The sequence below is a fragment of the Herpailurus yagouaroundi genome, unplaced genomic scaffold, assembly GCF_014898765.1.
Source record: "Herpailurus yagouaroundi ecotype Mexico unplaced genomic scaffold, PumYag 250, whole genome shotgun sequence".
Classification (NCBI taxonomy): Eukaryota; Metazoa; Chordata; class Mammalia; order Carnivora; family Felidae; genus Herpailurus; species Herpailurus yagouaroundi.
The window spans coordinates 9011069-9155247 of NW_024412467.1; the positions used below are offsets into that span (position 1 = coordinate 9011069).

Sequence of the window (144179 nt, forward strand, 5' to 3'; positions counted from 1 at the left end):
GCCCCTCCCCCGTTCATGCTCTGTCTCTCTCTGTCCCAAAAATAAATAAACGTTGGAAAAAAAAAAAAAGAGCTAAGAGGTGATGGGACACATGAACATCCTCTTGGCCTTCAGGTGACCTGCCCTTTGAAAGATGGATACAGGGGCGCCTGGGTGGCTCAGTCGGTTAAGCGTCCGACTTCAGCTCAGGTCATGATCTCATGGTCCGTGAGTTCGAGCCCCATGTCGGGCTCTGTGCTGACAGCTCAGAGCCTGGAGCCTGTTTTGGATTCTGTGTCTCCCTCTCTCTCTGACCCTCCCCCATTCATGCTCTGTCTCTATCAAAAAATGAATAAACGGTAAAATATATATATATAAAAGAAAAAAAAGAAAGATGGATACAGAACTCCATACTAGATTTTTGGTTCTGTGTAAGGAATCTTTAACCAGATATGGGGGAGCCTGGGTGGCTCAGTCGGTTGAGCAGCTCGATCTAGCAGTCTGTGGGTTTGAGCCCCGCATCAGGTTCTGTGCTGACAGCGCAGAGCCTGGAGCCTGCTTCCGATTCTGTGTCTCCCTCTCTCTGCCCCTCCCCTGCTGATACTCTCTCTCTCTCTGTGTGTCAAAAATAAATAAACATTAAAAAAAATTTTTTAAAAACCAGATATTGCCACTCCAGGGGTAAGGAAGAAAAGGAAAGAAAAGGTCAGAGAGCCATCACAACTGAATATGAAAGAAAGATGATAGAGTTTGCTAAAATACATATTGCTTTGTTTAGATAATTCCTTTATTTCTGAGAGAGAGAGAGAGAGAGAGAGAGAGAGAGAGAGAGAGAGAGAGAATGAACCGGGAGGGGTAGAGAGAGGGAGACAAAGAATCCCAAGCAGGCTCCACCCTGTCAGCAAGAGCCCAATGCAGGCTCGAGCTCACAAACTGAGATCATGACCGAAGCTGAAGTCAGACGCTTAACCGACCAAGCCACCCATGCACCCCAAAATACATATTCCTACTTCAACCCCAAGATTGTGTAGGCCTTGGGTGGAGCCTGAAAATCCATGTTTTTAATGTTTCCAATCTGATGCTGATGCCAGAATTGGTGGGCTACTGTGGAAGGCAAAGTGCCTGAACAAATCAGGATCTAATTTGTTAGCCTGGCTTTGAAAAAGAAAAGTCCTGGGATGTTAGGATACTTTCCTTTGTTTTCTCCTTATCCTCCTAATCTCTTGTATTCATTGCCTCAGGGGAAGCATAAGCCAGGGTGTAAAGGAAATAACCTTCCAGGATCTTCCAAAAACCTAAAATCCTTAAGGGGATTAGATACACTGGAGAAATGTTGGAGAGCTGAAGGATAGGGGTGTTGAGAAGGGTGGAGCCATCCCTTGAGAAAGACTGGGTGGGGGGCGGGAGGAAAAGACGGGTGCCTGGGAGGCTCAGTCTTCAAGCATCTGACTTTGGCTCAGGTCATGATCTCACTAGCAGGTGAGTTCGAGCCCCGCTTTGGGTGAGCCCTGCTTCTCTCTCTCTCTCTCTCTCTCTCTCTCTCTCTCTCTCTCTCTCTGCCCCTCACTCACTGCCACCCTCTCTCTCTTAAAAAAAAAAAAAAGGATTGAGAAATATATTCTAGAGGCAGAGAGAATATTGGGGGGTGGCAAGAGGAGACAAGAGGGCACCTTTGTATCCTCTAGAGGTACTGTGTTCCCTTCCCTGGGGGAAGGGCTCTGGGGAGACAGTAAAGCCTGAGCTAGTCTGGAAAATTCCATGGCAAAGCATACCATGCTTCACTCCCCAAAGGCAGAACCCCAGCAGTGCAGTAAGGACCCAGAAAGAGATACCTACACTGGGCATCGAGGCAGCGGGGACCTTCGAGGGTTTCAGGAAACGTTTGGAGCCTTGGTATGACTCCAGGATGACACATGTGCCTGAGGGGAGCAGGGAAGAAGAACAAACACGTGAATTGGAGGGACCAGAAGGCCAGAAAGAAGGGTGCCTTGGCAAAAGTCTGCATGGACAGACAACATCAAGAAACAGCCAGCCCCCCACGGTAGTATGTGAGCCCTAGAAACAGTTCTGGAAAAGGGGGGGGGGGCACAGTTAAGACCTGACGTGACTTTGCTTCCGCTCTGCCTAAAATAATGGGGTTTTGAAACAGATTCTGTTGAATTCAGTACGCATTTACATTTCTTGCATCCCTGAGCTGTGGACACAAGATTCATGTCGGCTGCACTAGGCTCTAACCAAGTGAATTATGGTGGCATCCCATGATTAACCACGTGACATCTTGGAGTAGGTGTGTGTTCTGGAGGGCGAGGGTATGATGTGCTTACAGGTGAGTTTCTCATGATTCCAGTCCATAGCCAGGATAAATTAATTCCAAGCGGAAGATCATGTATAGAGTCGTAAGTCACACTCTCTGATTCTAATTCTAGACATCTTGAAATAGAACAAAGAAGTAGGGTGGCCAGATTTAGAAATTAAGTTGTCCCATGCAATATTTGCAGTTTTGGGGACATACTTATATTTTAAAATTATTCATTCTTTATCTGAGATTCAAATTTAACTGGGTGTCTTATATGTTGTCTGGCAACCCTGCAAAGAAGGGAACTCACTTCTAGGCGTCTGGGGTCCAATGAGACATCTGCCAAAGTACCCCTATCTGACTCCCAGTCTCTCGCAGAAATCCTGCCAAGGCCCTGCTGAGAAGCAGCTGGGCCCCCCTGTGTGAGAAGAGGCAGGATGTCAGTGGGTTCAGCAGCTTCTCTAAACATCTCCTGCTCCACTCCTTCCGTTTGCCCTGCCTGTGAGTAGTTCTAGATATGTCTGGGTCTAATGAAGAAGGTACAGGTCTGGAAATCCGTTAGACCTGTGTTCAGAGCTCATCCCTGGTGTACGATTTTGAGTGGAGTACTTAACCCTTCTCTTTTGGCCTCCTCCCTGGAAGACTTGTATGGATGAAGGATAACGCACAGAAAGCACCCAGGGAGGTGTGTGGCATGCAGTGGGCACTGCATAGTGCTCTCATTTAATGCACTTAGTTACTAAATATGAGTGCAGGAGACTTTAAATCATATTCCTTGGTCTCTTCCTTGCTTCTGAAAGATGCCACTCCATGTCTGTGTGAATTAACAAAATGGCTGCAGTTATTTGGGGACACTACTTGTCCTGTTGCAAACTTTGCCTGATGTATCTCTGTCTAGGGTACACATTTTACAGTACCTTCTTATTTTTTTTTTAAAGATTTTATTTTTAGGTAAGCCCTATACCCAATGTGGGGCTTAAACTTCCAACCCCGAGATCAAGAGTCACATGCTCTACCAACTAAGCCAGCCAGGTGCCCCTACTATACCTTCTTTTAAAGTTTTTTTTTTTTTTAATTTTTGAAAGCTTATTTATTTATTAGTTTGAGAGAGAGAGAGAGAGAGAGAGAGAGTGCAAGGGTGGGGAGAGGGAGAGAGAGAGAGAGAGAGAGAGAGAGAGAGAGAATCCCAAGCAGGCTCCATGCTGTCAGCACAGAGCCCGATGTGAGACTTGAACTCACAAATTGCAAGATCATGACCTGAGCTGAAGTTGGACGCCTAACCAACTGAGCCACCCAGGCGCCCCTACTATACCTTCTTTTAAGCTTTCTAGAATTTATTTACATCTACAGGAAGGAATGGCACCCTCAAATTGTACTCACATTCCCTGTTTGAATGTCCTGATCACAATTCCATTGAGCCCGGGATTGTGGGAACAATGCTAGTTTATGTGACGTTTTCACCTGCCTGACAAGTTGTTTGAAATGGAGAACACCCACTTAAAGCTATTTATGTCATACATATTTCCCAAAGGAAAATTTCTGCATAAGTATATATTCAAAATGCTTAAAAATAAAGTAATAGTACAGCCATTTCTACTTGTCCCTAAAAGGGTAGGACATATGTCATCATCATGTTTCTATCTGCAGAATATATGGCCCAGGATAAAATAAATATTTGTTGAATAGTGTCCCAAAGTTTTAAGTACAGATCTTTCTTCGTCCCTTTAGTTCACACTTCCTATTTGGGTAGAATCCCTCAGAGGAAGCACCGTTTTCATCTGATTGTGGAAAAGTGATTTTCTTCTGTTTATCTCTGACACTACAACTAGTAGATGGTCTGGGATAAATTGTATTGAAAAGGAAAAGAGGGAGATTAAAGGTGTTTTAACCCAAAAGCGTTATTTTAACAAACTTAAAGTATTTTTGAAACACACAGGAAAAAAAATTCCATAACATAAAAGTTGTTGAGGGAACTACAAATGGCAAAACCTTCTATGAGTATGCATTCATCCAAGTAATAAACACGTATCCAATTTGTGCCTGGTCGTCTGGATGTAAAATGTCAGGGAACTGTGAGGTGGCAATAAGGAGGGTCTTTTCTCTCGAATGTATTATTCATCCGTCCTTCATTATTTAGGGCGTTAGTAAGTGATACTCTGTGCTGCTGTTGCACCATTCCTGGGAGGTATCGGTCTTCTTTCCCCCACTTATTTTATAGCTTTTGAAGGTGGGTCAACAAGGAGCCAGTCTGGACTCAGAGGACTGACCAATGGAGAGAGAATGCGCCAAAGGTGAGTTCAGATCAGCTGTGGACCTGGCAGAAGTTTCCAAAATGGCTACTTGTGACTGTTGGTGGGAATTTAACACGTGCCCTTCCCTTTCTCATCTCAGCCCTCCCTTTCCTCTCCTACAGCGTTCTATAAACGTGTCCCCTTTTTCTGTACTGCTCACACGGGTAGGAAGTTTTCGGTGACCATTGCTGGAAAATCTAAGCAAATGATCTGACCTGTCTTGTTTGGATCTGACATATGAACCAGCCACTGGATCCCTCTTTTCCTTAGCTTGCAATTAAGACAGAGAGCTTCTAAGAGCTGTTGCCTTTCTTTTTGCCATCTCAGTTTTTAATGCTTTTCAAAGGATCCGGTTCTAAAGTTATTGATGGCACAAACGAAGGGGAACAGGCAACTCCCTTTTGCTTGTAAACCCAAACTGAACCTTAAGGAAGACGGATGCTGGTACCTGAGGAAGCCTGGCTGCAAAGGGAGGGCCCAGAGGATGTGGAAGGAGTTAAGGGAGAGGCATATTCCCAGTGAAAACAAGAAAAATGGCTTTTCCTTCCCAATTGTCAAGTCCTAGTGCTTTTATTATAGCTTTGTCTCCTTACCACCCAGCGGGACAGCGCTCCCTGATTGCAGTTGCTGAAATTCTGCACGGGACCCTCTAGCATGAGACAGACGAGGGATTACACTCCGATGTTAGCAAGCATGAGGCTAAAATCATTGATCTCAGCACTTCAGCTGCAAGGGATGGGGCTAAAAGCAGGTGTTTCTTGTAGGAAGTGCTTATGAGTCATTGCTGACTCACAGCGGGGGCAAGATTTTATGACCAAGCAAGTGAAAAAGAGTTGGTTTAACTGTTACTAATTTAAAGCATCTAAGTTACGGCTTGGATTTAATTGTGGCTGGTAGAAGCTGTTTGTTGCTTGGTTCGCGCCTCTGGGGAGCCCGATGGTCTGCTTTGATGTTTTAATTCTATGCATGGTGTATATGCTAGAGCCTAAACCCTCATGTGAGAGGTGGTTTTCCCTCACTGGGGGTGGTGTGTTTGAGTAGGCTTTGCTCAGTGTCTGCAGGGTTGCCTTAGTTTGTTTGGCAATACTGCCTATTTAATATTGAATGTAGAGTAGTGTAACTTTGGTCCTATTTGCTTTGGAGAATATTTGAAAAGTTCTTTTTGGTTTCGAAGAACCGTATTTTTGGTAGCCCACGATAGTCTATTGTCTATATGATGGATCCAAACAAGGTGAGATATACTGAGGGCATCGGCCACGGGTTATAAGTGCCGGGTTAAAGTCATCTTGTTAACTAATCATTACGTCTGTTAAATCAACCTGGGATAATGGAGAATAAGGATGCATTAAATCCAGAATTTCATTTCAGGTAAGTAGTCTACCTTCCTTTGGAAAAAGATCCTGATGAAAAGAAAAAGGAAAAGGAAAAAAATGCTTAATTTCATTTCTGCTCTCTTTGGAGTAAAATGAAATGCACATAAGAGGAAAACATCCACATGTTCTACAAGCTGCTGGTTCGTCAACTAGTTGTTGGTTGTTGTAGATTTTAGCGAAAAATGGGAATTCCTAAGCCTGCTGTTTACAGAAACTTTGGATAACTGATTACTTCCATGCCTTGATCCATAAATATATATATGAGCAAATGTATTTATATTTGGCCTTGAGGAAGGAAGGTGTATGTGAGCCTTTGAAAAATGACTTTAAAAATAAAATAAAAATGATTTTTTCTTGTAGTTCACAACTTTTAGGCCTTCCTTATTGTAGGAGTAAAGACCTCTGTGTGTTGTGGAAAGAAAACTTTTGATGACCAACTTCAGAAAATCTTTAGACTGAAGGATCCATTTTTTTTTTCCATTCATAAATTTTGGAGAAAATACTGCATCTGAATACTGTGTTGACTTCATAGCACCTGTTTAAGAGATCTAGCTATTAGAAGTAGGTAATCAACTTAATTGTTTTTGTGATTTGTCAAGTAGAGAGCTGTTATTTCTGTTGTTAAGGTGAAATCTATAGATTTTACTCCAAGTTGTCTGACCTCTTTGCATGAATTTTGGATTTGGATGCTAACCTGGTACTGAGAGCAAAAGAGAATATTTGCTCTTAGAGTCCATTCCTGCTTGCTTTTCTATTTCAACAATGATTTTGTGAGTGGTTTGGAAAGCAAAAGGTGATAGCAATTCTAAGGAAGTAATCTGATATTTCTTTTCTCTGCTCAAGGGCCTGGTATTTTATGAGATGGTTTATTCTACATCCATGTTTTTTGTTTGTCATGAGTTCACTCTGAAAAGAAAATTTGTACAGATAAGGATATTTGGGAATTAGCAAAGTGTTGTTTCTTTATTTTTTAAAGTTTCTTTATTTATTTTGAGAGAGAGACAGAGTGTGAATGGGGAGGGGCAGAGAGAGAGAACCCTAAACAGGGTCTATGTCCTCAGTGCAGAGCCCGACATGGGGCTCGAACCCGTGAACCGTGAGATCGTGACCTAACCAGAAACCAAGAGTCAGATGCTTAACTGACAGAGGCACCCAGGAGTCCCAAAGTGTCCTTTAAATATCTATGCGCAAGTATATTTCATAACTAATGTTTAGTTTCAGACTCTTAACATACCAGATGTGCTTTATAAGTTCTGGTGGCATGGTTAATTTTTTTAAACGGTGCTTTTCAAATGTCATGGGCATACGAGTCACCTGGTTATCTTGTTAAAATGCAGATTCTGATTGAGTAGGCCTGGGATGGCAGAGACCCTTTACAAGCTCCAGGGAATGGTGGTGCTGCTTGTCCTTGAGTAGCAAGAGGCTAAAAGACACATTTTAACTGGTAGGTTGTACCCTTCCTATGGTGGTGATGTGGACATTTGGGTTGTCAACATGTTAATTCATAGAATGCTCTTGAAAAGAAACATCTTAATGAGTTAGGGTCTGATAAACTCAAGCATTCTCTGCCAATGCTTTTTAAAAATGAAAAGCCTTGGTACTTAGTGCAAGCAAATTGAGTTTTGCAAATATTAGAGTTTTACATAGCTTGCAACCTTAGTGATGAGTTCAGTTTTTTTGATGTAACTGATTAATTATATTTTTAAAAATGAAACGAAGCCCGTAGATTTCTTATAGAGGATGAATTTACTAGCATGTGTTTAGAATTTAGAATATAGAATTTTGGGGGGTGAATTATTAGGGCTAAGTTCTAGTGGTTAATACACCATAATGCAGTAAGCTGTAAGACAACTCAGTAAAATGGTGAAGTCTGATACACCATGTGAACAGAGGTGGTTTTACTGTTTTGTACAGTGACATATATTAGAAATCACCATAGTAGGCTCTCAATAAATATTTTTTTAATATTTAGATTATGTTTATAAATTGTTTATAACTATCCACTTCTTGTTTTAGAGTTGATCTCCATTGTTCATGTTCTAGTTTATATTTGAAAATTAGACAGAAATGTGTAATCCTAGTTGATTCATTAACTGTCTTAACTGTTAGGATGGAATGGGTCTTCCTGAATTTGGTTTTTATTGCATCCAATAAAACTGAATTTCTATTTATAATTGGTAAGTTTAAAATATGCCTTAAACTATAATGGAATGTATGTAAACATATCTATGTCAGAGGCTAGTATACATTGACATAAATAGGAAGAGGAAAAATCTTACATGACACGTTAGAATTAAGTGATATAGGTAGTTAATCAAAACGTGATTATATTAGTTAATTCATTTAGTTTTAAGTATTACTTTATTCCCCAAAGACCGAGGACACAGTAAGTTAATGAGAGCATGATGTCGTACATCTTTAAATATTTTCTCAATGCTATGGCCCCTCTTCCTTAAAATACCTAAAATACCTAAATACCTAAAAAACCCCAATAACTTCCTAGAATCTCAACCCCATTTTGGATTTCTCTAGTTGAGACTGAAGTGTAAAATGAATCAAAAACAAAAAAACTAGTTTCACCTTATTTTTCTATGTAATTCTTGGTAATTATCACATGAAAATGTGTGTAGAAGATCATAGAGATCTATCTAAAACTGCTCTCAATAAAATAATAATTTCAATAGACATCACAGCAGATACTTCATTTTATGTTAAGATAAAATAAATGTGTAATTTCTAACTTATTTTTTAAAAGTTTATTTAGTTTTGAGACAGAGAGAGACAGAGCATGTGTGGGGGAGGGGCAGAGAGAGAGGGAGACAGAATCCTTAGCGGACTCCAGGCTCTGAGCTGTCAGCACAGAGCCCAACGTGGGACTCAAACCCACGAACCGTGAGATCATGATCTGAGCCAGGGTCAGAGCTTAACTGACTGAGCCGCCCAGGTGCCCCTGTAATTTCTAAATTCTTATACTTGTCATCTCTGAATACTCCTTTGGACAGAATTGACTACCTTTTGAAGAATATATAAAGGCTGTTTTTCAATCTAGGTTGGGTTTAGACTATTGCATTTCATGTGAAATTAGTGGAAGCGTCAGCAGCCTCTTCATGTGGTAATTTATAATTGGCAGTTACTATATTGTATGGGGGGGATAAAGAAGTTTCTTGGGGGCCGGGGGTGCTAGCAGTAACAGGCTTTTCATAAATTGAGATCTCTCCCTATATAACCAACCATTCTGGCTGAAAAAACTGGGTCCAGGTTTAAGAAAAGTGAACTTGGGCTAATCTTTGTTGAAAACTTGGTTATTGGGAAGAAATTCTTGTCCTGTTGTCTTCTGTGAGGTTCTGCCACTTGATCTTGGGTACGAATTGCCGTTAGTTTTTTTCTCCCTATCCTTCACACTATTCTTTTGTTTCCATGATATACGTTGAATTCTATTGGTCTTGCTAACGTGGCTCCTCTCTGAATTTGGAGGCCTGATTTATGATATCCCTTTCACTCAGGTGGCCCTGCTGATGTACTCTTCATTGCCATCCTACTGCATAACCACACGTCCCCATGCCACAATGGAGGTCCTTGCATTTTCAGGTGATCCTAAGCCACATATAGGAGTCTAGTCTTTCCAATGCTATCATAGCATAAAGTTGGCAAATATCCATTCTCACTATGCAGTAAGGCAGAACCAGTGTCTAAACATTTATGTCAGTGTGGAGGCCATCAGAGAGGTTTCTAAAGTATGCCATTTTCCATTAAGGTAGAAAATCATTTTTTCAAAGAAAAAATATTTTAAGGGGTAGATAAGTTTCTAAATTGGCTACAAAAATGACAGAGTGAGGGTAAGAGCATGTGCTTTGGAGTTAGGAGGAGGAGAAATCATTCAAATACTGACTCTGTTATTCTGAAATAATTTTTAAAATTATTTTTTATCCCCTCGATGCCCAGTTTCCTTATTTGTAACATGAGGATAATAGTTCCTCTAAGGATTGTTAGGATTACATGAGAATCTCTCCATAACATCATCATAGGGATTTGTTCATGATACTCTTGAATGCTTTATCAGGAATAAATAAATGAATTTGAGAAGTAATTAATTTGTTATGCACTATAGAAAACAAATACATGCAAGCTAGGTAAGATTATAGAAAGCAGTTTAGCTGTATTAATCAGTGTATTATTTATTACAATAAAATAGGAACAGTTGACATTGGTATGATTAGCTGTAGTACGTACAGAGTGAGTGCTACGTGTTAACACTGGTCCATGTGTTCAGGATCTGGAAATGAGAAAAAAAAAAAAAAATCCTTCATGGAGTTTAAAACCCGGGTGGGGAGGAGTGAGTTTCTCTTAAAATGCCCTCAATGAGACAACTCAAAACTTAAGATCACTTCTCAGAGCCACTGCAATTTTGTCGAGGTCTAAAGACTGACAGGAATAGAAGTTAATAAGAAGGAAAAGGATGAATAACAGAAGGTAGCTAGTTCATAACACACAATTTATTAAGTGATACTTTCCAATTCTGTGAACTCCAGAACCTTATTGGGTTTATAGGGATTCAATTCATCATCTATAGAGATTGATAATTGTAAGTGTTAAATAACAATTATTTCCTTCCTCAAAAGCCTATTAACTCCTAATATGGCTGGAATGATTTCAGGAATGCCTATTACCAGTCCATGTCATTTGATACTTTTTTCCAATTTATTTTTGATACTTTTTTCCAATTTATATATAGTCTCTGTTAGAGAAACGTTCAAGAATTATTCGTATGTTTGAATGCAGGCAGATTCTTTAAATTTTATAATCAGAATAACTTTATTATAATCCATTCTCTTACTAGTAATTCCTAACTGAAGAATGAGTCCTGTACCAAAAATGCTTGAGGAACTCTAGGTTTGGGGATTGTCGCTCCAAACTGAATTTCAGCACAATGTTATTTTCAAATCCCAAACCTATGCACAAGAAGTTACTTCAACCTACAGTGAGGCTGATACTATTTCAGGGTAAAATTAGGCTGTAGGAGTTTTGAATGCGAATTTCTCTTGCCTTTTATTTTTTCTTTGCTGTCAAGTCTGGTAACGTTTCCAATAACTCAGTAACATGAATGTGGGAATAATGTATTATTTTTCCCTTAAACACTGTTTTGCTTCAAAGAAATAACTGTAAAATGGGGTAAATAGTGGAGATAAGGCTAAAGGGGGATGTGAATTTTTCCGTACTTCCTTAAATCTTACCAATTTTCAATTCTGAAGTTTCATCTTAGGTTGGCCCAGCTCTTTTGCATATCCTTTCCAAAGCTTGAATATGAAGTCTGTCCCATGCAGACATCAAATAACGGGCCTCTAAGAAAGGGATGATTTTTGAGCCCCAGCCCGTTCACTCTCCTGTGCTGGAAATTCTGAGTCTGGTAGAGTGAAAAGGGAAAATGAGACATGACTACAGTTCAATCTTCTATATACACAGCCCAGTGAAATATTCAGGTACAGACCTTCCCTGGCTGAGCTTATTAGGAACTACTTGACTCTGCTTGTCAAATACCTAGTTAATAACTGTGAAAGAGAGACAATTGTATTTAAGAAGGATGAGGTGCTTCAGGGGAAGGAGCACGTCTACCTGACGAGTCTAGTGGGGAGTTAGTGGTAGAGCCTGGCACGGAGGTAGGACAACCAGGAAACAGAAGAGGAAGTAGATTCATTTTGTTTGTCATATTTGGCAACTTTTTATAGTCTTGGTGATTATGGTCAGAGGTGCCACTGAAAGCCATTTGCTCTATAAACCTATGCCTGATACAGCCTGTTTCCTTAGGTGCTGAAAGGTACTACAAAATCCAAGGTACTGTAAGTTTGGTTTCACAATCTGACTGACATGATTTATAGGAGTGATTTGAATTGTGCAGTTTGGTGGTGGAGATGGTATGAACATCTTAGAGTTAATTTGTATTTAATAGCTGGATATTACATGCTTTCTAAGTAGTTATTATGAGCTATATATATTAATCCTTTCATTAGAACCACCAACCTGTTGAGGTAAATATTCATTCTATTTGCAGATGAGGAAACTGAAGCTTAGAAAGAGGATCAGTAACTTCCCCAAGGCTACACAGCTAGTAAGTGATAGATTTGAAATTAAGTCTGTTTGACTCTGAAACTTACAACCTTTAAGATCAATTGTCTCAAGTGGAGCACTAAACCTGTTTTTTTTACAGCAGATTTTTTCCCTCATTTGTTTACTTGTCTCAACTCAGAAAGTTGGGTTATAGTTGTGGCTTTGGGTTCCCTGGGGCTGAGTGTCCTTGAGCAGGCCACCTGAATTCTCTGAACCCCTGTCTGGTGGGTTGAATGTGGGGGCTGAACCACATGACCAAGAAGCCTTTTCTTTCAATTTTTAAAATGTTTATTTATTTATTTATTTTTAATGTTTTATTTATTTTTGAGACAGAGAGAGAGAGACAGAGCATGAGCAAGGGAGGGGCAGAGAGAGAGGGAGACACAGAATCGGAAGCAGGCTCCAGGCTCTGAGCTGTCAGCACAGAGCCTCACGCGGGGCTCGAACTCACGAACTATGAGATCATGACCTGAGCCAAAGTCGGGTGCTCAACCGGCTGAGCCACCCAGGCGCCCCTAAAATGTTTATTTTGAGAGAGAGAGCACAAGCCGCGGAGGGGCAGAGGAGACATAGAATCTGAAGCAGGCTCCAGGCTCTGAGCTGTCAGTACAGAGCCTGATGTGGGGATGGGGGCTGGAACTCAAGAACTGCGAGATCATGACCTCAGCCAAAGTGTGAGGCCCAACAGACTAAGCCACCCAGGCACGCCCCAGGAAGCCCTTCTGACCATCAATTCCTACAATCTCTATTCTTTGTGGGATCAGTCTTTGATCCTAGCTCACTTACTCACTTTCCTAAATAGAATGCCTTCTATTTGGAGCAATATATGTATACTTTTATTACCGGTAACCTACCACTTACGTCTAATGTGAGCTGCCTGCCTGTGGGTAATAATTGTAACCATTTATTGCAGTTCTTGCCTACCAGGACAGATACTAGGTCCTCTGCATGAACGATCACTATGGTTCCCATTTTACGGAAGACGAAGCCAAGGCTCAGAAAGTTTTGACTTCTGTAAGGTCAAGCTAGAGAGCGGTGGGGCCAGAATTCTAGTCCTTGTGTTTGACAGCAAAGCCCTTACATGTTAATGGGACATTAATGAAACCGCATACATTTTAAAATTCTGCTTTAGGCTTAAAGGTCACCAACATTGCTTTTTCAACCATTAAAAAAACATTTTTTTATATTAGCTCCTGTCTTCGATTTTACTATCTGTTGACTTTCTGCCCGCTTTACCAACCAAAGGGGAAGTTGAATGAAAAGAGGTTATTGTTTCTATGCTAAATGCCTCTGTCCAAGTCTAAGTTTACAGCTAAAAGCAATAAAAAGGACGGAGCCCGCGGCTTTGTGCCTCTGCGGGGATCCGAGGATCTCCTTCCGCGTCCTCCTTTCGTTCTTCCGCTGAACTACGCTTCCCAGCGTGCCGCGCGGCCGAGAGCGCGGGCTCGGCCGGCCCTCCCTTCCTCTTCGCCTATCACTCGGTCGCAGTGTAATGATGCAAACGCGTCGGGCGCTGACGAGTGACGGCGTTCTGGCTCGCGACCGCGGCGGCGGCCTTAGCAGCGGCAATAGGCGCAATAGCAGCGGCGACTGCAGGGACGACGACGACGGCGGCGGGGCGGGCGCTGTGCGCAAAGGGGAGGGGTAGGCGGGCGGCGCCGGCGGCTTCAACTGCGGCAGCTACGGCTAGGGCGACGAAAGAATCCCCATCAGCCGGCGGTCGAGTTAGGCCTAAACAGCGCCTGGAGCTGATCGCGTTGTCCTCTGCGGGGGATCTCCATAGAGACCGTGACATACACAGAGGCGGGGGTCCGCAGGAGGCTGCCGGACCGGAGCCAGCTCCTCGGCCTCAGTCGCCGCCACCGCCTTCCCTGCTGCCAGCGCGCATTTTCTCTCCGCTCCTGCTCGAAACCTCGCGGCTCCTGGTGTGCCTGTGCCCTACTGTGTGGGCAGCGAAGGCGGACTTTTGGGCTGGGGCCGGGCGGGGGGGGGGCTCTAAGGCCTCCACCTCTGCCTCTCCCGCCCCCTTACCCGCCCCGACGCGGGAAGCGGCGGAGGCTCCGCCATGGCCTCGGGAGCCGGAGGAATAGGAGGGGGCGGTGGCGGCAAGATCCGGACGCGGCGTTGCCACCAGGGGCCAATTAAGCCTTACCAGCAGGGGCGACAACAGCACCAGGTATGGAACCCCGACGCGGTGGCATCTCAGCGGGTTCGGAACTCAGCGGGAGGGAACAGGCGGCGTGGGGCCCTGGTGCCCCACGTGGAGCGGACGCTAGGGCCCGAGGAAAGGCCCGAGCCAGGCGGCGGGATCTCAGGCCGCCGGAGTGGCGACGGGAAGTGGGCTGAGACAGGCCCATCTTTGCGGCACACACGTGTGGTTCGGGCCGCCTCTCCCCGATCTTCTGGGCCAGGGGCTTCCCCAGACAGGCGCAGGGCGGGAACAGAAATTCTAGGCCCACGTTGCGCGCATTTCTTTCGGTTTTGGCGGGGGTTGGGGGGTTTGAGGGTATTACTCACGTCCTCTCCAGGGAGAAAGGAAGAGATGTGGCTGGAGGCCCATACGCTTGCTGTTTTCTAGTCTCCCGCGTTTCAGTTTGTGTGGGGAGGGGGCTGTCCCAGGCAGTCCGCTTCCGAGGCACCCGGGGGTGGGGACGGGGCGCTGTTACACAGAAAGTGGAATAACTTTGTTTCATGCTATTAATTAATTCCGCGTCTCCCCTGCCGGTGTCCTTCGATCTGAGAGCATCCACTTAGATTTTCCCCCTCCTCTCGCATAACCGGATAATAGTTACCTAGGTCCTGGGGCATTTTGAAAGTCCCTCTTCACCCTTACGTCTTTTCTCCGCTGCGAGACTCTTCCCTCTCCTCTTCTATCCACTCCCGCCCCCCCCCCCCCCCATTTTATTTTGGAGGCTAGAACTGGCTGTTACGCACAGTTGACCGGGACTCCAGTTCTGATCTCATGCACGAAATATTTTAATATTACGGGGCGTATTCTAGAAGTTTAAGGTACTTTTGACACCCAGGAATGTTGGTGGTCTTCTCATTAACCACCTTGTGCACTCATGGGTGTTTGAAGTATGAAAAGGAGTTTATCCTAATTGTAAACGATACATTTGATTTTGAGAAAATATTATTTAAAAAAACTTATTTGTTTATTATGGGAATTGAATAGGAAAATTTTAAATTATTTTAATAAAAGTCATGTATAAAATTTGACAGTGAGGCTAAGGTGCAGGTGTGTGTCTTAAGGCTGTTAAACAAAAGTATGGGGAAAGGGTCTGGTAACTTGTTGCATCCTATTAAAGGTAGAATTCCTAGATTGCTTTATTTTGGATGATGGTGGTATTGAATATTTTAACATGTTTGGTGATGATGTTAAATTGTATCATTAAAACGCAAATTTTTAAAAGTAAAATTGGGGGGAAATTTTTTAATAGTAAAAATTGTGGTTTATAATTTTAAGTAGCTAATGGCTAGAAGTCGTGACATTACTTTTACCTCCCAGTAGGCTTCCCCCAGATGTATACAGAAAGGGCCGGTTTTTAAATTTCTTTGTGAGGAATAGGGGTGGGGTATTGCAGGCAAATTTAAGATTAGAATTCAGGTCACACGCCTGGCCATTTAACCTAATCCTTTTGTAGAATGGAAGTTAGACACACATGCTTTCTGTTTCTCTTGAAGAATAAATGTCTTTGAGTTCTCAGATCTTACAAGAAAGTTACTATATAAAAAATAAGATGTTTTAAGTACATGTATTGGATGATCTGGACAGAGTTTAAAAAGGAGTTAATATATTCCAGGTGGCAAATGTTACAATCACAGCTTATTTTTAAATGTACTTAAGATAAACTAATTTGGGGGACCTGATGCCTTAACAACATAATACTTATGATCCAGATTGCCTTAGATCGGATGTGATTTTAGGCTGTGTAGTTTTAAGACCTTGGTAATTTATCTTTTCCCCTTATCTAAAATACTTCCAGCTTCTTGCCCTAGCCATTTGAAAACATTTTTTTAATGTTTATTTTTGAGAGAGAGAGAGAGAGCGCGCGCGCGCGCGCGAGCGCGCGCGCGCACAAGCGCACACTGGAGTCTCAATGGGGGAGGGACAGAGAGAGGAGGAGACACAGAAGCAGGCTTCAGGCCCTGAGCTGTCAGCACAGAGCCCTGTGTGGGGCTTGAACTCGCAAACTGGGAGATCATGACCAAAGTTGAAGTCGGGCGCTTAACCGACTGAGCCACACAGGCACCCCTTGCCCTAGCCATTTAATTGAGAAAGAAAATACATTTTAGCTTTTGAATTGGGATTAAAGATGTTTGGGGGTTTCTTGATCAACACGGCAGGTGTTACTTAATATTGGCAGAAAACACCAAAGAAAAGTATGCAGGAGTATACAAATGCTCAGTTTTTAACAATCTAAAAATAAAAACTGTCCTTAGTCCTTACTGGAACTTTTGTGGACTTGTAGACTGCCTGCTAGCTGTCTGCTGTCTTACGTTGTCTGTCACCTCTATGTTTTGCAGCAGCTGCTGAGTCATCATGAATAGCAAGGAGCTTCATGACATGGCATGTTTTATACTAATGTTATTTGATTAAATGTCCACGGGTTTCTGGGCAAAAATGAAGTTTTGGGTTGTGTAGTAGAGGGTTGGCATAAGAACGGGAGGTCTGGCACTGTCGTGGATGTTTGCCATCGCCTGGCAGGCCAATTAGCTTGTGCGGTCAGGCAGTACCTGCAACTTTTGCGTGTGTTCATCTGACTTGTAATTTCCTGTTTTGACTTCTCAGTTACCTCTGCTAAGATACATCTAAAGATTACATTTTTTTCCTTTTAACTTCTGATCTTTAAAATGCCATCTTGCTTGAAGTTTGGAGACAGAAATCCGTTTTCTGACTCAACTAACTGAAGGGCAGTTACTTAAAGAATTATAGAAGCAAAAATGAAGAACAGCCCTGAATAATATAAGTCGATCATTTTCACTTGCCTTCTGTCCTCCTTAACTCAGCCCAGATGCATTTAGGAAATGGTGTCATTTTTCTAGCTGGGAGTGAACAGATCACTGAAAGAAGATGTGGTTAGTTTTTGTCCCCGCTTCAGTCGCCTTTCCCACTTCTTGTGCAGATTGTCAGGCCCAGGAAGTCAGCTCTGGAGAGATCAAGCTTTTCTTAGTAGTAACCACAAAAAACCTGAGCCCATGGGCAAACCAGAACCTTGCCTCTGGAAGAATCTACTGCCACCTCCTGGTGAGAGGGCACTATTTATTTTTGCCCTTTTTTGAGGGGGATGTGCTTAAGAGGTTTTGTCTTCTGGTCTGGAGCTGTGGGAATCTACTCATTTTATCTACCTGGATATAGCTTGTCTTCCAACAAGTTAGTTTTTGCATTTAGCTATTTTAGAAAAAGGAGGGAATCCCTTTATTTAGTAGCTTAAATCAGGAGTCTGCAAACTTTTTTTTGTAAAGGGCCAAATAGTAAGTATTTTAGGCTTTATTACCGCAAGTTGTTTTGTTTATGCAGCCCTTTAAAAAATGTAAAAATCATTCTTAGCCTGGGGCTTGTATAAAAACAGGCTGAGAGCTGAATTTGGCCCACAGACCATGTTTTCGTATAACCCTGGTTTATACGATAGTTCAGGTTTTTTTGTTTGGTAGTTTCTATATGATACTTTCTCCCAAGTATGCCCCACTTCCAAGTATGTCCTACTTGGGATCTGATGGCTAACGAGTATTCTCAGTTTTGAAATGGAAGGATATTTAGACATCAAATACTTCCTGCAGAATGTACTAAGTAGTTTTGACTTTAATTTTATCTTTACTGCTTTGTCTTAGATGTTAAATACTATCAGTGGAAACAACTGGAAATAGTTGATAGGGAAAAAATAATGGAATCAGAGTATCTGGGTTTGAATTCTGTTCTGCCAGGATTTGGACAAGTTATTTAAATTCTCTGCTTAATCTATGTTTCTGTAAAGTGAAAATTGTTGTGAGGGTTAAATGAGATTAGTAAAGCTCTTAGAGCAGGGCGTGGCATATATAGTAAGGACTCATTTGAAATTGTTGTGATTAAATACAGCCTTTTTTTAAAAAACATTTATTTATTTTTGAGAGAGAGTGAATAAGCAGGGGAGGGGCAGAGAGGGAGACAGAGAATCCTAAGCTGACGGTGCAGAGCCCAACGCGGGCTTGATCCCAGGAACAGCAAGATCATGACCTGAGCCGAAATCAAGAGTGGGGCGCTCAATCCCCTGAGCCACCCAGCTGCCCCTAAATACAGCCTTTTGATATAAATGTTTGTCTTTGAATTTTGCTGCCTCCCAGTAGGGTTTTTTTCCTTTATGTACCCAACCTCAAGCTTTAATAGGCTTTTATTGGATTTAGGGACTTTTTACTAGGTGATGAGGCCAAACTTACTTATTGAGTACTTATTTTCGAACATGTTGCCTTCAAGAAATGCCAGTCATTTAAGTGTATAGGAGAGTAAATCCAAATATTAACTTACTTAGTGCATAGTAGGTTTTTTGTTGGTGATGAGAGGCCCTTGTATGTGATATTTTATCAATTCACTTACCAGTGTTTGAAGTAAAATGAAGACTTCGGTCTGATGTTACTAATTAAAACCATTTTCTTTAGGCACAGAATATTATTAGGAAGATGTAATGACCTCGTGTTTTCAAAAATGGTTTTATTTGTAGGCAGTTAGCTTATGGCCCTGGTTGCAATATATTTTTAAGATTCTTCTGTGTTGGGTGGCCTGATTTAAAGTCTTGCTACAAGATACAATTTACTCTGTTTGCTATCAGAAACAGGATGGTAGAATGCCTTTCCTGTGTATAGATGTTTCAGTTTGCTTGATTTTGCTTATCTTTTTCATAGTGTGATTTAAGAAGTAAACTCTTAAATCCCGTTTTCAAATAGATTATTTAAGAAAAGTGACAATATCTTGTATAAAACTTTTAGTGGGTTAAACTGCTTTGGTCTTTATTGGGTTTCCTGTGGCTAGTTTGAAAGGTCTTTTAGGGATTCCTTTTCTTGTTCTTGTTTGATTACTGTTAATTATCTATGAATACCACCTCTATAATGTGGAACACTAAAAATAAGAGACCAAGTCAGGTCATGTTTCTCCTTACTGCATTAGGGCAGACTTTTGAAGGAGGACTTTTGAAATTTGTGGCCAGTTGTAGTTAAAACATTTTTTTAGCCAGAATAATTTTTATGCTCGTGGTTTTTTTGGCTTCATTTCTTGAAGTTGAGAAGAGAAATGGAAAAAGTGTGGATTTTAAGTGGCTGTAAGGATTTGGACTGTGGATGGGGAAACCTTGGCTGCTGAATGACTATCTGTAGGTTGTAAAATAGGACAGATAATAGCTTAGATTTGAAGGTTAAATTCAGATTATTGAAACCAGATTCAGTATAACCATATTAGATTTTGAATACTTCATTACTTTTTTCCCTTGTGGAAATAACTGAGTGTTAAAGTTAGGTGTTAAAATTTAGTAATGTTAGAATAGATATATTACAAAACTTGAAATAACTGAAGGATTATAATGGCATCTAGATTTTTACTATTTAGTGTTTCAGATGTTTTTATAATTCGATATTCGTTATTTTATTTTAAAAAAATTTTTAACATTTATTTTTGAGAGAGTGAGAGAGTGCGCCCGAGCTAGTGGGGGAGGGGCAGAGAGAGAGAGAGAGAGAGAGAGAGAGAGAGAGCGCGCGCGCGAGCGGGAGACACAGAATCCAAGGCAGGCTGCATCCAGGCTCTGAGCTGTCAGCACAGAGCCCAATGCCAGGCTCGAACTCACGAACAGTGAGATCATGACTTGAGCCGAAGTCAGATGCTTAACGGACATAGCCACTCAGGTGCCCCATATAATTAGATATTCTTTAAGTCTTATGTGAAGTCTTGGGTTCTGTAGCCTTTGTTCTTCTTCGTTCGGGCTTGGAGGGAGCAAGGGGGAAAACAGGGAAACTACAACATAAGACTTTCAAAAAAGTTTGGAAAGGAGAACTTGGTGACACAGGAGTTCAGTGGGTAACGAGAGTGTGCACAGAACCCTGAAAGAAAACTAAGTAAAAGCCAGTGACAGGTATTAACAAAATAAAGGCAGCCAAAAGAGCAGATAGAAATGAAAACAGCAGTGTATTTGGGGCAATAGGGGCTCCAAAACCCTGAAACTGAAGATGGATTATATTTGGTATTTATAGTTAGGGACCCAGTGAAGTTACCTGAGAACAGGGATTTTATAATCTGAATACTACTACTATTTAATAGAGGATAACATGGAGAAAAGAGAATTTAATAGAACCAAAGTCAAGAAAACTAAAACCTAATAGGAATAGAGAGCTTTATATAAGGAGAGGGAAGGCTGTATAGTAATGGTAAATTGGCCACGTAGGAGGGATGTCTCTGGTTATTCTAAGGTTACAAATTGGTGAAAAGATACATAGGAAAAGAATGTTTTTTTCGTTACAAACGAGTTCTGAATTAGGATGGTAAAAGAGCCTTGCCCCACCTCCACCGTCTTTCATTAATCCTTGAACTCAGGTTAAAAATAATTCGAAAAGCTAATATAGTCACAGTATCTTACACATTGAATGTGCTTGATATGCATTTAGTGTTGAATTGAATTTACTTCTAGCCTCCAAATTATTTGTTGTAAATATCAGTGGCATTTTTGCCATGTTTTGCCAATTTTTGTCACATGAAAATCCCTGAGTTCTTAGAAAAAAATTCAGTCAGTTTAACTAGTCCAAATTTAAAGATTCACTCTTTTAATCCTTGATACAAGTTCATTACTTATGATTCTCTAGTGCAGACTTCACTTCAGGGTTATAAGGAGTATTTTTAAGATTTTGATGCCCCATTTGTTCTGTTGATTTTTCTAAGCCCTTCATTAATTTTGCTTTCTTTGGCTACCTTTCTGCTTTTCTTCATTTCATTGGCTTTGTGTTATTTATCATTCCAGAGGATGGTTCAGTTTTCCCGTACTCTTGGCTAGCTTCACAAGTTGTCTTTTTGGAGGAAGGGCTACTAGTGTAGCAACAAAAATAATATTTTCTTTTTTTGTTTTTTTTTAATTTTATTTTTTTAATTTACATACAAATTAGTTAGCATATAGTGCAACAATGATTTCAGGAGTAGATTCCTTAGTGCCCCTTATCCATTTAGCCCATCCCCCCTCCCACAACCCCTCCAGTAACCCTCAGTTTGCTTTCCATATTTAGGAGTCTCTTCAGTTTTGTCCCCCTCCCTGTTTTTATATTATTTTTGTTTCCCTTCCCTTGTGTTCATCTGTTTTGTCTCTTAAAGTCCTCATGTGAATGAAGTCATATGATATTTGTCTCTCTCTGACTGATTTCACTTAGCATAATACCCTCCATTTCCATCCACATAGTTGCAAATGGCAAGATTTCATTCTTTTTGATTGTCAAGTAATACTCCATTGTGTATATATACCACATCTTCTTTATCCATTCATCCATCGATGGACATTTGGGCTCTTTCCATACTTTGGCTATTGTTGATAGTGCTGCTATAAACATGGGGGTGCATGTGCCCCTTCAAAACAGCACACCTGTATCCCTTGGATAAATGCCTAGTAGTGCAATTGCTGGGTCGTAGGGTAGTTCTATTTTTAGTTTTTTGAGGAACCTCCACACTGTTTTCCAGAGTGGCTGCACCAGCTTGCATTGCCACCAACACTGCAAAAGAGATCCTCTTTCTCCGCATCCTCGCCAACATCTGTTGTTGCCTGAGTTGTTCATGTGAGCCATTCTGACAGGTGTAAGGTGGTATCTCATTATGGTTTTGATTTGTATTTCCCTGATGATGAGTGATGCTGAGCATTTTTTCATGTGTCGGTTGGCCATCTGGATGTCTTCTTTGGAGAAGTGTCTCTTCATGTCTTTTGCCCATTTCTTCACTAGATTATTTGTTTTTTGGGTGTTGAGTTTGAGAAGTTCTTTATACATTTTGGATACTAACCCTCTATCTGATATGTCTTTTCCAAATATCTTCTCCCATTCTGTCAGTTGCCTTTTAGTTTTGTGATTGTTTCCTTCACTGTGCAGAGCTTTTTATTTTGATGAGGTCCCAGTAGTTCATTTTTGCTTTTGTTTCCCTTGCCTCTGGAGACGTGTTGAGTAAGAAGTTGCTGCGGCCAAGATCAAAGAGGTTTTTGCCTGCTTTCTCCTCGAGGATTTTTATGGCTTCCTGTCTTACATTTAGGTCTTTCATCCATTTTGAGTTTATTTTTGTGCATGGTGTAAGAAAGTGGTCCAGGTTCATTCTTCTGCATGTCGTTGTCCAGTTTTCCCAGCACCACTTGCTGAAGAGACCGTCTTTATTCCATCGGGTATTCTTTTTTAAATTTTTTTTTTTTTAACGTTTATTTATTTTTGAGACAGAGAGAGACAAAGCATGAACGGGGGAGGGTCAGAGAGAGGGAGACACAGAATCTGAAACAGGCTCCAGGCTCTGAGCTGTCAGCACAGAACCCGACGCGGGGCTCGAACTCACGGACCGCGAGATCATCACCTGGGCCGAAGTCGGCCGCTTAACCAGCTGAGCCACCCAGGCGCCCCTCCATCGGATATTCTTTCCTGCTTTGTCAAAGATTAGTTGGCCATACGTTTGTGGGTCCATTTCTGGGTTCTCTATTCTGTTCCATTGATCTGAGTGTCTGTTCTTCTGCCAAAAAATAAGGTGAAACTATTACACCAAGAAAACGTATCACTTATTTTTGGATTCTAGAATTACTGAAGTCCTTTTTAGCAACTTGTCATAAGATACCTATTTTTTCATGTTTATATATTTTTGAGAGGGGGCGGAGGGGAGGGGTAGAGGAAGACGGAGACAGAGGATCTGGAGTGGGCTTGGTGCTGACAGCAGAGAGACTGATGTGGGGCTTGATCTCACAAACCACAAGATTATGACCTGAGCCAAGGTTGGATGCTTAACCTATTGAACCACCCAGGCCCCTTTTCACGGAATATTCTTATGTGGGTATTAGAGGTTGGTTGAGCAGCGCAGTCGTGGATAAATTAAAACTGTGCATCAACTGATCTGTGTACCGTACAGATCTGTTGTCTGTCCTCACAGAGTTGATGCTCTAGTGGAGTGGATGGACAGACTAATTATCATTCTGTTAGACAAATTGCCATCATAAAGGAAGTACAGGGTACTGTTGGTGCATATAAGGGGTGACTGGCCCAGACGTGAGGGATCAGAGGTTTTCTATAGGTTTTCTGATACCCAGGTATAATGGTGGCAGTTTTGCCTACCACTGAAGCCTCTGAAAGTCTAGAAGTTAGTCCGGTAAAGGAGGACTTGCATATTCACTCCTTAGTAGACCTTTACTCAGTGTACCTCTGTTTCCCTGTCGGGTTTTTTTCCTCTTGGTATCATAAAGCAGTCTTTCTTCAGGTCCATATAGGAAGCTGACGTGCCACATTTCCATGAAGACCTGAAACATCTTCTCTCAAGAACTCCTGAAAATGTACACCTTCTTTAGTAAAAGCATCATAGGTGCTTTTTCTTCCATAAGAAAACTATTTCTCTCCTTTTCTCGTTCCCTCAGCCTTTCTCAGTTTTCCACTTAGTGACTGAAGAATCTAGTAGTTAAAAAAAAAAACTTTTTTTGAAGTTTATTTATTTTGAGAGAGAGCATGCGCCTGAGTGGGAGAGGGGCTCAGAGAGAGAGAGAGAGAGAGAGAGAGAGAGAGAGAGAGAGAGTGAGAGTGTCTCAGGCAGGCTCCACACCGACAGCATGGAGCCTGATGCAGCCTGATGTGGCGCTCGAACTCAAACCATAAGATCATGACCTGAGCCGAAACCAAGAGTTGGATGCTTAACTGACTGAACCACCCAGGTGCCTCTGGTACTTCAGAACTCTTAAAAAAAAAAATTGCCAGGCAGGAAAGTATCTCTCCAAGTCTGTTTGATAGACAAAGTCCCTTAGCTCTTTATAGTCTCTCCAGTTCTGAGCATAATCAGATTTATATTTTTCCTAGCAGTTTTTAAAAATTGTAATATCTGATAGCTGGTTATTAACTGTAAAGAAGTGGAAATAAAACAGATGCAAAGGTAGGCTTTTATGTTTACTGCTTGTTTGATTTTTCAGAGCTGATATTATAAGGTAGATATTTACAAAATTGGTATAAAGGTATGATAATATTCCATAATGAGATAATCATGGAAATAGGGTGGTCTTTTAGGTAAAACTTTATGTTGTAGTTCAACTTACCGGCCAGCTGTGTTTTCCGTAGCCTTAATTGGGAACACAGTCTTTGAGTTTTAGGTGATTTTAGTACCCTGGTTCTCAAACTTTAATTTGCATAAGAATCACCTCAGGAGCTTGTTAAAAGACATTTGCATTTCTAACTTGCTCAAAGGTGACACCAGTGCTGCTGGTTTGAAGACTGTAATTTGAGATCCACTGTTTTAGTCCTTGTATAGTGACTAGATACATAAGCTACAGAACAAAGGATTGCACATACATTCCCATCCATTGACATGCACACACATATGATTAAAGAGGAATTTTTAAAGTTTTTAATAGTTATTTAAGGCTTATTAGATTTTGTATTTATTAATAAGTTTACCAGAAACTTAGAAGGCATGTGCCAAGGACAGTACTGTATTTAAGACTTTGCCCTTTTTGTTTACTCTGTCGTAGTTTACCAGAAGTTTGCATGGCTAGGTCTTTGCTTATGTAAAATACCTATCCCCTTCTGCTTCGCTGCTTTATTTTTGTTCATAGCACAGAATCACCATGTTGTTTTCCTATTATATTTACTAAGTTCTCGGAGAGCAGGAACTTGTTTCTGTTGCTCCCCACTGTTCCTTGCCTGACATGTAGTGTGCCATCAGTAAGTATTGATTGAATGAATTGAATGAACAAAATAACACCTGCGTTTACCTATATAAGTTGGATAACATTCTCAAATATTTTACAGAGATAAAGATTGGACTGAACTTTTGAGTATTATGAGTGTTGTATGTGTGTTCCTTTGTTGATAAGGCTACATGGACTTTTTCATTTTCATGTTCATTAGAAAAAAAAAATTAACAAGTAGCACTGCTTTATCAGTTAGGGGGCCCTGCAAGAAACCGTTCGTTCACTCCAGATGTTCAACTGAAATATCTTTAAGGAAGAGTCTGCTTTGAGATACGTGGGCGGTTAAAGGAGTAAATACTGGCAACTAGCAGTAGCGGGAGGCTGCTCCTTTGCCGAGGGCTGGAGGGATTAAGGAAGAAATGGTGTACCTGGAGTGCAGGGGGTGGGGCCCGCCTGGCTGGAGCTGCAGTTTTAGAGATGGGGCCCTTGATCAGAGAGGGCGCGCAAGAAAGAATTGTCTTCTCTGCATTCCATGAATATCTAGTATTCCCTAGTCTCTCATGGGCCATTCCTACCAGAAGCCAGTTTGGTGGGACAGCCCATCGAGAATGAGTGAGGGAAGGACAAGTGAAGACCAGTACAACATCAAATCTGTGATTTGATAGATTGTATTGTGTAGGAAGAGCTGAATTTATTTTGGAGAAATGAATGGATAGAAAAAAACCCATTAATAATAGAAGAGGTAAAAACCATGGCTACAGTTGGGGGAATGACTGGGGAAATAGTTCTAGAAATAAGCTGCCTTATGTTCACAGTCCACTGTAAGATTTGTTTTTCTGATTAATTTTAAAATATCTTATGATATATCTTAGTTATTGTATGACTAGTGCTCCACATACATATGTTTTCCAGATAACTGTTAGGAGTTAAGTATACATAATTTTTATTCCCCTCTTACAGAGGGACCTTTTCTCTCAAATGTATTGTAATTTCTTGAAATGCATCTAATTTCCGAGTCTCTTTAACTAGAATGGTGGCTCTCAAACTTGAGCGTACGTTAGACTCATTTGGGAGGGTTTGTTAAACAGGTGAGCCCTGTTTAGTAGGGCTGTGGGGCAGGGCATGAGTTGACGCTGAGATTACCGGCAAAGGGACCACACTTTGGGAACCACTGTGCTAGAGTATACTGAGCTTAATTGTTGTTGTTGCCTTAGGGGTCATTTACCCTACACAGGTATGTTGAAGTTAGGGATGCTGGTTTTTTATAATGATTCCAGGTCAGTTTTATCACCTGCGTTTCTTGTTTCTGCCAAGCTGTCCGTGCCGTCCCTCATTGTGCCATCAGTAAGCCCTCTCTCACTGTAATGTTCTTACACTAACGCTGCTGTGGGCTGTGACCAGACACATTGATTAAATTTTGGTTTAAAAAAAGAGAAGGATCTAAGCAAACTTTAAGAGCTTTGGTGAATGAGCTTTATTTTATCCATTTTGACTGTTCAGTTTTGTTTGATTATTCTCCACAATACCTAATGCTGCCGCATAAGTGACCTTCGGTGAATGATGGTGTAATGTTGCTGTTCTGTACTTTCTTTTTAAAGAAATTTTTATTTATCTTGAGACAGAGAGAGTGGGGAGGACAGAGAGAGTGCGTGAGTGTGTGTGGGGGGGGGGGGGGGCAGAGAGAGAGAGAGAATGAGAATCCCAAGCAGGCTTGGGGCACGGTCAGCGTAGAGCCCAACTCAGGGCTCGAACTCACGAACCGTGGGATCACACCCCGAGCCGGAGTTGTATGCTTAATGAGCGGAACCACCCAGGTGCCCCTGTACTTGCCTCCCTAAGTGAGTAGGGATCACAGAGGATCTCTGGTATTTTTAGTAGCCTAACACCTTAGAAATTCACAAAAAAATTATTCTACATTAAATTCTTGCTATCACTGCTTCAGGTAACTTACTGCGTCTATCAAGTATGTGTCTTTTTTCAAGTCTTATTTAAACAGTGTTACGTTTATATTTTGTAAGCCTATTCAAATCTTTTGAAATATGTAGGGAGGTGGTAAATAAATATTTAAGTATAGGTAATAAGTACAATAATAAATATCATGTATATTTTTATAAATGCTAAATCCTGGATGTGGATAGATAATCCTTCTGAATAACTAATACTGAGTTACAGTACTGAGAAGGGGAACAGTGAATCTGTGTTTCCAGTAGTGAGTATTTAAAGTTTTTTTTTTCAACATTTATTTATTTTTGGGACAGAGAGAGACAGAGCATGAACGGGGGAGGGGCAGAGAGAGAGGGAGACACAGAATCCGAAACAGGCTCCAGGCTCTGAGCCGTCAGCCCAGAGCCCGACGTGGGGCTCGAACTCACGGACCACGAGATCGTGACCTGGCTGAAGTCGGACGCTTAACCGACTGCGCCACCCAGGCGCCCCAGTAGTGAGTATTTTATAGGACTGTTGGCTTCATGTGTTACTAGAGAGCTTACATTGTTGTAGAGTGGTTCAAAATTTCTGTTTGGAGAATACATGGAAAAATAATTACATATTTCCCAGTGGTTAGCTATACTTTTCATACAGTAGAGAAAATATTGTTCAAGTGCCTGTATCAGTCTTTTCTGTTGACAGGATTTTTCAAGGCTTCTTGGTCTTGGGTTAGCTTTCAGAGTAGATTTATCTATTCTGCCGTGATTTTTAACTATTGTTTTTTGTACCTGCCAATTCGTGTTTTTCCTCCTGTGATTCTTTCCCTGAAGCCCCACAAATGGTACTTTATGAAGGAAATTGTTGCCTAAAATTGGTTATCTCACCCCAGTTTGTTTCTGCTGGCTTTTTCTTCCTCATTAGTAATAAAATTATCAGTATATGTTTCTGTTATATTTTGTAAATTGTGAAGTACTTTCACTTCATTTCATTTGATTTTCGTTATAATTCTCTCTCAGGTAAGAGTAGGAAGGGTATTATTGTTATTTTACCTAGAGTAAATCGAAGTACCGGGAAATACTCAAATTTTATCCTAGATCCTATCAATCCCAAAGCCCATCCTTTCACTTTATCCTAGATAAACCATAGTAGTTGTGTTTGTACCTTAGGTAAGTTACTTTAAACTACACTGTCTCTCTTCGTCCGTAAAGTGACATTATTAATGCCAGCTTCATACGATTATTGTGAGGATTACATTTAATATGTCTAAACTGCTTAGAACAGGGCCTGGTACATAGCAAAGCTACAATAAATGTTAATAATAGTGTTGTTATACCACACGTTTTTTTCTCCCTTTAAAAGTTGTCATAATAAAGTTAATTCCTCAGATCTTCCGACAACCTTTGATGTAACAGAATTTTCCCGTCAGAAATATCTTACTTGCTTTTGAGAGAAAGAAAGAGCGCGTGCACGAGTGCTCACAGGAGAAGGGCAGAGCGAAAGGGAGACAATTCCAAGCAGGCTCCGTGCTCCTAGCGACACAGCCCCGCGCAGGGTTGGAACTCACAAACCAGGAGATCATGACCTGAGCTGAAATCAAGAGTCAGATGCTTAACGACCGAGCCAACCAGGTGCCCCCAAAATCTTAGATTATTTATTCAATTTATTATGTTGGATTAGTTATGTTCCTCCTTGTCTTAAAAAAACTCATATTTATATTCAAATTTTTTTATCTTTCTTAATGTGCAATAAAACAATTGCAGAAACTGTTGAAGGTATTGTTTATGTTGCTTTTTTTTTTTTTTTTTTTTTTTTGCAGTTTTATACCTTTATTTGACAATCAGCGATTAGTTCTCATCCACGTTAACTGTAGATTTTTGAAAGTGGTGACAGGTACATAGATAACCAGTGTATTGAGCTTGTTTGGTGAATCTTCATCCTTGGTATGTTTTCTGACAACTGCACATGGATACGGTATGGCACATTCCTCATTCCTTTGGTCCGGACACCTTTGTTGACCCTGGTGTCAGTGCATACATCTGGAGTTCCTATCTCCTTCATGGCAGATTTCCAGATCTCTGAGTGCCCAAGGAGCACACTTCTTGAAACTCGTTCCATGGATGCTCTTATGAATATTGATGGTGTATTCTCTGGTCACTACCTTTTTGATGGCAGAATGGCCCTTTTTGCCACCCTTCCTTGAGGAAGCCATTCTGCCAGGTCCTGTTTGGAGAGGAAGTGTTGCTTCTTTTAATATGCTGGAATCAAAATGGATGCCTTTAGCTGGGATTGTAACATTTTAGCGTATTATCTCATTACTTAATCTGAAATGTATGGGCTTATTTGATGGCCTGTTGGGAGTTTTTTTTAATTGTATTTTTTTAATAAAGTATTTTTTTTAAGTGTTTATTTTGAGAGAGAGAGAGAGAGAGAGAGAGAGAGCAAGCAGGGGAGGGGCAGAGAGAGAAATCCCAAGCAGGCTCTGTACTGTCAGTGCAGAGACTGATGCAGGGCTCGATCTCACAAACTGTGAGATCATTACCTAAGTCGAAATCCAGAGTCAGATGCTTACCCAGCTGAGCCACCCAGGTACCCTGCCTGTTGGAGTTTTTTTAAAGATTAGAATAATAAGGCCTTTTGGGGGCAGTTATTGATTCATGGGTATGGAAGAAAGAAAAAAAATGGGAATTTCATAATGTCTATAGAATTGTAAAATACCATTATTTTGGCGTAACTCAAGTGTCTGAACTTTAGGAAACTTTGGAAGTAGTTGTGTTTTGCTTGGTAGGGCTTTGTGTAAGTACTAATGTAAAAAGATAAATTTCTAAAACTGCCTTATGTATTTCTCCCTCCAACAGGGCATTCTTAGCAGGGTTACAGAATCTGTTAAGAATATTGTGCCAGGATGGCTACAAAGATACTTCAACAAGAATGAAGATGTGTGCAGCTGCTCAACAGACACAAGAGAGGTACCACAGTGGCCAGAAAATAGAGAAGATGATCATCTGATATATGCCGATGAGGAGAGCTCTAATATTCATGATGGGAGAATCACTCCCGAGCCCACAGTCAGTAATACAGAAGGTACACAGAATGTGAATATTTTGTTATGAGCGATAGGTTTTCATGCCTTAATTTTAAATATCTTTATATTACTTGGCTGTGGTAAATCTAATTAGGTAGTACATAAACCATGTAGGAGGAGGATGATGATCAGGTTCAAATGAGTTACTTACCAGCTTTTTGTTTATTAAGGGAGGCTGATAAATCATTTAAGAGTGCAGTCTCTGGTGTTAGATTTGGAGTTTGAATTTTACAGACTGTCCTGTGGCTTCGGACAAGAGAATCTGTTTTCTCTCAGTATCTTCATAAATTGGTTTGAAAAAAGTAAATGTGAAACCATTAGAATAGGTCCTGGCACTAAGATAGATGATGGGTGAGGAAGATGTGGAATACACACATGCGCGCGCGCACACACACACACACACACACGCGCGCGCGCGCTCAGGAATAGTAAGCAACTATAAACAAGAGGGGATTGTGCCATTTGCAAAAACATGGATGGACCTAAAGGGTATTATGCTAAGTGAAATAAGTCAGAGAAATGAGAAGGACAAACGTCGAATGATCTCATTCATGTGGAGTCTAAAAAAACAAATGCATAAACAAACCGAAAACAGAATCAGAACTATAACAATGGGGGAAGGGGAGTGGGAGATAACAGTCTTCTAGTTATGGAATAAGTCATGGGAATAAAGGGCACGGCCTAAGGAATACAGTCAGTGATAGTGTGATAGAGTTGTGTGTTGACAGATGGTATGTGGGCATAGCATAAAGTATAAACTTGTTGAACTGCTATATTATACACCTGAAACTGGCGTAATAATGTTGTCAAGTGTACTCAAAAACCCTGGGGGGCGGTGCCTGGGTGGCTCTGTTGGTTAAGTGTCCAACTAAGGCTCAGGTCATGATCTCATAGCTTGTGAGTTCGAGCCCTGCATTGGGCTCTGTGCTGACAGCTTGGAGGCCGGTGCTGGCTTTGGACTCTGACTCCATCTGTCTCTGCCCCTACTCCACTTGTGCTCTGTCTCTCAAAAATAAACATTAAAAAAAAGTGTACAATTCAGTGGTTTTAAATATATTCACAGAGTTGTTCAGCTATCACCACAGTCAGTTTTAGGACATTTTCCTCACCATCCTTCTCACCCCCACTTCTCCCCCAAAAAATCTATTCTCATGAATAGTCACTGTCCATCCCAGACAACCACTGATCTGTCTCTATAGATTTGCCTGTGCTGGTCATTTCATATAAATGGAGTCCTTGAATATGTGGTCCTTTGTGTCTGGATTACTTCACTCAGCATGTTTTTCAAGGTTCATCTGTGTCACAGTGTGTGTCAGAACTTTATTCCATTTTATTGCCAGGCAATATTCTGTGGTGTGGATTATTTTGTGTATCCACTCAGTTAATGGACATTTGGGTTATTTCCACTTTTTGAATATTATGAGTATTGCTGCCATGAACATTCATGTGCAAGTTTTTGTGTGGCTGTTTTCTCTTGGGTGTACACATAGGAGTAGAATTGCTGGGTCATACGGTAATTTTAACGTTTTGAGGAATGATTGTTTTCCAAAGTGGCCATACCATGTTACCTTCCCACCCACAGTATATGAAGATTCCAGTTTCTTTACGCCCTCACCAATACTTACTTTCCATTTTTAATTTTTTTTAAAGTTTATTTTTTTATTAAAGAAAATGTTTATTTAGAGCACATGTGCACGCCAGCAGGGGAGGGTGTGGCAGAGAGAGAGCAGGCTCCATGCTGTCAGCACAGAGCCTGACATTGGACTCCAACTCACGAACCTTGAGATCATGACCTGCGCCGAAATCAAGAGTCAGATGTTCAACCAGTTGAGCCACCCTGGCACCCCAGAAGTTTCTTTCTTAGTAATCTCTGCACCCAACATGGTGCTTGAACTCACGACCCTGAGATCAAGAGCTGCATGCTCTTCTGACTGAGCCAGCAGGCACCCCTTTAATTTTTTTATTAAATCTCTTCTAGTAGGTTGAAGTGATAATCTCCTAGTGGTTTTGATTTGCATTTCTGTGCTGGCAGTACTGAGCATCTTACCATGTGCTCATTGGCTGCTTGTGTATCTTTGGAGAAATGGCTGTTCACACCCCCCTTTTCCATTTTTAATTGGGCTCTTTGTCTTTTGGTTGTTGATTGAAAAGAGGTCTTACGTATTCTGGATATAAGTCCCTTATCACTGTAGGATTTGCAAATATTTTCCCCTATTTTTTTTTTATTTAAAAAAAAATTTTTTTTTTCAACGTTTATTTATTTTTGGGACAGAGAGAGACAGAGCATGAACGGGCGAGGGGCAGAGAGAGAGGGAGACACAGAATCGGAAACAGGCTCCAGGCTCTGAGCCATCAGCCCAGAGCCCGACGCGGGGCTCGAACTCCCGGACCGCGAGATCGTGACCTGGCTGAAGTCGGACGCTAAACCGACTGCGCCACCCAGGCGCCCCTTCCCCTATTCTGTGGATTGTCTTACTTTCTTGATGGTGTCCTTTTTTTTTTTTTTTTTTTAATCTTTTAAGTTTATTTATTTATTTTGAGAGAGAGAGAGCAGTGAGCAGGGGAGGGGGCAGAGAGAGAGAGAATCCCAAGCAGGCTGCGTGCTGTCAGCAGAGCCCAGTGCGGGGCTCAAACTCACAAACCGTGATGATGACCCGAGCCAAAATGAAGAGTCAGACATTCAACCAACTGAGCCACCCAGGCGCCCTTTGATGGTGTCCTTTGAAGCACAAAAGTTTTTAGTTTTGTTGAAGTCCAGTTTATCTCTTTGTATATATTTCTTTCTGTATATATATTTTTCTTTTGTTACATGTTTTAACTTATTTATAATTATAAAAGTTTTCTGTGTGTTAAAGTCTTGTATTGCCTAAACAATTGGTGTGTATGGCCTATTAATTTTGGTGGTTGTAGTAATGTATTTTCCTGCCTGGTATGCTTGTAGTGAAACCTAGTGAGAGTGAAATGGGCCTGTAAGAATGATTCTCACTGTGGAGAAATGACGTATCTAAATTTTCTTAGTAATACTTGATTTGGCTTAATTTTTAAATGTTTGCTTATTTTTATTAGAATAACTTAGGAAGTTTTAGTATCTACACCTAGACAGATTTCTTTCAAATCTATTATTACCAACAACCACCTTGAGGCTTTACCTAGTAGGTCTAAGCTGAGTGCTGCTATCTCATTTTTCCCCCTGGACATTGAAGGGAACCCCAGCTTCTCTTTTTTCATTATAGACTTCTGTGTTCCCTAGCCTATATCCACAGTGACAGACACTCTCTTTTCCATCCTAATGACCATGCTTATGAGGATTAACTAACTTGAAGAATTAATCTAGTTCAGGTGTGAGATAGTGTTTCTCATTTTACATCTGTACAGTTCTTTTTTGTCTGTATTTGTATTTTCATTAATGGGATTTATTCAGTGGTTTGCCAAGGTCAGTTGTAACTCAGATTTTCTTTATTGTGTTAAGAAGTTCATATGGTAGTTTTTATGTTACGTGTATGGTACACGTAGACCTTTGTGAGTAACTTCTGAACTTACATTACTATGGAAGATTTCAAACTGCATAATAAGGAGACTACTGCAAAGAACACCTGTGTACCCATTACCCATCTTTGAAGACAGCCAACTATGGCTGATCTTGTTTTCTCTGTTCCCACACTAATTCACCCACTTTCCTACCCTAACTCCTCTAATTGTGCAGAAGCAAATTGTGAGCAGCTTTTAGATACTAATTTCAGGAACTTGATAGTATTTCCCACCTCATTCTTATCTTAGATCTGAATCCTGCTCCTATCTTGAATTTTGTTAGTTCCAGACAGTTCTCTTCTCACAGTGTTGCATTCAGTACTTGTAATCACATAATGTGTGACTTGAAGTCCCACTGATAACTCCTCAGTGTGATGAATATAGATCTTACTAGATAAAACAATTCCATTTGTTTACTCTGAAACGTTACACTTAAATTTGACAATGCATTCTCAAAAAACAACTTAGACATGTCTGTTCTTAAAGTGATGTCAAATTATTGAAAGCTTAAAATAATTTCGATATAACAGTCCTGAATGTTGTTTACTTAATATTAATTTTACCAGTGTAACTTCCATATTAATAGTAACTGGAGCTGGAGAGTATTGTACATTCCTCAAGTGGAGCTGGAGAGTATTGTACATTCCTCAAATAGCACAGTGCAGTAAGAACAGCTCTAGAATCTGTGGCCCATTTAAACTCTGTTGTCTGCAGCCTTATGCCTGTGTACTTCCTTGTGTTGACTGTCTTATCTATTTATCTATCTATCTATTTATTTACTTATAAATAAAGAGACATGGGGAGGGGGCAGAGAGAGAGAGGGAGAGAGAGGATCTTAAGCAGGCTTCACGCCCAGCACAGAGCCGAATGTGGGACTTGATCCCATGACTGTGAGATCATGACCTGAGCCAAAATCAAGAGTCTGACGCTTAACTGAGCCATCCAGGTGCCCCTTGTATTGACTGTCTTAATGATGGTGAGTCTTTGGGTGTTTGGGTTTCTTCTGCTAGGTTAGTGGGATGGATCAGTGAGAATCTGAAATAACGTACATGTTTCATTGAGTCAGTAAGAACTCAGGCCTCTGAAAAGCCCCGCAGTGGCATATCTAGCATATGAGTCGGCAGTAGACTCAAAGTTGTAGACTACTTTGTCTAATTAATGCCATGTGATGATAGATACACTCTTAGACACTGGGCATTTGTGAGTGATGTAAGTCTGTAGACAACATGGCCTTGTTTAGTCTTACTATCCCAAACTGTTCTTTATTGGTCCTGGTTTTGGGGGTAAAGAAGCTCTGTAAGTATTAAAAAAGTAGCATTGCTGTTAGCATCATACCTTCAAGTAGAAGTACATCACAGTAGTTTTCTTTTTCCATTATAGTGTCTATACAGACTATATATTAAAAAAAAAATTTTTTTTAATGTTTATTTTTGAGACAGAGAGAGACAGAGAATGAACGGGGGTGGGTCAGAGAGAGAGGGAGACACAGAATCCGAAGCAGGCTCCAGGCTCTGAGCTGTCAGCACAGAGCCCGACACGGGGCTTGAACTCACAGACCAGGGGATCATGACCTGAGCCGTAGTCGGACGCTTAACCGACTGAGCCACCCAGGCGCCCCTATACAGACTATATTTAACAGATGTCTGCCAATAGCTAGAAAATTGTCCTTTTGTTTTAAAATATACTACAAAATTAGAATACTTTGTATTCGAACAAGCATTTCAGCTTATACATATGTGCGTCCTAAGTGCAGAAAAATTAAAATAGTATAGTGTTTAAATGCCTATAGGTTTAAATGTCAGTAGTAGTAGATTTTCAAACTCCAGCCAGTATCTCTCTTAATTTGAGTGAGCTTGATAAAGAATTATTACATATGAAGCAATTTAAATATTCTATTAAATTTTAAAAATATGTTCCATGAATAGTGATTTTTAAAAGTTGTTTATTTTGAAAGAGCGTGTGTGCGTGTGGTTTGGGGAGGGGTGGGGGAGAGGGAGAGAGAGAGAGATCTCCTATGAGTAGACTCCTATGTTTTTGTCCTTTTGTGGACTGGCTTATTTCACTTACCATGTCTTCAGGGTTCATCCACATTATACCATGTATCAGAATATATTCCCTTTTTAGGGCTGAATAATATTCCCTTACACATATATACCACATTCATTCATTTGTTGATGGATACTTCGGTTCTTTCAGCCCTTAAGCTATTGTAAATACTATTGTCGGGAACATGCTTGTAGAGATCTCTTTGAGACCCTGCTTTCAGTTCTTTTAGGTATATACCCAGAAGTGGAATTGGCTGGGGCATATGGGAATTCTATTTTTTTTTTTTTTTTTTTTTGGAAGAACTGCCAAACTGCTTTCCACAGCGGCTGTGTTATTTTACATTTCCTACCAGTAGTGCACAGGGGTTCCACTTCTTCCATGTTCTTGCCAATGTTTTTTTTGTTATTCTGATAGTAGCTGTCTTCGTGGGTGTGAGTGGATCTCATTGTGGTTTGATTTGTATTTCTCCTGTGATTTTTTTTTTTTAATTTTTTTTTTCAACGTTTTTTATTTATTTTTGGGACAGAGAGAGACAGAGCATGAATGGGGGAGGGGCAGAGAGAGAGGGAGACACAGAATCGGAAACAGGCTCCAGGCTCTGAGCCATCAGCCCAGAGCCCGACGCGGGGCTCGAACTCACGGACCGCGAGATCGTGACCTGGCTGAAGTCGGATGCTTAACCGACTGCGCCATCCAGGCGCCCCTCTCCTGTGATTTTTAATGCTGAGAGCATCTTTTCATGCTTTTCATGCTTGTTGGCCATTTGTAGATCATCTTTGAAGAAACATCTCTTCAAGTTCTTTGCCTGGGTTTTAATCAGATTATTTGATTTTTTTGTTGTAGGAGTTCATATTTATATATTCTGGATATTAACCTCTTATCATATATATGATTGGCAAATATTTTCTACCGTTCTGTAAGTTGCGTGTTCACTCTGTTGATTGTTTCTTTTAGTGCACAGAAGTTTTTAAGTTTAATATAGTCCCACATGTCTGTTTTTCTTTTGTTGCCTATCAGATCCAGGAAATCATTGTCAAGACCAATGTCATGAAGCTTTTTCCCTTCTGATTTCTTCTAGTTTTATAGTTTTGGGTCTTGCTTTTTAGGTCTTTAATCCATTTTGAGTTAATTTTTGTATATGATGTAAGGGTCCACTTCCATTCTTTTTGCATGCATCTCTCCAGTTGTCCCAGAACCATTTGTTAATGAGATTGTCCTTTTTCCATTGAGTAGTCTTGGCACCTTTGTGGAAAATCATTTGACCATGTATGTAAGGGTTTATTTCTGGGCTCTCTGTTCTCTTCCATTGGTCTACATGTCTGTCTTTGTGCTTGTACCACACTAATTTGATTACTTTTTTGTGATATGTTTTGAAATCAGGAAGTGTGAAACTGACAACTTTGTTGTTCCTTTCAAGATTATTTTGGCTATTAAGGGCCCTTGAAGTTTCCATAAGAGTTTTAGGATGGATTTTTCTATTTTTGAGAAAACGTCATTGGGTTTTTGAAAGGCATTGTATTGAACCAGCAGATTGCTTTGGGTACTATTGACATGTTAACAATATTAGTTTCTTCAATGTAAAAACATGGGATGTCTTTCTTTCTTTCTTTCTTTTTTTTTTTTTTTTAAGTTTATTGTGTGAGAGAGAGAGTGTGTGTACCTGAGCACAAGCAGGGGAGGGGCAAAGAGAGAGGGAAAAAGAGAATCCCAAGCATGCTCGTCGTGGTAACATACAGAGCTGTGGAATCACTAAGTTGTACACTTGGAACTGTGTGTCAACTACACTTCAACTGAACAGATTGAAATTATATTGGGGGGTGCTGGGAGGAAGAATATTCTCACTCAGGAACAGGTATTAAATAAGTCTGTTCTGTTCTTTTTACAGGTTCTGTTGCTATTGTAAAATACAAATTAGAAATAGAAAATACAAATGCCATTTGTCCAACTGTTGCTGATTTAGAGGAAAGCTGTTGGTTTTTGTATGGTGATCCTGAAACCACCCACCTTACTGAAGACATTTTTTTTTTAAGTTTATTTATTTTGAGAGAGCGTGTGCATGTGAGCATGAGCAAGGGAGGGGCAGAGACAGAGAGGAGAGAGAATCCCATGCTGACAGCGTGGAGTCTGACATGGGGCTCGATCTCCTGAACCATGAGATCATGAGGTGAGCTGAAATCCGAAGTTGGACCCATTGAGCCAGCCAAGCCCCCTGGGATGTCTTTCCATTTATGTCTTCTTAAATTTCTTTCAGTGGTGTTTTATAGTTCTCATTGTTCAGGTCTTTCATTTTCTTGGTTAATTTCTAAGTGTTGTGTTTTTTTCTGATGCTGTTAATGGAATTGTTTCCTTAATTTGCTTTCCAAAATGTGCATTGTTAGTGTATAGAAACATAGCTCATTTTTGTGTGCTTATTTTGTAACCTCCTACTTTGCTGAATTAATTTATTCCAATGAGTGTGTGTGTGTGTGTGTGTGTGTGTGTGTGTGTGTGTGTAATATTTAGGGGTTTCTACTTACAAGGTATATCATTTGTAAATAGAGCTATTTTATTTCTTCCTTTCCAACTTTGGATGCCTTTCTTCTTGCCTTAACTGTTCTGGCTAGAGCTTGCAATACTGGGTTAAATAAAAGTGGGGAAAGCAGGTATCCCTGTCTTGTTCTTGATGTTAGAGGAAAATCTGTCTTTCACCATTGGGTTTGATGTTAGCTGTGAGTTTTTCATATATGACTTTTATTATGTTGGTGTTTCTTTCCAGTTCTAGTTAAGTGTTTTTATCTGAATCTTATTTTTTGTATAATAGTACTTTGAAACTAAATAATCTGGAATTGTTTTCTATTGCTTATGCTCTTAAGTATTTTTGAAGACAGACTTTGAGGAAGAAAATTACAGAGCATCAAATACAATCCAGCAGCACGTTAAAAAATAGAATCTTCTTACTCACTAGGGAGAGTTAATCTTGGGATATAAGGAATCATTTATCATGAGGGAATTATTAATATAAGTTAGCATATTTATATAGTGGAAGTCTTGTAATTATTTTCTTTCTGGTAGATAATTAATAGGTATTTGCTATGTATTTTATTTAGAATTGTTTATTTCATTTAGAGCTTGCTTAACATGTTAGTCATCCAAAGGCCAGAATCACGTGTAATGGTGAAGCATTAGAAACATTCCCATTAAAATCAGGTATAAAATGGAATCCCATCATCACCACTTCTGGATGTTAAAGATGTAATTAGGTAAGAGGATGTATGTATACATGTAAGTATTGGTAAGAAGGAAGCAAAATAATACCCAGAAAACCCAAGAGAGCCAATTGATGGGAAAAAACCCAAACAACTGATTAGAATAAGAGATTTGTAGAAATTAGTCACAAAGTTAATATAGAAAAGCAAAAAACAAAACCCCAGTAACTTATTTAAGCAGTAAACGGAAAGTATGAAGGAAGAAAGAATCCTACTTACAATATCAAACAACAAAAACCTAGAAATAAACTTCAGAAGTGTATGGCACTCTAGAAGAAATTCTTTTGTTCCGCTGAGGAACATAAAGGAGAGCTGAACGAAAAAAGTCAGTAGGAAAACAATGCTGGGCATGGTATCCCTTCCTTTTTAAAATCTTTTAACTTCAGTGTGATCCAAATCAAATCATTTTAATGAGTCTGTTAGGAACTTTGAACATAGCTAAAATACTTATTTTTAAAGCCTTTAATTGCATCATCTATCTCATGTTTAATTCCAGTTGACTTTTTTCTGCACTGTTGATCACATTTTTCTTATATATGTCATTTTGAAAAATACATGTAGAGATTTGGGATGCTGTTATCTTCCACTGAGGAGTATTGATTGTTGTTTGAGCAGGCAGTTGTTAACTGGTCATTTTGAACTTTGTAAACTTAGTTTTATGTTTTGTTAATTGTGCATCTGTGGAGGGTCCAAGATTTCTTAAATTCCCTAAAGTGATAGGACTTAGTCTGCAAATTGTTTCTCTTGTGGCTTTTTAGGTTGAGTCTAAACCTATGTCCTAGAACATAGGACATGTTGTTCTAGGACATGATCCTTTGTCTCAAGGGGAAGCTTTTCCAACATCTCGGTTGAATGCCAGGGATTTAAGGAGGTGTTTATGGGATCTCTAAGTTCTGGCAACCCTGTGGCTCCTGTGTCCTCAACACTGCTTCTTGCCCCCTAGCATTGCTCACTTCCTAGTGACTTGTTTCCTCAACTCTGTAGTAGCTCATACTTGGTAAGCCTTATATGGTCTCACTCTGTGCATGGAAAGCCCATTCACTGTCTGGACACACCCATGTGGACTTCTGGAGGCCCTTCCCTGCAGTTTTCTACTGTCCAGTGCCCTTAATTCTGATTTCTGCCTGCTGTGTTCTGCTTGGACTCCAGCTCTTTCTTCCAGGTCCAAAAACATACCTAGGTAGAGAGCTGGGTAGTGATAGGGTTCACTTTTTGAGTTTTCTTGTGCTATTTTCTGTTGTTTGAAAGATATCTCCTATTCTGTTCAGTTTTATAATTATTTAAACTAGAAGCACTAGTCTGGAGGCCCAGACATTCCAGCCTAATTGAGAGTCTTGGAAATTTGACAAATGATTTTAAGGGTTTTTGAAAATACACCTGAAGATGAGTAGAGAAATTCTGAAAAAGAATAAGGGGAATGTGGGGGTGGGTTGGAGTAACTTTTACAGTTACTAAATGTGTTCTAAAGTTGTAGTGGGTAAAACATTATTGTACAGATACATCACTGGGGAAGAGGGTGAAAAGCCTTTTGGGATTTAGTATGTGGTAGTGGTGGCTTCTCCGTGATTATAAGGTAGCTTATTTAAGGTTATTTTAGGGGTGGCTCAGTAGGTTAAGCGTCTGACTTCGGCTTAGGTCATGATCTAATGGCTTGTGAGTTCAAGCCCCGCATCGGGCTCTGTGCTGACAGTTCAGAGCCTGGAGCCTGCTTCAGATTCTGTCTCCCTCTCTCTTTGCCTCTCCCCTGCATGCGCACGCCCTCTCTCTCTGTTTCTCCCTCTCTCAAAAATAAACAGCAACAAAAAAAACGAAGGTTATTTTAGAATGTAAACAGACTAACCATTTGGGAAACAATGAAGCTGAATCGTTCCTTCACTACTATATCATAACTGACTCCAGATGGATTCAAGATTAAATATTATATTGAAATAAAAGTAACAGTGCAGTACCAAAAAATCAGTAAAATTTCTATTTCTTATAGTCTTGGAATGGTAAATGCCTTTGTAAACAAAGTTTACAAAAGTGAACAAATTATTTTCTGTACTGCAAAAAATAGCATCAACAAAATGAATAGGTTCAGCCAACAGTGAAAAATAGTTGTAATATTTCAGGTCATATTGCAGTATCTTACTGATCAAAGATTAGATTTTATTGGGGCGCCTGGGTGGCTCAGTTGGTTAAGTATCCAACTCTTGATTTTAGCTCAAGTCATAATCTAACAGGTCATGGGTTTGAGCTCCACATTGGGCTTTGTGCTGACAGCACAGAGCCTGCTTGGGATTGTCTGTCTCCTCTTTTTCTGCTCCTCCCCCACTGGTGTGCACGCTCTCAAAATAAATAAACATTAAAAAATTACTATATCAGTAAGCAATTAATAGAAGTGTAAATGAACAATGAGTATAGGGAAGGACGCACTATCCCTCTCATTTAAATAAATGCAAATAAAATAATGGTGCCATTTGATAGATTGATAGAAATCAGAAAAGGTTAATATCCAGTGTTAGAGACTATGGTGGAAATGTACATTGTCATTTGCTATTTGTGGGAGTATAACTGATAGGATTGCGGTATGTTTCATAAGCAAAAATGAGCATACTCTCTGATTGAGTCCTGCAGAGCAATTCCATATAATTGTTTATCCCATTGATTCTCTTATGGGCCTAACTTCAGACTTACAGAATCAGATATTTTTGTGGGAAGCTTAAAAGTATTTTTTAAATTATTTCTCTTTGTGCTTCTATTCTTAGAGAACCATGGATTAATCCAAAAGAATACTCTTAAGAGTATGCAGATATCAGTGCATGTATGTTCGATGGAACATTGGGAAAATAATCACAAAATAATTCGCGTCAATTAGCATGATAACATACAATGTGGTCTTCAAAGGGAATGCTCTGTATGTAGAGACAAAATTGGTAAATGAAAAAGCAGGTCATAGAACTGGATGCATAGCATGATTATATAATTAGAGAAACGATTTATGTCTGTATATAAAATATCTGGGAGATCTACAATTTTAATAGTGGTTGCTATGACCTATATAGCTTCTTTTACTCTTTATGAGCGAGTTTTATAGTAGCAATTGAAGCATCAATATCAATAAAGAGCCATGCACTTTCAGAAATTGCATGTGATCCCTGAAACATACATAGTTTGATACGAGGTTAAGTAAATTCATTGCAGCTAGATGAAACCTTTTTTGAGTAAAGAATAGCTTAAACTGAGCTTATGGGAGGCTTCAGTGGCTTGAATTGAAGCGATGTTATATAGTATGTTTTCTTAAAAACCATTTTGTTGTGATATTGTATTGCTTTTTCTAAGCTGTATATTCATAATACTAATGCCTTTTTTTTTTTTTTAACTCTTTAAAGAACCCTCAACAACTAGTACTTCTTCAAATTACCCAGATGTATTAACAAGGCCTTCTCTTCATCGGAGCCATATGAATTTCTCCGTGTTGGAATCTCCTGCACTACACTGTCAGCCCTCCACATCCTCGGCATTCCCAATTGGCAGTTCTGGATTTTCCCTTGTAAAGGAAATTAAAGATTCTACCTCTCAACATGATGATGATAACATCTCAACTACCAGTGGTTTTTCTTCAAGAGCTTCTGATAAAGGTATTCTTGGTGTTTGGTAGTAAAGTTAAATTTCATGGGATAGGTTTTTTCTTACTTGTAATTTTCATTTTCTGTTTATAAAAATTGAGGGCCTTGTAATTAGTGCTCTAACTATGCATTACATATTTTTGTTTCAGATATAACTGTTACAAAGAACACTTCAGTGCCACCTCTGTGGTCCCCAGAGGCTGAACGTACTCATTCACTCTCACAGCACACTGCCACCAGCTCAAAAAAACCAGCATTCAACTTGTCTGCCTTTGGAACACTTTCCCCTGTGAGTACTAGTAAGATTGGATTCAATCACATTTGTTTTGAGTATTTATTGCTCATAATTTATCATTTTATTTCTGTGCAGTCACTTGGGAATTCTTCAATCCTTAAAACAAGTCAGCTTGGAGATTCTCCGTTTTATCCTGGAAAAACAACGTACGGTGGGGCAGCAGCTGCTGCAAGACAACTGAAACTCCGAAACACACCGTATCAGGTTGGTTTGAATAGGAGAAGGACTGATAACATTAAAAATTGTCAAGTAATTAACGGCACTCCAATGGAGTTTTGGTTTGGTTATTTTTTGGTAAAATGATACCGTTTTCATTTAGGGACTATCTGAACGTTGTATTCGACTTAAGTGAATATTTATTCATTACACTTGTGAGCATGTTATGTGCGTCTGTGTTTTAGGAAGTGTGATGATTAATTACTTTTTAAAAAAAATTGAGGTGTAAATTATGTATAGTAAAATTTACCCTTCTTAGAGTATTTGCATTTTAACAGAATACATACAGTTGTGTATGCACTCTGCAATCAAAGTATTGAATAAACATTTCCATCACAGCAAATTGTTACCTTGTGCCTCTCTGTTGTCAACCCCTCTTCCTACCTCTACCCTCTGGCAACCACTGATCTGCTTTCTTTCCCTGTAGTTTTGATTTTTCCAGAATGTCATTTAAATTTAATCAATATAGCATCTAGCCTTTGAATCTGGCCTCTTGTACTTAGCATAATGCATCTGGAATGGATCTTTATTTTTGCACATATCAGTAGTTCCTTTTATTGTTGAGTTGTAACTTGTTTATCCTATCCATTCACTACTGAAAGGACACTTGGGTTTGATGTGATTTGGAGCAGTTGTGAATAAGTGGTTTTAAGCGTGTTATGTGAACATTAATTTCCATTTCTCTTGGGTAAACACCCAGAAGTTGGCTGCTGGGTCTTATAGTAAGTATACATTTAACTTTCTAATAAGTTGCCAAACTGTTTTCCACAGCAAAGTAATGCTGTTTTCTCAGCAAAGTAATGGAAGAGTGTTCTTGCCAGCACTTGTCATCAGTTTTTCATTGTTTTATTTTAGCCATTCTAATAGGCATGTTGCGGTATCTCCACACCACCGTGGCTTTTATTTGTGAAATTGAGCATCTTTTCATGTGCCTGTTTGCCATAGATGTGTCTTCTTTGGTGAAATATCTGTTCAAATCTTCTGCCCATTTTTAAATAGGGTCACTTTCTTATTAATGAGTTTTAAGAGTATGCTACACCTTTATTAAGTCCTTTTTTACATACGTGTTTTGCAAATGTTTTCTCCCATTCTCTGGCTTAAGTCTTTTACAGAGAAGTTTTTACTTTTCATGGCATTCAGTATATTGGGTTTTTTCCTTATATGCCTCATGCATTTGATGTAGTATGTAGGACATTTTTGCCTAGCCTAGGGTCAGTGTTCTTCTGTGTTTTCTAGTGGATTTATAGTTTTAGGTTTTGTTTTGTTTTGTGTTTTTAAAGTTTATCTTCTTTTGAGAGAGAGAGAGTGGGGAAGAGGCAGAGAGAGAAGGAGAGAGAATCCCAAGCACACTCTTCTCTGTCAGCACAGAGCCCCCTGACTCAAGGCTTGAACTCCTGAACTGTGAGATCATGACCTGAGCCGAGGTTGAGAGTTGGTTGCTTAACCGGCTGAACCACCCAGGCACCCCATAGTTTTTTTGTTTTTTTGTTTTTTTAAAGTTTGTTTGTTTACTTTGAGAGAGACAGAATAGGAGGAGCAGAGAGAGAGGGAGAGAGAGAATCACAAGTGGGCTTCACACTGTCAGCGCAGAGCCTGATGCACGGCTCGAACTCACGAACTATGAGATTGTGACCTGAATCGAAACCAAGAGGTGGAAGCCTAACCGACTGAGCCATCCAGGCACCCCCACAGTTTTAGGTTTTAATTTAGGCTTCTGATTTATTTTGAGTTAACTTTTGTATATGGTATGTATCATGTCATGAGGGATCAAGATTCATTTTTTTTTTTTTTAATTTTTTTTTTTTTCAATGTTTATTTATTTTTGGGACAGAGAGAGACAGAGCATGAACGGGGGAGGGGCAGAGAGAGAGGGAGACACAGAATCGGAAACAGGCTCCGGGCTCTGAGCCATCAGCCCAGAGCCCGACGCGGGGCTCGAACTCACGGACCACGAGATCGTGACCTGGCTGAAGTCGGACGCTTAACCGACTGCGCCACCCAGGCGCCCCGATTCATTTTTTTTTTTAACATTAACGAATGTCCAATTTTTTTAGTAGCATTTGTTGAAAAGGTTGTGCTTTCTACATTGCATTGCCTTTGCATCTTTGTTGAAAATCATTTGACCATATATGTGGTTCTATTTCTTGACTTGCTATTATTTTCCATTTCTATGTATCCTTTGGCCAACTCTACATTCTTTTGATTACTATAGTTTATAGTAAGTGTTGAAATCGGTAATGTGAGTCCTCCAACTTTGTTCTTTTTCAAGCTTGTTTTGACTTTCCTAAGTCATTTACTTTTTCATAATTTTAGAATCATGTTACCAGTTTTTACAATCTATTGGAATTTTGATTAGAATTGCATTGAGTCTGAAGGTCAATTTAGGGAGAAGAATATACATCTTAATAAAATTGAATCTCCCAGTCCTTGAACACAGTATGTCTCTCTATTTAAGTTTTTGAAATTTCTTTCATCAGTGTTTTGTAGTATTCATCACACAGACCTTGCACATGTTTTGTTAGATTTATACCTAAATATTTCTTGTTATTTGGTGTTAATTAAGAATAAATGGCTGTGGGGCACCTGGGTGGCTCAGTCAGTTGAGCGTCCGACTTCAGCTCAGGTCATGGTCTCACGGTTTGTGGTTCGAGCCCCACATCAGGCTCTGTGCTGACAGCTCAGAGCCTGGAGTCTGCTTCGGATTCTGTGTCTTCCTCTCTCCCTCTCTGCCCCACCCCCACTCATGCTCTGTCTCTCAAGAATGAATAAACATTAAAAAAAAAAAAAATAGCTCCAATAGTCTGTTCCATAAATTGAATACATAGTCAGAATACCTTCCAGCAAAGAAAATTTCAGGCTCATTTAACTTCCTTGGTGAATTCTACCAAACATTTAAGAAAGAAAGAATACCAATCTTATGCATATGTTTTTGTATAATAGGAGGGTACACTTTCCAACATATTATGGGGCCAGTATTACCCTGATACTGAAACCAACCAAAGGCATTACAAGAAAGCCACAAACTAATATTTCTTAGGCATTACAGACCCAAACCTTCTCTATAAATATTTGTAAAGAGAATCTAACATATATAAAAAGGCTACTATTTCATAATCAAGTAGGGTTTATCTTGGGAATGCAAGGTTAGTTCAACATTTGAAAATTAACGTGAGCTACCATTTAAACAAACTAAAGAATAGAAACTGTATGATTATCTCCATAGATGCATAAAACACATTTGACAAAATTCAGCATCCTTTCATAATAAAAATTTCCTGTAGCCTGAGGAATAAATGGGGATCTTCTCAACCTGATAAATGGTATCTACAGAAAATCTTTAGCTAGCATCATACTGATGGTGAGAAACAGAGTACTGTTCTCCTAAGGCCAGGAAGAGAACAAGGCTGTCTGCTAGCATTGCTGCTGTGTAGTGCTGTACTGCAGGGCCTACCCACTGCACAAAGGAAGAAAGTGTTACTCCTATTCATAGACAACATGCTTATCCACATAGAAAGGCCTAAGAAATACAAAAAAATTATCAGAACTTAATGAGTTCAGCAAGATTACAGAATACAAGGTCATTATGCAAAATCAGTTGTATTTACATATAAGCAAAGAACAGTTGTAAATTGATAATAAATTTAAGGTGAATCCCACCATCCTGTATTTTATCCTATGAGTTCTTTGAAGCCCATAAGAAATTGTTTTGTCTATATGGTGTTGTGCTTACATTTACAGATTTTGACATTTTAAAGATGGAGGAGTAATTATACTTTTAGTAAGTAGACTCTTGGAGAGGGGAATCTGTGAAGATGAGTCTATGACAAACATAGAAATGGCATAGAAACAAGTATATTTTAAGACTGTCTTGTCTTTAGTTTCTTGTTTTCCTAATTAAAGGATGGTTTCATGTATGTAGTTAACAGTAATTATGAGTTTTATTTCTGAGTGTGTTCATGAAGGGCAGTATTTTGTTATTTAAGAAAATGTTAACTAGATATTGGAGTTACACAGGGAGCTTTTTCTAAAGCTTAAACTGGATCGTATTCTTTAAAAAATTTTTAAAGTTAAAATAATAGTTCAGCCTGTTAGTAGATAAGATGATGCAAGCCTGTGATTCATAGAATAGTCCAAGTCTCAGTATATTCTTGCTTTTCTTCATTTCTTTCTTACATTGAATCCTGTACTTTTTAATGGTGAATTGTGACATACCCTTAGAATCTGTCTCATTACAGGCTTCCAAGTGTTTATCGCTGACGTTTGGGACAAAGCTAATAATTCCTTTCCTAGAGTATTAGAGCGGGGAGGTATATTAAAGATTCTGTAATTCAATTCCATTTTGTTGATTAGCAAACTAAAGCCCTGAGTGGTCAGTGGCCAGTAGAATCCAGTGACAGGACAGACTATCAGATTTTCCTAGAGAATTCTAATGTTGCCTCATGTTTGCCCAAGCCTCTGGCTTGAACAACAATTCTTAATGGGCATCAAGTTCTTAATAAAACTAATGGAGAATCATGCAGCTACTCTGGAAATGTTATCATTGTTTGGTATCGGACAGAGAAACATTTAAAGTAGTTATGGTTCAAGTTTTCAGATGTTGTGAGCTATTTGTAGAGATTGGGTTGTGTTTCGATTGTGATACTATCTTTATATTAAGCATTACCAAACTTGCTTTGTGGTAGTCATTTGGTTATTGGAATGTTGTAATGTATTTTTGAGAAAAGGAACTGTTTTAGTTGGAATTTGTAAACATTGCTTATGTATTAAAGGGTACTTGTCTATTCTTTATAAGGTTTTTTCCTTAACTTCAATTTTAATAAAGTTAAGAGGTTATTAAGAAATAGCCTGAGTATTTAAAAATTTTTCTTATTTCAAAATTTGAGAAATTAGTTTAAAAATGCTAATTTCCTTTACAATAGAGCCTACAGTCTCTTCATTTAGTTATATTGGAACTTAATTAGTACCCAGAATAACTAATTTTTTAATATAGTTCTCATTTATTTAGTTCTTTGATTTACTTATGTTTATTTTTTGTTGGATTACAGTTGACACACGATGTTACATTAGCTCTAGGTGTATGACGTAGTGACGACATAGTGACTCAACAAGAAGTGTTCTTTGATTTAAGTATCAGGGATAAATGGATCAAAGTAATGCCAGAACTTTATACCAGTGATCTCCCTTTTCCCATTTAACATAGTTGCAGATCTTCAGTGCGGTGTGTGCTTTCTTGTTTCTGATTGTAAAAGTAATTGGCTTTTCAGTAAAAGGTATAAAGAAGAAAAGTTGAACTTAGGCATAATGACACCATCCAGAGATAAATTCCTGTTAGGACATTAATCCTATTTCTCTTTGGATATCTGTTCTGTTTTGTAAATACTTTTATTTCCTGAAATCTGTGCTTTAGAGTTTATGGTCCAAAACAGTAATGCAACGTTTACTTCATAGGCACCAGTCAGAAGGCAGATGAAAGCTAAGCAGCTGAGTGCACAGTCCTATGGTGTGACCAGTTCCACAGCTCGGCGGATATTGCAAACTTTAGAGAAGATGTCAAGCCCTCTCGCGGTAAATTTTTAGAATCACAAGTACATGTAGGTATATAACAACATTTGACTTTTGTGAAAAACTTTAATTTTGGTATTGTTTCAACATTAACAGGATGCAAAAAGAATCCCGTCTGTTGTTTCTTCTCCCCTGAATTCTGTAAGTTGACTTATAAACCTTTTATAAGAGATTACATTTTTATATATTGGTGATGACAGTCCTGTTTTTCTCAATTTCCAGTCTATTCTAATGGCATTTTACTTTTTCAGCCTCTTGATAGGAGTGGAATAGATACGACCTCAGACTTTCAGGCCAAAAGGGAAAGGGTAAAACTTTTGCCTTTATTTACTTAAAGTTTCAGCAGTTTTATTGTATTTATTTTTTAGTTAGTAAATATATAAATTGAATTTGATAGTCGTTAGGGGACACGTTTGAAAGATAAGATTTGTTTCCTTGGACATTGTGGCGGCTTGTGAGGGCCTGCCTTAGCACAACGCTATATATGTAGTAAGTGCTCAGTACTTTTTGGTTATTTGCCATTTCCATCTTCAGCGTCTTGGTAGTCTATGAGTGACTCAGACTTTTTGATAAATAAAAATAGGAGTGGACAATGCTTGACATGTTTAGTAATTATAGAAATTCAGTGAACTAAACCCTCATTGAGCATAATCCTCTTTTAAACTTTCCTCATTAACATGTCAAATCTGTTGTGTGTAATAGAATTTCATTAGTCAAAATAGTGTTCCAAGATACTGGAACTAATAAAAAGTATAACTTAGATTCTAATTTCTTGATGACCCTTTCAGTGTATTCTATTTGGTTAAAATTAGTTTTGGAGGTTACTGTGGAAAAATTAAAATGCTTGATAGAGTTAAAGAGGTATATTTTTTGTAAGTTATACTTGTGGCTAGTTAAGTATCCTTCAGGAGAAGCAGAGTCCCAGATCCTTACTTGTGAAAGCTTTTACTACAACACCAGTTTCCCTCAGAAGTCACTGATTAAAATTATCATAATTTTCTGAATTCATTGTGAGAACTGTGTGTGAGATACTGGTAAATTATAATTATTTTTACTAAAATTCTGCAGAGAAGAAGGCTAAAATTGAGAGCTTGGGGAGGGATAGTGTTACTTCATCACACTATCTAGAATTAACTAGATGTTTGTGATCAGGCAAGAGAGAATCCATTATCAGCCATGGCGATGGGATTAATTTATGGCATTGGCTGCTTTTCTCACACTCCTGTTTTATATTAGATTGTTTAAAAAGTAAATTAAAAAATTGTACCATAATACAAGTTCTCATTGATAAAAGTCTTTATTAATGTTTAAGTGTAGTATCAATACAGTTTTATTAATGGCTGTGAAGATATATAAAGGCCAGAATACAATATTGTAGTTCATGTTTCACAGATGTAACTGTCTACAGAATAGACTGTCATTGAGTTATAAGATCACAGTTGTGATGAGGATTTAGGGAAGAGCTAGTATGCAGGAGCTTTGCCTTGGAAACCAATGTTGTTCACAGCTGCTGCTAAGAGAAAGGACTGTATTCATTGTATTACAGTCTTTGGACAGAGTACAAGTTCTTGGCTTTATGGTCCTTTTTCACCAACAGGACTTTTACTGTGTTTCCGTGTTGCAAAAGACTGTTGACAAAACACTTGTGTGCTCAGATGATAATGCCAGTTTATTTTAGGATTTGGAATTCTTTTTTTTTTTTTTTTTAATTTTTTAAGTTTGTTTAGAGAGTGTGCACATAAGCACATGCGTGCGCGTGTGTGAAGGAGGGTCAGAGAGAGAGAGAGAATCCCAAGCAGGCTCTGCACTGTCAGCCCAGAGCCCCACGCAGGGCTTCATCTCACAAAATGTGAGCTCATGACCTGAGCTGAAATCAAGAGTTGGCTGCTTAACTAACTGTGCCACCCAGGTGCCCCTAGGATTTCAAATTCTTAACACAGTTTTACTAATAAATTTTAAGACTTTTAGTTTGGTTTTTTAAATAATAGGGGAAAATTAACTTGGAGAGAGGTTTGCTCACAGTTTTAGCAATTATTTTCATAGCTAGTTTAAAAATAATCTTATTTCCAGCTGAAGGATATCTAGAGAGTAATTTGGGGAAAATGTGGCAAAATCAGTTTTAGTTTCTGTATTTGAAATTCAACATGTGAAAACTTAGATTTGTAGAACAGTTTTGAATATAGTTTCCATTTTTCTGCTTATATGAAAAGTCATTAAGTGTAGAAAAAAATAGTCTGAAGCTATTTGGAATTTTATTATATACAGGTTTACATATAAACCTATTACTATTCTATTACTATCCATTTTTCCTTTTAGTATTTGTTTGCATATACTGGATATTTCTCTAGGCATTTTCATGGTCTCTAGCTCACATTAGCTATTGCCAGATAACGTTTAGATATGTGTCACCGATATATATGAAAAAAAAGTTTTTTCTGTGATTTCTGATTACCTATAAGGTGGATTCTCAGTATCCCCCCGTTCAGAGACTCATGACCCCGAAGCCGGTTTCCATAGCAACAAATAGAACTGTTTATTTTAAACCGTCTCTGACCCCATCTGGTGAATTAAGGAAGACTACTCAAAGAATAGATAAAAAGCACAATGTGAGTATGTGTTTATTTTCACTATTCTTTTTTTTTTTTTTTAAACATTTATATGTTGGAGAGAGACACGGTGTGAGTGGGGGAGGGGCAGAAAGAGAGGGAGACACAGAATCCGAAGCAGGCTCCAGGCTCCGAGCTGTCAGCACAGAGCCCGATGTGGGGCTCGAACCCACAGACCGCGAGATCATGACCTGAGCTGAAGTTGGACGCTCAACCGACTGAGCCACCCAGGCGCCCCTATTTTCACTATTCTTTGGATATTGATCAAAATGAGTAAGAATAAATAATATACGAGTAGTCCACCATTGCAGTCTAGCAACTAGGTAATACATAAAGTTTGTGTATTAGTGATGGTTACGAGTTGCTGTGCCTTTCAAATGGCTGGCACTGTGATCAAATCGTAAATTAGTATTTACTACTAAGTAACACTAGTATGTACTCATGGTTTAGATGCAATAATTTTGCCAGACTTGCTTTATTGGTGTGTTTTGTTTGTGTTGTTGTTGAACCATTTGAAAATAAAATTTTGTATAACACATCTGTTCACCCCTAAGTACTTTGGCATGCATTTCCTAATTACTTCTATATTACCACATCCAAAGAAATTAATGTAATACTGTCTAATATCTAGTCCACATTCCAGTGTTGTTTACAGCTCCTTTTTTGAATCAGAATCCAAGCAAATATCACACATTGCTTTGTGTTTTCTCTTTCTGACCTCAAACCTTGACCCTTACCACATTGTTTTTTTTTTTTTTTTTTTTTAAACAACTGCTTTATTGAGATGCAATTCACATACCTAATTGAAGACTACAGTGGAACAGTGATTTTTAGCATATTCACAGGGTTGTTTGGTCATTACCACTGTTAACTCTAGAACATTTTTATAACCATTCATCCCAACCACCCAAAATCTCATTCCCACCCCTCCTTCTCCAGCCTTAAGCAACCACTGATCTGTCTCTATAGATTTGCTTGTACTGGGCATTTCCTTTAAATGGAATCATAGAATATGGTTTTTAGTGTCTAGTTTATGTCACTCAGCATGTTTTCGAGGTTCATCCGTGTTGTAGTGCACATCAGAATGTTACTCCTTTTTGTGTGGCTGAATATTTCATTGTTTGGATATGCTAGATTTTGTTTATCCTTTCATCAGTTGAGGGAAATTTGGGTTGCTTTTACTTTTTGATTGTAATGAATAATACCGCTTTCAACTTTGGTGTACAGGTGTTTTGTAGGCATATGTTGCGGTGTTTCTGGGGTCTGTACCTAGGAGTGGAATTGCTAGGCACATTGGTTTTTGAAGAGACCAGGCCAGTTGTCTTAAAATGTCACCATGTTCTGGGGTTGTCTGTTTTCTTGTGTTGTTTAGCTAAAGTGTATTTTTTGTATTTATTGTATTTACATGGTATCTTATGCATTACTTGTGCATTTACTTATATTTAATCTCATCTGATCTTCATAATCTAATTTATTAAAAATTTTCAAGCTAAAGTTGACAGAATAGTAGTGTTTAGCCATTACTCCTTGTTTCACCGAATCATTAACATTTTGTCATACTTGCTTTATTAAAATTTTAAAAATATTTCACATGTAATTTTGGATTCATAGACTTTGCAAGAACAGTTTTAAAACTTCACAATATACTATGTCCTAATTTTACTGTGTGTTTCCTACAAACAGGGAATTCCTTTAATGTAATAATTGCGGAATAATTATCAAAAGCAGAAACTTAACATTATACAATTCTGTGATCTGATCTATAGATTTTATTTTGATGCTGCCAGTTATCCCAAAAGAAAAAAATTCAAGATTATGTATTGCATTTTTTAGTTTTCTTGTCCCTTCATCTCCTTTAGAACAGTTCCTTAGGGTTTTTGTTTGTTTTTGTATTTCCTAACATTGAGATTTCTAAAGTGCAGGTAAGTTACTGTGTAGAATGTCCTGCAGTTTGGGAATGTCTGATGTTTCCTCATGATTAGATTCTAATTATGTGCTTTTGGTAATTAAGGTGGCAGTGGTAAGATTTTTTCACTGCGAAGTGATGATTTTGTCTTTTGTAATTAATAAATATCTGGTAGGTAGATAATTGAGAGGATAAATATCCTCTCAGTAGTTAGTATTATTGGTGATTTTTGCCTAAACCTGTTTGTAGATTGCCAGTGGGTGGTTTTCTAATTCCACCTATCTTTCAACATTAGTTGACCTCCTACTGGAGGAAAAGTTTTCTTTAATCTCATTTACATACCTATCTTTGAATGTGTTTTTAAAGTCAACTTTAATTCTCACATTCTGTAGTTTATAATCCTTTATTGGCATTATTTTGATGTTCATGTTCTATCATTTGGCCTTTGAACTGGCTCCTGTGTCCTTTTAATATTTCCTCTCAGTTTTTTGTTTTTGGTTTTTTTTCTCCCTCAGTTTTTGAACATTTAGTTGCTTTTGATGTAAAAGAATCTAGGCTCGTCCTGTAAGTTTCTGGTCTCAGCCCTGTGATTTGCTAGTTCTCCAAGGAGCCATGATATTCTTTTAATGGAAGAACTTAAATTAGAGGGATGCATTTCCCAAAGAAGATCCTTGTAAATTTGCTTACACCTTTAATAGGCCAGAATGAGAGAAGAGTAAAAGTATTTTTGCGGTCTGTAAGTGTATTAATTTTGTGTACTACTATTTTATTGAAAGGTCAGTGTGCTCAGTGACATTTTATGTGTATAGTCATGTTGTAATTTAGTTGCTGTTCAGAAACAGGGTATAAGTTGGAAGTTTTAGGATTCACTCACTAAAAACCCATCAAATTCCTGATTTCAAATATTAAAATGGATTGACAGAAGGGAAGTATTAAGAAAATGAAAACAAATAAGCAGGCATGTAAATCTGGTGTGCTTATCTTATTCTAGACTGGATATGAGAACCCTGTGACACCAGGACAAAACAGAGAACAACGAGAAAGGTAATGCGTCTTCATAGTTAAGCTTCTTAATATGTCATTTGTAAGGTCTGTGTTTGACTTATGTATGTTTTTTTTGAAGATTAAGAAGGTTAAAAAACAAACGTTATACACACACACACAAATCTGTCCGCATTTTTTTTTTTTATTAATTTTTTTTTAACGTTTGTTATTTTTGAGAGACCGAGAGCAAGCAGGGGAGGGGCAGAGAAAGAGGGAGACACAGAATGAGAAGCAGGCTCCAGGCTCTGAGCTGTCAGCACAGAGCCCGACGTGGGGCTCGAACTCAAGAACCACGAGATCATGACCTGAGCTGAAGTTGGCTGCGTAACTGACTGAGCCACGAAGGCACCCCTCTGTCTGCTTTTAAAATCATATTCAGTTTTATATTTATTTTCTTGTTAGCAGTTTTGATTTTTAGGTGTTCAGTTAGTTAACAAGTTATGGACCAGAGTAATATATCATTTGTTTTAATTTTCTTTTTCTTTGCCTAGTGGCTTTTCTTACCCAAATTTCAGTATGTCTGCAGCCAATGGTTTATCTTCTGGAGTAGGTAGTGGAGGCGGCAAGATGAGACGAGAGAGAACACGCTTTGTTGCATCTAAACCTCCAGAGGAAGAGGTAGGTTATATGCTTATATTCTTGAGGTTTATTAAAAGCTTTGGTGTAGTGGTGGTGAGGGGAGTTCTGGAAGGGTGGGTCTTGGGGGAGACCCAGCACAGGAATGAATAATTTGCCACTGAAATAGTCCCTTCCAAGTGAGTGTGCATGCGTGTGTGTGTGTTCAGTTAGCGGGCTTTTTGAACCACCTTCACTGTGATGGCACAGAAAACCTAACCTGGTGTTTTATGGGTACCATTAAAAAGCCATGATTCCTTTCAGTAAGAGAATTACAACTGAAATTCTTCGACCTTTGGAATGTTACTGTTTGGTTGGGTTTTGTCTGTTTCTGAAACTTACATAAATGGATTAATACTGTTACATGTTCTTCTCATTTGCCATTTTCTTCCTATGATTTGTGAAATTTGTGGGTGTTGTAAAAGATATTGCCAGGTTGTTTAATTTCACTGTTATAGATTTATCCAGTATGAAAATATACCACAGTCCACTCTGTACATCCTAATACATGCTGAAGTCAGTATTTATGCACTTCTGCCTCAGCACATACAAGCAGTACTTTCTCTAGGCTGTTTATCTGGGAATGGAGTTGCTGGATTATCAGGGAGGATCCACATCTTCAAACATAGTAAATGTTGCCTTATTGCTCTGAAGGCAGTTTGAATACTGTAGGGTGGATCTGCTTTTTCTTTAGAGTACTTGATTTTATTTATTTATTTATTTATTTTTACGTTTTTGCCAAGATGATATGTGTGAAGTGTTATGCCTTTGGAGTTTTATTTAGCATTTCGTGTTTACTAGGGAGGGAGACCTCTTTTTGTGAGTTTCTTGTCATTTAGGGTTCTCTTCCTTTATCCATTTTTTCATTGGATTATTTCTTTTATTAGGAAGAGTTCCTTATATTCTGAACCGAAAAGTTTGGAAATGATAAGGACTAATCAAAGATTGGTTAAATTAGCCTTTATTTCTATAGGCTGCTCTGTTTGTTTCCTAACTACTTCTGGGTTGAATGCAGGCCTTCTTCCATTCTTTTCACAGGTGAATTTCATCCTAACTGAATCATTTAAGTTTTGATACCTAATACTTTCATTTGTTTTTTGTTTCTTTTATTTTTTCTTTCTTTTTCTTTTTCTTTTTTTTTCTTTTCCTTTTTATTTTGAGAGAGCAAGCGGTGGGGGGGGGGGGTGGGGTGTGAGGGGGGTGCAGAGAGAAGGAGAGCGAGAATCCCAAGCAGGCTTTGAGCTATCAGCACAGAGCCCAAGGCAGAGCTCGAACTCACGAACCATGAGATCATGACATGAGCTGAAATCAAGAGTTGGACACTTAACCAATTGAGCCGCCCAAGCACCCTTGTTGTTTGTTTCCAATTAAAATTTCATTTGTGACTTCTTCATTGATGCATGAGTTTTATTTTTTTAGGAGTTTTTAGATTTTTAAACAGGAGATCTTCTGTAACAGTTTCTGTTGACTATAAAATCATGTGTTAATTGAAATTATAAGAGTATTCATTTCCTTCTTGTCTCTTGGTATGCTTTCCAAGTCTATGCAGAGTAGGCAGTCTTTCTTTTCCATTTTCTTTATCTCCTCTTTTCCTGTTTAGCAGTTTTGTAGTTGTGCCTCTCTGACTCACCGGAACCATGACTGCTTTGGCAGCTTGGACGTTCTGCCTCTGAGCCTCGCTTGTGATATATGACATTATGCTGGGGTCTTGGCTCAGTACTGGTCTTGAGGTTTTGTCTTTTTCTGAGGTTCTACTTGTTCTGCTGCAGTGTTGTGAAAGGAAGGAATGTATTAGTGTATTCTATCTACCATCTTGAAAGAAAAAGTCTTGAATGCCATTCGTGATTCAGCTCATAAAATTTTGTAGTTTTCTTAAGCAAACCAATTTTCTATTGTTATAAAAGCTCTTTATGTAGACATGATTAAATTACCTTTAAGAAATGGGTTATTTTGGGGCACCTGGGTGACTCAGTCGGTTAAGCGTCCAACTTGGGCTTGGGTTATGATCTCACAGTTTGTGGGTTCGAGCCCTGCATAGGGCTCTGTGCTAATAGCTCAGAGCCTGGAGCCTGCTTTGGATTCTGTGTCTCCCTCTCTCTCTGCTCCAACCCCACTCGTGCTCTGTCTGTCTCTCTCTCAAAAATAAAAAAATTAAAAAAAAAAAACATTAAAAAAATGAGTTATTTGTCTTGCTTTGTATACATAAGGGAATTACTATGTGATTAGTATAGCTCTTTATGTAGCCTGTTCTTTAGACAAGGCTTTATATTTCTCAGTAAAATTTGTGTCTCTAGCTTTTTAAAGTTTATCCCTGTATGAAGAAAACATCTTGGTGTGGTGTTTGCCAGATAACAGATTTGTGAATTTTGTTTCTTTCTCTTCAGTTTCAACTTTTTTTTTTTAATTTTTGTTATTTTTGAGAGAGAGAGAGACAGAGAGCAAGCAATGAAGGGGCAGAGAGAGAGGGAGACACAGAATCGGAAGCAGGCTCCAGGCTCTGAGCTGTCAGCACAGAGCCCAACGCGGGGCTCAAACCCACAGATCGCGAGACCATGACCTGAGCTGTAGTTGGCAGCCCAACCGACTGAGCCACCCAGGCACCCCTCAGTTTCAACTTTTATGAAGAATATATTCCTAAGATCTTTAGCTGAAGTTGATGTTTAGATCTGTAGCTCAGTTTTGACTGTCTTACAGAAAGATATGTGTTTTGTGTGTCTTTTGTTGTATCAAGACATTGGGAGAGCGTGAAAGTTTATTAATTTACTTTGTTTCCTCTTACTGGTTGGTATACTGTAAGGAGCTTTATGAAAGTCTCACTCCAGAACTCTTTATCACCTCCTCCCTTCTCTGGGCCCCCTGTCCATTCTGGCCAACTGCCAACTTTGTATCCCAGGATGCCTCACCCAATTCCTGTCCTTAGTTCTGTTCCACACTGGAGTTAGTCTTCACATATCCGAGGAAAGTGGTACAAAAGGGTGGCTGCCGCAAATTTTCTGCCTACCCTATGTTTTTTAAATCTAGGTAGAAGAGGTTTCTAGGTAGACGCTTTCTTATTTTGTGTTCAGTGCTGTTTTCGCTTCAGATGACAAGTAATGTTTAGACTAGTTCTTAATTCAGATATAGTGAATAAGAACTTTTGGTAAAGGATGGAACATTTGTGGGTATTTTAATGGGTTTTTGGGATAAGTCAAATGGAAGACATTTTTAGTGGAATGTAAACAAATTAGGCTACTTTCAGGTACTTCTGGTATTTAGCAGGGATTGGTATTTTTTATTCACTTAAACATTCAGGTTAATAGAGCTCTGTGTTGTAAATAACCCGTTTTGCATTATGAGGTAGTAAAAGTATGTTTTGCCTTTCACTTTCTCTTAGATCTCAAAATTTATAAGGAATGTGTGTTAGTCACTAAATATTTGGCCTTTTTGTCTTTACTGTGATACCAGTAATAATGAAATAATGAAAAAATCTCATTGATACAGAACAGATTAGGAGTATATAATAAAACTGAGTTTGGGGAGATTTAATTGATTGATATTGTCATGTCAGGTACAGGCCTGCTGCTTACTAACTGAGTGATCTTGGTCAGAATAATTTGTATGTACATCAGCTTATCCGTAAAATGGAGATAAGAAGAATAAATAGCTTGTGTCTGTGGGATGGCTGCCATTTTATAGCTGTATGATATTTAGCCATGTATCTCTCTGCCTTAGTTTCTTCCTCTACAACAGTAGTATCTTCCTCATGTGAGATAACCCATGTAAAGGTATTACAAAGGTAATACATAGTCACATATCTGGTGATTGTGTTCAACTCAAAGTATCTGGAATAATCCAGTTACAATTCTTAACTTTCTTGTGGATTTGTGGGATCCGCTTCTGATCAACTAAGTCAAAATTTTGGTGAATAGGCATCAAATTTAGGCTTGGTTCAAGGTCAGTGATAAAAAGAACCAGGATGTCCAAGTCTGTGGCTTATTGAGTTGGCATAAGTAAGATAATAGGTTGTTTAGCTGATGTGCCCAGGTGTTGTGAGGGTCCAAAGGGAAGAAAGTAAGACTGAAGATTGGAGATCAGATGAAACTTCCCTACTGAAATAGTCAAATGCATCTTTGTTCACTTCCTCTCCCCTCCCTGAAATTTGATTATGATAAGTTTCAAGCATAAGAAATAGGGAAAGAATTGTGTAGTGAACACAAATATACTTAGCACTTAGATTCCAGTACTTTGTTATATTTGCTTTATCAAGTGTATATCTTAGTTTCTGATGCATTTCACAGTAAGTCGAAGATCTCAGTATATTTTACCCCAAGTACTTAAGCATATATAGCACAAATTGCAGTTAAATATTTGTTGTTTTTAAATTTAGCAAAAGTTTACATGTAGTAAAATGTAAAATTCTTTGGTGTATCATTCATGCATTTGACAAATGGTTGCACCTGTGTAAGCCAAACCCCTTTCGACGTGTCAGACATTTCCATTGCTCTAGAAAGTTCACTTGTGTTCCTTCGCAGTTAGTACTCATCGCCTCCTACTCTGGAGGCAGTCACTATTCTCATTTTCTCCTCCATATGTTGGTGTTGCTTGTTCTGGAACTTCATATTAATACAGTTATGCAGTGTGTGTGTTCTTTAATGCCTGGCTATTATGAATAAAGGTGCTATGAACATTCTGGTAGTGCTTTGTAGACATGTGTTGATTTCTCTTGGGGGTAAATAACGTAGAAGTGGAGGAGCTAGGTTGTATGATATGTGTTTAACTTTCTAAGAAATGCCAACCTCTTTTCCAAAGTGAATATAATATTTTATACCCTCGCCAACAGTGTGTCAGTATTTCTTTCACTCTTCATCCTTATTAATAGTTGTCGTCATTTAACTTTAGCCATTCTGCTTTGTATATGGTGGTATCTCATTGTAAGACTGTATTTTACAGTTGTTGGGTATAGTGTTATATAAAGTGTCACATGACTGATAGTATTTCTTAGATCCTCTTTGTTCTTGCTGAATTTTTTTTCCAGGGTGTGGGGTATGTCTGGTTAGTCTATTAAATTGTTGAGAGATAGGAGTTGAAATTGTCCACTTTCATCTGGTGGATTTGTCTTTTCCCCCTTATGTCAGTTTTTGCTTGGTGTATTTTGAAGCCCTCATTAAAGCATACGCCTTAACATCTATCATGGCTCCTCAGTGATTTGCCTCCTTTAATATTATTAAATGTTCTTTAAAAAAAAAATCTTTGGAGATGTTCTTTGTCTTGACATCTGCAATATCTGGTATTAATATAGCTAGCCTCTGTTAGAATAGGCCTTCTTAGGCTTACTAATTACAGGTTATATCTTTTCCCAACCATTTGCCTTTTTTTTTCTTTTTTAACTGTTTATTTTTGAGAGAGAATGAGGAGGGGCAGAGAGAGAGGGATAGAGAGAATCTCAAACAGGCTGTGCACTGTCAGCACAGAGCCTGGTGTGGGGCTCAAACTCACGAACAATGAGATCACCACCTGAACTGAAGTCGGCTTAACTGACTGAGCCACCCAGGTGCCCCCATCCAATTCCTTTTAACTTCTGTCTTTTTAAGTGAGTTTCTTATAGACAGTATATAGGTTAGTCTATCCTTTTTATCTGTTTTTTTGCCTTTTGATTGGAATGTTTATTTATAATTAACGTAAGTAACATTATAGTTACATGTGTGTGTGTGTGTGTGTGTCTGTATTGGATTAAGGTCTCCCATTTTTATCTTGTTTTCTTCTTTTCCCATTTTTTGGTTTGCCTTCTTTGGAAAGCTGTCTTTTGGTTAATGTTATAATTACATTTTAATTACTTTGCTTTTTATCTCTACCTCTGCATGCCACTTTTAGTGGTTCCTCTTAGAATTTTACTATATGTATCCTTAACTTCCACATTCTACTCTGTGTTAATATTGTACTACTTCCTGCAAAATTTAAGAATCTTGCAACTTTATAGTTTGATTTACTGCCCTTCTTTAGTATTTCAGGTTATACTTGTCATTTGTATTAAAATAAGATAGGCTTTAAACCCATAGTGCATAGTTTTTGCTTTATACAGTTATATGTATTTTATTATTTTTTTCTAAATAATTTTTCTCAAGTTTATTTATTTTGAGAAAGAGAAACAGTGCGGGGGAGGGATAGAGAGAGAGGGAGACAGAGAATCCTCAGCAGGCTCTGTGCTATAGCACAGAGCCCAACCTGAGGCTCAAACTCATGAACTGTGAGATCATGTCCCGAGGTGAAGTTGGACACTTAACTGACTGAGCCACCCCAGGTGCCCCATGTACAATTATATGTGTTTTCAAGAAATTAAGAGGAAAAACAGTTTTTTTGTGTTTGCTCGCATATTGTTCATATCTCCAGAAATCTGAGTTCCATTTGTTATTCTGTCCCTTCGCCCTGAAGAAGTTGCAGAGCATGTTTTATGGCAACAGATTGTTTTAATTTTCTTTTATCTGAAAGCATCTTTGTTTTTCCTTTGGGTGGAGGGGTCGACTTTACAGAGCTGTGATTTGTGTACCATAAACGACATCCATTTGTAGTATTCACATGGTTTTTAGCCGGTAGGAGATTTAACCCGAAGTCAAACTCTTCTCCCACTTGTGGTGGGTGGCAGCTGGAACTCTGCTAAGTTGGCTCCTTGGTGTCTGCCTTGCATGCGAGCAGGTTACAGGTCTGCTAGAAGCTTGGACAGTTTATGTGCAGATCTATAAGTTCCCCATTCCTGCATCTCCCCTCAAGTTTTGAGCTGCTGTGCTCACCTAGCCTGTCCCCTGATTCCTCAGTGAACACATTTGCCGTTCTCTCTGCATTTCAATTGATGTAGTGGTACTAACTCCGAAAGAGTGCAGGAAACTTACCCAGTGCTCCTCGCTTCTTCCACGTGGTTTTCATCTCTGCAGTTTGTGCTTGTTTCTGGTCGCTCTTGCTTCTGGTTGCTCGGCAGTGTTTTCATATGGTTGTTTCTATTTTGTTTAGGGTTTACAACTGTTATCTGTCAGGTCAATGTTCAGATACGAGCTATTGCACCATCAGCAGAAGCACAACTCTGCTTGCCTTCCAACTCTGGGTTGCTTGAGATTCAGAGTGGTCTTTAGTATATTGGGATAAAAAACCAAGGCATTTCACCAAACTCATTGGTACTGATGTTTATTAAATGCTTGTTTTACGTGCCAAGGCCATGTATAACTTTATGTCTTATATTAATACAATGGTGGTGTAATTTTTTCCTCATTTTCAGCCATTAGGAAATTTGTACTGAAGGCAGTTAGGTTCACGAAGCCACCAGGTCTGGTGGTGGCACAGCTGGGATTCAAATCTTGTTCATTTCTTTTGATTCGAGAGCCCACATTGTGTTTTTTTTTTTTTTTTTTTTTTTTGACTGATTATTTTTTTAATATGAAATTTATTGTCAAATTGGTTTCCATACCAACACCCAGTGCTCATCCCAACAGGTGCCCTCCTCAGTACCCATCACCCACCCTCCCCTCCCTCCCATCCCCATCAACCCTCAGATTGCTCTCAGTGTTTTAAGAGTATCTTATGGTTTGGCTCCCTCCCTCTCTTTTTTTTTTCTTTCCTTCCCCTCCCCCATGGTCTTCTGTTAAGTTTCTCAGGATCCACATAAGAGTGAAAATATATGCTGTCTTTCTCTGTATGACTTATTTCACTTAGCATAACACTCTCCAGTTCCATCCACGTTGAGCCCACATTGTTAACCCTGTATGCTGCTGCCTCCTCCCTGTTCTCAGTTCCACCTGAAAGTAAGTAGGGATAAAAGAATGACTTGAAAGATGAAATCTATCATTATGACACATGTTGTGTTTTAGGAAATGGAAGTGCCAGTATTGCCGAAAATCTCTCTACCCATCACCAGTTCTTCACTGCCTACCTTCAATTTTAGTTCCTCTGTGATCACAACTTCCTCTCCATCACCCGTTAGTCCTTCACAATCACTGACAAACAAGGTACAAAACTATTGTACAAATAGAGGTGATTTTTGTTCCTTATTTTAAAAAATATACTATATTCTGTTTGAAGCGTTAAGTTCTTGCTATGGAAATTGAGAATAAGAAAAATGGAAATGGTGTTTTGCTTTTTAAAGTGTATGTTATAAAGGGATACATTATAATGGAGTGCTGTTTAATTCTTATGCAATGCCTTAGAGATTGATGATTATAAGTTTGTTTCCAATGTTTCTGATTTAAGATACTTTTTTTTTTTTTTTTTTTTTTTTGTAAGATTGGGTTTATGTTTTTATTTCTCAGGTAGGATTAACTACTCCTGAAAATTTTTATGATTTTGTCCTGGCTTTTACTTTTTCTGAACATATTCTTATGGATGGTATTTTTTTCCTTTAGATAAATACTCACCTACCTCTAAGATAGTGTATACTCCTCGTCCAAGGAGAAGCCAGATTTTATAGTAGTTACCATTTATTTTTCACAAGTTTTAACAAATTATTATTTTACTAATTTTTTTAAGATTTTATTTTTATTTTTATTTTTTAAAAAATTTTTTTTTTCAATGTTTATTTATTTTTGGGACAGAGAGAGACAGAGCATGAACGGGGGAGGGGCAGAGAGAGAGGGAGACACAGAATCCGAAACAGGCTCCAGGCTCTGAGCCATCAGCCCAGAGCCCGACGCGGGGCTCGAACTCACGGACCGCGAGATCGTGACCTGGCTGAAGTCGGACGCTCAACCGACTGCGCCACCCAGGCGCCCCTAAGATTTTATTTTTAAATAATCTACCCCCATCGTGGGGCTGGAGCTCACAACCCCAAGATCAAGAGTCTCATGCTCTACTGACTGAGCCAGCTGGGTGCCCCTTAACAAGTGATTTTTTAAATCTAAAAGGAAATAAATTGCTTTTGGCTTCTTTGAAATAATTTGCTTAGGTTAAGGTCTGTTTTGTTGTCGATTACTTTTACTAAAAACTCTTTGTGTTATTTTAATAATTTGGAAAACCAGGTACAAATGGCCTCTCCAAACAGTCCTGGCAGTCCCATGTTTCGATTTTCATCTCCAATTGTAAAATCTACTGAGGCAGATGTTCTACCTCCGTCATCTGTAAGTAGCAAGCAAGGAATATTTCATACTGATTTCAGAAGCATACTGTAGTTTTAAAATCCAAGATGCCATTGGTGGTAAGAAATACCATTGTTTTTCTTCCAACCTCAAAAAGTCAGTGTATAGAAATCTTGAATGAGTGAACACCTGTTTATTTTTCACTACACACACACACAAGCATGTGTATTTTCTCGTGATCATTTGAAAGTTAAGATGCAAACATCTTGATACCTTTACACCTTTTCCATATGTCCCCTAAGAAAAAAGGACATTCCTTTGCACACCCACAATACAATTCTATCCATGAAATTGTAACATAGTATAATAATAATGTCCATATTCAGATTTCCCCATTGGCCCCACCCAGACTGTCCTTTAATGGCCCAGATCCAGTAAAGATCAAGACCTGATCAACTAAATTGCATTGCATTTGGTTAACATGTTTGTTGAATTGCCTTTAATCTGGAAAAGTTTTGGGTTTTTATGCCTCATAATACATATTTCTTCATAATTAAGAAAGAGGTGTTTTACAAGGGAAGGGAAGCAAAAATACTATAAAAACAGGGAGGGGGACAAAACATAAGAGGTTCTTAAATATGGAGAACAAACAGAGGGTTACTGGAGGGGTTGTAGAACGGGGGGATGGGCTAAATGGGTAAGGGGCATTAAGGAAATCTACTCCTGAAATCATTGTTGCACTGTATGCTAACTAACTTGGATGTAAATTTAAAAAATTAAATTAAATTTAAAAAAAAAAAGGTGTTTTGAGTGATAGAAGTTTAATGTTCAAGTTGCCCCATGCATCTTTGGCATGCATATCATTTTTACATGCTGCCTTGTGTTTTTCACTGTGCTCTTGTTTTTGGTTACTGCTAGATATTCCAGATCATATTGTATGTAATCCCTGCTGTGTGCCTGAAACCTGTCCACTGTCCATAAAATCTCAGTGTTTTATTGGAAAATCTCAGTGTTATTACTTTATGTACTGCTTTGAATGAAAAAAATGCCTAAGAAATTAAAAATGCTGTTTAGACCTAACACACCATTCATTATAAGAAGCATCTCAATTTTGGAGATTGTAAAATCTCTACATGAAATTCAGTGTCTCTTTTTTTTTTTTGACTTGGAATAAGAAAAAGCTCCATATTTGATATTTTGTTTTAAAACTAAGTAGACTATTAAGGATACCTTTTCTCCTTACAGATTGGATTTACATTTAGTGTGCCTGTTGCGAAAACAACAGAACTTTCTGGCTCTAGTAGTATTTCAGAACCAATTACAAGTAGTAGTTTAGGTAAGTAAAAATTTCTCCCAAGTTGTTACATAAAAATGGTTGCATGCATTAGATTAGTATTTCAAATTCTTTCTTTAGTCTTTGGCAGTTCTTATAAATTCATTTGAATGAAATTAGCTCTAAAAAGCGGACAGGAGCTAATATCAACCTTTGACAATAGTTTTTAGTAACCTTCTCAGAAACCGCTCACTAAATGGATATGTTACACAGTTCAGTTATGGGAAGGGATAGTCACACCAGCAGTATATCCATAAAGGTGACAGTTTATTATAAATGAACTCTCATAAGAAATTCAGGTGTTGTTTACATTTGTTATCGAGGTGAAATTCTAATTATCGTGGATCCCATCTCTGGGTTTAGTGTTCAGTTCACAAACATTTTTATGTGTTAGGGTTATGCTGGCCTCTGCAGGTAGTGATACATAATATTTCAGGAATGGGGGTAGTTGAGGGAAAGAAATGAGCAAGCAGGTAATTAAATCATGGGATTTTGTTGTGATGGTGGTGGTTTTCTTTCAAGTGTTTGCTGTTCAGGAACTGGAGAACCATCTGGGCTAAGTTACTCACCTCAGGACGTTTTGAGCAAGGGCATTTTACTCCAGAGACACACAGCAAGTGCAGGGCTGTGGGAGTTAGAGAAAAAAGGATGATATTCTTCAAAATCTGTAGATCTTTTGTAATAAAGCTAAGAAGTAGCTTTAAGTTCTAAAAATTCTTGAATGCCATGCTGAAAGAATTGGATTTTAATCTGAATGTAGTAGGAAGACAGTGATTTTAAATGGCGTGAGCTGGGTGTCGTGGAGTGACAGCCGTGTCCCCAAGTGAGGGGTGGTTGGGGGGCGTGGCTTTACAGGCTGAGATATCAGTTAAGTTCTGTCGCCCTATCCAGAAGCGTGTATTTGTCTATCTCAGTTTTTTTACCTCATAGTTTTGGAATTTAAAAAATACTAGATCCTCCCTCAAAGGGTAGAGTAAAAACAGCAGCAGCAGCAACCAACAACAACAAGCAAAGAGCTAGGACATAGAAGCCAGATGTTCTAGCTCTGGATGAGCTGGAAGATAAGAGCATAGATTATGAGAGTGGCACAAAATAGGAATTTGGTATGTTTGCAGTCTTGTTTTTTATTGACTAAAACAGCCTTGTGTAAGAGAAAGTATAACAGGCACATTTCAGGTATACTTTTTACCACGAATTTTTTCTTCAATGTTATTATGAATTCAAGAGGAATAAACTTCTACAAATTCCTGGGGCGCCTGGGGGGCTCAGTTGGTTAAGTGCTCAACTCTTGGTTTTGGCTCAGGTCATGATCTCACGGTTCGTGAGTTGGAGCCCTGCGTTGGGATCTATGCTGATAGTGTGCAGCTTGCTTGGAGTTCTTTCACTCTCCTCTCTCTGCCTCTCTCACGCTTTCTCTCTTAAAATAAGTAAATACATATTTAAAAAAAAACTTCTGCAAATGACCATTTTCACACCTGGTTACGAGGAAAGGCATGACAATCCTCCAGTTTTTACTAATGCGTTATTGGTGATAACTGGATGAGCGGCAGCTTGTTCAACCTTTGTATTTCATTACATCTGGGAAATTATCCATATTTTTAAGGCATTTATTATAAGTGGCATGTATAGAATTGTGACAGTGATTCTCACCACTTTGACATTAACAAGCTGCTTGAAAATGTAGAAGTCATGATTAATTACTTTGTGGCAGGTGCTAATTTTTCCACTATCTTTTTCCAGCAGTTTGAATACACTTCAGGGTATCCTTAAAATTTACTTTAAAAAATTACTAAAAGCAGTGCCATTTTTATTCTAAAGGAGGATAGACTATGACAAAGTGATACAATTGTATGTTTTGTTTTGACACAGTAAAACGTAGTGGGTACAGTGTTTTGTTTCTTGTATGTTTTTGTTACTGTGGTGACATTCATGTGAGATAAAATTAATCATTTGAAAGGGAACATATTCAGTGGTGTTCAGTACATTCGTGGTGTGCAACTACCACAGCCTGTCTAGTTCTAGAACATTCCTATCACCCCCTACAAAGGAAACCTGTACCTATTAAATAACAGTCATTCCGCATTTCTTCTCCCCCACCTCCTATCAACTACGAGTCTGTGTTTTGTTTGTATGTATGTACCTATTCTGGAATCCTACCATGTGATTTTTGCATCTAGCTTCCTTTACTTGTTTTCAGGGTTCATCTGTGTTACAGTATTTATCAGTACTTCACTCTTTTTTCTTTGTAAAATTTATTTATTTACTTACTTTTTATTCGAAGTAGGCTCCATGCCCAATATGGGGCTTGAACTCAAGACCCTGAGTTTAAGAGTCATATGCTCTACTTACCGAGCCAGCCGGGCACCCTAGAATTTCATTCCTTTTATGGCTGAGTGAAGTTCCATTGTATGGATATATCATAGTTCTATTCATCCATTGATGGACTTTTGGACTGTTGCCAGCTTTTGGCTATTGTGCATAGTGCTGGTATGAAAATTCAGGTACACGTATTTATTTGGATAGTGGTTTCAGTGCTCTGGGGTATATACCTAGAAATGGAGTTGGTGGTCAAATGGCAGTTCTATGTGTAACTTTTTGAGGAACCACAGAACTGTTTTTCTCAGCCACTGGTTCCTTGCACATTGCCACTAGCAGTGTATGAGGATTCTAATTTCTCCACATTCTCACCATGTGTACTTTTCACTTTGTGTTGGTAGCCATCTTAGTGGGTGTGAAGTGATGCTTCTTTTTGGTTTCGATTTACATTTCTCTAATGGCTAATGGTGCATAATGGAGCATATTTTCATGTGCTAGTTGGCCCTTTATCTTCTTGGGAGAAATGTCCATTCAAGTCCTTTGCCCATTTTTAAGTTGGTTTGTCTTTTTGTTGCTGAGATGTTAGCAGTTTTATGTAGTCTGGATATTAGATCCTTAAGATACATGATTTGCAAATAATTTCTCCCGTTCCGTAGATTGTCTTTACACTTTCTTGGTAATGTCCTTCGATTCACAAAGGTTTTCAATTGTGGCGAAGTTCAGATTTTTTTCTTGTGCTTTTGATATCATATCTGAGAATCTATTGCCAAATCCATGGTCATGAACATGTATCTCCTGGATTTTCTTCTGAGAATTTTATGGTTTTAGTTCTCATGTTTAGATCATTGATCCATTTTGTATTAATTTTTGTTTATGGCGTGAGGTAGAGGTAGGTAGGATTTTTTTTGAAACTTCTCTACTCCTTTTAAAATTGGCAAACATTGGGGCGCCTGGGTGGCGCAGTCGGTTAAGCGTCCGACTTCAGCCAGGTCACGATCTCGCGGTCCGTGAGTTCGAGCCCCGCGTCGGGCTCTGGGCTGATGGCTCGGAGCCTGGAGCCTGTTTCCGATTCTGTGTCTCCCTCTCTCTCTGCCCCTCCCCCGTTCATGCTCTGTCTCTCTCTGTCCCAAAAATAAATAAACGTTGAAAAAAAAATTAAAAAAATAAAATAAAATTGGCAAACACTGAAGAAAAACCTTGCTTGTATTTTATTATGGAAAACTTGAAACATTTTCGGAAGTAGTAGACTGAATTTCCATGTACTGTTTACCCAGCTTCGACACTTCCCATTTTTTGGCCAGTCTTGTTTCTCTTTCTCTCCTTTCCCCTTCCTTCTCACGCACAGAAACACACCTATCAGGTTATATTGAAACAGTTCCACACATATTTCAGCTGTAAACAGAAACTTTCCCCCTTAAAAATAGAACCACAAAGCCATTATCATACTGAAAACATAGATTTCTTATTTTAAGTCTAAGGGTATATTTATTTTGGAAAATTTAGGAAACATAAAAAGTAGAAGCAGTAAGTAAAAAGTCACTCAACACTGGCAGCCACCATTACTCTTGTATCATTCACAATCTTCTGGGCTTTTTAACTCGTCTTTACCTATAACTGTGCTTTTGAGAATGTTTTGTGGCCACATAGTAATCTATCATGTCGGTATTCTGTAATTGACAGACTCAGTCCCTTATTGAGCATTTATCATCCAGATTTTCAATATTATAACTGAAGGATATTTTTAATCATAGGATCAATTTCTAGAAATGAAATAACTGCTCAGTTGAGTATTTATTTGAAAGTTTGGTTCAATCAGTACTGTAAATTGCTGTGTAGTCAGATGCATATTTCTTGTAGTTTGGGAGCTTGCTCCAGGTGCCATAACCTCTCCAGTGTTTGAGTTTGATTGTTTTGATTACCAGTTAATTTATTGGGTAACAATTATAGTTCATACTTTTTGCCTTTTTGGAGGAGAAAAATGTACAGTGTATAGTATGGGAAATATTATCTTTGCTTTCTTGTACTAGCAAATTAACCTTGTATTTTTAAGTAAATTTGTCCATTATCTTTGAATTACAGTGACTTTCATGATGTTTTAGAAGTTGATCCAAATTGGCTTTGAAAGCTCTCTTTAACACATTTAACTTGATCCGGTGCTTCTTCTTGACATAGTATCTTTTCTACAGCTCAAGATACCAATGCAGTGAATAGTACAAGCTGTAAGAAGCAGCCAGATGAAGATTGTGAGGGTCCTTTTAGACCTGCAAAAACCCTGAAAGAAGGAAGTGTCCTAGATGTTCTCAAAAGCCCTGGTAAGATAAGAGCTGCCTTTGACATACTCTAAAATCTTCATTACAGATTTGTGGTCCTATTTTAATGTCATGTGTGGCATAAATTGGGAAATTGACTTGAACGTAGATGTAGTTAGATGCAATTCTTCTGGAGTAAATATCTTAGAAACTCTACTTGTTTAGAATTCAAAGACTGTCCTAAAATGACATCTCTTAAGGAGGTGAGGATAGCAGGAGAAAGAGGCAAGTGTAGAAGGGAAAATGAATTGCCTTTTAATAGAGATAGGCCAATATGGAATACAAGTAAATAAACCTGATGATATACCTGCACATATCTTTCTCTGATGAGATGCTGACCTGCCTTGTTCTCAGATTACTGCCCAGTTGTGATCGTCTTATAACAAGACCAAACAGAAAGATAACATTGGATGATTCGAACATACATATATGTAAGGGACAGTACTCACTTGAAACAAGAATTGAAAGCTAGTAATAAATAACTTGAAGGCAATGAATAGAAGTCATCAAATAGGAAAAAGTTTTCAATTTGAAAAACAGGATAGATACAATTCCGATTGTGACGTGTACTATAGGAATGTATAAATGTTCATAAGGTGATCTAGTCACTCAGAGAAAATTTAGATTTACCTAGCAGATAGATGTGCTCATGTATAATTGAGTAAGAATTTCCAGATAAGAATGGCTTCTGCAGCCAGATTTAGGTCTCTCTGGTCTAGCTTTCTCGTTTTATAGATGAGTACACTGCCTACAAGGGTCCCAGCAATTTAGACGATTTGACACCATTGGGGCAGAGCTCCAGGGCGCCTGTGCTAGTTAACTGAGTGGTAGATATGCATCAAATTCATATGCTCTATCTTCAGATAAGTTATACTTTGCATTCATGATGCCCACTCCTCCTCCCCTTTAATTTTCTTTAAATAGCAAGAATTTGGAGTCCTGTGTTCTTTTGAGAGAAATTAGAAAAACTTGAAAAGGGGGAAGGAAAATAAGTCTCTAAAATCTTGAGATGATTACTGTTAAAATGATGCCAACCTTAGTGACTCAAATTAATCATTAACAAAACAGTCCATTTTAGACTACTGGGAGTAAGTGAAGTATATGGGTTTTGCCTTTATGCTAAAACTAGCTCTAGGTTGGATTAATTGTAGCACTGGAAAATCTCAAAATCTTTTATATCTTCTTACCCTCCACTTTTCTTTTCGTTTGGTGCCATGAGCTGGAAAAACAGGTCACTGAGTTTATTGGCATGTGTAAAACAAAGGTTAATTGGTCCAAAGTAAAGGATTGGAAGGTCATTCCCGTGGACACAAGTTGGAGTGAATCGATTCGGTTCAATGACAGCAGTTCCGGTAGTGCGGAGACTTTTTCAGTTCCTGTTATTCCATGGTTCTGTGCAAATACCTTAATTGTCTGAGTACACCTTTAGTGGTTACCAAAAGGGGACCCTTGCAGTGTGAAAGGTTCTGTGATTATGTTGGAGAACTGTTGGAGGCAGTTTGTCTGCGTTAGTGGTTGGTGACTTTCCATGGGCAGGTCTTTGAGTAGCATGAGCTCATGCTCCTCGAGGGTGGGCTGGGTCTTCATTTCTGTAATTTCTAGACCTTGCCAGATGGTTTGGTTCTTCTCTGTTGGAATTTACATCGTGTTTCTCATTGAACTGTTACCATTTTAAAGTCCTGTATGAACTTAGTATAATTGAGACCAGTCCTTACAACTCCGTTGTACTTTGGAGGGACGTCTGTCTAATATGCATGCCTACTCAGCTCAGCTGCGTGCACTGAAAGTAGAGGATACCACAACAGTGGGTTATAAGTGGGCAGAATTCAAAGATTATCGATGTTGAAGACATTTGGCATAGCCAGGAGAACACCTGAAGGAAAAAATAGATGCGGGAGGAAGGCTGTGAATATACTGCAGATCTGTATTGCAGCAAGAGTGTAGCAAAACCTAGATGCCCGAGGGGTGTGTCAGTAAATTACTACAGATCAAAGCCTCAAATTAGATATTGGTTGAATTATAGTAAGTAGAAATTCCTAGAGGAAGAAGGTGATACACTATAAACAATACATCTTTTGTAGGATTTTAACTAGGTCTGAGTGTCACTTACTGATTATGTGATTAATAAAAACTGCTGGGACACCTGGGTGGCTCAGTTGGTTAAACATCCGACTCTTGATTTCAGCGCAGGTTATGATCCCAGGGTTGTGGGTTCGAGCCTTGCATCAGGCCTTTGTGGTGATGATGCGGAACCTGCTTGGTATTCTCTCTCTCTGCCCCTACCCAATTCCTGCTCTCTCTCTCAAAATAAATAAACTTAAAAAAACAAATGGAAAACAAAACAAAACAAACAAAACGGCTGCTGGGGCACCTGGGTGGCTCAGTCACTTGAACGTCTGACTTTGGCTCAGGTCATGATCTCACGGTTTGTGGGTTTGAACCCTGCATCTGACTCTGCTGACAGCTGGGGGCCTGGAGCCTCCTTTAGGTTTTGTGTCTCCCTCCTCTCTGCCCCTCCTCTGCTCATGCTCTGTCTCTGTCTCTGTCTCTCAAAAATGAATACATGTTGGGGTGCCTGGGTGGCTCAGTAGGTTGAGGATCCGACTCTTGGTTTCGGCTCAGGTCATGATCTCATGGTTCGTGAGTTCAAGCCCCACATCGGGCTCCACGCTGACAGCATGGAGCCTGCCTGGGATTCTCTCTTTCCCTCTTTCTCTGCCCCTCCTCTGCTTTCTCTGTCTCTCAAAATAAAGAAACTTAAAAAAAAAATTTTTTTTTTAATGAATAAGTGTTAAAAAATTTTTTTAAATATTGCTTAGGTGAAAAACAACTCTACTTTTAAGTAGCTCATGTTGGGATTTAGGAACTCTGCAAATAAATGTGTGTAAATACATGTTCTCCCAGTAATAGCATTTCAGTTAATGTTCTGATTAGAGAGCTTCTCTCTGTGTCTCCCTGTCTCTCTTTTTTCTTTTTAACTTACACTCTTTTCCCTATTACAGGTTTCACATCCCCAAAGGCAGATTCTCTTGCTGCTCAGCCTACTACCACAAGCCCAGTAGTTTATACAAGACCAGCAATAAGTAGTTTTTCTTCTGGGGGAGTTGGATTTGGAGAAAGTGTAAAATCTGGGTCACCTGGATCGTCGTCGTGGCAGTGTGATACTTGTCTGCTCCAGAACAAAGCTACAGACGGCAAGTGCATAGCCTGTCAGGCAACAAAATTGCCAGCAAAAGATACTGCTAAACAAACTGGAATCGGAGCACCAAGCAAAAGTGACAAGTCAACTCTCTCTACATCAGGGACGGGTTTTGGAGACAGATTTAAACCAGCAGTCGGGACCTGGGATTGTGACACCTGTTTAGTGCAAAACAAACCCGAAGCGATGAAATGCGTAGCTTGTGAGACACCGAAACCCGGAACTGGTGTGAAGCGAGTCCTTACGCTGCCAGTGGCTGCGGCGAGCGCTGTGCCCGTGGCCGCCGCACCTCCCACCTGCACTGTGACCACGGGCGCCGTAGGATTCGCAGATAAATTTAAAAGGCCCCTGGGATCTTGGGAGTGTCCAGTATGCTGTGTTTCTAATAATGGAGAAGACAGTAAATGTGTGTCCTGTGTGTCTGAGAAGCCAGGTACGTGTATGGCTGTTTGAGATCATTTTGTTGGTTATTTTAGTAGAACACTTACACTTCTCTGCTAAGAACAGCCTTAATATTTTTAATGTTTCAGGATGAGCATTTCCTCCTACATCTTAATTTTTCTAAGCTGTCTGAGGCAAAATGACTTACCTGGGACTGGATCTGTGTGTTCTCTCAGGATAGCCCAGTGTATACTTATACCTCTTTTTTATGTACACTTTATCAGAAACTTTGCTTTTCATGATCGTTTTCAAAGCTGACGAATACAGATGCTGAAGGGACTTAGAAGGGGCAGTCTTTCTCCACCGTTATCCAGAACAAAATGTCACTTTGTCTCTTTTCCTTGAAGTGCAAGTGAGGATGACAGATGGTCATTCCCAGAGAAGGTTTCACTAAGCGGTAGGAAGTCTTGCCCTTTGAAACAGCTGTGGCTGAATATTAATGCGGAGACCTATACCTGTATGCCAGCTGCCAGAGGTGTTGCAAGGATAGTCAATTACTGAGTCACTAATGAAAACATTCTAACCTGACAGCAAGAAGAAGGGAGTTAGGCTTGAGTTTTTCCTGTTTCTCTGTTCAAATTTGAAAAAGTTACTGAAGAGTCCCATCTGGAAATGACTCTTTAATATTTTTGTAATCTCATATAATTATTTGGTACCGATGTATAGTAACATGGGTATTAAATAAAAACTGTTATGGATATCCTGGGAATTACACTTCCTTTTTTATTGCATTATTCATGGATGTGTAGTCTTCTGTCTGCAGTGGAGAGCTCCGGGTTTGTTAGCCTATACCCCATGTTTGAACACAAGAGGTGAGCCGTATCTCTAATTCTTACTGGACATCTCCAGAGGAGTAAGATTTCAGAGGCTTCGTTCTGAAATAACTTTCTCCTTCCAGCTGGCATACCTCTTCCTCCTCTTAAAACAAAAACAAAAACAAAAACAAAAACAGGCCCTTGATCATGCAAGAAACCAAAATTAATTGAGTTGATTGGGAGAATAAAACTGAGTTAGGAAGTAAATTGTTACTCACAAATAAAGAAAGCTCATATATTTATTACATAAATCGGACATCATCCCGTCAATGATGAACCATCATTTTAAGCAGAGGAGTGATGTAGTTAAATTTGTATTTTTGACACATTGCCTGGTGGCTTTTTGGAGGGTCGATTTGAAGGCATTAAAATTTGGAGACCAGAGGACAGATGGGAGGTTGTAGCGGTAATACATACAGGCCCAGAAAACAGTGATATGTGCTGGTGCGGTCAGGTTGGGCGTAGAATACGGCGTAGCTGAAGACATGGTGATTTGAAGCTGTGCAGCCCATGCTCACATATACGTGAGGACTCGGGATGTACCGTAACGGATACTCGGGGCTGGAAACACAAATATGAGAGTCATCAGGCTACAGTTTTCAAATAAGCCATGGGAGCAGAGGCGACGGAAAGTGAGGGAGGGAGGGGGTAGAGGAGATGGCCTAAACCTGTGCTCCGCCATCTTAAGGGAGTGGCAGGAACAAAGCTTTGGAATGGTTCATTTTAAAGGAGGAACCAGTGAGGAAAACCAAAACCTACTTGGCACCGGTTGCTTTGCAGCAGGATGGATTGCAGGGAACGAGAGCAGAGGTCTCAGTGAGAAGGCTGTTGTTCAAACAAGAGGTGAGGGCCGCTTGGCATAGAGCGGCGGTGGTGGGCTCAGCAGAAGGGGATGAGATAGATAGAAACGTGTGAGGCAGGAGGAGACGTGAGCCACGCTAACCAGGTAGAGGGTGGCCCTACAGCTGAGAAGGGGACCGCAGGTACAGGTCAGGAAACCGTCCGAGTAGATGAGACTCAAGAGGAGGACAGCGGACCAAAGATGGAACTTCTGAGAGTGGTTTTATTGGCAAGGTGGAAGACAGCATAGCGGTGGAACAGAGACCAGTGGCTGGGAGGGGCGACAGTCAGAGAACATGTGGAAACGGGAGGCGCCAGATGGATGGCTCTGCTCCTAACACACAGGCTTCTTGATCGCTTTGTGGAGCCACCTTCCCATGCCCCCCCCCGCCCCCCACCCCGTGCTCCCTACAAACTTCCAGTTCTGTCTCAGAATTGAAATGTCACGTCTGTGAATCCGTTCTGCTGCCCCTTAGTCACTTCCTTCCTTCTTCATGTATCACTTTCCTTTTTGGTGATGGGATTACTGTGTGTGTGTGTTTACTTGCCCCCTTCTTAGACCGTTAGCACTTTTAGAAGGTAAGCAGCATTTCAGTTGTCTTTATGTCCTTAGAACCTTAATAAATGTCTGTTAAATACTAATGCCATGAACACAGTAGGTGGTGGTGAGTCGAAATGCAAAGTGGATGATAGAACACTTCTGTGCAAAACTGATCATTTCAAAGGCAGAGACCTGTGCTTTGAAATCTTAAAATTAGTGTGGTCTGTGGCCGTGTATTTTATGTGTTAGGATATTATTGCCTGTGATTTATATCTTATGTATGTATGTATGTATGTATGTGTGTATATGTATACACATATATATATAAATGTGAAAATTTTTTTAATGTTTATTTTTGAGACAGTGTGAGCGAGGGGAGGCACAGAGAGAGAGGGAGATACAGGATCCAGAGTCTGCTCCAGGCTCTGTGCTGACAGCTCAGAGGCTCGAACTCACCAACTGAGAAATCATGACCTGAGTTGAACTCAGATGTTTAATCTACTGAGCCACCCAGGTGCCTCTTATATGTTCGTTTAAAATGTTGTGCTGTTTGAAGAAATCTGACAAAAATTCCTTTTTTTTTTTCTATTTTTTTAAAAATTTATATCCAAGTTAGTTAGCATATAGTGCAATAATGCTTTGAGGAGTAGAATCCAGTGATTCATCCCCTGCATATAACACCCAGTGCTCATCCCAACAAGTGTCCTCCTTAATGTCCCTGCCTATTTAGCCCATCCCCCTACCCACAACTACTCCAGCAACCCTCAGTTTGTTCTCCGTATTTAAGAGTCTCTTATGTTTGTCTCCCTCCCTGTTTTTATCTTGTTTTGTTTCCCTGCCCTTATGTTCATCTGCTTTGTATCTTAAATTCCACATATGAGTGAAGTCATATATTTGTCTTACTGCCTAATTTCGCTTAGCATAATACACTCTAGTTCCATCCACATTATTGTAGATGGCAAGATTTCATTCTTTTTGATTGCCGAGTGTATGTGTATACACACACACACACACACACACACACACACACACACACCCCACATCTTTATCCATTCATCTGTCAATGGACATTTGGGCTTTTTCCATACTTTGGCTATTGTTTGACAAATATTCTTAAGGACATTTTATTTTTTTGACTTTAAAAAAATTTTTTTTTACTGCTTATTTTTGAGAGAGAGAGAGAGATAGAGAGTAGAGTGCAAGTGGGAGAGGAGCAGAGAGAGAGGGAGACACAGAATCCGAAGCAGGCTCCAGGCTCTGAGCTGTCAGCACAGAGCCCGATGCAGGGCTTGAACCCACAAACTATGAGATCATGACTTGAGCCAAAGTCAAACACTTAATTGACTGAGCCCCCTGGGAGCTCCAAGAACATTTTAGTTTTTTAGGTTCTGATTTGTGGTCCTGATAATTTTTTTTAAACCATGGTTATTCAGACCTCAGATTAAGAAGAGAGCTGTCACTAGGCCGGGTGAGCGTAAGCTGCTTGTTTATAAGATTAAAAGAAATCTGAGATGTCTGTACTGTTTTTAGCAATGTGAAGTTTATATTTCTGGCATTTTATCTGTCTTAATAGGAAACACTAATTGAACACTTAGACTTAGTGGTGTCTTTTTTTTTTAATTTTTTTTTTTTTTTTAACGTTTATTTATTTTTGAGACAGAGACAGAGCATGAACGGGGGAGGGGCAGAGAGAGAGGGAGACACAGAATCAGAAGCAGGCTCCAGGCTCTGAGCCATCAGCCCAGAGCCCGACGCGGGGCTCGAACCCACGGACCGCGAGATCGTGACCTGAGCTGAAGTCGGACGCTTAACCGACGGAGCCACCCAGGCGCCCCAGTGGTGTCTTAAGATATTGACATAACATGACATAACATGGACTGGAAGTTTTATGTGTTTCCTCACTTTTTTTTAGGAAGTTCAGTACCTGCTTCAAGTAGCAGCACCGTCCCTGCCTCTCTGTCTTCTGGAAGCTGCCTTGGGTTAGACAAGTTCAAGAAACCAGAGGGAAGCTGGGACTGTGAAGTGTGCCTAGTGCAAAATAAAGCCGACTCTACCAAATGCATAGCATGCGAAAGTGCAAAGCCAGGCACAAAGTCTGAGTTCAAAGGTAAGGCCTGGGTGAAGTGCCTCCTTGTATCATCATTTTATTTTATTTATTAACGTTTATTTATTTTTAAGAAGAGAGAGACAGAGCATGAGCAGGGGAGGAGAGAGAGGGAGACACAGAATCTGAAACAGGCTCCAGGCTCTGAGCTGTCCGCACAGAGCCTGATGCGGGGCTCGAACTCAGAGACCGTGAGATCATGACCTGAGCTGAAGTCGGATGCTCAAGTGACTGAGCCGCCCAGGCACCCCTCGTATCGTCATTTTAAAGTGAAATATTTGCAAACAGCTTTAGTTTAAAAATTGTTCCTTCTCTTGTTGAAAATGCATGTAAAATAAGGTGTTGTTTTGGACATTTTGACCTCACATCTGTGTCTGAGTTAATGTAAAGTTAGATTATTAGACTGGCCAGCAGTGAGGTATCTTCTCTGCAGCTGGGTGAGGAACTTCTCTCTTGTGTAGTTGAATCTGAGAGAGTTTCAGTTGCTTGTTTTTCATTGTTAACCTGTTTGGCATCTAGATGAATTTCCTCTTATCTGGGAATTTACACCCCTAGAGCCTTATTGTAAGTACTCTGGATGTGGGATTTGGTTTCCCAGGGTATGTCCCAGAAAAAGAGCTCTCTTTATATTTTGTTCTGTAAATATAAAGGAGGAACCTCTAAAAATAATTTATGCTAAGACTGTCTATGGAGGTCAAATTTTTCGTCTTCGTAGTCATTAATGATTTATTTCATACTTCACATGAGGTACATTTCAGTCAAAATCTTGATAAAAGCTGGGAAAGAGAAGAGATTTTAGATCTGAAGGAACAGTCAGGGAGAGGGGAGAAAGAGTTTAATCTGTAAGGGAATAGGCCTCGAAGGTTAGTCTGTGAGGGCATGAAAAAAGAATGCCAAGCTTTATCTGCTCGGAACAATTCTGTGGACTAGTGGCTTTCAAACTTTTTAACTGGAAACCAATCATTAAACTTTTACATTGTGACCCCCTCTCATGCACAGGGTGTTTGTATGATTGAAAAGAAGTTTTACAAGTCAATTCTTACTCTTTAGTATGTTTAAGTTACCCTGTTTCTCTTCTTTTTTCACTTAGAAGAAAATTACTGGTTATAACCCATAAAATTGCAGGACAGTGAGTCACAACTGGTTTGAAAAACACTGCATTTGGGTGTGGTAGAAGATCCCTACTTTCCAGCCCACTTGAGGTCGTTAACCTCGTGGTCCTTTTCCCATGTTCTCTACCTGCAGCACAGTAATCAGCTTCCCTTTAAATCTGTCCCTTTGAGGCAGAGGTGATAATGAGTTGTCTTCAGCACCTTCATCTTTAACTTCCTGTCTAAAGAAGTATCGCTTAAGGTATTTAGAGACCTTGTGGATAGGCCGCTCTCTCCTGAGATTCTGATAATTTTCAGTTACGTTTCTTAGCAAAAGAAGGGAATGTATCATCATTAAAGAGGGGAAGGTCTACAGGTCTGAGGGCTTGTAAAGTTTGGCTGTCATTGGTCTTATTTATACGTGGGTAAGCAGAATGAGGGGTAAATATCTTGGCACACGAATTGTATCTGTTTTGAGCTCATCAGTCAAGTACTGCGTTTCTAGTTTACTCAGCTACAAAAAAGCATTATGAAACCAAGACTTTGATCTTGTCAATATAGTGTGAGCTTCTGCTTATGCAGTTCTTCTGGTTCTTTGATGCTGAAGTCTTTTTAAAAATTTTTGATTAGTAGCCCATTTACAAGATTTCAAACTCCAGTTACGACAGGATTCACAGAGAAAAGTTTATCTCTTGTCCCCATTGGTTCATTTTCCATCCTTCCTCCCCTACCAACAGTAATAACTGTGGTTAGTTCCTTACAACTTTTCCATAGTTTGTTTATGCACATGATAAGCAAATTCTATATATTTTTATTTCTGTCTGTTTTAGAAAATGTAGATCATACTGCCTTTCTGCCCCCTTGATTTTATCACAGATTAGCTTGGACACACCTTTGTTCTTTATTCTTCATTTATAGATGCTGGGATTGCATATGGCATTTTATGTGTCTTTGAGTTTCTTTAAAAAAATTTTTTTTTTTCAACGTTTATTTATTTTTGTGACAGAGAGAGACAGAGCATGAACGGGCAAGGGGCAGAGAGAGAGGGAGACACAGAATCGGAAACAGGCTCCAGGCTCTGAGCCATCAGCCCAGAGCCCGACGCGGGGCTCGAACTCACGGACCGCGAGATCGTGACCTGGCTGAAGTCGGACGCTTACCCGACTGCCCCACCCAGGCGCCCCGAGTTTCTTTAAAATAAAGACTTATTTAACAGAAGACCATGGGGGAGGGAAAGGGGGGGAAGTTACAGATAGGGAGGCAAACCATAAGAGATTCTTAAATACTGAGAACAAAGTGAGGGTTGATGGGAGCTGGGGGAGAGGGGAAAGTGGGTGATGGGCACTGAGGAGGGCACCTGTTGGGATGAGCACTGGATATTGTATGGAAACCAATTCGACGATAAATTTTATTCTATAAAAAAAATAATAAAGACTTAGGATGTAAGGTGATCTGGCTGTGACATCTGTCACTCCGAGTGATCTCCAGGGTTGATTTGGCCCATGTGGCTGGCTAGGCTGGTGTCCCGTTCCTCCCTCACGGCTCCATGTGGGTTCCCTCCCGAAGCTGTGCACTGGGCCCAAGAGGATAACCTTGCATGACAGAGGGGGACTGACTGTTGCTCAGGCAGAAGTGTAGAAGTAGCTGCACTCCCCTCCTAGAACCTCCAGACAAGCTCTCCAGGAGAGCTCCCTGCAGAATGTAGGGTAGTCAAGCTTCCAAGACTCCAGGCACATCCAGATGAGGTGCCGCGTGTGGCTGTCTGCCTTTCTTAAGGAAGTAAATGAATAAATAAAATTAAAAAAAAAAAAAAAAAGACGTAGCCCTAGAATTGCTGGGTCAGAAGATACATGTGTTTGGAAATTTTGGTAAATATTGACAGTTGCCTTCCACAAATTTCATGCTATTTTACACATCCACCTGTAATCTATAAAGTGTCTCTTTTTCCTAGACCCCTTGCCATTACTGTCTTACCAAATTTATGTGATCTCTGCCAGTGTCCCAGGTGATAAGTGGCATGTCAGTGTGGTTGTGGGGATTGAGGTGTGATTCGTACGCTGAGTACTGGGCAACTAGTTGGCGTTCACTGCCACTTCCTCACTCTTCACCATAGGCCTTTTCGAAGTTATTCCTGTGTCTCTCTTTCTGTTTCAGGTGTACATTTTGTTTGAGAGGATAGCATTAATTCGGTGTCTTTTATATTTTGAAGGCTTTGGCACGTCTTCCCCGTCTCCGAACCCAGCTGCCTCATCCTTCAAATTTGGTCTCCCGTCATCGTCTTCTGGGCCTTCTCAGACTTTAACAAGCACTGGAGATTTTAAATTTGGAGAGCAGGGAGGCTTCAAAATAGGTGTGTCTTCAGATTCTGAGTCTCCAAACTCCATGAGTGAAGGCTTTAAATTTTCAAAACCAATAGGAGATTTTAAGTTTGGAGTTTCGTCCGAGTCCAAGCCTGAAGAAGCTAAAAAGGACAACAAGAACGATAATGGTTTTAAGTTCGGACTCTCTTCGGGTTTAAGCAATACGGCATCGTTAGCTCCGTTTCAGTTTGGGGTGTCTAATCTTGGGCAGCAAGAGAAGAAAGAGGAGCTCCCTAAATCTTCATCTACAGGCTTTAGTTTTGGTACAGGTGTCATTAACCCGGCACCTGCTGTTGCCGTCACCGGGGTGACCGCTGAGAACAAGAGCAGCTTCAGCTTTGGAGCCATAGGAGCCAAGAGCGTTTCGGTGGCTCCGTTCACAGGGAAGACGTCAGAAGCAAACAAAGAAGACACGCCCGCCACCAAGGGAGGGTTCACTTTTGGTGGCACGGAGCCTGCCCCCGTGCCGTCTGCCTCTTTGTTCGTTTTGGGAAGGACAGAAGAGAAACAGCAAGAGCCGGTCACTTCTACTTCTCTGGTGTTTGGGAAGAAAGCGGACAGTGAGGAGCCGAAGTGTCAGCCAGTGTTTTCCTTTGGGAATTCAGAGCAAACCAAAGATGAGAGTTCTGCAAAGGCCACCTTTAGTTTCAGTGTGGCAAAACCATCTGAGAAGGAATCGGAACAGCCTACGAAGGCCGCGTTCGCATTTGGGTCTCAAACCAATACCACGACTGGTAAGTATTAAACACTTTTCTTTCCTTCTTCTTTTTTTTTTTTTTTTTACAAGGCACCTCTGGTATCTGGACAAATGCAGCAGGTCAGGGAATGGTTTACACTGGACATAGTTGAGAGAGACCAATAAAGACTCTCTGGGAAGGAGCCTAGGATTTGCAGTGTTCACTGCTCCAAACCCTTATGATGCAATGCTGTTACCTGCAGATCTGATTCTGAGAAATACACCGCTGATGGAGAGCCCCCAGCATTTCCCATCTGTCCATGTTTCTCCCTTCTGTTTGAGCTTTGACAATCAGAATTGGCATACCGCTCAGGAAAGTAGGCCTTCTTTTGTCAGCTCATGAAATATTTTCTAACTAAATCTTTCTATGCAGGCGTTCGTTCACAAATAGAGTTACCCAGTCATCATCAGGCGTCCAAGGAGCATAGACCACAAATAGAGTTAATCTCTGAAACAGAGGCGATTATGAAAACTAAAATCCTGAAGAGAAAATGAAGTAGCATTTTTTTAAAACTTAAAAACGTGCTTGGTGAAATAAAATCGTTCTGTGGGCTGAGCAGCAGAAGAAACACAGATGATAGATTGGTGAACTGGGATTTCCCAGAGCCCATGCCGAAGTGTAGAGAGAATGGAGTCCAGCTGGTTCTCAGGCCATTGCAAGAAGAGTGCTTAGAAGAAGAGGACAGGGCAGAGGAGAGAGCAAAGCAGTGACGGAAGAGTATTTCCTCCCTGTAGAGCAAGACCCTGGCCTTAAAAATGGAAATGGCCCACTCACTGGCAAAGACCAGTGAAATTACAGGACACCAAAGCCAAAATCCTGAATGCTCTCTAAGAGAGGAAAGCTGTTTGCCACAAATAAACAAGTTTCAGGTTAGCATCACACTTCTAATTTGTAACATCATATGCTTAAAACAGTGGAGCACTGTCCTCAAAGTGAAAACGGTCTTTTTATTTTCTAGAGAGAGAGCACGTGCTAGTGCGAGCACAAGCAGGGGAGGGGCAGAGAGAGAGGGAGAGAGAGAATCTTAAGCAGGCTCCATGCCCAGCCCAGAGCCCAGTGCAAGGCTTGATCTCACAACCATGGGACCATGACCTGAGCTGAGATCAACAGTCGGATGCTCAACCGACTGAGCCACCCAGGTGCCCCGTGAAAATGGTCTTGGGTACCTGGGTGGCTCAGTCGGTTAAGCATCCGACTTCGGCTCAGGTCATCTCGCACTTCGTGATTTTGAGCCCCATGTTGGGCTTTGCTGACAGCTCAGAGCCTGGAGCCTGCTTCGGATTCTGTGTCTCCCTCTCTGCCCCTCCCCTGCTTGTGCTCTGTCTCTCTCTGTCTCTCAACAATAAATAAATGTTAAAAAAGAAAATGGTCTTGATCCTACAGTTTTATATCCAGCCAAATTTGGTCGAACGTGAGGGCAAAATAGAGATGTTTTCAGGCAAACAAAAAAGAATTGAACACCCATGAACACTTCTGAATAATATATTGGGAGCAAGATGAAAAATTAACCTGACCGGGGTGTGGGGGGGGGGGTGGTGCGGGGAGAATGGAATTCAGTGAGTAGGTGTGAGCAGTTTGTGTCTATTGTCTGTTTGGAAATTCAAAACACTCTCCAAAAAAATAAAAACTAAATTATATATGATTTGGAAAGGAATAAAAATAAGATCAGGTCTAATCGGATATAATTATGGTGTTACTATACTCTTTCCATTGAAATAGACACTCTTAACCTCTCATTAACCAACTTGAAAGTGAACCAACTTGTTCCATTGTCTGTAAATCATACTAATGCCCGTTTCATATTATGGCCAGCCCTGTCCAGTAGACAGTATTGGAACAGTTGAAAAAATGTCTTCAGTAAAGTGGGTGGTTTCAGGATCACCATATAAAAACCAGTAGCTTTCCTCTGAATCAGCAATAAATAGTTGGACAAATGTCACTTGTATTTTCTAACATCTTTGTGTTTTATAACAGCAACAGAACTTGTAACAGGCTAAATAATTAAAAGAACAGAAAAGACCTATTTATTAATACCTGTTCCTGAGTGAGAATAGTCTCCTGCCCAGCTCCCCCAAGATAATTTGGTTTTTTGTGTTTAGTTGAAGTGTAGTTGACACACAGCATTACTTTAGTTTCGAGTGTACAACTCAGGGATGCCCCAGCGCTGTGCATTTGCTGTGCTCACCACAAGTGTAACTGCCGTCTGTGACCACACAACACTGTTACAGTGCTGTAGACTGTCTTCCCTGCACGCTCCCTTTTATCCCAGTGACTTGCTCATTCCATAACTGGAAGCCTTAATTTCCGTTTCTTTTTCTTAACGTTTATTTGTTGTTGAGAGACAGAGACAGAACGTGAGCAGGGGAGGGGCAGAGAGAGAGGGAGACGCAGAATCCAAAGCAGCTCCAGGCTCTGAGCTGTCAGCACAGAGTCTGACACGGGGCTCGAACTCACAAACCGCGAGATCGAGACCTGAGCCGAAGTCGGTTGCTTAACCGACTGAGCCACCCAGGCACCCCCTTAATTTCCGTTTGTAGAGGAATTTTTGTGGAGCGTGACAAGCTAAGGTAATTTTAAAATTCACATGGAAGGGAAAATGCACAAGAAATTTTGGGGAGAAGGGCAGGCACCCAAACAGGTTTACTATCAAACCAGACTATAAAGCTACAATAATTAAAACAGTCTAGTAACAGTAGTTTTAGAGGAAACAAATGCGCACATACTTAGAAATTTAGCGTGTCGTAAAGGTGGAGTCACAAATTAGCGAGTGAAGGACGCGCTGGTCAGTAAATGCTACAGAGAGAATTGATTGCTGGTTGGAGAAATGATAATTTTGCTAACATAAATTGCAAAGTCAAGAGCACAGCTGTCTCCCACTATCCGAGCTGTTACCCGTAGTCTTCAGTTGGATGTGTTGAATTTAAGGGATATTTTTATTCTTGTTAATCTGAATGCTGAGGGCTTGCCTTCTTCTGTAAGACAAACTTCAGAAGCCGTAAAAGGGAAGATGGATGTATTTGCTTACATCATAATTTAATATAGTGTGTGCATTTGCTGAATGAATTTGTATAAGAAAGTTACTGTTTCTGTTTTCTAGTGAATTTGTGGACCGTAGGCAAGGGAAAAATGCTTTCTGTGATTCCTTGTTCTTAAAGATTTTTGTTTGCATCTTTATTTCTCTCTCACAGATCCAGGTGCAGCAAAACCAGTGTTCAGTTTCTTGAACAACAATTCTTCTAATTCAAGTGCACCGGCCACTTCGGCAGCCGGGGGCATATTCGGTAGCTCCACTGCGTCCTCCGGTGCGCCGGTGGCTGCCTTCGTGTTTGGACAGGCCAGCAACCCTGTGAGCAGCTCTGCTTTTGGGAACTCTGCGGAGGCCAGTACTTCTCAGTCTCTGCTGTTTCCTCAGGAGAGCAAACCTGCAGCCACGTCCAGCGCGGGCTCAGCGGTCACCCCGTTCGTCTTTGGTCCAGGGGCCAGCGGTAGTAATCCTGTAACCTCTGGTTTCAATTTTGGAGCTACCACCACGTGCAGCTCTGCAGGTACATTTATTTACAAAAGAAAAACAGGTTGTAGTTGGATTGTTTCATCCTGTCTGCTCTTAGCAAGTAACCTGTCGCGGGTTGTTACAGAACAGCCCGGGTGCAGTTAGGTCGCCTGCCCCCTAAGGTTACGGGTGTGGCAGCCGTTCACTGCGTGGAATCCCGTGCAGTCTGTGTTCGGTTTAATAGAATTAACTCTTAGGAGGGATTTTTCTGATCTCAACGAGAGTGTAATCTTTAGATTTTCCAAGTGTTCTTTTTGAAATGTTAGGTTGTTAAGTAACCAGACACTGGGGCCTATTTCATTAGACGTAGGTCTGCATTACGTACATATACATGGTGACGACATTAGCTGATTTCTGCAGTGCGTTGAATATGTGGTGAAAATCAGTTATCTTCTTGGATGGATCCCTTTACCTAAAAAAATTTGGCTGTGAAGGTGGGGACTCTTGGCTAATAATTTTTGTTTATATGAATTCTATATGGCTTTACTAAATAATAGGATTGTATTCTTCATTATTATTGAAAACTGGCCCTGATGGGACTTGTTCAGCAAGGTAAAGTGAAAAGAGGCTCTCGCTTTGCAGCTAAATTTTTAGACCTTTCTTAAGGATTATCTGGTTGTAGCTGTTAGGTGACGTGACTGTTTCTCTGGGTCTCTAGGATCCTCCTTCGTGTTTGGCACTGGACCGTCAGCACCGTCTGCCAGTCCAGCATTTGGTGTTAACCAAACCCCGACGTTTGGACAGAGTCAAGGTGCCAGCCAGCCGAATCCCTCAGGCTTCGGAGCCCTGTCATCTTCCGCAGCATTGTTTTCTGCCACTTCTCAGCCCACGCCACCCACTTTTGGGACAGTGTCAAGCAGCAGCCAGCCTCCTGTGTTTGGACAACAGCCTAGTCAGTCTGCATTTGGCTCTGCAGCAGCTCCTAGTTCTAGTAAGTGTGTGCTGTTCACATAGTTTGCATCCGTACCCAGGTGCTGGTGGCTCCCAATAGAATATGGTTTCTGAATTTTGAAGCCACGTATGTGTCTTAGTTTTTTAAACATCTTATACTTGGCAGAATAGAGAAGTATGTGTTTGGACTTTATAATATAAACAACATTCTCAACTTCATACCGTTAAAAGTAAGCGCTTGAAGGTATTCATGTATGTGATTAAAATGTAGTCATTTCTTACTCTTTGATGTAGATTGGACATTCATTCAGTCCCATTTCTCCCCATCTGAATTTGGGAGCACTCCAGCCTAGATTCCAGCTATATTTTCTAGTCCTCGTTGTGGGAGGTTACGCCCCCAAGTGCAGTGCTCTCCGGGGACCAGACAGCCCCGTTGTCCCAGGAACTTTCTGTTGGATGACACTTGACTGGCAATATGTAAACAAGTGCATTGTTTTCAATCTGGCTAATCACATTGTACTATGATGTGTTTCCTCAGAATTGCACGATGTGTCTTTTTCTCACTGTGAAATACAACTTCACGTAGAAAAACCTGAAACATAAATGAACAGTGTGATGTTGCAGCAAAATGCTTGTGTAGCCCGCCGCCCAGGAGCCCCTCCGGTCTCCCTTTTTTATCACACGCCTCTTTCCTTGCTCTGATGGGTCCTGGCCTTTATGATCATCACTTTCCTGGGGTTTTTTAAAGTGAACTACTGATACATGAATCTCTACAAGATACCATCTTGCCTTATTTTTAACTGTATGTGTGTGTATATATATATATATATATACACATGGAATCTTACTGTATTCAGTGTTTTGCTTCTTGTGTCTTTTGCTTTATTTGTAAAGCACATCCATGTTATTACATATAGTTTGTTCATTTTCATTGCTGTAGAGTAAATCAGTCTGTGAACATACCGCGATTTATCCATGTACCGCTGTTTTTAGCTGTGAGGACGTGCCGTTCTGCTCGTGCCGTGCCCACGCTGCGGGGTGCACGTGCATGTTTCTCTAGGGTACGTACCGGGAAAGGGGCCGCTGGATTCCGAGGTGCGTGTGCGTATCTTCTACGTTACAGCATAACACGAGCTTGGCCTGGCAGACTGTTCACATTCACATCCTGCTGTCTTGTATGAGGATTCTCATGTCTGGATTCTACTTGATTTCATTTTTTGTGAATTGTTTTTACAAGGGTTTTTTTTCTAAATTTTTGTGGCTGTTTTTCATTTCCATTGTTTTGCTTTTGCTTATTTTGTAGGAATTATTAATGTATTCCGGATATTAATACTTGGTCAGTAGTACAGGTAGCGGAACTTCTATGACACGTATTACCCATTTTAATTGGGATTAGTTGATTCTTCTCCCTGTGAGGCGTTGGAGAGTTTAGCTTTCTTTCACACAGGTGACAGTTCCCTCAGTCCTCCTGATGTGGGGACCACTGTGTGCTTGGATCAGTGGCCCGAGTGTGCAGACTGTGTGATATATACTTTGCTATTCTTCTCTCTACAGTGTTTTGTTTTCTACAGCACGAATGATCCCCGTCTGTGTTGATGTCTTTGTACCTGTCAGTAGTTACAACTTTGGCTCTCCTCCTGTTCATCTAGATCACTTCTCAGTATTTTCAAATACATTGGCTGTGTGCTGTTTAGTACCTGAGAGAAACTTATCTGCTCCTCCCACCAGAATCCTCCCACAGAATCTTCTGATCTGCTCCTTTCTAGGCCCACCGTTGAACTGTGGTCTCGGCACCTCTTTTTACCTTTCTCTTGGAGATTCTGGAACCCTTCCTCTCAAAAGAATCTCTTTGCTGGATGATGTCAGTGTTGTCTTATTTCGTTGTTTTAATAGAGCAGCTCTTCCAGTGATTTTTGAAGTCCTCAAGGAAGAAAGTTTTGAGACCTTACATTTCTGGAAGTATTTTCATTATGCCCCTGTGTTTGGTAAGATTTCAGTTGAGTACAGATTTAGATTGGACATAATTTCCATAGTTTTGAAGGCATCTCTCCATTATGGACTTTCTGGCTGTCTCAGAGTTACTCTTGAATTCTTTCTTCATCTCTGCTCTTTGACCATTTCTTCTTTCTGAAATCTCATTAGAATCTTTTCTTTTGCCTCCAGTGTTCTGACTTATCAAGAAGCTGTTCCGGAGCACCTGTTTGGCTCAGTCGGTTAAGCGTCCGACTTTGGCTCAGGTCAGGATCTCACGGTTCGTGGGTTCGAGCCCCGCATTGGGCTCTGTGCCGACAGCCTGGAGCCTGCTTCGGATTCTGTGTCTCCCTCTCTCTCTGTTCCTCTCCTGCTCTCACTTGTCTCTTTCTCTCTCAAAAATAAATAAAAGATTTAAAAAAGAAAAAGCCATTCCTTGGCCTGTCCCACTGATTGTGTAAGGAATTTAGTCTGTCCTTTTGTGAACTTTCATTCTTGGGAATTTTCTTGAATTGTTTCTTGGGAAATTTTTGTGCCTCACCCTTCTTTAACTTCTGTTCTTTTTGTCCTTTCTGCGCTTTCTGGGAAGATTTCTTCCACTTATCTTTTATTCCTCCTTCTGTTGAGATTTTACTTCCGCTAGTATTACTTTCTAATTCCAAGTGTTCTTTTTTGTTGTGTGGATGCCTCTTTATATCCTTCCGATTTTGTTCCAAAATTGTTACCTCTTGGTCTCCCAGCAGTCACCATCCCTCTCTCTGCTTCTGTGGTTTGGCTGTTTTAGATACCTCATAGAAATGAAATCAGGCAGAACTTGTCCTTCTGTGACTGGCTTATTTCACTTAGCATAATGTCCTCCAGAGTCCATGTTTTGCATATTGTAAGATACTCTTTTTTTTTTTTTTCTTTAAAGGACGAATAACCATTGTATGTAATGTACATTGTTTAACTCTATTCATGTATCAGTGGACAGTTAGGGGGCTTGCACATGTTGGCTATTGTAAATAATGCCACAGTGAACCCCGGAGTCCAAGTATCTCCTCAAGATTCTGATTCCAAATCTTTTGGATAAATACCCAGAATGGGATTGCTGGATTATATGGTATTTGTACGTTTAATTTCTTGAGGAACCTCCATACTTTTCCACAGTGACCGCATCAGTTAGGTCACAGGGTTCCTTTTCTTCACATGCTCACCAGCTCTTGTTGTCTCTTGTGTTTTTGGTGCCGACAGCCATCCTAACAGGTGTGAGGTGACACCTTACTGTGGTTTTGATTTGCTTTTTCCTGATGATGAGTGATGTTGAGTGATGTTAATGTTTGTTTGCCTGCTGGCTATTTGTGTATCATCTTTAGAGAAGTCTGCTCAAGTTTTTGTCTATTTTTTTTAATGTTTATTTATTTTGAGAGAGAGCACAAGCAGGGAGGGGGCAGAGAGAGGGAGAGAGAGAGAATCCCAAGCAGGTTCCACACTGTCAGCACAGAGCCTGACATGGGACTCGATCTCACGAAACCCTGAGATCATGACCTGAGCTGAAATCACGAGTCGGATGCTTAACCAACTGAGCCACCCAGGCGCCCTGCTTTTTGTCCATTTTTAAATCAGGTTATTTGTGTTTTTTGACCGTTGAGTTGTAGGCGTTCTTGATATTCTGGATACTTGCTTCTTATCAGATATGTGGTTTGCAAATACCTGTTCCCATTCAACTCAAAATTTAATTAGCGTAGGATACCTAAGTACCACTTGATAATTCTTTGTGTTTGGATAGGCTTGTAGATCTTGAATTTCCTTGTAGGTTTATCTGACTGGCCTGTTTACTTGGGAAGACCTGGATGTTAGTGTCAGCAGGTCTGGAATCCCCAGAGAAGATTATTCAGTCTCCTGCCTGGAGGGCACATGTACTCCCCGTGGCCAGGGTTGGGGGGGGGGGGGCGCGGGGCAAGGCCGCAGCTCTCGGCCTTCACCCGGCTTTTACTCCTCCTGGTTTTTGTAGGGTGTCCTTGCCTTTCTGTGTGATACATCCTGACCCCTGGCCAGAGACCTCTCCAGAGACTTGCTGGGCTGGAGAATGGCCTCTTGTTTGTACCGGGGTGGGACAGATCTGGGCGTCTGCTGCCCACACGGATGATCTCCCGCCTTCCCTGTTGTAGCCCACCCGCGGCCTCCCTTCCTCGGCCGTCCGGCGCCCGGGCCCGTGGGTGTGTTTCGTGTCCGAGGAGTTGCTCCCGTGGGCACCCGCCGCTAGCTCAGTGCTTGGCTCCAGTCCGCCTTCTGGCGTCTCCTCCCTCATCTTGCTAAAAACCCCGTTCCTGTTGTTTTAGCATCATCTGTGAATTTGTGAAGAAATTGGCGCTAAATGTCGATTCTACTGTCTTTGTCCAGAAGTCTCTTCTACCCTTTCCTCCTTGGTCATAGGGAAGCCGGGTCACTTGTCAGGGGGCGTGCGAGTCCGTAGCGTGCGCCAGTGGAAAAAACACTTCCTTCTAGTTTTCTTCCTATTAAGCGAATGTAAGTAAGGGAGCTCAACCCCTCCCGCGCTGCGCGTGGCCGGGTCGGAGTCCTTACTAGAACCACTAGCATTTTCACCTTAATGACGTTTTTCTGCTTTAACTATCGTAGCTTCAGTTTTCCAGTTCGGCAGCAGCACCACGAACTTCAACTTCACGAACAACAACCCGTCGGGAGTGTTCACGTTCGGTGCGAACCCCAGCGCTCCTGCGGCCGCGGCCCAGCCCTCGGGCTCCGGGGGCTTTCCTTTCAGCCATCCGGCGGCGGCCTTCACCGTGGGGTAAGAGGGCCTGGCCCCTTGGGGCTGCGTGCGTGCGCCTGCGTGCGTGCTTGCGTGTGCGCGCCAGCACGTGTCTGTGCCTGTGTGTGCCTGCGTGCGTGCGTGTGTGTGTGTGTGTGTGACAGCGACATAACAAAGTATGTTTACCAGTATGTCGTCCCCCCCCCCCCCCCCCCCCAGTCACTGGGAGCCCTGAGTAGTAGGATTCTGAGGTTTTGTCCGCGCACTTTGTCACATGATGAAGTTTTTGTTTTCCCCAGGTCAAACGGGAAAAATATGTTCTCGTCTTCTGGAACTTCAGTCTCTGGGCGTAAGATAAAGACTGCCGTCAGGCGCAAGAAATAAAGGTCACTTTGGTGTTGTGCGCAACACTTCCACAGCAGCCGGTGCCCTGCTTTCCAGATACTGGATCGTCCTGTGTGCTGGGTTATCTGACGTCAGATCCGCCTCAAGACTTCTTTAATTTGGGGGTTTTCCTCCTTGTTTTCTTTCTTTACAGAAGCCCTGCCCTCACCTCTCCCACTCCCGTTTTAAAACAAATCATAGCTAGATCGGTGACTGATTCTTCAGCGAAACTCTGACCCGGCGCATTGGTCCCTGGCCCGGCGCAGGCTGGCCGGGCCCAGGGAGGGAGCCCGCTCCGCGAATGGCTTTGTAAAGAACCCCTGTGTCTGCACCACCGCGTGCGTTGACACGCGTTTATGGAACGCACTGACGTTGTAATTATATCGGAGGACCCCCGTGTAGATTAGAGAGTGTTGAAGTGAGTGATTTCTCTGCCGAGTTTGTGCTGGTGTATGTGTGGAGTGAGTCGGGTGTCTCGTGCACTAAGATTTTCCGATAGAGGAAGCCTGATGAAAGGATGGTCCGTGCTAAGGACTTACTAGATCTAGTTCATTCTCCATTTAATAATTCTCTGCTATTTCTATATTTTCATTCTCCTGACTCTCACCTGTCTTGCCTTTTTCATTATTTTATTATGAAACTTGTGTAAATACAATTTTGTTTCTGTACTTTTTTGGCATAACATAAATCTGTGAACTTGAAATTTTAATTTTGTGTTAGAAAATTTGTTCTTTGTTTAGTCTCGTCTCAGATTTTATTATGTAAATCCCATTATTCAAAGTTGCCTAAATCCATTTGGAAATCTTTAAAAAAAAATTGGGGATTCTTAAAGTGAATTTATTGGCTTTTCTGATCCAGTTTTGTTTGGACCAAAAACCAGTATTGTACAAAGTATTAAGCATATATTTTTATATTTACTGAAATGGACTGTGGTGACTTTGGATAATAAGGAAAAGTTTAATATTAAAGCCATGTTTATTACAGTATAATTAACATGTTAAACCATGGGATAAATGCCATCAATAAAAAATTATGAAATATTTTTCGTTCTAGTGTTAACTTAAAGTGAAGGTACCGGTGTTAACGGAAGGGAACCTTTGTATAAAGGTTCGCCACGGTCAGAGAAATTCCAAAGAATCCATTTAAGTGACTTGGACATCTCCTAAGTGAAGCGGGGAAGTGTCTGAACGTAAAACATGTAGAAGGTACCCTGCTTTTTGTCTGGTGCTAGGAATCACGCCTACTTTGCATATAAATTGACATACCTTTTTAAAAGTTGAAAATAAACACACGTGACCATTTCTGTTTGTATTTGTATCTTCCTTGAGAGGTGACCAGACAGCCGTTTATCGATTGAGCTTTTGGAGACACGTGCCCAGAGCAGCCTGCAAAAACTTGAGTGGTTCTGTCGTGTGGAATTCGTGTGGATTATGTTAGCAGTTTTTTTTTTTTTTCTTTCTGACTAGGTCTCTTCGGTGGTCTGTCAAAAAGAGCTGCTGGGATACCATTTGCCAATTCAGAAATTGAAAATGTTCACAAGCTTTTTTATATGTGTTTCCAATTTTGGCGTAGGATGTTTGTCGTCTTGAAAACCTCTTAGGCCATCGTCAGATGCTGGTTTGGGGGTAGACATTTTCTAATTCTCACTTTATTAGTAATACACATTTGACACGGGCCTGTCTGGGGGCAAATGGTGATGAGTCCTGGAAATCCAGTCTTAATGCTCGGATGTTGATGCCAAACTAAATTGCGGGCTCGTTCATGTTAGCCATTCTCTAGGCCTGTACGAATGGGGACATTAGGCTTTCTACTGTGGGAAATTCTCATAAGAAATGTGCTAGAAATATTTAGTAGAAGTGACTGAAAATCCTACCTAAGGCGGTTGAAGAAGGAAATCTTCCGGCGCCCAAACTGAAGTCTGTAGAAATGTGTTCGGCGTGTAGCGCTTGTACTTTGCATCTCGACTGCGGCTCTTCTCGGGCTGCACGGGGGAGCCCTAGGGGCGCTCGCGAAAGCAGCTCTAGCCTCAAGCCTGTCTGTCCCCTGCTCTGCGAGGTCTCCCGCCCGGACTGGCTCCAGCTGCAGACCCGCTCTCGGTGGCGGGTCTCTGTGTTACGTGTTCTATACACAAGTGAAAACTGAGGGCGGTTGGTTGGGAGAAGGGGAAATAGCACAGGAAGAAAACCCCCTTCTCTGGCTGGAGGACTCCAGATGCAGGAGGTCCAGGCCTGCCACTTTGGGTGCCGGGTGATTTTCAGTAATTCAGGATTTGGGGCCTTAAGAAACAGTATGATGTAAACAACTGGGAAATCTCTTCAAGCTGGCCGCCTTTGTTCACATCTGTTATAAATTCTCTCCTGCAATTGTTTACGTAATTAGGATTTTGTTATTTGAAATTGAAATGTTGGAATAACTATTATTTTTTAATGTTTATTTTTGAGAAAGAGCGTGTGTGGGAGGGGGACAGAGGATCTGAAGTGGGCTCTGTGCTGATAGAGCCGACGTAGGGCTCGAACGCACGAACCGTGAAATCATGACCCCAGCCGGAGTCCGTCGCTCAAACTGACTGAGCCACCAAGGCGCTCCTGAAGTGTTGGGACGAATTTTAAAAATTTGTAACCAGGCTATAAAGTAGTCTAACACTTTAATTTCAAATGATAAAATCCTAATTATAGGAGGTTTATTTATTTTTTTTCAACGTTTATTTATTTTTGGGACAGAGACAGAGCATGAACGGGGGAGGGGCAGAGAGAGGGGGAGACACAGAATCGGAAACAGGCTCCAGGCTCCGAGCCATCAGCCCAGAGCCCGACGCGGGGCTCGAACTCACAGACCGCGAGATCGTGACCTGGCTGAAGTCGGACGCTTAACCGACTACGCCACCCAGGCACCCCAGGAGGTTTATTTTTAAAATTCATTTTTAACTCTTGTTGACCTACCATATTCGTTTCAGGCATACAGCAGGAGTCTCTCCTTCGTGCTCCCCACAGTTCAGTGCAGTCACCGTCGGTCACCATACGTTATTCCAGCAGTACTGACTTGTTACGCTGTCCTTTTCATCTCCGTGACTTGTTTCCGGGGCCTATTTAAAGTGAAACTCCCTGAAAGCTGTACGAAGGTTACGAGCCTGTGTGTTTAGTGGAAACTGCACATTTGGTATAGTCAGGTTGAGGAAATGGCCGTGTACTGGGTCTAGTGACACACACCAGCTGAATTTACGAATAACACGGGGCAGCTCGTAAAGCTTGCTTTAAAAGTTCCCTGTAGTTCCACAATGTGTAGTGTGCGCCTGGGCTCAGATCAACACGGTCTGCAGAGCTCAGACCAGGCCGTTTTAGCTCCATTTAGGTTTCTCAGCTTTGTTGTTCTTGGGGACCTGTTTTGTATCCTGTCCTCCTCTAGATGTGTTACAACAGGAAATGCTTGTAAGATCAGAACTAGGTTTAAATTGCCCAGCGCGGTCGTTCACCACCTATGAGACTTTGAACTTCCGGTTCTTTGGGTGTAAAATGCGTTCTTAGTATCTTGTATAATGCGGGATGGTTAACCACTTTAAGGAAAGGACAGGACTGGCTTAACATGAAGCTTAGTCATCTCTGGGGAACTTTTGAGTGACTTTTGCTACAGGACTGTACAACCCCTAAGGGTGGATGGCTTGTTGCTAGATCTTTCTGAAAGCACTCTTAGCTGACTGCCATTCTCCTGAAGGCAGAGACGCTGGAAAAGCTGAGCAAGGTCTCCGTGAGCAGGAAATTCTAGAGCAAATCTCAACAGTCAAAAAACGAAAGCATCGGTGATCAAGTATTTATTGAGACAAAGGATACAAATCGGTGGCATACAAATTATTAAAAATAGAATGCTGAATTTTACTTATAGGCAGGCCATCAGATACTGTTTGTGGGTCAAGTCCTACTATAATGAACTGCAAGAAAATAGACACACAGCTGGAGAGGAGGAACGTCACCCAGGCAAGCACTTCTTATAAAAGATTCTGGCCTCTGGGATGGAGGCCGGGCAATGGCAAGTACGTGAAATGACACTGGTCAGGTTTTACGAACACTGCTGTTGGCATATTCCTCCAAAGGAACCACAGCTTTGAACAGGGTAAGTGTAGAATGAAAACGTCCTACCCCTCCTCTCAGAAAGCCCTCCTCCCGAGTAGCAAGTAAACTCCCTTTTTTGTCTTCCTTTGCTGGAAACACTTATGCATAAGTAAAACACCCAAACAAGTCCCATAAGGGAACAAATCCTTTTAATGCAGCTAAAAACCACTCTTCCTGTCATTTGAAACGATGAACACTAAGGCCTTAATTTTATAATTTAGACAAAGGGGCCCTCAACCATTTTTTTTTAAATCCTAAATATCTGGGTAAAATCGGAAGGTAAATGTTTAAGTCACTTCTGAACCAGTGCTACACAGGTATCAGCTGGGCGATACTTTGAAGGCTTTCTATCTAAAAAAGTGTTGGCTTTAGTTTTATGGTCACAGATGAGTCAAAAAGAGCGAGGCTTGTCATCCTCGGGTTTCCTCACCTCGGCCCGCGTGAACACTCAAGTCAGACTTCTCTTACGGTGCACTACCACTCTAGCTACTTTTAGTAGGTACTGAGATTTTTCTAGATGCCTGAGTTAACTGCCTATTCTGTGGTTTTCATTAGGGCACTTTCACTGCAATAGTGTTCTTTTACTCTGCTTACTTTTGATTTTTGTTCCCTTATTATCTTGTAAAAGTGATGAATAATGTTTGTAAACATTCTTTGAAAACAACTATCTTTTTGCCTTTTTAGGCTAGAGCTTCGGCATGAGAATTATACTCTGATGCAGAAATTTTCTATAAATGAAATACATCAAATAGAAAAGTGTTTTTGAAAAGATGGGAGGCTTCCCACCCTCCCCTCCCCCCCACCACAACCCGAAGAGAAAAGAACTCTCCCTCCTTCCCCATTTTTTGTCATTTTTTCCCAATGATCTGGGCATCAAATATCTTTTCTTTCCTAAGTGCATTCAGAAATACAAACAGCCTTGCAATTTGTTGTAAAGGCAAAGCAGGAATACTTTTTTATCGGGCTATGTAACTTGAACCCTAAGATGGACCTAAATGAACCTACATAGATATGATTCTGAACAACTCAGATACGGAAAATATGCAATTTTTTAAGAAGTTAAACTGGGTGACATGACTTGCTTTTGTTTGTATACATTGAAATAGCCTAGACGGTGAACCTTCCAATTTTCTGAGAGGAAATTATAAAGATCTCCAGAGCTACATGGCTGAAGGACATTGCAACTGGATCTCCCCCAGCAGTGGCAAAAATAGTGTATCCACCAATGCTAATGTAGTACACTACTGAGTGGTACGTTTGGGTAACACTTACCCTGAAGGGCCGTCAAGCTAAATATCTTCCCAGGGGCAACAAGTGAATGATTTGTCGAGTACCTGGACGCACTTAACGGACAGGCTTTCTGTGGTGTTGAATTTAATGTAAAATTATTTTGAAAAACATGGCTTATGAAATTTTATGATAAAAAGGTATTAATAAGGACACTGTTAAGGTTTCTATAGACATCAAATGTGAATACTTTCAGTTTTAAAGAAAAAACCCACTTTAAAAACTGATACAGTGATAATATACCTGTCTTTCATTCGCTATCAAAGACCAAAAAAAAAGTCAAGATTTTTAAGCAATCTAATTATGAAGTGTCCAACAGAGGTTAGTGTTTTTTGGGAAAATAGTATCAGGGTTGGAGAAAACGCCTAAGAAATAAAACTTTTTCAGGTATTCTCTCAACACAGCTAACAGGGCCATCTAACAAAACATGCACACATACTTAAAACACTAAGCTTTGCCTCAGTAGAAGAATAAATTAAAATGGCAATACACAAACTGTTACTTAACATTTCCCTCAAGACACCATCCCTGGCAGCCCCAAAGTGAGGTTTTGGCCCAAAGAACTTAGAAAAATGTCTGGAAGTACCTGTCCTTGTTTTAGAATAGTTCATAATGGGAAAATCGCTAATATTTAATAAGCTACCTAGTATTTTACCATGAAATACTATGATTATTTAACTCCTTGAGGTTTCAAAAGTCCTAGAACTATATAAAATATAAAAGGAAACTACCTAGTGTGTAAATATCCTTATAGAAACAGAAGTTCTATTAGAACACTGAAAAGCACTAACACTTTCTTCATGCTGCACACATACTGGGAATGTTGTTTTACAGTAAATATGCAACAATTTGACGAATAATTTCCCCCCACATATAGTTTGATTTAGGGCACTAAAAACACTTGCACATGAATTGTAATTTTAATTTATGGTGAAAATTTAGGACCCCCCTCCCCCCACCAAAAGCAATCACTAACTTACCTTTTCTTTAAAAAAATGAATACAGCAAAATGACTTAATACTTTTTCATCATCATGCAAAACTTGCCCCAAATACATGTTAGAACAGTAACGATACTTGTAAAGTGGCATCATTCCCACAATGCATTGCAGTACAGATCTGAGAACGTCAGTAAGGGAACCTAGGCCTGCCTCCTTTGCCCCTCTCTCTTGCAGCTGACTCACTTCCTCCCAGAGTGGGAGATAAGCGGGTTATCAAATTTGTGTCCCCACCCCCCTCCCCAAAAGCAAAGACAACAATTGCCCCAAGAAGTGACTAAAATATGAGTTAATGTGTTTACAAAACACAACTGGACTTTTCCATCATTCTGGGATAAACCAAAATTTTTTAAGTTTCATCTGGAGATTTCAGAGCTGAAAATGCTTTCAGCAAATTCTAATGCCTTAGATCTTAAGAAAGTATATATTGTCCATTGTTGATTATAAAATCACTTGCCTTCTTTTCAATCTAAAAATTTTTAACATTTAAATTTAACAGATTTTTCTTCTGGAAAAGTTCTTTGGCATTCAAGTAATATCAATACTTTCAGAATAGTCACCTGCATCACACTGGAGCGACTGCTTTAATTTCTAAATCATCAATTAGTGTAACCCAGGGATACTGATGGCCTTGATACATAATTTAGTCTTGTCATCATTCCAGAGAGTATGGAATTCAGGGGCATCATCTGACCCCATTTCTCTTTACCACAATGGTTCCTGCTACAATGTCATAGGCTGTTCGATTATGCTGAAAAAACAGCAGTGTGATGAAAGCAGGGAAAAAAGAAGCAATAGAAAAGTTCTTGATCAAAGCTCGTATAGTGGACCTAAAAAATTAAGGCAAAAAAATCAGACAAATTATATACCAACCACGCGGAGATTAACAGTATCCTATCAAGTTCAAAATACATAAAACATACAAAGTCTTGACAGTTTTTTATCTTTGATATGAGTTACTTTCAAGTAGCATTATACTCTAGTAAGACCATCTGGGCTTGTTCTAAAGACATCATCAACATAAAAAGATTCAGAACTGTCACATGAAAAGCAGTAATAAACAAGTCTTGTAGAAGGTGAACTAAAGGTTACAGTATTTTCTCTGATATTTTGTAGACAAATATCTATTCCCTTTACTTACCTTTTCTACAGTCATTTGTGTTTAGTTCCTTCTAAACTAATATACAAAATGCAGTCCCATTTTCCACCTTCTATGAAGCACTCACATTTTAAATTACTGGGTATTCTTTCTTTGTGGGATGCTGTGATTAAAGAAAGCTTAAAAAAAAAAAAAAGCTTTCAACCACAGCTCAGAGTGGAAACTTATCCTACTAGTGCTAGATTTCTGAAAGGCTATAGAAAAAGCACAGTGGCTGAGGGTGTGGGCTCTGAATCCAGACTAAATTGTTTCTATCAGTCACTTGTGTTTCATTTCTGTAAAAAGGGAGTAATAGTACCTATGGTACCTGTCTTATTAGTTAATACACATTCAGTGTTTTTAACAATGCCTGTTACAGAAGAGGTGCTCAATAAGCAGCCATTATTGACTCATTAAAAGTAGCAACCAGGATTATAATCACAAAACTGTAAGGAAATTTTGGAGATATTAGCAAAATCAAGGCTTCCGGAGTCTCTCATATTTCTTTATCTAATAACAACCCAGTTCTGAATCACTTGGGCAGCAATTCCAGCCAGTATCCTGTTTTGCTCAACTGACAGCCCCTTAATTAACTCTCTAGAACTTGCGTTAGCACTGTTTGAACCTCCTCACAGAGACAGACACCAACAGCTAGCCGTGAGTACTACCAAGAGTTACACGCTGTCACTTAGAGCAGGAGCTGGACACACACGTGCATCTCTGTCCAAACTCCTGCTGCCTGTTCAGGACGGGATGGACAGGATTACTGATAGAGGCTAAAGGCAGATCAGTAACTGGCCCGATAACCACAGATTTATTAGAGAATAATCAAACTAGATACAGAGCACTGATACACAGACCACCACCACCCAGACCCTCTCATTATGGTGGCTGATAGTTCATAAAATGACTATCTTGAAATTGTACACTGGAGAGTGGTCTATAATCATATAACAATTGAAAAACTCAAACTTTTCCATTTTAAATCTAACAATGTCTGTTACACGCCATGAAGAAAAATTACCAACTAAAAATGCTAAAAATACTGTATCAAATGGTAGAACTTACGAGTATCGAATACTACGCTCAAAATTTGTTATTTTCATAAGTAAATTAAGCTAAGAGAAGAACTTACGTTGTAATGCTAACATTTGAGGAAGGAATCACTAAAACCCGACTCGGTGCAATAAGCACTGATGTATCACAGGTCACAACTCGAAGCCCCAGCAGGAACTTCCCGGGGGTGGCTCCGCCTGCTCCCCAAATGCAGATTATCTAAGGAAAGAAGGATAATTTTAATTTACTAGGTCAACGCTACCAGTTTCAAAGGTTAAGTTTTTCTGTCATGTTATTCCTTTAAAACAATTTTCAAGTTGAAAGAATTTCCTAGAATACTCAGAGGTTACCCTTGTAATGCATTTCTTCTGGTCTCTCAACCCCTCCATGCCACAAGATTTCTCCGTACTGTAAGATTTCTCTTTGGCCCCCCCCCGCCTTTTTTTTTAGCAAGTTGTTTCTATGGAAAAATACATTTCAAGTTCCACAACCAATTTACAAGTATATTTTTGGACCACAAGACTGAAATGTTACAAAGAAATTGTAAAACATCTCCACTCAGGGAGCTGTATTTTTTTATCTTTTAATTTTTTTGATGTTTATTTATTTTTGAGACAGACAAGAGACAGAGCGTGAGCAGGGGAGGGGCAGAGAGACAGGGAGACACAGAATCCAAAGCAGGCTCCAGGCTCTGAGCTGTCAGCACAGAGCCCGACGTGGGGCTTGAACTCACAGACCGTGAGATCATGGCCTGAGCCGAAGTCGGACGCTTAACCAACTGAGCCACCCAAGGTGCCCCACGTATTTATCTACATTCAAGAACATTTGGAAAACATTTTTAAACAGAGACATTTGACAAAAATATGAATAACTGTAAATTCCCATTTCTTTTTGTATTGGGGTGATAATTTAAATTAGATTGTTAGGGGCACCTGGGTGGCTCAGTTGGTTGGGAGACCGACTTCGGTTCAGGTTATGATCTCGCAGTTTGTGAGTTCGAGCCCCATGTTGGGCTCTGTGCTGAGCTCGGAGCCTGGAGCCTATTTCGGATTCTGTGTCTCCCCCTCTCTGCCCCTCTCCTGCTCATGCTCTGTGTCTCTCTGTCTCTCAATAATAAATGTTAAAAAAAAAAAAAAAAAGATTGTTAAATGTTAATATTTGCTGAGTCAGTAGCTTACCTCATAGAAACAAACTAATAATCTGTATATAAGAGCCACAATCATCATTTTCTGCAAGTCTTCCATTGATGTGTCTTCATCTATTTCTTCTATTATATAATGCATAGCAAACTTAGAGATATCCCTGAATAAAATAATAGTTTGGGGTTATAAAGACTTAGTCACCAGCACAACTGCACTGATATTTTTTCCATTAGTGTAAGTCACAAACTTGAACTGAAATTCTAAACTAATCTTAGGTTTCCACCCGTTTAGTTTCACAAAACATTCATTAGTCTGTTCAACAAATAAACAGCACTATTGTGAGCAGGCACTGTACTAGCCCTGGGGACATAATGGTGAGGGAACTCAACTTGGTCTCTGCTTTCAAGGAGACTCTTACCTAACTAGACAAAGCAGAACAATTAATTAGCTAAGAATAAAGTGGGATGAGGGCTATTACGTAGACCCATAGGGCAGTATGGAAATGCATACCAAGAACATTTACCATGGTGAGTGAAGCCTTCCCAGAAATGACATTTGAGCTGAGATCTGGAGGATGAAGAGAAGTTAGCCAGACTAAGAAGGGGGAAGTTTCAGAGAGAGGGACTAGCCAGAGAGAGAGAGCCTTTGAATGAGACTGTGATGGAAGCTGTAAGCACTTGGGTATGGCTCAAATATTAAGTATAAAACAAGTGATTGAAAAATGAGAGCATCTGTTAAGCCATATGAAGACTAGACTTTATCCTGATGGCAGTAAGAAAGGTTTTAAGGTGGAGAGGGGAAGAATCAGAATTTATGATCTCTTTGGTTTATATCAGAGACTGGATTGAGATAAAACAGGAGTTGGGGGACTAAGGTACCAGTTAGAAGACTTTTGCTATGATCTAGAAAAGTGATGACAATAACTAGACTAGGGAGAAGCAGTGATGATGAAGCACCGTCTGTCAGTCAAGAGGAAATTGTCTGAGTTGAAGGCTCTTCAAGAGCCTGAAAAGAAGGGAGCTGGTACCTGACTGGATGTGTCCCTGGGAGGGACAGGGAGGAATCTCAGTAACACTCAGGTTCCCAGCAAGGGCTCTAAAACATGACCACAAGGGTTTGCATCTTGACACTATCACTTCTTAACTTTGCAATGATAAATCCTGGGCTTAACTTCTTATAAACCCAAACTTCAATATATAAAAACAAGGCTATTAAACTCTACATCTCATAGTGGTTTTAAGATTAAAGAATCCATATTATTTCTACCTGCTTACTTAGCATGTATAAAGTGCTTAGCAAGTGATAAGTGCTATATGCTCATTAATAGGAGAGGAGGTTACTCAAATAGATGGCCCACTGTGTTTGCGTGGGACATGCCTGATAGTATAAAATGCAATCCCATTTGGAAATGCCATCTAACTTATAATCAACAGTTGATTTACCAAAAGCTCTTTATGCCTTTGTCTTTACTCTGAACAGGATAGTAAGAGGGGCTGAATTAAAAAAAAAAAAGAAAAAATCAAAACCTTTACCTAACTTTTAATAGGTGAGAGTCCCAGATCTTTCAGAATTTATTAAATGTTTTTCTCTCTTTTGTAGTTATTTCTTAAAACTACCAAGAAAAAAATACGACAAAGAGATTTCCCTATTAGAGAAACCATGACACTGGCACACAGACTGTCCATTTAGTGACTTGCAGCTGTGAACAGAACCTCAGAAAACAAGATCTCTATGCAGTAGACATTAAAACCTTTCTGCAAATAGCCTTAACTTACTTTATTCCACTGAGGTGCATAATACTTAAGACAATCGTTGCTTTTATAAAGAACAGAATAAAGAAATCCACCATTTCTGCCATAAATCTGTGGGCCAAGGATGGAATAACATACTCTCTGCCTGTAAATTAAAAAAAAAAAAAAAAAGTTAGTAATAAAACTACTTATTTCACATAGGCCTTGGAACCCAAGCTAGGTAATAAATCAGAGAACATAAAGTCAAGGTACAACTTGCTAATTAAAACCTTGCGACAATTATTGGCATTGCCTACATGAATAGTACATGTTTTTACAGCAACTCTATTCCACTATTTACTGAACAGTTTAAAAGTTTGCTTTCATCCTCTTAATGTTTAAAAAATGATTTCACAGATAAATGTAATTATTTAAGGTACTCAATACATTTCACTAGGGACTCAAATGAGAATCCAGGTGATCACAAGCCTAGGTCACAAAATTAAACTTTTTTTTTTTTTTTTTTTTTTTTTTTTTTTTTTTTTTTTTTTTTTTAAGTAGGCTTCATACCCAAGGCTGATCCCAAAGAGGGGTTGGGGGGATTGAACTCAGGCTGAGATCGAGTTGGAAGCTAACTGACTGGGCCACCCAGGCGCCCCCAAATTAAACATTTTTTGTAAAAACCAAGGTTAAGTATAGACGATTACTAGAAAGTAAATACCTGTGTTCCTCATTTTACCCCCTATTCACTTTGTCTTGCTTTCTATGTAATAAATCCAATGATTATCAATCCGACATCTCAAATTCTGAGCGGGATCAAATTCAGAAAAACTAGTTTTTGTCCCTTGTATCTGTGGCTGAATAAAGTAAACAAAAAGTCTAAATAATAAACTAAGCCGCGTAACTAATGCAAAACATTCTAATTCCCATAGAGAAGTAAACAGACAATATACAAGATCATTCAGCTAGGTCCCAAAGGTTCATAATTCCACTTATATTTATGTAAATCTTTTATATCCGTCGGCCCCACTGTTCTTCATATAGATAATATATAATTATATAAATTACACATTATAGAAAAGATTGTATATCATATATCCTGTCATGCATAATAAATCCACGTCTGGATTTTTTCCAGCATAATAAATCCACTACCGGCACCCTCCAACCGCCACCAGCCGTCAAAACGGGTTTGCCATCTGACGATTAAGCTTTGGCTCTCTCCACGTCGTGGAGATCAAGGGCACGGTTTCAGGAGCAAAGACGTCCTTACACGTGGAATAAGGAATCAATTCGGAGAGCCAGGTGTAAAGGAAGAACAAACTGTGCAGCTTCGCGCCACACTTTGGGAATTTGAGGCCTGGGCAGAAGACAGCTGACGAACGTGGACAAACACCAGTTCCAGATGTAAAACGCGTGCCCTCTCTCCCCACCAGCGAGCTCCCGTAAGACCCCTTCGCTCCGCCCAACCTTCACGACGCGCTACTCACCTGCTTGCCGCCCGGTCTCGCTCGGGGTTCGCGAAGGAGCGGCCGATCCCACTCTGGTCACTGGGGTTGAGCGGACGGATCCCTGCCCTTGCGGAGCCCGGGGTCCCAGGCCCGCGACGGGAGCAGCGGTGGTGACGCCGGTGGCCACCCCCGGGTCGGGCCCGGCGGCCGCGGCGCTCAGGAAGTAGAAGGGGTTGTAATAACCCAGCTGGGGGGGCGGCGGCGCCGCGGGCTGGGGGGCGGCGGCGCCTCCGCCCGAGGGGTAGCTCGGCGGGGGCGGCTGGGAGCTGCAGTAGGCGGGGAAGGCGGCCAGGCCGCTGTGCCAGGTGAGGTAGCCGCAGTAGGACTGCCACAGCCACTCGTGCACCTGCCGGGAGTACTCGCGGGCGCTCAGCCGCGCCGGCCTCTCTCGCGGCGCGCCGGCCTCGGGCGCCTCGCGGCCTGCCGGCTCCTGCGGCCCCGCACTGGAGCCGGGGGCCGCCTCCCCGCACTTCCCGGACTCGCGCGGCGGCTCCGACTCCTCGGCGGCGGCCGCAGCTAGCGCGAGGCCCGGGGCTGGGGGCCGGCCCGGGGCCTGTGGTTCGGCCTGCGGCCCGTCCCGGGGGCGTGGGGCGGCGGCGGCAGGAGGGCCTCTCAGGGAAGGGACGGGCTCGGGGTCCCCTCCGCCGTCGTCCTGCCCGGGAGGGCGGCCTCGGACTTCCTCCGGCCCCTCTGCCATCGTCGCCTCAGCAGCACCCTCGGCGGTCCTGTCACTGCGCCGTCTCCCTCCCCCACTAGCCCCTCCCCAACGGCCCGGTCGCCACCGCAGCAGCCGCAGGCGTCAACAATTCGCCACCGGAAGCGGAAACCCCGCCTCTCCCCAGCGTCGCCGGCCGCGGGGCGTGGCAGGCGGAGGGGGGCGGAGCGGAAGAGGGGCTGCGTGCTCCTGGCGGGGGCGGTGGACGTCGGGGGACTCGGACGCCGGGGTCCTTGGTTCGCCGGTTGTGGGGCTCGCGCTGCCCGCTCCCCCGCCACCTTTCACGTTCTTCATGAAACCTAAGGCCTGTGGCTTCCCCACATCATCCCCTGGGAAGTGGACTCAGGCTGTCCCTGGAGACACTGCTGGTGGAAGAAGAGATTTCCAAGAGCAGTCCCAGCTCCCTATTAGCGAACCGCGACAGTTTGGGTCTCCAGGCCCTGGGCTTGTTGCTTATTTCCGCCTGCATTCATTCCAGTGAATTTGTCGCTGGCCATTTGTACTCGAGGGAGTGACAAAAGACATATGCCCTTAAGAGGATAAGAAATTAATAACCAAATTAAACTGAAGATAGTATGGCTCAGCTGCAGAGATTTTCAGTGTATAAAAGAAGGGAGGGGGGATTATGTTGATTTAAGATCTAGACCCTGTCCTTATCCTGGAGCTAATTTGTGTCCGTAAAATCTTACTTCCACTGCTGTAGACTCTAGCAAAGCTGCCTTGTGTTAACCTTGATGCCTGTTCCTTTATTTTCCGCTAAGGCAAGACCCGTTCGTTTCCCAGGGCTTTGGAGCCTTTTCTGAATACCCTGGCCCAGGCATGATTTCCCCTTCCTCTTTCTTTCTTCTCTTTCTCTCTCTCTCTCTCTGTATGTGTATATATATGTGAATATGGTATTGAATGAGTGTGAAATATTGTCGTGATTGGCGACATGGACTTTGTTTTGAATATCGTTGATTATGTAGCACCTGGTAGAGTGCCACCCACATAGTAAACATTTATGTTAATCAGGACTCTTGGCTGCAGTTGTCAGAAATCCAACTGTAATTGATTTAAGAGAGAAAAAGATAAGTGAATTTACTGACCTAAAAGTTCAGGAGTAGTTTAGGTTTCAAGGTAATTACTTCCGGAGTCACCTCTTTTTCAGTTTCTTTTCTCACTTGCCTTTTGAGGAAAGTAAGAGTGTTTCTGTTTCAGTGACTTAAGCCTGAATTCTAACTGGCTTGAACAAAAAATAACTTTTTTTTTTTTGCCTATGCAAATTAACAAGTTCAGAGGTGCTACATAAAGTGAAAACGTTCAACCGGACATCTAATAGGCAGCCCACAAGAGAGAACAGAGGCAAAATTAAAATAATGGCCCCCAAATTTTCTAGAACTGAAGACAGATTATTACTCTTTAGATTGAAAGAAAAACCCAGTCTTGAGAAAATAACATACACATCATGATGAAGTTAAGCAAAGAGAACATTTTAACAATCTTAATAGCAATCAAAACTTAAACTACTGACAAAGAAACAACATTGAGACTGGAAGCCAAGTTTTCACAAGTAAAAATCAATGCTGAGGAGAACAGAATATATTCAGTACTGCAGAGAAGCTACGGACAACCTAGAAAGTTACAAGCAAGTAGTCACTCAAAAATGAAGACGTGATGTGACACGCCACTGCCGCTTCAAGCAGCGTGCCGTCACCCTTTACCGTCACACCCAGCTAAGGAGTGAAGCGTCAGGAATATAGAAAGAGAAGTATTCATGACTCAAAATGTAAATGGATCCTGGAAATACAGCAGTACGTGACTTCTGAATCTCTGGAACTCCCCACAAAGAAACAGACTAGTTAGTAAAACCAAAAATGTATGAAACATTTACAACAAAACTAATTGACAGGTAACACCACCAACCCCAAAATACAAGAGGATGATGTCAAACCACAAATGCAAAACTTGCACAATATCAGTGCAAAAAAAAAAAAAAATCACGTCAAAACTAAAGATGTTAAAATGATATAAGAAACAAAAGAGCAAAATAAATCAGAGAAAGAAGAACTCAGAAATGAACTAATAGAACTTGGGGAAGAATTAGGAATAAAAGAAATAAATATTTCTGAAAAGAATACTAAACTAGGAGGAGGGGGAGCCTGAGTAGCTCAGTCGGTTAAGTGTCTGACTTTGGCTCAGGTCATGATCTCACAGTCTGTGAGTTCGAGCCCCACGTTGGGCTCACTCTTGTCAGCACAGAGCCCGCTTCAGATCCTCTGCTCTCCCCGCCACCCCCCGACCCATTCCTTCCCTGCTCATGTTCTTTCTCTCTCAAAAATAAACATTTAAAAAAAATTATTAAACTAGGGGGAACCCAGGAGTAAACAAACACTACAGATAGTGTCCAAAGAGAATGAGAATTGGAAAATGAGATTTTTTTTTAAGTAAAAAAGAAATTTAGAGAAAAATTATTTTACAGAAATGATAAACATTGAAGATTGGCAAAGGAGATCCAATATATGGATAAAGAAGCCCTGATAAAGAACAGTTTGTTAAAAGAATACAACATGATAATTCAAGAGAACTTTTCCTAAAATAGAAATAGATTTTTGTACTTATATGTAGTCAATATGTATTATATTAATGTATTAATATGTATATCCATATATATATTTAAAACCTCATGTTGAAAGAATATACTGTGAAAACACTGAATAACAAAATACATTCTAGTAAAAATTACTCGACTTTATATTTTGGTCATTTAGGCCAACATTCCTGAGAGAAAAAAACCAGATTATCATAGGACTTCAACAGTAACACTTCATGCAAGAAGAAAATAGTGAAGCATTTAAAATGTTCAAAGAAAGAAAATGAGAGGGATACCTGGATAGCTCAGTCAGTTGGGTATCCGACTCCTGATTTCAGCTCAGGTCATGATCCTAGGGTCGTGGGATTGGCCCTACTGAGCCTGCTTAGGATTCTCTCTCTCCCTCTTCCCGTCTCCCGCACTCATTCTAGCTCACTCTTTCTAAAGAAAAAAGAAAAAAGAATGAGAACTTAGGACTTTGTATCCACCAAAACTGACTTTCAAGTACAAAAACATAGGCTAATTTGTTATCATAATGGAGGAACTCCAAGAATGTCATTCATTTGAGTTCTTCCTGAAGAATCCAGAGAATGAAACTCAGCATCAAACTGACTAACGACAGAAGGACAGTGGTGAGCATTCAACCTTTCATTACGTCTAGCACTAAGACTAAATGAGGGCGTGTTTCAGTCAGGGCTTATTCAAGGGGAAGAAACCAAGTAATCTGAACGAGAACGTTTACTGTAAAGGATTGTTAATGGAATTAGGAGTGCGGTTGGCAAGTAAGAGTCAAAGAGGACTCCTACCACATAGAGGCAGTAGATCTGGGGAGCAGCCACCAATCCTAGCACTGAAATTGAGTGGCCAAGGAAGGGCTCCTCACCGCCATTCGGGGCTGAGGTCTGGACCTTGTTGGAGAGGACAGGACTCTGTCTCATTGCTGTGCACGGAAGATCCCTGCAGTGTGGCCTCAGTGGGATCTGTTAGAAGCCCTTTCTGTCTGCAGTGTGTGAGGATGCTCTCCACTGGGTAGCTCATCTCAGGTGCCCCATCTCAGAATTCACTGCAAAGTGAGAGAGCCCAACGTGGGGCTTGAACTCACAAATTGTGAAATCATAGCCTGAACCAAAGTCAGAGGCTGAACTGACAGAGCCACCCAGGTGCCCCCAGAAACCAAATATTTTTAAAAAGAAAGGCCACCCTTTCCTTGCTGCCTAGAAAGAGGTCCGTATTGTGTTGTTCTGAGTTCCTGGCCTAACCTAAAGAGAAACTTTTACAATGTCTGGAGCCCTTGATGTTCCACGAAAGGAGGAGATGTCCTCAAATTCCTGTGGCAATACAACTTACATGGCAGCAATCTTGACGTCAAGATGGAAAGTACATCCACAGAAGGAAAAGTGATACCTACATCGTAAATCTGAAGAGAACCTGGGAGAAGCTTCTGCTGGCAGCTCGTGCCATTGTTGCCTTTGAAAACCTGGCTGATGTCATATCACATCCTCCAGGAATCCTGGCCAGCAAGCTGGGCTAAAGTGTGCTGCAGCCACTGGGGCCACTCTTATCACTGGCTGCCTCATTCCTGTAACCCTCACCGAGTAGATCCAGGTTGTTTTCTGGGAGTCATACCTTCTGGCGGATACCCCTCCCAGGGTTGACTGCCAGCCTCTCAGAGACATGTCTATGGTAACCTGTCGACCCTGCTCTGTGAAACACAGACTGTCCTCCGTGCTATGTGGACGCTGCCTTCCCTTACAACAACAAGGAGCTCACTCAGCGGGTCTGACGTGGCGGGTGCTGGCCCTGGAGTTCGGTGCATACATGGCACCGTCTCCTGTGAGCACCCATGGGAGATCATGCCTGATCTCTATGTCAACAGAAATCCTGAAGGGATTGAAAAGAGACTGATAATCGCACTGCTGATGAAAAGACCATGGCCAGGGAGGAATTGCAGCATAAGTGGACTGCTCCAGGTCCCAAGTTTACCGGCATTCCACCTGAGGTCAGAGACTGGCCTGGAGGTGAGCCAGCGCCCTCTGCCTATGCGGCAGGTCCCTACTGGGGCCTGGAGAGCTCAGCCTGCCGTGGCCTGTGGTTCCCACTGCCCGGGCCCCTGAATGGCTAGAAATGACCAATAGTCTCAGGCTGTTCTTCCACAGACGTTTAAGCAGATGATGGAAATAAGGGTGATGGAAAGTAAACAGTTAAAAAATGTATCAGGAAAATTTTTTAGAAAGCTCAAGAGAGGAAAGGAAACATAATCATAATTACAACTTCCCTTGTCATTGAATAATATTTACAAGAGTAATAATGTCAATATTATTATTTTAGCCGAAATCATGATGTATTACTTTGAGAGGAAGAGAAATAGAGATGGTAGGGGAAGGCAGAAGATAGCTCAAGGCAGATCTCCTACTAAAGAGTCAACAGACACCTAAATGACATGGTATCTAAAACAGATATAAAGAAGTTGAAGTACACATATTATTCAGAAATATGGAAGCAAAGGACTTGAAAGTGCTCAGGGTTGCCTTCGTGGAAACTAAATGCAGGCTCCCCTTTTTCAAGACCCATAAACCTGTTAGAAAGTTAATTTAGTATCCTGATTCTGTAAACACACACACACACACACACACACACACACACACACACACACACACAAACCCACTGCCACCAGCAAGAAAATAAACAATATGCATGTTGTGAATACACCTGCTAGGGTTCTGCAGCACCCTGCACACCAGTGAGCTTGCTTCCAGGGAGTAGGATGTGGTGCTCGGAGCAGGGAAAGTTGGGACAGAGTATTGCCGTTTTTCTTCTATTGTGTGATTAAAAAAACAAACTATATTACTCTGTTGGCAAGGAAGGAAGGAAAGGTGGAAGAGAAAGAAAAGAAAGAAGAAATGGGAGGCTGACTTCAAGTACGGAGGAATAGGGAGGGTTCAAACAATGTCACCAGGATCTGGTTTCTGTGTCAGGAATGCAAACTCTGCTGTTAGGATCAAAAAACAAACAAACAAACAAACACTTCAGCCTTCAGATTCCATATTCCTAGTCTTGAGAAGGTGCGTGGTTTCTATGGGTGAAAAGTTGCATGCTAATAAAAGTTGTGTGCACATTAGTTAAGGGACAGGAGAGTCCATGAAAGGAGACAACAGTAGCAGGAAAGAACATTTACAGAATCAAATAGAAATAGAGGATTAAAAAAACAACAACAACAAGGAAACTGTTTAAAATATAGCAGAAAGGTCAAGGAAAATGGAGATGGAGAAAAGACCATAGAATTGATGAGGACACGGCTGACTTTGCGAGAACAGTACCAGGGAGCAGTGGAAGCCAAATCTATCAAAGTGCTTTACAAAGTCTGGTTCCTGGACCAGAAATAGCAGCATCACCTGGGAATGTGCTAGAAGTGCAAACTCTTGGGTCCCACATTAGACCTTCTAAATCAGAGACTCTAGACCTGAGGGTCTACCAATCTGTATTTTAACAAGGCTTCCAGTTGATTCTGAAGCACGCTACAGTTTGTGGGCAGTGCACAATCCCTATGTACGGCAATTTAACAATATCAGTCATACTTGGAAATTCGTGTACCCTCCGAGCTACCATTTTCACTTGCAGCAATGAACTCTACAGTTAATCTTCATGCAGACAAAATGATTTATGTACAAGGTTGCAGCATTATTTGATTGGAAATTACAGGACTGGTGAATCTGTACCATGCAGTGCTGTGTAGCTGTAATCAAAATGAGCACATTCTTCATGCACCAGTATCTCCCAGATAAGTTATACCAATGTCTCCAGATTAAGCTGCAAAAGCAAAGTGAAGAAGAACATCTCTTGAGTGCTGTCATTTGTGGGAGTAAAAGGAGCAGTATATATAATGCATTGACTCTACGTGTGTTGACAAAATCTCTTGAAGGCCAAACATGAAATAACTGGTTACCTATCGAGGATGGAAACTGGATTTTAAGGAAGAAGATAAAAAGATATTTGAACCATGGGACCTTATTACCTAGTTGAAAAAAAACAACATGTATTTTAAAATTGTGCAACAAATTCACTTCTGTCTTTATTACTGCAAAGCAGGCTGTCATCAGTTGTTATAACTTCTACAGTAGGTTTACTACCGTGATACCTACCATACCACTGGCCTCCCTGCTTCATCTTCTCTAGTCTTGACCTGCTCCAATTCATTTCCTACACTGTTATTGACAGATTTCCTCTAAATCGAGATAAGAGAAAAGATAACACCTTTTGTACCTTTCCTGAGCCCTGTACATCCTCCTCTTCCCCAGGTGATTGATACTGGAAACGACCACCCCCATCCAAGGTTGCTGTACAGAACATACATTTGGGAAGCTCAGGAAAATCCGCAGCAGCTGCCCATGAAGTGTCAAGGGAGCCATTTATAATTTGTTTTAAAAGTCGGCTCCATGCCCAATGCGGGGCTTGACCACGCCACCCTGCGATGGAGACGGGGGATCAAGAGTGGGTTGCTCCATCCACTGAGCCACCCAGGTGCCCCTCAAAGGGGCCATTTTATTTCTTCTTCTGTTAGTAAACGTTTTGGGTTTCAGATCCAGACTGGAAAATTTTACTTTAAACACATTTGATATTTTTAGTTGCTATATGTAAAAGGATTGCAGAAAGGTGGCTTTTTCTTTCTCTGATCCTTACTCTGGCGTCTGAGGTTTGGGGGGAGTTAGTGTTTGGGTGTGAGTGGCAAGGACACTTGACATGAGATCTAAATAGACCATCCGTGAGCTTCTGTGACTGGATCCTTGGACTGTCCCCGGTTCCTGATCACTTTAGAGTCCTGTTCACCTTTCCCTTTTATTCTGTGAGTGACCCATTATTCTTACAATACTATTTTTTTTCTTGTTAGCCAGAGTCAGGTTCTTGGGATTATAACCCCAAAATAGTAACCATAACAGGATACTAATCGGAAAACTGTACCAGTTGAGCCACACAAAATAGACTCATTTTTCACTATTCAGCACCTCACTGGAGAAGTCTGTCTCCCTCTCCCCTCATTTTTTAAAATATTTATTTATTTTTTAGAGCAGGGGGCAGAGTGTGAGCAGAGGAAGGGCAGAGAGAGAGGGAGACACAGGATCCCAAGCAGGCTCCAGGCTCCGAGCTGTCGGCACAGAGCCTGATGTGGGACTCAAACTCATAAACTGTGAGATCGTGACCTGAGCCGACATCGGATACTCAACCAACTGAGCCACCCAGCGCCCTTGTCTCCCCTCATTCTTAATCTGTGGTTCTGACGAGACTGACTGCACCCCTCTGGCCCTACAGGTAGGCACATGAGAGTAACCCCCTAGCCACAGGTTCAGGGATAGAGTAACCTCTGGGATTTTGCCATCTGAAAAGGGTGTCTGTGGTTCACCAGACTGCTAGATGCATGCCAGGATGGTATGAACTTGTAGCTGCCGGTGGCCATTTTTGATGCCATGTGAATGACTTTGCCTGAAAGTGAAACTGACATAGAGAAAAGTAGAACTGAGAGATGGAGAAACAAAGAAAATACTCTTGTGACATGTTTCTCTCTTGGACCCAGTGATGTCCGAAGCAATCTCCTTGAATTTTAGACTTGCTCAAGCTAGTAAGTCCCCTTTTCCGTTGTTTCTGTCACAACCAAAAGAATCTAAATACAGAGTGGGGTTCCGAAGTTCTTCACCTTCTGTTTTTGTCCTGTCATTGAACTAAATAGCTTACAAGTTCTCTCCTGCAATGTTCTCCATGAGGAGGAGGAAGGTAGATCACTGTTTATAGCTTCCTACCAGTATTCACTTTCAATAAACTTCCTTAGAGCTGGATCATAAAATATTTGAATGGTACCATTTGGTGTTGCTCTTGAAAGCATTCTTCCTCATTGATTACAAACCAGTGCCCAGGTCAGAGGAGACCAGTGGTGTTGATTGATGCTCTTCCTTTGGTGGGAGCCCTTAGTCACCTGGGTGTTCTGCTCCTTCTTGTCCCATAGTCTGGCTATAGTCACAATTTCAGGAGTACTGTGCACCAGTGGTCTCAATCCTGGCTGCACACTATAGTCTCTGAGGAACCTTTACAAACCACCCATGAAGGGGCACCTGGGTGGCTCAGTCGGTTGAGTGTCCGACTCTTGGTTTCAGCTCAGGTCATCATCCCAGGGTGGTGAGATCGAGCCCTGTATCGGGCTCCATGCTGACAGTGCGGAGCCTGCTTAAGATTCTCTCTCTCCCCCTCTGCCCTTCTCCCTTACTCGTGTGCTCTCTCTGTAAAGACAAACAAACAAAAAACCACCCATGTCTGGATTCCACCCCTAAAGATTCTAATATAGGTCTTGATTAGGGTCTAGCGGTCCACGTTTCCTGAAAAGTCCCCAGGCAATTCTGTGCAACCAGATTTGAGAGAGTCACTGACACATGCAGTGCACCTCTAGATTGGCCTAGCTGGTTCTAACCAAAAAGTGTTGGTGCTTCTGCTCTCCCTGACCTCTTCGAGTGTAGATGTTCTCCATCTCCTCTAGCCACACATTCGTTTCTGTACCCATCTTCCTCAACTTACCACGGGGCTGTGTCCCAAGAAACCCTGTGTAAGTGGGGAAAATACATTTAGTACGCATAATCTATGGAACCTCACAGCTCAGCCTAGCCTAACTTAAACATGCCCAAAATTACCCTACAGTTGAGCAAAATCATCTAGCACGAAGCCTATTTGATAATCAAGTGTTGAGCATCTCATGTAATTGATTGAACGCTGTACTACAATTGAAAACAGAATGGCCATCCGTGTATCACTGGTTCACCCTCGTGATCGCAGGGCTGAGTGGGAGCTGTGGCCACCCTGCATCACAGGAGAGGGCCACACCACACATCGCTGGCCCCGGGAAAGATCCAAATTCAAAATTCAAAGTATGGCTTCTACTGAATGCCTATCACTTTTGTACCATCATGAAGTCAAATATTTGTTAAGTCAGACCATCATAAGTCAGGGAAGTCCTTTCCTGAGCATTTTAAATCCTGAATGCTATGCCAGCTACTAGGAGTACAGAGGTGAATTAAGTCCAGTCTTCATACTTGAGGGACTACAGCATAGATGGGAGAGATTGGTAGGTGAATAAGTACAATGCCAAAAAACCGTGAGCCTAAGGAGGGAGCAGCCAGTTCTACTCGCAAGAACGTGGAGGTCTGATTCAGGAAGGGCTTTATACAGAGGGTGACCTTGAGCTGAGGTAAGTCTTACAAGTATAAGAACTACTAGGGAAGGTGATTCCAGGGAGAGGGTGCAACATGGGAAAAATCCATGGAAATAGCAAAGCTGATATTTATGATCTGAGGTGGATAAATCTGGAAAAGTTGGGAAGGGCCTTTGCCTCTTACAAGACAGCTTGGGACTTTATCCAGCGGGCAGCAGAAGCCATCAAAGAGCTTTAATCAGGGAGGTCATAGTTTTTTTAGGAACCTCTGTCCAGGACCACGTGGGAGGTGGGCCGGGAAGGTGTAAGACTGAAGACAGGGACTGCAGGTGGGAGACTGTCACGTAGATGACACAGGGGGAGCCAGAACCAAGGCAAAAGCAATGAGATGGAAAGGAGAGGAGGCATTTGAATGAAAGCAAGGAAGCCCAACTTGCAGAATTTAGTGACTGGATGGATGTGGGGAGAGAGAGAGAAGCTCAGTCTCCAGCTTGGATGCCCGAGTGAGTGGACTGTGATGCCATTCATGGAGATCAAAGGCAGAAGGAAGCACAAGATGGTGGAAAGGAGGACCGGTAAGATGCCTGTGGGATGTCCAAGGGGTACTGGCTCTTGACTCTACTGTGTCTGTAAAGATGCTGACAGAGGAGTCGTAAGCATGCAGGTAGTCCTTGAAATAACGAGCAGGTGGTAGATATGAAATGACAAGAAAAGAAAGCCAAGAACAGAGGCCAGGGGAACACTGAAGAAGGACCAAAAAAAAAAAAAAAAAAAAAAAGACCACGAAAAAAAATAGGTGGGAAGGAAAGTAGGGCTGAGTAGGAGACTTTCCATGAGAAGGGAGCTACATCTGGTGTCTAAGTCCTAAAAAAATCAAGGACAACGAAAATGGTGGTGGGTTTTTTTTCTTTTCTGACCAGCCTGCCTCTCTCTCCCTCTTTTGGTAATAGCAGTCCAGTCTCGCCTTGCTGATCACCCCTCTCTTGCTGTGTGCAACTCTGGCGGGGCTGTCGGGGAGGGCAGAAATTCTGCTGGCGGGGTGGGCACGCCACCCGAGCTTCGTCAGCCGATTGGACGTACCCTCTTGGGACTTAGAAACTAGAGCCAAGTGACACAGAGATGGTGTACATTTCACGTCAGCATCAAACTATGATAATCTCTCTCTCTCGCTCTCGCTCCCTCTCCCTCTCTCCCTGGAGAGAGGGAGAGCGAGAGAGAGAGCGAGAGCGAGAGAGAGAGAGGACTGTGAATTATCTGTTGCTATCGACATTTCTTTCTCTAATTTTAGAGGCTGTGATAGCCTTCCAATAAATTCTTTAAAAAAATATTTCATTTTATGGGGCACCTGGGTGGCTCAGTCAGTTGAGCATCCAACTTTGGTTCAGATCATGACCTCACGATTTGTGGGTTCAAGCCCCGTGTCGGACTCTATGCTGATGACTCAGAGCCTGGAGCCTGCTTCAGATTCTATGACTCTCTCTCTCTCTCCCTCTCTCTCTGCCTCTCCCCTGTTTGTGCTCTGTCTCTCTCTGTATCTCAAAAATGAATAAACATTACAAAACATTTTCTTAATAAAAAAATATTTTACTTTAAAGTAATCTCTACACCGAACATGGGGCTGGAACTTAACAACCCCAAGATCAAGAGTCCCATGTTCTACTGACTGAGCCAGCCAGGTGCCTCCCAATAAATTCTTCTTAAGTGTAGATTAGCAAGTGCTGGTTTATGATCTTTGTAACTGAAGGATCTTAACTGGATTCAGCCATTAGGAGGTCAGTGAGTAGTTCAGTGAGGTGAAGGGTGAAATGTTAATTGAAAAGAGAAGGAAGGTGAGGAGGTAGAGATAATTGCATTCATCAAGGAGTTTGATTTAGGAGAGAATATATTAGGAAAGTAGCTAATTACTTTTAGCTATATTTAAACCCATGTTTTGCTAAGACAACAGAAAAGGAGTTCCTGAAAACAGCAGCCATGAATCTTGTCTTAGTACTGATTTCTCTAATGTTTAGTGAGATTTCGTTTATCAACATATTTCACCTATTCTTACTAATTGTATATGACAGAGTCACCCATGATGGGAAAATTGTTCTTTAAAATGTCTATTTCGGAGGGACGGCTGGGTGGCTCAGTCAGTTAAGCGTCCAACTCTTGGTTTCAGCTCAGGTCATAATCTCATGGTTCGTGAGTTCAAGCCCCACACTGGGGCCTGCTTGGGATTCTCTCTCTGTCCCTCCCTGGCTCGCTCTCTTGCTCTCTCTCTCAAAAATAGATAAGTAAACTTTAAAAAAAATAAATAAAATGTCTACTTCAGAATCAAGGTTTGTCTGATTTGATATAGTGATAGAAGAAAATAATTTGAAAGAAATAATAAAACCACCACCAAAAGAAACCAAAAGTTTCTTCCAAAAAGATGTCCAGGGCACCAAATAAAATATTACATTTAAAAATAATTTGATTTTGCTACTGGATTTTAGAAAGACATAAAATAAGGCACCTTTTCCTTCTCCAACCAAACTTGGAGTGAATTTCTGTCTGATGCTTTTCTGCCCTCCAGTGGTTGTTAAAAGGCATCGAGAAATGTATCATCTTCTTTTAAATATTTTATAAGGATATATTTTCTTTGCAACAGACTTTTTGGCTTTAAGAATTCAAAGCAATTTATAAATGCCTCAGCATTCACAAAATGCACACGTTCTTAAAAATGGGCAAAACTCAGAAAGCAACCCAAGCCTCACAGAATGTAAACTTTACGCAACCAGTAGGTGGAGGAATTTCCAAAGCTAAGAACTCCACCACACTATCCAAACCCAACTCCAGAACCAGAGGATCTTTAAAATAATAGATCTGGATCTTCATTTTATACTAACAGAAACCCACGACTATCTGTCAACTAGCTCCCGGGTGTGTTTACATATACACTTAGTGCCCAGGAAATGCAGGAAAGGAAGGACTACTTTGGGATTTGAATTAGATATTACTTGCAAAATATAAGAAGCAGGGCTGAAGTGAAAGCTCAAAAGGTATGGACAGTGTAAGGTAAAAAGCTGAAAAGAAGGAGATGTGTGAAGAAAGTGACTGACATCGAGAGGAAAGAAGCCAACAGAAAAAGTGCCCAGGTCACACGTTGGAGAGCAGTGATGGTGCCCAGATAGGTCACAGTGGGAGGCTGAGTGTGGCTCCCACCCAGTCAGCAATAGAAAGCTATTATGAAAGACAAAGGCCAAATATATTATGAAAGACAAAGGCCAAAGGTGTTGGTACAAATGAATGGGGAAAACACTCCTTTGCCTCTGTCTGCACCTTTCTTTATTAGCACTGAAAGCAACCAGTCCAGGGAAAAGCCACAAAAGCTCTTGAACAGCCAGCTCATCTTAGCCCTTTTATTTATGCTCAACTCAGATTCTTAGAATTTCACCCTTGGCTCAGACAGCACTCCATCCAAATCTCTCCCTAACCTCCCTCCAAGGCAGAGCCCACTAGCCTAATGCCACTCTTTCCCTCCTCATGATTATTTTACTTTATTTACACGATTTCCCCCCATGTATTCTCCTTATCATAAAGTGGGGCCCCACTGCCAGGCTAGTCTGGAGTTGAAATATGCAGGATGTGAACAGAAACTGGAACCCAACTTCATCCAGTTCCCACTCTGTTCTTGGCCTCCTCACTCTTGGGGTCAAAAGAAGGAAAAATTCCATAATTCCTCATTGCTTCTCCATTTTTCTCTCTTGACATGGAGTTTTGTTGACCTGTACACCCTTTTCTAAATTTAATATCCTGGCTCAATTTTTTATTCTTACTACCACGATGACTTACCCTCTTTATATCGAATAAGCTTTTCCCCACCCCCAATCAATTTTGTGTACTTAAATAAGCCATATCCCAACAGGCACATGAAAGATGTTCAACATCACTCCTCATCAGGGAAATACAAGTCAAAACCACACTGAGATACCACCTCAAGCTAGTCAGAGTGGCTAAAACGAACAAATCAGGAGACTATAGATGCTGGAGAGCATGTGGAGAAACAGGAACCCTCTTGCACTGTTGGTGGGAATTCAAACTGGTGCAGCCGCTCTGGAAACAGTGTGGAGGTTTCTCAAAAAATTAAAAATAGATCTACCCTATGACCCAGCAATAGCACTGCTAGGAATTTACCCAAGGGATACAGGAGTGCTGATGCATAGGGGCACTTGTACCCCTGTTTATAGCAGTGCTTTCAACAATAGCCAAATTATGGAAAGAGCCTAAATGTCCATCAACTGATGAATGGATAAAGAAAATGTGGTTTATATACACAATGGAATACTACATGGCAATGAGAAAGAATGAAATATGGCCTTTTGTAGCAACATGGATGGAACTGGAGAGTATTATGCTATGTGAAACAAGCCATACAGAGAAAGACAGATACCATATGGTTTCACTCTCATGTGGATCCTGAGAAACTTAACAGAAGACAACAGGGGAGGGGAAGGGAAAAAAAAAAAGTTCGGGAGGGAAGCAAACCACAAGAGACTCTTAAAAACTGAGGATAAACTGGGGGTTGATGAGGGGTAGGAGGGAGGGGAAAGAGGGTGATGGGCATTGAGAAAAGCACCTGTTGGGATGAGCACTGGGTGTTTTATGGAAACCAATTTGACAATAAATTTCATATTAAAAAAATAAGCCATATCATGCTTTTGTCTATCAGACTGGAAGAATTACCAAGATGAATGGTACCCAGTGTTGATGAGGTATGGAGAAATAGGTTACTCATGCACAGTTGGAGGGAGTGTAATTTTGCACAACTTTTTGGAAGGGTAATTTGGTAGCATCCACCAGCATTCAAAACATCTGAGCTTTGTTGACTCATTAATTCCCCTTTTAGAAATCCACCTTTCAGAAATATGAGCATGAGGGCATAAAAATACAAGTCAAGCATATTTCCTATAGGATTATTTGTAAAAGTAAAACAATGAAAATAAGTGGGATAGCCATCAAAAATTAAAATCCAGAAATCAGAACAGTAGTGTAATCTGTCAATAAATTCAATAACTAGTTTTTTGAAGAAAAAACCAATACAATGAACAAAATTCTGGCACTGTTAATAAAGAAAAAAAGAGACTACAGGTGTAGAACACCAAGGAAGAACAGTTTAAGTTTAAGCCTCAAGCCCTCAATCCTTTGTGGAAATTCAATAATTTTATTCCTATGGTTTTTAATACCAAGAACTCAAGCTCCAGGAGGGCTAAAGTCTAATTTGTCCTCCAAACCAAGTAGCAGTGCAGTTTGTTACCACTGAGGCTGACCCATACAGACTTCAAGACCAAGTCCAGAAGACATTATATAATACCCTAGAAGGTCTGAAAAATAATTACTCATTTACACAGCTGGTCCTTCAGAGCTTTTTACCTATGTTTTCTGATGAACATTATTCAATGTACTGAAGATACATTGATACAATGTGACAGTTTCATTCCAAATAATCCAAATGGATTATTTTTTAGAAAAAGAAAAGTTGCTAAAAGTTGCTCAAGAACACAAAAACCTAAAGATACTTATAAATGAAAAAATTTAAAAAATCAAAGAACTCTCTATTTAATGGTTAATCTTGTAGTTAGTTTTTAATTCTCATTTTCTAGCCTCATTGTCTTAAGCTCAGAAATGATGCTTGTGTATTTTTTGCATTTTAGAACTTGATACTAATTTTGAACTACTGTATGATCAATTTTTAAATGTTTCATAAGGTATTGGAAAAATAATCAATGTAAGTGGCACTTTCTAGCTAACCTGCAAAGGCCAGAATATTCCTTATTTGCCTACCTGTCATCTATTTTTTAATTGTAAAATATGCTTGTTATAACAAATTCAAACCACAAAGAAATATCTTTGCACCCCAACGGATGGTCACGTTGTCTATATAGATCTTTCTACTTGTCTTCTTTTTCAAACATAAAAAATATTTTAATTGCTACAACTCTTTAATATTTGCTTTATTAATTTATTTCTCCAGCATTCCTTTAATATGGTTTGTTTCCCTTTCTTAACTTTTTTGCCAGTATGCTTATCACTCTATAATCTTTCATATAGTGTCTCCATTGTTACTAATTTATTATTGCAGTATTGCTGTCTTCTTTGGTTCAAGACTTATTTAGAAGTGGGGTGCCTGGGCCCCTTGGTGGCTCATCAGTTAAGTGTCTGACTTTGGCTCAGGTCATGATCTCATGGTTTGTGAGTTCAAGCCCACCTTGGGCTCTGCTCTCAGAGTGCAGAGCCTGCTTTGGATCCTCTGTCTCCCTCTCTCTCTCTGCCCCTTGCTTTCAAAAAGTTATTTTTGAGACAGACAGAGTGCAAGCAGAGGAGGGGCCGTGAGAGAGGGAGACACAGAATCCAAAGTAGGCTCCAGGATCTGAGCTGTCAGCACAGAGGCTGACACGGGACTCACATTTATGAGCCTTGAGATCATGACCTGAGACAAAATCAGACACTTAACTGACTGACCCACCCAGGCACCCAAAAATTTAAAAAAAATTTTTTAAAGCCTGAAAAGACTGTAGATACTGTATATAAAAAAATTATTTAGAAGAGTAAACTTTTTCAGTGGCTGGGCTATCTTACTAAATCTTCTCTTCTTGGTTTTAGCTTTACTACCTTGTCCTCAAACACCATGGCCCATATAATATTTACTTTTTAGGCTCTTCAATTTTCATTTAACCCTCATAAAGGATTAAGTCCATAAGACACTGGAAGAACAAGTATTTTCTCTATTTTTAGAGTTCTGATCATCTTTGAAATGAATCTCATTAATAATATAATTTCGATTTTTTTTAATCAGAGTCATAGTTATTTTGCGTACTCAGTCTGTCCAAGACAGAAGTACATATTAGAGCCCACTACTTTTGTATTTTTAAAAGATTCATCTTTCTGCATTTTTAACAGTTATTGCTGAACACATTTTCATGAAAAACAATTCAACGCTGTGGCAGGCAGAATTCTAAAAATGTTTCCAAAATCCTTGCCCCCTGGAGGACATGCTGGGTATAATTTCTCTCCTTGAGTGTGAAAGAGTTCTGTGAATATGATGGGCTGTTACTCCCATGATTAGGTTACATTATATGGCAAAGGTAGAAGGGATTTTGCAGATAAAATTAACCATACCTAATCAGTCAACTTGAAGTTAATCAAAAGGGAGATTATTCTGAGTGGGCTTGACCAAATCAGGTGAGTCCTTTAAAAGAGAGTTTAAAGGTCAGAGATGAAAGAGGTTGCGAGCTGCGGGGAGAGACAGATTCTGATGCTGGCCTGTCGTGAACTGCTTATGGAAGGGGCTGTGAGCCAAGGACTTGAGGGCAGCTTCTAGAAGCTAAGAACGATCCCCAGCAAGGGAATGATTATCCAGCAAGGGAATACAGACTTTGGACCTACGACCTCAAGGAATGTAATTCTGTTAATAATCTGAGTCTAGAAGAGGACCTCAAGCCTTGGACAAGTTCTAGAGGAGAGAGTACAGCTCTAGGGCATCTTGATGGGATTTCAGTCTCGCTAGACCCTGACCAGAGCTCTCACCGCGTCAGACTTGTGACGACAGAAATGATGGGATAAGTGGGTGTTGTTTGAAACCATTTGGTGAGGTAATGTGTTATGCAGCAATAGAAAGCTAGCACAGCCCCATAAAGACTTCTGAGAGTTGTGTTTTCAGTGTGATGTATATCCTTCATCATTATACAGTAGTAACCTTTAATTTTTTGCTTAATGTATTTTCTTTGAATTTTATTGTATTATATAGTATTAGTAATGTGACTCCCACTTTCTTATTTTTTACATTCCCCTATTTTTCTTTACCCATCCTTTTAGTTGTAATATTTTGAGATGCTTGGTTTTAGATGTGGCTTTTAAAAATAGTGTGTACACTTGTTGAATTGAGTTTCTGTTTTCCTGTGCTATAATGTATCACATTTATCAAACCCTATGTCTACAATAAATTTGGTCTTAGGTTTCCTCTTGCTCTGTTTCTTCTATCTCATTCTTCCTTTTATTTTCTGTACTTTGGCATATAACTTTTTTGTTTTCTCTCCCCATGTTTTAGAATGGGTGCATTTATTTTTTAATAATTATTTTTTAGAAATTAAAAAAAATTTTAATTTTTTCTAAACATCTTCAACCTATATTTCTCCTCAAGGTAGAGACTGTGACACTTTTCCCCTTGTATCCTCAGTCCCAATCACATAAAAGTGTCTAAAAAAATGTTTCATTTGCCAAATCAAAATCACTAGGCTCTAAGCAAGTGTCCTGGTTAAATAGCTTTTAGCACTTTTTTTCAAATTTTTTTCAAAGGCACTTAAAAATATTTGATTTTTCCCTTTGGATTGTATTTTTTCACGTTGATTACAAAACATTTTCTTCATGTGTGCTCTTTTGAAACAGAAACCTGTAATCTGTAGCAGACAAAAATAAATTGATAAATTAAAAGGTAATTATGTTCTTTCGAATGTGTTTTAAATTTCACTTGGTGTGGGGCCTGGCTGGCTCAGTTGGTAGAGCATGTGACTCTTGATCTCAGGGTCACGAGTTTGAGCCCCATGTTGGGTGTAGAGATTATTTAAAAATAAAATCTTAAAAAAATTATTGGGTCTTTAATAACACAGAGGATTATGAGAATTTTAGTAATCAAATGCATATAATGCTTATTCTGACAAACTCAAACAATAAGGAATAGAAAGAGAAAAGGTCCTTCCTTCCTACCTCATTCTCCAAAGATAGCCATTATTGCCATGTTGCTATCTTTCTAAATAGTATTTTTCTCAATGCTATAACGATGACAATAATATTGACTAATAGACGAGAAGCCAAGATGGTGGAACAGCATGGAAGCTTTTTGTGTGTGTCTCTCGCCCCCTGACAGCAGCCAGATCAACACTAAACCATCCTGCACACCTAGAAAACTGATCTGAGGATCAACAAAACAATCCGCACAACCTGAACCACAGAACTCAGCAGGTGCGCCGGGTGGGGAGGTGAACTTGGGGAGAGAGAGAAGCCGCGGAGGGAGGCTGGCGATGGGAAACCATTTCCCACACCCCCTGAAAGCAGCTGGAGAGAAAAGAAAGAGTGTGAACAAAGGGACTGAACAAAAAAGAGAGAAAGGAGAAAGGAGAGGGTTTAAATTCCATCAAGACTCTATAAACAGGGGGAGCACAGAGTCTGAAACAACACGGCCCGATACCTGGTGGTGCTCTGGTGGGAAGGGCGAATCCCCAGGAGCAGAGTGAAGTCCGGGGGTCTTTGGGCCACACGGGGAGAAGCGGTTCCCCTGCTTGGAGGACACCTGGTAGAGGCTGTGTGGTCACCTGGTCTCAGCAGACCCCAGAGAACAACCACATTCGCTGGCGCTGGAACAAGGTCGTTAAGGGGGAAGCCTGGGGTCAGCGGTGTGTCGTGACTTACCATAATCCCTGAAACGCTGCTGCTGCACGATCGCGTGGACTTTTTCTGGGGCGGGCTGGCACCCGGCTGCAGTCTCGCGGAATCGGCAGCAGCACGGTCTCGCGAACGTTCCTGGGGGCTTCCGGCACCGGCCAGTGCTCGGTGAGACCCTCCTCCAGAGGATCTGAGCGGTCGAAGCCTCGTCCCTCAGAAGTGAGGGGTCAGAACCGGCCACATCTGAGATAAAACTCAGGAGGCAGGTGCCTCTCGGCAGCCTGACGGTTTGGTCACGGACAGCGTAAAAGCGGGGGGTGGAAGGAAGCCGGAGACAAAGGAGGGGTGCTCAATTGCCAGGGAGAGCACAGAGATTTGATACTGGAGAGTGGGTACCTGGGTGACGACATTTTCACACCTCCCGCGCATGCGTGTACACGGCTATGAGCGCCGCAACAATCCACCCGCGTAAGCTAAGCAGCGCCATCTAGTGGAGAATGGAGCCATTACACTAAATCCTGCCCAACTGAGCCAAGAGTGCTCTTGACAAACACAAGTCTCTCCACCTGCTTAGTTTACCGACTATAAAGTACTTCATAGTTTGACTTCTAGGGGAAACTGGATATAATTTCAATCGTATTTCAGTCTGATTGCTGGTCCATCTATTCAATTTTTTTCTTTTCTTATTCTTGAATACAGAAAGAAAAAATTTATTTTTATTTTCTATTTTTATTAAAAAAGTTTTTATTTTTTAAATTATTTTTTACTTTTTTGTAATTGTTAAAAATTCCATTTTACTTCCATCATTTCATTTTATTCTATGTTAGTGTATTGATTTTTTCAAATTTTCAAACATTTTCTTTATTTTTCTTTTTTCCCCCCTTTTTTTCTTTTCTTCTATTTCCCTTTTTTTTCTCTAATCTATCAAGCTCATTTCAACACCAGACCAAAACACACCTAGGCTCTAGCATCCTTTATTTGATTTTTTTGTGTTGTTTTTAATTTTTTAACTTTATTTTTTTTTACCTTATTAATTCCTTTTCTTCCTTCAGAATGATGAAATGAAGGAATGCACTCCAAAAGAAAGAACAGGAAGAAATGACAGCCAGGGACCTAATCAACACAGATACAAGCAAGATGTCTGAAGCAGAATTTAGAATCACAATAATAAGTATACTAGCTGGGGTTGAAAATAAAATAGAATCCCTTTCTGTGTAGATAAAAGAAGTAAAAGCTAGTCAGGATGAACAAAAATTCTGTAACTGAGTTGCAATCTCGGATGGAGATTGCAAGGATAGAAAAAACAGAGCAGTGAATCAGCAATATAAAGGACAAACTTCTGGAGAATAATGAAGCAGAAAAAAAGAGGGAGACTAAGAAAAAAAGCATGATTTAAGAATTAGAGAACTCAGTGACTTATTAAAAAGGAATGACATCAGAATCATAAGGGACCCAGAAGATAAAGACAGAGAAAAGGGGGTAGAAGGTTTATGTGAGCAAATCACAGCAGAAAACTTTCTTAACCTGGGGAAAGACACAGATGTCAAAATCCAGGAAGCACACAGGATTCCCATTACATTCAACAAAAACCAACCATCAACAAGGCATACCATAGTCAAATTCACAAAATACTTAGGCAAGGAAAGAATCATGAAACAGCAAGGAAAAAAAAAAAAAGTCCTTAACCTACAAGGGAAGACAGATGAGGTTAGCAGCAGACCTATCCACAGAAACTTGGCAGGCCAGAAAGGAGTGGCAGGATATATTCAATATGCTCAATCAGAAAAATATGCAGGCAAGAATTCTTTATCCAGCAAGGTTGTCATTCAAAATAGAAGGAAAGATTAAAAGTTTCACAGACAAACAAAAATTAAAGGAGTTTGTGACTACTAAACCATCCCTGCAAGAAATTTTAAGGGGGATTTTTCTCTGAGGGGAGAAAAGATGAAAAAAACAAAAACAAAACAAAACAAAAAAACAAAAAACAAACCAAAAAGACCAAAAGCAACAAAGACTAGAAAGGACTAGAGACCACCACCAGAAACTCCAACTCTACAGGCAACATAATGGCAATCAATTCATATCTTTCAGGACTCACTCTAAACGTCAATGGACTAAATGCTCCAATCAAAAGACATAGGGTAACAGAATGGATAAGAAAACAAGATCCATTTATGCTGGTTACAAGAGACCCACTTTAGACCTAAAGACACCTTCAGGTTGAAAGTAAGGGGATAGAGAACCACCTATCATGCTAATGGTCAACAAAAGAAAGCTGGAGTAGCCATACTTATATCAGACAATCTAGACTTTAAAATAAAGACTGTAACAAGAGATGAAGAAGGGCATTATATCATAATTAAGGGGTCTATCCACCAAGAAGATCCAACAATTGTAAACATTTATGCTTCAAATGTGAGAGCACCCAAAGGTATAAATCAGTTAATCACAAACATAAAGAAACTCATTGATAATAATACCATAATAGTAGGGGACTTCAACACCCCACTAACAGCAATCATCTAACAGAAAACCAATAGGGAAACAATGGCTTTGAATGACACACTGGACCAGATGGACTTAACAGATATATTCAGAACATTTCATCCAAAAGCAGTAGAATACACATTCTTCTCCAGTGTACATGGAACGTTCTCTAGAATAGATCACATACTGGGACACAAATCAGCCCTCAACAAGTACAAAAAGATCGAGATCATACTGTGCATATTTTCAGACCACAATGCTATGAAACTCGAAATCAACCACAAGAAAAAATGTAGAAAGATAACAAATACTTGGAGACTAAAGACCATCCTACTAAAGAATGAATGAGCTAACTAAGTTAAAGAGGAAACTAAAAAGTACATGGAAGCCAATGAAAATGATAACACCACAGCCCCAAACCTCTGGGACGCAGCAAAGGCAGTCATAAGAGGAAAGTATATAGCAATCCAGGCCTTCCTAAAGAAGGAGGAAAGGTCTCAGATACACAACCTAACCTTACACCTTAAAGAGCTAGAAAAAGAACAGCAAGTAAAACCCAAAACCAGCAGAAGAAGGGAAATAATAAAGATTAGAGCAGAAATCAATGCTACTGAAAAAACAAAAACAAAACCAAAACAAAACAAAACAAAATGGTAGAACAGATCGATGACACCAGGAGCTGGTTTTTTGAAAGAATTAACAAAATTGATAAACCACTAGCCAGTTTGATCAAAAAGAAAAAGGAAAGGACCCAGATAAATACAATCAAGAATGAAAGAGGAGAGATCACAACCAACACAGCAGAAATAAAAACAATAATAAGAGAATATTATGAGCAATTATATGCCAATAAAATGGGCAACCTGGAAGAAATGGACAAATTCCTAGAAACATATACACTACCAAAACTGAAACAGGAAGAAATAGAAAATCTGAGCAGACCCACCCAGAACCAGTAAGGAAATGGAATTAGTAATCAAAAATCTCCCAAAAAACAAGAGTCCAGGGCCAGATGGCTTCCCAAGTGAATTCTACCAAACATTTAAAGAAGAGTTAACACCTATTCTCTTGAGGCTGCTCCAAAGGGTAGAAATGGAAGGAAAACTTCCAAACTCTTTCTATCAGAAGAATTACACATCGTTAAAGGTGTCACCTGCGTTTGTCACATGGACACACCGCTGGGTAGTAGCACATCCCGGATCTTCTGACTTCCATGCCAGCGTTCCTTCTAATTAGTGCAAGACCTGCTTTACTCTCTTGAAGAGTTAATGAAATATGAGCTTTTTTTTTTCCTCAGAAGATAAGCCCTGTTGGAAATATGCCTATCTGGTGAGATGTTGAAGAGACTTATTTCTGAAAACTAGAGAGTATGGAATTGATTTAATTTGATGTAATAGTTGGATAGCCATTCAGTAGGAGCATCTTACAGAATGTAGACCATATTGCTGGTGTAGTTATTTTAGATGCTAACAAACAAGAGAACATTTTGATAACTCCTTAGAGAACTGGATTTTGGTTGTTAATCATGGGACATCACTCTCTGAATTCCACATCCACTGAATGGGCTTACATTAAAATATTCCTTCTTTATTCAGATACTCGCATATCAGCAGTGTTTGAGTACATATATATATAGGGAAGTTTTGACCACTTATTTAGTGAATGTGGACAGGTGATTTGAATAACTTAGGTTTTCAAATACAATTTTTAAAAAAAGTTTACTTATTTATTTTGAGAGAGACAGAGAAAGAGAGAGAGAGAACAAGCAGGGGAGGAGCAGAGAGAGAGATTCCTAAGCAGACTCCGTGCTGTCAGCACGGAGCCCTACGCAGGGCTGGAACTCATGAACTGTGAGATCATGACCTCAGCCGAGATCATGACCTCAGCCGAAATCAAGAGCCATATGCTTAAGTGACTGGGCCACCCAGGCGCCCCTCAAATACTATTTTTTCCCAGTAGGCATATCCAATTAATTTTGTTTTGCTTCAATTAGATAAATAGCAAAATTTCTGTTTTGATTTACCATTGCCATCAGAGCTGACAAAGTAAGGTCTGTAGGAGTGAGGAAAATTCCTGGTTATTCGTCCAACTTTTCTCTATCCCAGGATATGGAGAGTACATAGGACATACAACTCCTATAAATACCATATTGCCATGTATTTCTTTTTCCTGAAAATACATATCATATATGCCTCTTTAAAATATTTTTCTAGATCTCCGTACATCTTTCAGTAATGTTACAGGGCTGTGTCTCTAAATGTCCATAGAGGAGCATAGATTTTAGCATGCTTGATCGCAGATGGCAGTCAGTCACCTGGAACCAGCAGTCTGCACCTGCCTAACTCGGGTATTTTCTTCTGAAGAAGAATGCCCAAAACAGGGGGGTGTCATAATATCAGCTGCATACAGGGCAGGCTGCTGGGGGACATGTGTCATTAGCTCACCCCTGCTAGGACATGTGTACCATTCATTATGTGTAAACATAATGTCCCCCACAGGACAACGAGCAGGAAAAAAAATAAGTCTTCCCCAACACATCTCACTTTCCCAAACAAATCTACAAAACTGTTATGTTCATGGGAAGAAGGTCCATTAGAAGTCTATTGATTTACAAGTTGAAGAAATGAGGCCATGCAGTTATTATTAAAAATAACAACCCTCCCCTTTTTTTTAAATGCACACCTTCTGATTAGTTTCCAAGATGGATTATTGATGTCATGGGAAATTTGTAACTGAATGTGAATAAGGCACACCTTTGTGATATTGGTGAATGGGATTTAAAAATACACATTATGGTTTAGTAAGTGTGGTCAACGATGCATTTCTTTTACCTGGCTCTTCATGGCAGTATGGGATACCATTTTTTGACTGTGACGGTCTTAATAAAAAGCAAGGCATTGCAGTAAAGGGGACTTAGAACTCAAATATTCAAAATTGTACCTTTGGGCAAAAAGCATCTTTCGATGTAAAGTGTTAGGTTGTACTAGAGGGAAACGTGAAAAAACTTCTCTCCTGATAGGCAAATGTTACCCTTTGTTAGTTGCATGTTCTGTGCAAAGTCACAAAACAAACTGTAGAAGAATGAAAACCGTTTGGAGAAATCTGGATGGATCATCATTGGTTAACTAGAACTGGCTTACTTTTCGCTTGTAGCACAGATACAAACTTATATCAACTTGTCTGCCAAAGCCATTAAAAGTCCTTAAATTGTATCTGTATCTGAAGTACAGAAAGTGCCAATGGTTTAAAATAATTGTTTTGAAATGAGTATGTTTAATGAAAGTCATTTTTGGAACATGAAACTTAGGAAATGCTTCCTAAAGATTTCATGCCGCAGGCATTGGAAAAGACCCATAACCAACTGCACGCTCTTCATTTCCAATTAAATGTCACAAAGATATCCGGAATTAAGCACATTTAAGACTAAACCATGGTTCCTTCCAGATCTGGTTCTCTTTGGGTGTTTCCTGTCACAGGAAATGTCCGGTTGTAGATTTGTCAATGACAATTGACTGCAGCTAGAAAGGCAGACGAGGAAGATACGCATATGTGTGGCAAACGTGTATTAATTTTTGGCACGGAGAATGCCCTTGGGACAGGCAGGTAGAAATAGTCTATGGGCACTTGGAGTTAAGACACTGGGGACACTGGAACTGGGCTGGGGATGTGGATTTGGCAGCCATCTACACAGAAGTGATAGATGAAGTTAAGCGAGACAAATGGGCATCTGAGAGGGAGAAAAAGAAGGGAGAGGAACCAGAGATGTTTACTGGGCATCACAAAATCAAATAGAGTTTAACAGGGAAACGGTAGCGTCCACAATTTCAGTGGATGAGGAGTGGGATAAAACCACTGGATTTAATGTCCTTGGAGAGTTTTCAGAAACGTGGTGAGACTCAAAGTCAAGTTATAGTAATTATCAAACAGTTATAAAACAGTGTTGCTTGCTTTATGCAAGTTGCTAATGTCACTGGACCTCAGTTTTTTCTTCTTTAAAATGAAGGGACTCTTTAGATAAACTCATCTAGACTCTAAGAAGTTGAAGTAGACATTTTCTTTTCTTTTTTTTAATTTTTTTCAACGTTTATTTATTTTGGGGACAGAGAGAGACTGAGCATGAACAGGGGAGGGGCAGAGAGAGAGGGAGACACAGAATCGGAAACAGGCTCCAGGCTCTGAGCCATCAGCCCAGAGCCTGACGCGGGGCTCGAACTCACGGACCGCGAGATCGTGACCTGGCTGAAGTCGGACGCTCAACCGACTGCGCCAACCAGGCGCCCCTGAAGTAGACATTTTCAACTGAATGAATGCGTGAATGAATAAAACTGTATGTATTTCCTACCAGTTCTAGAAAGAATTTCCATAAATAAGGAGAAGTGGTTTGTACGGACCTCTCACTTTAAGACGTCTTGTGAAAATAAGACTACGAGTAATAGATTATCTGATGGAAACTATATTATCAAGGAAAGAATTTTCAAAACAATAGACTCTGGATTCTTTAATCATTTGATCCTACAAAAGGATAGTTGGTAACATCACAAAGCAAAGAGATACAGGAGACCCTTGCACTTGATTTGCTGACATTTATTTTTGCTCTGATTTTTTTGGTGAATGTACATGACATTCAGTTGTGCTACTCTGGATTTCTCACCCCTTTGCCAATATTTATTAGGTCCTCATATCACTGGTAACACTGCAATTCCATAATGTGCAAGAAAACAAGCATATTGCAAAAGCAGCATTGTCTTGGTAATTATTTTCCTATATATGCCGAAGTTTTATTTTTTTTTCTTTCCTTTTTCAATAAATTCAACCTACTCATAAAACCAGTAGGTAACTTAGGGCCCCAGGGCTGGTAAAATAATTGAACCTCAAGTCCAAATTCTCAGTATCTGTAATGAAGCATTTTGAAAGCCTGATACAAGCCCAAGGCCAGCCAACAGAGTCTAAGAATTTTAAGTGAACTTTTTCAATATAAAATTAGGACTACTTTTTTGTTATTATGACATTTAATTAAAAAAATTATTTATTTAAATTCAAGTTAGTTAACAATGTAGTATTGGTTTCAGGAACAGAATTTAGTGATTCATCACTTACATATAACACCCAGTGCTCATCCCAGCAGGTGCCCTCTTAATGCCCACCCCCCATCTAGCCCATCCCCTAAGAAGCCTCCCCTCCAGCAACCCTGAGTTTGTTCTCTGTATTTAAGAGTCTCTTATGGTTTGCCTCCCTCTGTTTTTATTTTTCTTTCCCTTCCCTTTTATTCATCTTTTTTAAATTCCATATATTTGTCTTTTTCTGACTTATTTTGCTTAGCATAATACACTCTAGTTCCATCCACATCGTTGCAAATGGCAAGATTTCATTCTTTTAGATTGCCAAGTAATATTCCATTATATATATGAACCACATTTTTGTCCATTCATCAGTAGACATTTGGGCTCTTTCCATACTTTGGCTATTGTCGATAGTGCTGCTATAAACATTGGGGTGCATGTGTCCCTTCGAAACAGCACACTTGTATCCCTTGGATAAATGCCTAGCTAGTAGTGCAATTGCTGGGTCGTAGGGTAGTTCTATTTTTAGTTTTTTGAGGAACCTCCATACTGTTTTCCAGAGTAGCTGCACCAGCTTACATTTCCACCAACACTGCAAAAGAGATCCTCTTTCTCCGCATCCTCGCCAACATCTGTTGTTGCCTGAGTTGTTCATGTGAGCCATTCTGACAGGTGTCAGGTGGTATCTCATTGTGGTTTTTGATTTGTATTTCTCTGATGATGAGTGATGTAAATTGTTACTATTTAATGGATATGTAGCATGTCCTTTTTAGAGTCTTTTCTTCCCACTTAAAATTTTTCCTCCAGAAGTTTATTTACAAATTTATTGTAAGTTATTTTTCCTTATATTATACATTAAAATATATAGTATATGTATTATTGCATCCTACTAAAAAGTAAATTCATTTTCTGGGATATTTACATTAATGAAGGTCTATGAGGGGGATTTTCCTAGTGAAGAGGACTTGAATTATGGAGCTGGATTCTAGACTTTTCTGACTGACAGTCATTCCAACTGCAAATGGCTTTATCTGGTACGTTGAAGAAGCCATTCTTCAGGGAAGCTGATGGCATGTTGGATACATTCCCCAATTCAACCAGAAGGGCTCAGCCGTCTTTCCTGAATCTGACATATCTGACATACGAGCAAGGGGGCAAATCAAAGTGGAAAATAACAATTTTAACACCCAGAATTCATCACAGGATTTAAACAATTAGAATTTTACTTTATTTTAGAATAAGTTTACAGTTGAAAAAAAAGATATTTACTAAAGCCACGTAATTCATATGAACAAAACTTTTATAGCAAAACCTTGGTACATGAGCATTAGTAATTTGAATACTATATGGGTATAGAAGATATTTAAAAAACGGAAACGACGTATCCCAAAGGCTGTAGGAGGCACAATATATATATGCTTGTATTGGGTCTGCAAGCATTATACTAGAATTCACTACACTGATCCAACAAGTTGTGGATTGTTCAGCGCTGTGTACTGGAAGGATACAAAGGAATATGCTAGTTTCTCTTGTACTGGAAAAGCATGTTCTATCAATACTACAAAATAGGAGCAGCAAGTCAAGCCAACAAACAATTTCTTAGGTTTTGGAAGAAGTGTTACATCTATGGCTTTTTAACTCTCATCGTTTTGAGACTGGTTAGAAGTCTGGAAAGCGAAAAAGGAAGTCTATAACAAAACATTAATGACATACTTTACAAGGCATCTGATTATTCATTCAACAGGTTCAACACTGGGAAACAAAAAAATTTATGAGCTTGATCTTTGAGCAAAATTGTGAGGTAATCTGTCTGCCTCCTCCCACCAATCGTTTGGCATAAAAAAAAAAAACTTTCTGCAGAAAAGTAAAAGTTTCCCATTTGACAATGGCAGAGGAATATTTTAAGAAAAATTAGAAATGACTTCTGGCTTTAAGTTTTAGTAACTGTAAAGAATACAAGTCTTCTAAGGACCAAGAAACTGGATAATGGTCTTTAGGATGGAATTTTCTTACGTTTTGTAAAAAAAAAAAAAGTGCCTTGAAATATGTATCATGCTGACAATGTATCCACGCTGACAAAGGTGAACATTTGGTAAAAACGAGGGAACAAAGGTCAAAACTTTTCAGAGCATATTACTACTGCATCACACTGAAACTGTCTCAAGGGTAAAAATGTACATCTTAGATTCTCAAAGGTTTTATTTTCCAACTAGCAATTAAACCGAAGTGTCAAATTGAATCATGCAGTATTTTTACCTATCAGCTACTGTGTTCATGATATTAGGGGGACAGAATTCTCCCCTCCCCCTTAAAATGTGTAATGCTCACTAGTCATCATGTGGAACTCAAATTACACACAAAGGCAAATCATGAAGAAATGGTAAATACTTCAAAATGCCCACGAAGGCATGCCAGAAATGATGCTGTTTCTAGAACACAGAACTGCTGGAAGCCAAAACTAAAGCAGTAGGTGTTCCTGCGACTTCTAGGTCTTCAATGCTGCTTGTTTTTTTGTTTTTTTTTTTTGTTTTGCTTGTTTCTTTTTTTGATGGGTTCAGGTCAGGGGGCTCAGTCTCTCTGGAGGTTAGCCCATAATTTCTGCAGGTTCCGTGACCAACTTGGATCCATCCCAGGCTGTCTTGAACTGTTCTGGAACAGGAAATTCTCTCTGGAAGAATGAAGAACAAAGTTACTTGAACCCGGGCTTTCTTCTGCAAACAGATGGGAGCCTGAATAGCGTCACGTGATGGACAAAGATATTTTAGGGGACCCAAGCGTGTGTTGTGGAGAGGTCCTGTGTGTCATGTGGAGACCCGGATAGTTATGTGTCAGTTCTGTGACTGTGCGGGCATCATGATTAAAGCTGGATCCTCCTGGGGTGCCTGGGGGGCTCAGTTGGTTAAGAGTCTGACTTTGGCTCAGGTCATGATCTCACAGTTCGTGAGTTCGAGCCCTGCATCGGGCTCTGTGCTGACAGTGCAGAGCCTACTTCGGATCCTCTGTCCCCCCCTCTCTCTCTCTGCCCCTCCCCTGCTCATGCTCTCTCTCTCTCTCTCTCTCTCTCTCTCAAAAGAAATAAATTTGAAAAAAAAGGGTGTGTGTGTGGGGGAAACCTAGAACCCCCTAAGAATGAGGCATTCTTCTAAGTACTAGATATACAAGGACTCAGTCAATTGATAGCTCTGTGAGTGAGGTGTTACTGAGACGCCATCCATGGGAAACAGGTCTGGGAGGTCAAGCAACTGGCTTAAGATGCTATTGCTGTGAGCAGAGCAGCCAGCGGTGGACAGCCTCTCCACCAAACTCGAACCTGCACAGGATCAGCTGGGGGTCCTGTTCAAACCCAGATTCTGGGGCCCCTGAGGGGCTCAGTCCGTTAAACACTGGTCTTGGTTTCAGCTAAGGTCATGATATCACAGTTCATGAATTTGAGCCCTGTCTTGGGCTCCTGTTGGCAGCTCGGAGCCTGCTTGGGATTCTCTCTCTATTCCTCTGTCTCCACCCCTCTCCCGCTCTCCCTCCCTCTCTCTCTGCCCCTCCCCACCCCCTCTCGAAAATAAACTTAAAAATGCAGATTCTGATTCAGGAGATCTGGGGAAGAGAATGGTCATCTGTATTTCCAGAAAGTTCCGAGGGGACACTGAGGCTGCTGATGTCCAGTCACGCTGAGTAGAAAGGTTTTATCCCGGTGTTATTGGTGTACCCTTTGATGAAATAGGAAAATGTGCTTCGGGTTATAAATTTCTTACTCTGCATCCTGCCACCATCTCTTCCCACTGGGAAATATATGCCCGAGAGAGAGAGAGAGAGAGAGAGAGAGAGAGAGAGAGAGATGTGTGGGGGATGGAGGGGTATGCAGGAGAGCCAAAACAAATGTAGTTTGGAATCTCTCTTTTCCCCAGAAAGTGACTCTGCGGTCATTTCAGGAGAGGATCCAGGGCACCTGGGTGGCTCACTCTTTCCCGTGTCCCACTTCACTTCAGCCCAGGTCATGATCTCCTGGTTCGTGACTTTGAGCCCCGCGTCGGGCTCTGTGCTGACAGCTCGGAGCCTGGAGCCTGCTTCGGATGCTGTGTCTCCCTGTCTCTCTCTCTGACCCTCCTCTGCTCGCTCTCACTCTCTCAACAACAAATAAACGTTCAAAAAAAGAAGATGATCGAAAAGGAAGGTGAGAAGCAGTACTCTTGATGCTGGCTTCCATGGTCTCCCTGGACTTCCTGAACACACAGCACTGCTGAAACCCCAAGTATCGGACAAGCTGGTGTCTGCACTCACCCATCAAGGAGATGCAATGTTTCAGTGAAATATACACGCAAGTCGTATCTTTTCAGCTGTGGGATGCAACTGCTTCTTTTGGAACAAGCTATATTTATTTTAAAGGGAAAGCCCTTTTTTAAAATTCTTCTTCTTCTTTATTTTATTTTGGGGGGGGGAGAGAGAGAGCACAAGTGGGGGAGGGTCAGAGATCAAGGGAGACAGAGGATCCGAAGTGGGCTCCACGCTGATGGCACAGAGCCCAATGCGGGGCTTGAACTCACAAACAAAAATTAAAATTTTTTAATTTTAGGGAAGGCCTTTTCTCTAAGGAGCGATGAATTCTCCCTGAGTGAAATCTGTAGTGGAAAGCCTTAAGATGAAGCAAAGAAGCCGAAGTCTTCATAACCTAGTGCACGCGCGTGTGTGTGTGTGTGTGTGTGTGTGTGTGTGTGTGTGTGTGGTCAGTATCCCATCTGGGTCTCTTCCCGATGAGTAGACAAGGAGGCTTGGTGGTTGCTCTCAAGAACAGGTCAGGTGGGGAGTACCCCGGAGTGGAGGTGCTTCTTTGCTAGTAACCATGATTCAGCTGCTTCACATCTTTTTTGGGAGTGAAGTGACAGTAATGTGATGACATTCTTCTCTGGGCGACTGATTTCCTTCAGGATGAGTCATCCCCACCATCCACCCCCAGACTGCTATGCCCACGGCTGGACCCGTGTATTGCTTCCTTCCACCTCCAACTAGAAAATGTAAGGAGAGAAGCTGGATGGGGCGCCTGGGTGGCTCAGTCGGTTAAGCGTCTGACTTCGGCTCAGGTCATGATCTCGCGGTCCGTGGGTTCGAGCCCCGCGTCGGGCTCTGTGCTGACAGCTCAGAGCCTGGAGCCTGTTTCAGATTCTGTGTCTCCCTCTTTCTCTGACCCTCCCCTGTTCATGCTCTCTCTCTCTGTCTCAAAAATAAATAAATGTTAAAAAAAATTAAAAAAAAAAAGAAGAAGAGAAGCTGGAATGAGGGCATAAGATAATCTACCTATAAAGGGAAGACTCCTTTTTCAGCCTGGAAGCTCAGGTTTTGACCCCTACTCATGCTTTAGGTCAGTGGATCTCAAGCTTGGCTCCATGTTGGAATCACCAGAGAAGCTTTAACAAATGCAGATCCGGGGACCACGCCCAGGGATGCTAGCTCAATCACTCCGGCAAGGTGGTCCAGACCCACTGTTTTTCTTAGAAGATCCAGTTCCCGTGCAGACTGAGCCTTCTGCCTACACAGCTTCAAAGGCCAGGGACCACCCTAAGTTTCAGCTCTCTTATCCGAAGCTGCTTTGTATTAGTTTTAGCTCCTCAGCAGTGTGGAGATGGAGAATGTGAGAAGACTCTTCCCCAGCTCAGGGTTATACCGGCCAAATACCGAGCTGGGAGGCATGGCCCAGTGCTGGCGGACGTCTGTTTCTCAGCCTGACAGAATGGATTCTAGGCTGTGCTACTTAGCATGAGGCTGGGTAGTACTCAAGACAGGTGGACAAAGAGAACGTGTGAGCATGGATGTCGTCTGCCTAAGGAGATCAACCTGAATACTGACTGTGTAGACAGTTGGCTGGTGTCTGAACCACAGGCTGATGCAGTGCCTTCGAAGTTCCTTTTTCTCCCATCCTTCCCTGCTTCCCTGTCCTTTCCCCGCCCCCCCCCCCCCCCGCCTTCCTGCACAGTTAGAATCAGAGGGAATCGCCTCTGGGTTAATCTGTACTCTTCCAAGAAGCAACAACTAGAAGGAAGCAATAACTTGCTTCCAAGTTGCATCAACCAGCAAGCTCACCACACTGAATGATGCAGAAAAAAGTATTCATTTAGACTTCCTTTTCGATGTGTGAGAGCATCTGCGTGCTTCTTTTAAGGGTTGCTTTGTTGGGGAGAGGAGGCATAGAGAAGAAATAGTTGCAGAATCAATTAGGCTGTGTTTCTCAGAGGGGCTGGATGGGCTGATGGCATCAGAATCACCCGGGATGCCTGTTAAAGTGCAAATCCCCAGACCCCGCCCAAAGCCCCCTGAATCCAACCTGCAGGTGCAGACTTTGGGAGCTGACATTTTCGTCAAGCTTCTCAGCTGATCCTTACACTGAGTTTGAGAACCCCTGTTGTAAGTATACCTACAGGAGAAATAGGTCTACTTATTGTCGACCTCCTTCCCATTTTTTCCCCAAGGCATTTCTCCTTCCTTTCTGTTTGCCTCCACCCCAGCAAAGGAAACCAGTCAGTCCTCAATACCATGAACTCAGATGTATGGGGTACCATTTGAGAAAAGCTAGCCCGTTAAGGTAATTATCAGTGAACTTCCTAGAGAATCACAAATCCAGGAATGAGCCCAGTCAGGAAACTAACAGGGGAGAAGAACTGTGGAAGGCAACTCTCCGAATTCCTCTTCTGCCTGTGAATTATTCTACAAACGAAGTTCACAGGTTGGGAGCTGATTAATCAATCTTTAAGAATGTTAATAACGATGGGGCGCCTGGGTGGCTCAGTCAGTTAAGCATCCAATTCTTGATTTCAGCACAGGTCACGATCTCACCACAGTCTGTGAGTTCAAGCCTCGCATCAGGCCATGTGCTGATGGTGCAGAGCCTGCTTGACATTCTCTCTCAAAATAAATAAACATTAAAAAAATGAAGAAAAAAAGAATGCTAATAAAAAATGCTCAAGAAAAATTCTTTACCGGCTTTTAAAAGGTACTTACATAATCACCATCCTGAGGAATCAGGACATTCATTTCAGATGATTTGGCACTCACGATCTCACAGTCCAGTGCATCTTCACTGAGGTAGATGTGGCAACCTTCCGTCTTATTAATGGAAATCGTTGGCACTTTCCCCATGACCTGAAATAAACAAGAGAACAATCCTGGGACCAACGTAGAGAAATAAAAATTAGAATGTCTTCGAATAAGCATGGTGCATGGGCTTCCCGGAGCTTTAGGAAGAGCTGGGTCAGGGCTAGTGAGGCTGCTTAATGGCACTGTGTCCAGGCTGAACTGGTGGGTGTCATTTGGGGACAGAATGAAAGGACCACACAAAGGGATTCTCAAGCCGCAGGGTCTCTTTCCTGAGACAAAATGAAGGGATTAATGTGAAAACGGCAGCTAAGTGTTCAGAAAAAGTCTCACCCCCCTTGAGTGGATTTGCAACATATATTTGATTTCATGATAAAAGCAACAAGGAACATTTGCTTTTATTTGCTTACAATTTTCATTCTGACAAATCTATCAATCTTAGGTTAAAACAAATACTAATATTGCCACTTAAGAGTAAATACACTATTCTGTAATCGAGTAGGTTTCTCTTGAACCTAAATAAGAATAAATAAGAAACACTACAATTCTTTTCCCGTAAGTCTTTTGCCGGATAAAAATCTCACTGGCTGAATGTGAAGCCTGAATAAGACATTGAGTGTCTAGGTTATTTTGAAATGTATTAATTCCAGGAGCCAAAACCGGGGACTTGGTTGAGGTCATTCACTGGGTAGATAAACAGGATCATACCCACAAGTGGGGGGGGGGCGGTTCTTTGTATTGTTTGCAAATATCTAAGTGCTATAAAAATATTGCTCAGTTTCAAATTTCTTGTTTTAACAGTTTTGAGACATCCCCCCTACCAATCTCTATAGGGGCAGCCTGTTCCCCAATGACCATATTACAACTCTATAATTTTCCTTCTTGTAATGGTAATTGGAAGTGATAAAGACATCTGCTGTTTCACCCTGAAGAAAAGGCTGGATTGCAAACCCAAGGAGCAGCTCCTGTTGATGGTGCAGGTGATGTAAAGAATTCCTCAGGGGGAGTCTAGCCAGGTCACCACACTTCTCTGTTTTCTCCCTCTCTCCATAGAAACCGGACACCGAGTTAGCAATGAGCCCCAGTGCCAAAAAAAAAAAAAAAAAAAAAAAAAAAAAAAAATGCAGAGGTAGTTCAAGGTCAGGTAAGCATGGGATTTGCCATAAATAAACTAAAACAGTAACAATACATAGATCTATATTTCAAAAATGTGTCAGCAGTAATGTTTTGGTGATTTCTCCATTTATCTTCCAGTGATGAAAAGCATTTACAGTTGCCTAGAACGATATGGAAGCCCAGGCAAGTCAAGAGAAAAGATAAACTGTCAGTGGGTCTTTGGTGATTTGTTTGTGAGGCAGAATGGGGACCCTTGAGGCAAGCACAGGACACTAATCCACTATACTGATATTTATATATTGCTATATTGTATTACAAATGCATAAACACTCCATGTTTCCGAAAGTCTGAAAAAGCAACAGCAGACCTTAAACCATTGCCCCAATATGGTACGAATGCTCTTTTCCACAATGTTTTGGTCAACACTGCATGAGCATAGATTGTAGACATGCTCTTTGTGCCCTGGTGGTCTGGGAGCACTTTGGGAACAGAAATGGCTTCTTATCAAGGGAACTGGGTCCAAGAGTCGTTCCTCTGCTGAGTGACAGGTGACGTGTGACCCTGCCCAGGCCAATGCTCTAGCATTTAATCTGTTTCTGTATTAGTTTGGTTTTTCCATAAATGTATTTCTCTACAAAAAATTTTTTTTACGATTTTATTTTTAAGTAACCTCTACACCCAACATGGGGCTCAAACTCACAACCCCAAGATCAAGAGTCACACCTCCACCGACTGAGCCAGCTGGGTGCCCCTATTTCTCTACAAAAATTTAAAAAAATTTCCATAGAATATCTGAGTCTCTTTTCTTTCTTAAAATTTGTGTGCATGTTTTGAGGGTAGTTTGCCAAAAACGGAATTCCTGGACCAAATCATATGAACTTAGGTGAATGCCCCTTTGTTCCCTTCAACCTTTTTTAAGTCATTGAGGTTAAATCCACAAACACAAAATTCACCTGTTTCACGTGCACGATTTAACGGTATTTGGTAGGTTTACAGATGTGTGCAACCATCATTTCGCCTCAGTTCTAGAATATTTCCATCACTCCCCAAATATCTCTAGTGCCCAATTACAGTCAAACCCCGTCCTCACTCCCTGGCCAACCACTCATCTCCATTGTAACCAAGCCCCTTCAAAAGAATGTGTTAGAGGCGCCTGGGTGGTTCAGTTGGTTGAATGTCCGACTTCAGCTCAGGTCATGATCTCACAGTTTGTGGGTTCGAGTCTCACATCGAGCTCTGTGCTGACAGCTCGGAGCCTGGAGCCTGCTTCGGATTCTATGTCTCCCTCTCTTTCTGCACCTCCCCCGCTCCACTCACGCCCTGTCTCCGTCTCTCAAAAATAAATAAAGTGTTTAAAAAGATTAAAAAAATAAAAGAATGTATTAAATGTTTTAAATAATGACATTCATTTGAATTTTAACATCCAAAAGCTTGGAAAGGATTCAAGAAAATGTCTCTCTCTGGTCTCTGAACCCCGTTGCCAAGTTTCAGTCCTTCTTGGACAGATAACCACGGTTTATCCTTCCAGGTTATTTTTAGAATGATCTATTTCAAACATAGCAACAAAGAAAATATAACACGCAAATATACATATGTCAAACAGCTTTGTCAGGGTTTAACATTTTGGTTTCTTTCTTTCTTTCCTTTTTTTTTTTTTTAGGACTATAATCTTACAGTCGAGTCGAAGTCCCCTCTGTATTACCCACCACTGCATTCACTACCCCTCTCTCATTCTCGTCTCTTCCTTTTCCAGTTTTATATTTCCCAATGATTTTTCTTGTCATTGGCTGGGTTACAACCCTTAAAGCATTATGGAACAAAGGCAATGATAGAAGGAATTTTTTCTTTATTTCTGACTTTAATGGGGAATTCTGAAGATTCAAATGAAGTTTGATTTTCACTATAGGATTTTGATAGATGCCTTTAATTGGGTCACAGAAGGTAGTATATCTTCTATGACTTTTTTTTCTAGGATTATCAGATACAAATATATCTGTGTATATATATGTGTGTGTATATGGAAAAATGAAATCATGCTCTACATAATCGTACAAAAGTGTTCTTTCCTCTTAACAAGGTTATCATGGATATCTTTGTAGATCACTTTTAAAAATGGTTATGCGGTAGCCATTTTTATATAGAGTTCAGAAGTTAAAAACATTTTTTTAATGTTTATTTATTTTGAGAGAGAGAGAGCGAGAGCGCGAGCGAGCAGGGGAGGGGCAGAGGGAGAGGGAGAGAAAGAACCCAAAGCAGGCTCCACACTGTCAGCGCAGAGCCTGATAAGGGGCTCAAATGCACAAACCGTGAGACCATGACCTGAGCCGAAATGAAGAGTCAGACACTTAACCAACGGAGCCACCCAGGTGCCCCAGAAATTTAAAATTTCTAACTAGACATAGCTTTCTTGATAATTTCTTCTATTACTTCTCAATTTAGAATTATTTCCCCAGAAATTTATGAGTATTTAAAACTGTTTTCTTCCACTTTACTATAGCTTCATGTTTTGTATTTAATTCAATTGGTTTTAATTTTGAACGTGATGTATTTTCATTAAAAAACGCTAACTCCTTATATATCATCAGTGCTACCCAATCTCATTTCTGTAAGAATAAAAGGACGCTTGAAATATACTCTCTAAAATTCAGAGGGGGTAGATTAGATTATTTCCAGAATACTTTTCACCTGGTTAAATATGTGCTCTCACCTCAGTCACAGAATATTATTTCTGTGACTTTGGGGAGGGGAGGGTTGCTTAAAAATAATGTGAAGTGAGAGAAAGCCTGGCTCTTTGTGTAGAAACTTCACTATCCAAAATAGTTCTTCAGAAACTGTGGACTTATTATTAGGTTTACATGAACCATATTTATCCTTGAGTATAATAATATACCCTTGGACTTTTCCTTTCCTTTTTTTTTTTTTTTAACGTTTATTTTCTTTTGAGAGAGTGCACATGTGAGCGGCGGGGGGGGGGGGGGGGGGGCAGAGGGTGAGAGAGAGAGAGAGGGAGAATCCCAAGCAGGTTCCATGCTCAGCACAGAGCCCAATGCTGGGCTTGATCCCACGACCCTGGGATCATGACCTGAGCTGAAACCAAGAAGCAGACACTCAGCTGACTGAGGTATCCAGGCACCACAGAACTGGACTTTTTCTGATGATGAGTGATTTCCTTAAAATTTTCATGCATAATGCTTTGGGAGAAATAGAACTATTAAATAAATGGATGGATGTGGTTTTCAGAAATGCTACATTAGAAGGTGGCATTATAGAATGTAAGCTTCACAAGGACAAGAATTTTTGTCTCGTTTGCTCACTGGTATTTGTTGTGCTGAGAACAGTACCTGGCACATCAGACACATTCAACAAACATTTGGCAAATGAATGAATGAAATGAGTGTGTTACATGTTAAGTGGCCTTGAGCACGCAGCTCACATTAAAATTTTTAAAAATATTTATTTATTTTTAAGAGACACAATGCAAGGTGGGGGGGAAGGGCAGAGAGATGAGGGGGGACAGAGGATCCGAAGCGGGCTCTGCACTGACAGCAGCAAGCCTGATGTGGGGCTTGAACTCACGAATACTGAGATCATGACCTGAGCCAAAGTCAGACACTCAACTGACTGAGCCACCCAGGCACCCCGATAACTCACATTTTTGAAACTGAAGTGTGAGCTGAGGATTCCAGTCAAGTTTCCCTGTGTACGTGGTGAAGATAACAATATAGTAAATGCCTGTGCAGAGTTATTTGGTTGCTTTCTCCTAAGTAGTTTTCTATCAGGAAATTAAATTTATGAAGAAATGGAAGCAGAATGGTTAGGGAAGGAGATTTACACAGATGCACCACAGACAATACATGGAACTGAGTGAGAAAGAGATACATGTATCCACAGAGCCTATGTGGCAAGGATATTTAGAATTTGGGCTGCAGAGGACTTAGAATCCCTCAGCTAACCTTGGGTTTCAGGGCAGGGAACTCTGAGTCAGAGGTGAAGCCAACTGCCCAAATGCATATGGCAGGTGGGGACAGAACTGGGGCCTTGCCCAGGGCTCAGGGTTCAGCACTCTTTCCATTAAATGGACACACACAAAACCATGTCTTAAATAGTAGTGAGTGAAATGTAAAATGTCCATTCAAATGTACTTGAAGTAAAAGTGGCAGTGGCAGGGGTGTCTGGGTGGCTCAGTTGGTTGAGTGTCTAACTTCAGCTGAGGTCATGATCTCATGGTCCATGAGTTCCAGCCCTGCTTTGGGCTCCACACTGACAGTATGGAGCCTGCTTAGGATTTTCTCTCTCCCTCTGTCTTTCATGCACTTGTGCTCTCTCGCTCTCACAATAGATAAATAAACTTAAAAAAAAGTGATGGTGGTAAAAAGCTCAG

General features: G+C 40.6%; 3 protein-coding genes and 1 long non-coding RNA gene across 10 annotated transcripts in view; 1 reads left to right on the forward strand and 3 right to left on the reverse strand.

The window, feature by feature from the left end:
• The first annotated feature begins 4489 nt into the window (after window positions 1-4489).
• On the forward strand, window positions 4490-92529 carry NUP153 (nucleoporin 153). Of its 6 annotated transcripts, XM_040460536.1 has the most exons (24): window positions 4490-4566; window positions 7277-7383; window positions 11986-12042; window positions 29668-29893; window positions 42085-42333; window positions 42471-42610; window positions 42692-42820; window positions 48281-48397; window positions 48491-48535; window positions 48646-48702; window positions 50854-51000; window positions 53898-53950; window positions 54442-54568; window positions 62398-62535; window positions 63541-63639; window positions 64843-64933; window positions 69433-69558; window positions 72558-73187; window positions 77304-77498; window positions 80796-81680; window positions 84872-85228; window positions 85892-86164; window positions 90715-90883; window positions 91144-92529. In XM_040460536.1, the coding sequence occupies exons 3-24, from the start codon at window positions 11986-11988 to the stop codon at window positions 91226-91228; spliced, it is 4395 nt and encodes a 1464-aa protein (XP_040316470.1). In that variant the 5' UTR covers window positions 4490-4566; window positions 7277-7383; the 3' UTR covers window positions 91229-92529. The 6 variants fall into 6 exon arrangements, with proteins under 6 accessions (XP_040316470.1, XP_040316471.1, XP_040316469.1 ...); XM_040460537.1 differs by lacking the exons at window positions 4490-4566; window positions 7277-7383 and having other exon boundaries at window positions 11971-12042; XM_040460535.1 differs by lacking the exons at window positions 4490-4566; window positions 7277-7383; window positions 11986-12042 and adding an exon at window positions 14078-14217.
• LOC121020482 (uncharacterized) lies at window positions 10071-11941 on the reverse strand. The gene is made up of 2 exons (XR_005786152.1): window positions 11171-11941; window positions 10071-10212 (listed from the first exon to the last, which is right to left on the reverse strand). It is a non-coding gene; the product is annotated as an uncharacterized LOC121020482 (long non-coding RNA).
• A 3735-nt stretch (window positions 92530-96264) lies between the features above and the next one.
• FAM8A1 (family with sequence similarity 8 member A1) lies at window positions 96265-104980 on the reverse strand. The gene is made up of 5 exons (XM_040460720.1): window positions 104172-104980; window positions 102727-102847; window positions 100988-101111; window positions 99889-100028; window positions 96265-98445 (listed from the first exon to the last, which is right to left on the reverse strand). Exons 1-5 carry the CDS (start codon window positions 104887-104889, stop codon window positions 98301-98303), a joined length of 1248 nt encoding a protein of 415 aa, XP_040316654.1. The 5' UTR covers window positions 104890-104980; the 3' UTR covers window positions 96265-98300.
• A 27830-nt stretch (window positions 104981-132810) lies between these two features.
• CAP2 (cyclase associated actin cytoskeleton regulatory protein 2) overlaps window positions 132811-144179 on the reverse strand; it is a 130811-nt gene continuing 119442 nt past the window's right edge. For both annotated transcript variants that reach the window (XM_040460571.1, XM_040460570.1), the window contains 2 exons: window positions 138590-138730; window positions 132811-134273 (listed from right to left, as the gene is read on the reverse strand). In XM_040460571.1, coding sequence (XP_040316505.1) covers window positions 134190-134273; window positions 138590-138730 — 225 coding nt within the window. In that variant the 3' untranslated portion in view covers window positions 132811-134189. The remainder of the gene's footprint in view (window positions 134274-138589; window positions 138731-144179) is intronic.

Bases quoted from the DNA above. Each gene is read 5' to 3' on its own strand.
- NUP153 (XM_040460535.1), top strand. From the start codon at position 14,107: ATGGCCTCGGGAGCCGGAGGAATAGGAGGGGGCGGTGGCGGCAAGATC. The intron at 14,218-29,667 runs GTATGGAACCCC...TCCCTCCAACAG, and splicing joins AGGGGCGACAACAGCACCAG to GGCATTCTTAGCAGGGTTAC. The intron at 64,934-69,432 runs GTAAGTAAAAAT...TCTTTTCTACAG, and splicing joins AATTACAAGTAGTAGTTTAG to CTCAAGATACCAATGCAGTG.
- FAM8A1 (XM_040460720.1), bottom strand. From the start codon at position 104,889: ATGGCAGAGGGGCCGGAGGAAGTCCGAGGCCGCCCTCCCGGGCAGGAC. The intron at 102,848-104,171 runs GTGAGTAGCGCG...TTTAATTTACAG, and splicing joins CGAGACCGGGCGGCAAGCAG to GCAGAGAGTATGTTATTCCA. The intron at 98,446-99,888 runs GTAAGTTCTTCT...TTAATTTTTTAG, and splicing joins TCAAATGTTAGCATTACAAC to GTCCACTATACGAGCTTTGA.